The sequence below is a fragment of the Nuphar pumila genome, chromosome 13 (genome assembly GCF_984573655.1).
Source record: "Nuphar pumila chromosome 13, dmNupPumi1.hap1.1, whole genome shotgun sequence".
Taxonomy (NCBI): domain Eukaryota; kingdom Viridiplantae; phylum Streptophyta; class Magnoliopsida; order Nymphaeales; family Nymphaeaceae; genus Nuphar; species Nuphar pumila.
The window spans coordinates 8,246,035-8,390,213 of NC_143261.1; the positions used below are offsets into that span (position 1 = coordinate 8,246,035).

Below are 144,179 nucleotides of genomic sequence, written 5' to 3' on the forward strand. Positions count from 1 at the left end.
GTCAACATTATCCTCGACTTTCTGGATGGAGGACATGTTTGTCCTTTTTTTGAACTATTTGTTTTTTCTTTTTTGAATGAAGAGCATTTTTGTCATTTTCTCAAACCATCACTTTATGAGAAAAATAACAAGAAAGGGTATTTAAGTCTTTGCAACAACACCAGAGTCCGATGCAAAGTTATGTCAACATACACGGGAATACGAGCCCCATGTGCTTGTATACGTGGTGCTCATTCAAAGCCCCGAACCCAGACGTGGGATTCAGTGAATCATGGGGGGGGGGGGGGCATACACCACCCTCTCAACCTTAGGTGGGATCCATGACCTTCAAAAGCTACCGGCACACCTGGCAGGGGGGAAGCTCGGTGCTCCTGTTTATCCCCTGCGGTTTCATCGTGAAGTTTCGATGGTGTGGAGGCAAATCACGGTGTGCCTCACTGCTGAGGATCCTGATGGTAGGTCCTCGAGGGAGAAGCGTCACAAGAGCTACACTGATGTGATCAAGGTTGGAGCTGCGGCTATAGTCGCTCATGGAACCCCATGCAATACCAGCAGATGTGGATGCCATCGCCTTATCAGCTGGTGCTTGAAAAATTTGGTGGAAACGAGTGGCAGGAAGGAGGGTCCAGTTATGGCTGCTGTTTCGAAACGAATCTCCGGATAATATTGAAAAGTTGGCTAAGGGTACATTGGCGACAGACCAGGGATGTCAACTGGTGTTTCCTCTTATCCCTCAAGGACCATTTCTCGAACATGGATGGCCGGATCTTTCGGGAAAATTGGATGCCATCGTTGGCGAGATGCGTGCACACTGGTGGGCTCTCATGGCAGGACGTGCTTCCCATTTAATTCAGGTTGTTCTATCCTACTTCGGACCACCAGGACGGGACGAACAATGATGCTGATTTTGGGGGCTGGACTACGTATAAGTCCAGGAAGATGGGACGACTTTTGAAGAGGTTGAAGTAGGCACCCATGGCCATGCGGAGGAACGGGGACTGGACCTGTCGTTCCTGCAAATATTCCAACTTTAGACGAAGATTAGAGTGTCGTCGGAGCAGGTTATATGTTACCCCCCGCCCCGAAACGGCCTGCAGGAGGCGACAGCCAAACAGACTGCGGCTAATGACAATGCAGGAAGGGTGGTCCTCAACATAGAACCTGTTTTAGCAGCCCTGATCGGACATGTAACGACGTCCTGATGTGTTTTCTTTTTCTTTTTTGTTAGGTAAAAGAAAAAAACTCCCACCCCGACCACCCATTGGCAAGCCTTCAGTTGGTAAAACCTTGAGGTGCTCCCTCTTGAGTACACTTGGCTTCAACCTTGTGGCAAGAGATACTTTCATGGGTTTCGAACTTTGATCACCTTATGTTTGGTGACAAACTACAGTTGTCCCAAACTAAAAAGGGTGCCCTAGTGAGCATCTGATCTGGCTTGGTTGAATTAAAAAGAGATACTTTTGACAAAGAAGGCAATTAAAAGAAAAAATTAAATATTTTCCTTATCAAAAAAAAAAAACTGAACTTTGCTACTAAATATCAAAATTTCAGTTTTACAAGCCCTACTCAGCCATTGTTCAAGCTCATCTTGTTAAACAAGATGAACTTATTACATAAGCATGTCAAGTTAAATATAGGCACTTTTCATGAGCCAGAAGAAACTCATTCATTTACCAGTCTCAGCCTAAGCAAGTTAGGGTTAGGCAGCCCCACCAGTTTACATGATTATAGACATAATCAAAACACTAAAGAAAACCAATCAGGTGATTTGTTCTTTCAACACTAATAACTAAGAACTCCTTTATTCTCAAGTTGCAATGGAATGAAAATAAGCTGCTTAAGGCGTCCACACATTTTAATTGAATGAATCTCATGAAAGAACTGATCAGTTCTGAGTGAACTTTAATTGTTTGTTCCCCTTTTTGGATGCCGTTCATCGCATGGATGAACCGCATGAATGCAAGAGGTAGCTCTACTCACTCCTGATAAATCCACATCATTTGTAAGGAAGCAAGTATTACCTTTCACGTCCACCGCCTCAAAGAAAGGTGTGAGACATTCGTACTGTGCCTGCCAACATCAAGGATCCAATCTATTCCCACTTTTGTTTGCAACTCCATTTTGTTTCTCTATCGTGTAATTCGGATGCTTTCCTATATTCTTTGTGCCTTTTGTCACATTTGATTATATTCAAAACAATAGATTGTATTTGTATGTGCAATACTTTAAAAGATAAAAGAAAGAAAATGATCTTTCAAAAAAAAAAGAGAGAAGGAAAATGACAAACACGTTTTGAGTCATCTAATACAATGTGAAAATGATGTTAAAGCCGCAGATGTTTAGTGCAAATTTTATTTGCTTTAACTTTATGTATTGTAATTAAGGATATGTTTGGGAGCCTGGAATCGGAAGTAGTATTGCTGTTCCCGTGCTCTCTTGATGTTTGGGAGCTATGGCATTACTGAAACAATGCATTGAGAATGGTGTTGGCAGCCCTGACATCACATTTCAACACCATTTACAAGAGGATGTTTTTGACAATTCCATCTCTCAACATCACACATTGGTGATAGGATGTTTTTGACAATTACATCTCTCAAACATCATACATTGGTGATGTAATATCATGTATTTCTTACACTTAGATGAATTTGAGTTTTTGAAAATTTTGGCTAAGTATAGAAGAAAAATTAAGTAAACCTTGAAAATAAGCTTATGTTCTTTGAATCTGGAATCGACCAGGTCTCATCAACAAGGTCTAAACGAACCAATTAAAAGGTGCAAAAAAGTTTTCTTTTTGACATTTAAATTTAAGCAAATTTTGAGAAAAATTTGGGTAAAATTTGGGCGAATTTCAAAAACGAAAGTCCAAGTATGTGTCGTTGGATGCGTCTCGGAATCCTAAGTTCAACAATATTTTACTTTTTCCAATTTCAACTACGGTTGACCCAAAAATTATTTTTTTTCAAAAAATGATAGCATCGACGAGTCAGGTCCGAATTTGGATAAGACTGGATCCAATGCTTTTGATCCAAATTAACATGGATCTGAAATCTATCCAAGACCCATATTAATTAGGATTTGATCCAACCCAGGATTCAATTGGAGTTTGGATATAAATTTGGATCCAGATCCAAATCCATCTCTAACAAAAATATAGCTTTAATTTTATTGTTATATTCAATTTAAAGTTAAATTAAAGTTAAAAAAGCCTCCAAAGAGATAAGATACTCTCTAGAAGCTTCTAAATGATTATTTAGTAATAAATAAATAATTTATTATTGAATAGGTATTAATTTTAAATTTTAAAACTTACCTTATGGTTAATCTTGAGGAGAATCTACCCTAACCATGAAAGGAGGAGAGAAAAAGGTAAGTAAAAAAGGCAAAGAAGAGTAATTTCTGAAAGAAAGAAAGTAATAAAAGGGTTTGAAAAAGTTAACAAAAAGAGGTTGAGGAAAAATAATTAAGGAAAGTGGGGATTTGGAGCCCACCATATGGAGAAACCCTAGAGGGGCGTCACCTCTAGGGGCTTCCTCAATAAAAAAGAAAGAGAGAAAGAGAGAGAAGAAGAAGGGAAGAAGCACGTGGGGTTCTTTTCAAATCTTAGAAAAAGGTATACGGGCCCTTCTCTCTTCTCAAACGAAAAAAAAATAAGATATAAATCGGATTCTACGAAGTACGTTAGCTGAAATACAAAAAAAAAATTGATTCATTCTCCTTTGATAGTATTAGGTATAAATATATCATGTTATTGATTTCCCTTTTATGAAAGTAAAATCTGGAAAAAAAAATTGGATATATGAATTTGTATGCAGATCTATCCACTTTAATAAGTAGACAAGTTTGCATAGATCGAACACATGTAGTGTGGGTCGATCTGTACCAGTCTGACACACACATGTGGTATAGTTTTGGAATAGATCGACCATGACTGCCATATTTAGATCTACCCCAAATCTGTTGTAGGGTGAGATTATAAAAAAAAACTAAATATATATACATGTACAAATTGGTTGTCCCTTGTGAAGATCGGTTACTATTATAACTACACAGAGATTGCACATGTCACTTATAGTTTCTGATCTATATACAGTATGATTCCAAAATCAGTTAGATTAGAATCATAATCCATCAATTAAGCATCAAATTTGTTTATTAGAAGTAGTTCTGAAATAGATTTGTTAGAATACCACACTCGTTGGTATAGGCCTGCTTTGTGTAAGAATATATATGAAGCACTAATTTTAATCTGGAACCTATAACGGTTTGGGTAAACTAACAATATATATATATATATATGTTTCATTCTGTGCATCAGAAATTTTAATTGAGTCTGATTTCCTACAATATTCATGATTATATGCATCTGAAAAAAAAATCATATGCTATGTTTTTACCAGGCCCAGCAGAACCCTGGGTTTCGGCTGGGTATATGCCTATGGCTGGACCCAGCCAACTATGTTTGTTGGGTGAATCTTAGCAGGGCACAGACTCCGCCAGCTGTGTTGGTTGGGTGAGTCTTAGCAGGTTACAGACCCAACCGAACTATGTTCAGCTGGGCCAGCTGCCTGCAAGCAAAAAAAAAAGTGTACATAAAAGATTTTTTTATGGTAGAGCATTTTGCAGGATCAGGTGAACCTGGTTCAACTGAGCAACTGTTGAGCCTGTCAGGCCCAACCGAACCAGGTTCAGCTGGGCTGGGTAGTGTTGGCTAGACCCAGCCGAACCAGAGTCGCTTGGGGGCTGTTTGGTAGACTGTCAAGCCCAACCGACCTGAGTTGGGCTAGGCAGGTGGGCTGCTTGTCAAAAAAAAGGGGACAACATGTGGATCATAATATATATATATATATATATATATATTGTGTTATACTTCGGCAAATAGTTGCCCTATCAGACCCAGCCAAATTGTGTTTGACTGGTCCTGTGCAGACGCCTGTTAGGCCCAACCAACCTGGGTTCGACTCGGCTGAATAGGGCCTGCCATGCCAGGCTTGTAATATCTGAAAATTTTATCGAATATTGTAATGAGATATAGAGAATTTTACATGTTTGAATTCTGGTCCATACTGGTGAATTTCAAATAATTAATGAGTTATTCTTATTTATAGTGAATTATTATTAATTAGCAAGTTTAATTTGAGATTTATAAGGTTCGAGATGAGGTATTTGGATATGGACCATAGTAGAGATCCAAGACAATCAACCCTCACAAACGCACGTAGAATTGTTCGAATAAGCATATTGGATCACTGAATCTTGTGTAACCAGGTTTAGATTTTCAAATAATTCGGGTCAACCCAAATGGGTTCGGATAAGGTTAGACCCATGTTGGGGTTTAAACCAGATATGGGAGAGTTTCAAATCCGTTTGAGACCCAAATGGGTCTCTTTAAACATTTGGATCCATTGAAGACCCAAACAGATCTCTTAAAGATAAACATGATTTCATATTCATTTCAAGACCCAAATGCATCTCACCAAACTAAAAATAGTTTGGATCCATTTGAGACCTAAATGGATCCTACTAAGCTAAATAAGAATTTGGATCCATTTGAAACCCAAGTGGATCTTAATAAGGTAAAAATAATTTGGGCCTATTCAGGATCTAATTGGATCATATAATATACACATTATATTAGATATATATAATAGTAATAGGTTAGATTTGATGAGACCCAAATGGGTCTCACCAAATCCAAAACCAAATCTAAGTCCCATAACTCATAATGAGTTGAGTTTGGATCCAATTGAATCCAAACCCAACCCATCACCATCCCATCTCCCTCAATTGCACCCCTACTACTTCACATCCCCACCCTACTCCTTCACATCCCCACCCTATGTTGTCCTACTTCATGTACCACTCTCCCTCTCTCATTTAAACTATTTAAACCTCACTTCTCTCCCCTATTTTTCATTCACGAAGTTCACCCCCCTCCCCAACTCAGTTTCTCTCTCTATCTCTCCCTCTCTCTGTTCCCTTCCCTGCACTATGCACTTCAACGACATCCAGGACGGACACACTCTTTGAGGTTTGTCTCTCTCTCCATACATAGAAGTTTCCGTTTTGATGATTAAGGATTAAGAATTTTTGTATATTCTATGTATTCATCTCTATTAAACCATTTTATTTGTCTTTTGTGGTTTGTTCTTTTGTTGCCCTCCACTGTTATTATCTGTGACATTCGTTTAAGTGTATTGGGAATTGTGGTTGCTATAATTCATGGTTCTATCAAGGTGCTCTGGAGTTGGTGGTCATTGTGAGAAGAGCAATGCTTACCAAATGTTTGTCACATTCCTTGAAAGAGTGTAAATGCCATTGGTGTTTTCTATAAGGCACGTTATTAAGGTGAAGTTTAGTTTTTTCAGTTTTCAAAAAAAAGTAAGGGGTTCTGTGTGGTGGGAGACTCGGTAATGGGGTTGAGTTAACAAACCCAAGAGGAACCATGATGGTAGTAGTGTTTGTGAGAATGGTTATTCCTTTCACTAGACGACCAACCAAATTGGAAAATGTGTTTACAAAAAGTTATTGAAGGATGTATGTTTTATTTATTTATTTGATGTTTTGGTTATGGGTTAATGGTCGTGTCAATTAGCCTGTTTGGACCCAATGTGAATGGGCTGCCTTGAGGGTGCAGATCCTCATTTGAGATGCTTCTAGAAGCGTGCAACCTCTATATCATAACTGAATGAGTTGTTTCTAGCTCATAGTTTAGCTTCTATGCTAAATCCCTATGAAATTTTGCAAAGCAAAATGACACTGGATGTTCCTTCTTTAGTGTGAGAATTCTGGACTACGGTTTTAGGGAACCGTGAGGATACTAAAACTTTGTATACGTTTATACCCCTGAACCCAAGTAGGTGGTTCACCTCTCGACCACGATTTTAGGGAGATTCATCCACTTTGCCTGAGGGTGATGTGTAGACACACCTGTTGTTATTGGTATACCAAGAAAGTGGTATTAGTGGATGATGGTTTCCCTAATGTTCCGACATTAGATGTTGAATTCTAATGTTTCAATAAATGGCGCTGAATCCTGAAGTCGGTCGAGGGTCAAGTAGGAAACCCAATATTTAAAATACCAATTTGTGTGTTAAGCTACAACTGATAACCCAACTTGAACTCGGGAATTGTTTACCCATTTTGAGTATCCGTGGGTTATGGTAATAAAAAGATAAACAAATAAATATGTGTATTAAATTGGGACATGCATACAAAAAGAAAACTCTGATAATAACTTAATAAGTTATTCATGCATGTGCATTAAATCCATGCATTTTACAGTTCTGCATTAGATCATGCAACTTTATTGCTTTTTGAATGTGATATTCCCGGTTACATAATTCTTGTTCTTAGAATGCATAAATGATCAATTGAAGTATGAAATAATTGTTATATTTCCTCTAACATACTACATCAATCTCATTTATGTTCTCTCTTTTTTATTTGAACTGAGAGAGGGATTCGTACGCAGGATCTCATATTTTGACACCTTCTTCTGTTTTTCGTAGTTCTGAGACTCAGTGATGAGATTTGCTATTTCAGGGAGCTATGAGGGCTACATGACTGCTAGACAGTATTCAATTTGGACAGAGAGGCTCTACTTTAGAGACTTGTTATTATTATTATCATTGTTATTGTTATTATTATTATTATTATTCATGTTCATGTTCATGTCTCTAGACATTTCATATTTTATTGAATAAAATTTGATTGCTTTCAGTAATGATAAGGTAAGATCCCTTGTGGTTGTGGATGTGGTTATGACTATAAGGCCCCGGGTCTCTAAGAATGTTTATGTAATTATTTAAAAAAAAAATTGCCACTTTTTAATGGGTCAAAGTTGGGGTCGTTACAGGTGAGATGTTATTTTGATGCTCTCATGGCCGGGACTGAGCTAGCAAGTTAACTTTCATGTTGTCACTAATCCGGGGTTACTTTTTTTGTTAGTTGTAAGCCCACAATCCCAAGTCCCGCAAGTGCTTCACACACCTAGCTAGGTGGGTCAACTTAAGGCTTTTACGTTTGAGACTCTGCGTGTGTATTGTTAGGCACGAGGCCAAAGTTAAATGAAAGACTATCCTTAGTGGGGAGGGGGCATACTTGTGGAGTTTTAAACTGCGTACTTGTGGAGTTTTAAACTGCTGGCGTTGATTCGAGTCTACAGCCAAGGTCGCACCTCTCAGCCAAGGCCAAAGTCTGTAGTTTGACTCTCACCAGGTGTGTGGATGCCTCTAATTAGTGGCTTCCATAAGGGCTTGGGTGACAATGACCCCACCCAAGGTTTACCTCACAAGGAGACGGGCCCATTAAGTGATTCGGTTCTTGGTGAGGGTTCCTTGTGATAAAAAAAAGAGTATGCAAACCATTCTTTCACCTGAGAAAGGAAACCATTTCTTCTGTAGCGAAAAAAAAAATCAGAGGTTTGCAAATTAACGTGATTCATTTTCTTAAGGCAAAGAGACTAAAAAAACATGTTATTTTAAGAGGTTAGAAAATATACTTGTAAAAATTTTCTACTCTTTGATCATGAGGAAGCAAATTTCAACCACTTTATCAAGGGCACCGGGTTCAGCTAGTAAAATACATAGCTACTGAGTTCCAACTTCCAAGTTCACTAGTGGGATTGAACCTTAAAGTCTTTGGGTATGTTCACAAAAGACCTGGTTTCTTGTAGAGGCGATTAATTTGTCTATAATTTTGTTTTATCCCTTGGTTATCTATTTTGATGTATGTAAAATCATGGATAGAATCAGCATAATTTTGGAATTGAATACTTAATTCATGATTAATGAATATATAAATATATAGTTTTCAATGGGTCATGTGCTATTGACTCTAAATAAATATTGCTAATTAGGAAGTCAAAATCCCAACATGCTCAACTTGGTACCTGTGGGATTCTATAGGCACATGTTCTACTACTCCCTCTTTCTTTATTAATTCTAAATTTCAGCACCACAGACATGTCCCAAGATGGCTTTGGCCAGTAATTGAAACAATAACTCAGCTGACTGATAGCCATGTTCAGTGACCTTAACCCCATAGATCTATAAACCATTGATGAAAACTATCTCAGCTCAAGTTCAAACCAAGTTTAACAAGTCCTTATTAATCATGAAAACCAATTTTGATTGCATGTACCATTTTTTTCTACAGCAACATCCTTTTTGTTTTTGAGAGAGAGAGAGAGAAAGAGAGAAAATAGAGCTTTTATCAATCAATCTCTAAATACGATTGTTATTTGTTTGTAAAGATGCTGACTTAAGAAAATAAAATTTAGGATTTTTTTTTAAAAACATGCCTAAAATTTTAGTGATAATAAAAACATAGCACACTTTATGTTTTTGATATTGTTAAAACACACCTAAATTTAAGCTCCATTAATTAAAAGCACATTTTCATCAAATAAAATTGAGTTATAGGCAAACTGGGGGTTAGCTAGGCAGAACCCTACCCGTTCATTAATCAAAATAACAAATTACAAAGATCTTCCTAAAAGAAGCTAATTAATCCAAAGAATTCAATTCTCAAGAGTTTAAAATCCAAGGCCCAATACCATAATAATATTTTACAATGGACCTGAATTTTTATTAACAGCTATGGATCTAAGATCAGGAGATCCAAGACCTGTTGCAGGTTTCCCCATTAAACTCTTTGAAGTTTTGACTTTTCTTTGATGACCCATTTTGATAAAGGTGAGAGATAAAAAAACAGTTTTAACCCAAGTTGAGTTAATACGATAAGGTTACTTGTTTATCCTCAAGACTATTTTTTTTTTAAATGTTTAAAAAATGCACTTTAGTTTTGGTGATAATAAAAACAGATCTATGTTTTGGTAACAGGAGCTTGCATTTAATGGCAACTATGATGGAAGCAAATCCTCAGTTTTTATTAACAGTAAAAAAGTTTAGGTGTGTCATTAAGAATATGAAAAAGTTAAGTATGTTTTTTAATTAGGACTTAAAGTTTAGGCGCATTTTTTAAAATTTCTTAAAATTTTACTATAGGGGAAAAGATACCATGGTGATTGCACCGAATAGGAGGCAAGCAGCCCAAAGTTATAAATTATAAAATACAAGAACTCTGCTGAACTATAACTTGTAAAAATGTTGACCGAAACAAGTTGATACTCAATTTATAATTGAGATGAGTTTCTTAAACATTTGACAATTCTACATGTAGATTTTGGAAACCAGTTTTGCAATAGTATTTCTGATATTGGTATGCTTGATATACTATATGATGTATGAACTACCAATGCAACTATGCTGTCACATCTCATGCAACTGGTCATCTCATGACCTCTGTAATAAATATGGCGAGATTTTTATAAATCTCGCGATTTAAAACGGCAATTTCTCACAAGATTTTTAAACTCTGACAAATATCGCCATATTTACCATTTTAGTGAATATTTATCGCGAGATTTTTATTTTTAAATGTTCTTTATTTATATATGTTTATAAAAAATATTTTTTTAGATTGTTTAATTTTTTTTATTTCTGAGATTTTGCCAAAAGAATGCAAGATTTATGAAAATTTTCAAAGTCTACTGCGTTTCTTACTCCCGTGATTTTGCCGTTTTTAACTTTTGTCACTATGCTCATGACAACTTGTGAGAGAAGGTGCTGGCTTCTTCATCTCAGGTTAGAATCCAACTGGTGAGCTCAGTAATGGCTTCGCTGTCGATGAACCCAGCTGTGATCTGCCTTGCAGGAATGCGGGCCCATTAAGTGACTCGGTTCTTGGTGAGAGTTCCTCTTAAAAAAAAATAAAAAACTTATACACCAAACAACAAACTACCTTACTTGGTCCACAGTTCACCCCTTAACCCAATGCCAGAGCTAGTTTCACCTAATACACTGCCTCATGCCACTCAAAAGGGTCATTCCAAGTTAGGATCCCTCCCTGGGGATAAAGCCTACGGAGTTTTACGATGCCAGGATCGCAACCTTAAGTGTGGCAGGCAAAACCAGCGCGGTTAGGTCTCTTATCTTGAGGGTGGCAGGCAAAAAATTAATCTCTCCCATCATCGACAGTGCAATTCAAGACCATCTACAAACTTAGCCAGCCACTCAAAGCTAGTACAATGGTGTTCTGGCTGCTGTTCATCAAACTGATTAACGGCATCCAAGGCAGCTCTGTCGGCTCTCGAAAAATATTCACCCTGGCTTGTGTTTCATCCTCCGACTGAACTGCTTGGGTGGAAAATGGGTCCGATCTATATAAAACCGTACATCCTGTGCTAACAATCACTGAAACAACAGCTGCAGCTAAATCAAGGAGCAGAAACAGGTTCCCATGCACCCACATGCACATCTCTCAGCAGCACAGTGATTCAACTGTGGCGGTCATTATCTAGCAAAGTACAATGACATAATTCAACACTTAAAAGGTGCCCAATGGATACGACTAAGTGCATGAGAAATTCCAGCGTATCATGGCACATGAGAGATTCCAATATATCTGAAACAATTAATAGGGCTCGTGATGCGTATGGACAGGGATCGGTATCCCCTCAGATTTGATCTCTGACCATCTACAAGCTGTTTCCACCTGAATCCATTCCCAAACAGTCAGCCTAGTACCTAGGCTAGATAAAGTCATTCACATATATATATATATATATGCTTAATATTTGCTACAATTTATTGTATTTACAATTGACTTAGCAAAGCCGCATTTTTTTATTTCTTATTTTTCTGTTACATCTAACATTATAGATGTGATCTACAGATTTTTTTAGTAGAACCTGCATTTTGAATCTTTAGAATCTGACCCGTCTACATGTTTTCCCGATGATGCAAAACTCAACTGCTAAGAATGCACAATTTTTTTAGTATTTAAAAACATGTTTTTTGTTAAGAAAACATGATTCAAGAATCGATTCTCACTAAATTGACTATGTTGAACACATCTACCAAGTTAAATTGAGTCAAAATGACTTGCATCATGAGATTCTAACTGTACTACAGTACCATCATATATATATATATACATATATATATATATAAAGAGAGAGAGAGAGTGACTATCATGGTTCTTAACACTTGTTTGCAGTGAATCTAGATTTCATGTCGGTACCAACCATAGGAAACTGTTGGAGTATATAAGCTCCTTTGTACACTTGAGTATACCAAATCAGGTCCTAAACAATTTATTTCTTAAACATCCTAAACACTTCAAAGAGATGGTATTTTTTATTGAACCTGTTGATACGTTCATCACTATTATTATTCTGTTTTTTTATGGCGATCGAGAAACCCTCACCCAGAACTGGGTCATTTAATGGACCTGCCTGCCTGCAAGGTAAACGCTGGGCCGAGTTACCGACACCCAAGCCCTTATATATTTATTATAGTTTATCTAATAAAAATCATTGATATGTTTGCTACTCTGTTCATCTAACAGAAATCTTACTTCTATATAACCAACTTAATTAGAAAATTCAGAATTTTCACCATCAAGTTTTTGGTTGATATGAACTGTTGATTTTGCATTGCTCCAAAAACACCTTTTAAAGAAAGGTACATCATCTAAAGCATGTCATGTGCTAAGTATATGATATAGAATGCCTCTGTATGCTCAAATCAAGCAAACATATGAACTTTGTTCATATGTTTTTTTCTAAACTATTGATGATCATTGAAAATTTCTCACCAAAAAAAAATTGCCTACGAGAAGCTTTGATATGATAAATTTTCACTTGTTTGTATAGCACGAGAAAAACGGAATGGAAAATGTGAGAAAAATGAATGAGAGAGAGAGTCAATCAGCCCTCTCTTAGAGAGAGAAGTCTTTTGAGCATATAGGGAATGTTTGAGATTGAGAAAGATGTAGGAAAAATGAAGGTAGGAAGGAAGAAGGTACGGATTTTCCAACCCTTTCAAACGAGAAAGAAATTTTTTTCTGAGAGAGTTTTTCTTTATAATTTTTTATAGAAAACATTCCTCCAATGGGGGTGGGGGTGGGGGTAGGGGGAGAAAAATGTTTTCTACCAAGAGAAAATTGTGAGTTACGCTCCCCGCCACCATCATCTCACCACCACCCACCATCTCTGTCATTGTGCAGACAAAGACTCTTCACGGTAGAACCTACGATGGAGTCGCCACCCTTCTCAATAACTGCAGCTCCAGGCCAGGTGTGTGGCCGCGCTGAGGAACGTAACCATGGTGAACGAGATGAGGCAAAGCTTGGTGGAGGAAGGCGTGGTGCCAGAGCTTTTGGGTCTGCTAGGTTGCAGAATGGGTTTGGTGTAGGAGCACACAACAAAGTGCCTAAACGTGCTCGCCCTCTCCAACAAAGTGTCTACGAAGGGGGCGTGCCGGCCATGCTCCAGCTGCTAGACTAGCCGACCACCTTGAAAGCCCACGAGGTCATTGTTCTTGGGGAACCCAATTATATTTCACATTACCTTGTGTTGGGATGTTGCAAGTTTGAATCCCAAATTGGTAGGAATATGCATAACCCCAACTTTCTCAATTGAAAAAAAAAATAAAGATCAGAAGAACCACCACCACCACCAATTCCTCTTCTTCTTCTTTCCATCATTTTTCTAACATTTTTTCTTTTATTTTTTTATGCTACACAAACAAGTAAAAAACTTTATTTAGAAAAATTATCATATCAAAACTTTTCATACTCAAAATTTTCTTTTTCTATGAGAGTTTTTCTTGCTTCCAAACGTGCCAGAGAAAGAGAATCAATTGGCCCTCTCAAAGAGAGAGAGAAATGGTTTGAGTATACAAAGAGAGAGATGAGAGAGAGATAGCCAAAAACAGTGTTGGGTGGAAGAAAGATGAAAATGGAAGCAGCTCTTGTGACAGTCTATGGGATGAGATGTGTTGTGAGTGAATGATTGTCTTAATCAAAAAAAAAATTGATAGAAAAAATTTCTCCACCCCTTTATGTGAATTTTTTTTAATTATCAAAAACCATACTTTAAAAAAAAAACTTTCTTTTCAAAATGTTACTTTTTTTTTAAAATGGTTGAAAAAGTTGTCATATTCAAAAAATGAGTGTAGCTGAGATGCGGATGCTTAGATGGATATGTGGAAATACAATAAAAGATAAGATTCGGAACGAAGAGATACGTAAGAAGGTAGGTGTTGCACCCATTGAAAATAAGATGCGAGAGAATCGTTTACGGTGGTTTGGACATATTCGGTGAAGGCCTAATGATGCTCCAGTTAGAAGGTTGGAGAAATGGGAAAATATATTAGTTAAAAGAGGTCGGGGTAGGCCTAGGAAGACTTGGATGGAGATGATAGGAAAGGATATGAATGCTTTGAACCTCACCGAGGACATGGCGTTGGATAGAAATGATTGGAGGAAAAGGATTCATGTGGAAGACCCAAAATGAATTTCTTTTTGGTTCATATCGCTGACCCCAATTGTTTTGGGATGAAGGCGTAGTTGTTGTTGTTGTTGTTGTTGTTGTTGAAAAAGTTGTATTTTTCTTACCATTTTCTAGCTTTCAAATGCTCTCTTACGAGATAAGGTTGTTTAAAGCGATGTTATGGTTGACACATATTTTTTTATTATTTTTTCACCGATATAGACCAATTCACTTAAGTATCAGTATCGGCTGATATCGGTGGCCAAACAATTCAGGGCCGATACCGATACTGACAACATTGGTTTAAACTTTTACATGCTAATAAATAAATGAATATGTATATACTTATAGAGTAATGGGTCAATGCTAAACCCCTTTCGTGATAAATAGGTTTTTCAAGTTTTCTTTGTTTTATTTTTAAATTGTACAGATGTGATCTATTTACTTGATGTTCCAACACATGGGTGGGTTTTTATAAAGTTTAAAAAATCAACTGTACAAATTCTTTGTAAAATTTTGAGGCTACAAACATCATTTTTTCCATAAAAATAATCAGGTGTGGATTCTTAGTAAATTGATACATTTATGGAGGCGAAAACCGCATAAAAAGCACTGAAGAAACTGAAAAACCCATTTAGCACACGGTTCATCATCAAATGGGTTTTGCACGTATCCATTCCGTACTTATTATATATGTAACATAAATTAGAAAGAGGGTTGGTCCTGAGGTAGCACCGTAGTACCATGCCAAGAGTGTGTGTGTTCAGAGTGGGCAGCTCCGGTCTCTGTGCAGCCGTGCATGGGAGTCGTGAGGGTTTCAATCAATGACGTCACCCCACCCAAAAGAACACCAAGCCCTCTCTCTATGCATTGCAAAGCCTCAAAAACCCTCGCCACCACACACATTTGATCAGAAGGGGCCACTGAACCTTATGAATTCTGATCACCCCTCTCCTTCTCCACACGTCCACTTTTTTTTTTCTTTACTCCCTTTTCTTTCTCACAACCCCAAACCCCATTAATTTCCCTCCTTTCAAGAAGCCAGCATTAAGACAAACAAACAAAATTCGATTTTTCTTATTCCTCCTTAATCACATACACATATTCAAACTTCTTAAAAAAAAAAAAAGGGTGAAAGGTGAAAACCATAATAATAATAATAATTCATAGTAATGATTCGGTAATGATGATACTAATAAATAAAGAGAATAGAAAAAAAAAAGACTTTGATCATAGTGTTGACGATGAAGGATGATGCATCGAGAAATCTATAATCTTCCCTTCACCGCCACCACCTACAGAGATGGTATGGTGGCTGTTGAAATAGCCGTTAAATTATGAACAAGCTCCATGAAGGAACCAGTCTGCATGTTCTCCTCCTCTTCATCCTTTCTCTTCCCTCCATCTCTCTCCTCTTGCTCCTCATTGCCATCTTCTTCCTCCTCATCTTCCTCTTCATTCCCATATTCCCCCTCATCATTCTCATTCTCACTACAATTCAATAACCCTTTTTCAACCCCCATCTGCCCACCAACAACAAGAGGGTAGTAATCCCTCTCCTCCTTCCGGGCACCATCCACCGGGGCTATTGCATCCAAGAGCTGCGAACACACTGGAGCATCACAACCGCCGGCTAGGTTATCGTCGCCAGAGGAGGCCTTGTCGGTGTAGTGGATGTCCAATTGGTGGAAGTAAGTGCACGTCTTGAAGTTCTTGGACCTCTTCTTGGCGTTGTTCTTGGCCTTCCTGAAGTACTTGTTGATGTTCTCCCACTTCTCCTTGCACCTCTTGGCGCTCCTGGAGTAGCCCATGGCCGCCATAGCCGAACTCACCTCCTCCCAGAGCGGCCCCTTCAGCCCCAGCTCCTGGAACCTCGACTCGATCCCGATCCGTACCTTGATCAGCGCGTTCACCTCCGACTTGGGCCACCTCTTGTTGTTGCCGCAGCTTCGGTTGCTCTCGGACACCTCCGGCTGCGCATTATCGGCGGAGGCGGCGGCTCTCTTCGGCAGCTTCACCGTCTCGCCAGTGATCTTCTCAAGGAATGAGATGATGGCGGCTTCACGGGTCGATGCCGCGGCTTCCTCCTGCGCCCTCAGCCCCTTCTCTTGGCCGAGCCGCGCCGCCTCCTGCCTGTGCCAGTCCTCTTCCCGGCTCTGCCTCTCTCGGTCCCTCCTCTCCATCACCTCCATGAACCGCCGGTGCAGCGCTTCCTGGTGCCCCATGAGCTGGCTCACGAGCCGCTCGAAGAAGGCTCCTATGGAGGCCAACTGCTGCCTCCTCTTCCTCCTCCTCTTCTTCTTCTTACTCTTCTGTTTGTCGTCCTGCATCTTTTTCATTGACGCCTCCTCGTCTGCGGATGTCTCCAACTTCAAATTGACGTGGGTGCCTTCCGTTTCCGGCACCAAGGTCGGTTTGTCTCCGGTGAGGGCTGAACTGGAGCCCGCCTGAAGGTCGCCGCAGAATCCCACGTTGTAGATCGCCTCCAGCTCGCTGAACATGCGGTAGCTGATGCTGCTGCTGCTCTTGCTCTCCGGTGGCTCGTTTTCTTCTTTTCTGTATCTCTTTGCGATGGTGGTTGGCCTGTTGTTGTTCAAATCTGAAAGCCGCCTGTGAAATTATTGAAAACGTCAGGGAGACATGAGCGATCGACTGCTATGCAAAAGAAGTTGCAGTGGATCAGAAGCAGTGATATCCGTGCTTGTTTTCTCAGTCTATAATGTTTGCCCAAACATTGCAATTTTGCCAAGCTATGAACTCCAAAGAAAAATAGTTTTTCTTGGAGTAATATATATCTTGGAAGTATCAATCTAGGTTTGAGTTACAAAAACAAAAACAGAAGAAGAAAAAAAAAGGGTTTTGACAATCTGCCTGTTTCGTGATGATACAAAGAATTAAAAATCACCATAACTTGATTCTTCACAGACGGCTTTTCATGTATTTTTTTTTCTTCATACTGTTTGCTTTTGTAGAGGGGAGTGGCCTAAAACCGATTTGATTCAACACATTATTGTATGCCTAAAACCTATGGTGCCAATCTCACTCTAGATCTAAAAGTTCTCAAATGAAGAAAAAAGAGGAGGAAAAAATAATGTGTTTGTTGTTGATTACCAGACTGGACCTCTAATGGAATTATCGGGGCTTTTCACCGGTGCTTCCTCTCTGGGCCATCTTCGATCCGAGCCCTCATCTTCAAGGGAAACATCTTCATCTGCAAAATGGTGCCTCTCGAGGCTACAACTGGCATCGTTTGCGTACACCACAGGCTTGAAGTTGGATATGAAAGGGAGGAGGCGGGAGGATCGATTGTCTTGCTGTCGCTCAAGAACCAAATCTGGTGGCCCGAGCGGCGGCGGCGGCGGCGGCAGTGGTGGTTGTGGTGCTGGATACTGCTGTTGAGGGTGCAACCACCTTGACTGCTGCAGGTTCTGAAACTCAAGAATTGGCTGGAACTGGTGGTATTGGTAACCTCTATTTTGCTGCTGCGGCTGGTGCTGTAGATGGTGCTGGTGCTTCTGCTGGGTAGATGGGTTCAAGTCACTGGAAAGTGTGAATAGAGAAGACCCATCCACAATGAACTGCTGGAGCTCTGGAATTCCATACCCTGGTTGCATTTTTGCTCTCCTTTTTGGTGCCTCTCTTTACCCCTCTCCCCTTCAGATCATGAAAACCCTAAACCCATTGGAAAATTGATTCACACGCCTCCCTTTCTTGTGCTTATTGATTCTTCAGAAATGGCTTCTTGGGGGTGCCTTAATAAAAAACAAAAACAATAAAGAAGCCAAAAGAATAGGAAAAAAAACTCCCAAAACACAGCAGCGCCTTTGATCATCAGCCTCTCTTTCCTTCTCTTCACTCTCTCTCTCTCTCTTAAGCAAACAACAATGCCATCATAAGAAAATAGTTTTGTTTAACAAGTTTTTGAAAAAATTGCAGAAGTAGAAAAGTGAGGGAATAATATCATTGGATCCTCGACGAGGTTTGCCACTCCCTGTTGGAGAATTTTACTTTTTTACCCTCGAATTGATACAAATATTCTACCGTTCAGCTTGGTATGTGGCTCTAACATGATGGCAAAGCTTGTGAAAAGATGGGAACTGAAAAATGGAAACACCTATTGGTGATATTTATTTATTGTAATATATTGTTGCAAAATTTCATAAAGGGGATGTTGGGGCATTTCTGTACATGGTGATTTCCGAGGGGCCCTCTTAGTGAATAAATTGTGTGTGTGTGTGAGAGAGAGAGTACTAGACAGAAGCATTATACCACTATATTGCAGAGGGGGAGCATTGAATGCTCCCTCACAATGGCACAGGACTCCTAGAGACCACACCTCATTAGTTTTAAGTTACCCTTTCTTTCTTTCAAGTTAATTCAAAGTTCAAACAACTTCAAATGATGCATGGACTCATAATAAAGGATACACTTAAAATAAGTCCAAACAAACACTGAATCCAACTGTAAGATCTAGTATTTTGGTATTTAGACATTTTACGAGATTTTCAAAAATTTATTTAAGTCTAAGAGAAAAATCATTTGAGGATCAATTTTTAGACCGATGCTTTTGAGTTCGAGTTTGACCCAGGTCTCATCAACAAGGTCGAGGCGAGCCAATCAAAACGTGGTAGAGTTTTATTTTTGACTTTTAAATTCAAGTGAAATTCGAGTTAATTTTGAACGAAATTCAGAATTTTATATGTGTGTTATATGTCGTTGGATGCATCTCAGAATTCTGAGCGCAATGGTACTTTATTTTTCTCGGTTTGGGTTACGGTTGGCCTGAAAAATCATGTTTTTCTAAAAAAAATGATTTATCGAAACAAATCAGGGATTGGATTAGACTGGATCAAAGGCCTATGATCCAATTTTTTATTGATTTGGGTTCTAATTTGGTCCTACTTAAATCTGGTTTGGGTTCAAATCTGGATCCATTTTTGTTATGGGTTTGGATCTTGGATCCGGATTCAGATCCAAATCTATGCCCAATGTCTTTCCTAGCTTTAAATTCAATTTAAAGCTTTATTTTGAGGTTAATTATAGTTATAAAGCCTCTAGGGTAAGTTTGGTTATTTTTGAAAAGTTATAAATAATTTTTATTAATTACAAATTATTTACTTATTTATTTAATTAAATACAATTCTGAAATTTAATTGTTGGGATGAGTGGGACTCTCCAAAAGAGTCCCTATGCTTACCTAAAAGAGTTTAGGAAAGTTAAAAGGGAAAAGTCTAACATTTGAAAAAAAATTTAAAAAAAATGGAAACTAGCCTTAGAAAGGGAGTTTCCAGAATTTTTGGAAACTCTCTCAAGAGAGAGGGCTCGAGAAGGGGTAACGTGACCCCTTCTTCCTCACCTTTAAGTAAAGAAAAAAAAGAGAAGGAGAAAAAGAAAGAAGAGAAAGAGGGAAAGAGAGGGATGAAGAAGAAGGAGGAGAAAGTCATTGAAGCCCCAGTCCTAAGCTCTATTCCACTATTTTTTGTTATTCTCTTACAAGGTACGGGTTTTTCTCTTACTTGGGATGAGAAAGAGAACATGGATTTGATTTCCATGTAGTGTTTTTTTTTTAGAAAAATCCATGGGAAAATGGTAAATCTAGTTATTTATTCTAAAATACATGGATGGGGTTTTGTAAGGCTTGTGTTCACGGCGGTATTTTCGATTTTATGTACCTAGCAACAGCAAAAAATCTGTGTATGTCATTTTTATTCCAAAACAGAATTTTATTACATAGAAAATATGATTTATTATGTGTTTGTTCTTGACAGTTTTGGTTTTCAGAAATATCGTGTTGAAGGACACTTGAATGATGTTGTTTAGTTTCTGTAAGCATAAATCATGGATGAAACTTTGATTATGCTTGTGTTCTTGTTCTCAGCATATGAGTAATACTCATGCAGGAAGCATACCCATCTAGGAAAAACCAAAATTGTAGGTTCATGCATGTTGAATATGCATATTATGTGAGGTTGCAGCGTGTTTTAAATTCCAGTATTTCAAATATGTTCATAAACATGTGTTGGCCTGCTGGTAACAAGCCCCAACTCTTCTTTTGTGTTACACAGCCCAATCGAGTGGGCTCGGCTGGCCTGATAGGCCAAGTCTGGGTATGTTTGAGCCCAGCCGACTGGGTCGGCTGGGCATGTGTTAAAAAGAAAAAAATTAACACTGCCAATGTGAATTGTTCAAGAGATATCTACATCTGATATGATCCAGCTTTGCCAATTAGAACTAAGACAGGTTGTCTAGTTGAAAAAGGTACATCCACTCCATACCATAAATACTTTCTAAAATGTGACTCCAGGGAAAGTCTACCTGCTTTAGTAGTCACAGTCTTTGTTCAAGATTTTTTTTCCTCATTTATTGCATCAAAAAAAAAATGTGTTTGGGATAAGAGACCCAGTTGCGCTGGTCTTAGCCAGCAATACCGAGAAGCGTGAAACTCCAAGCACCTAGCTTGAAGGTATGGATGGATCTTAGAGACCTATAGTGCATCTCTTTTAGTTGGATGTTTGCATTAGAAATAATATATAGTATTTAAATGATGGACATATTCTCATGTTATTGAGAAAAAAAAAACAAAGAAAAACCTTGCTTCCTATGAAATCAAATACCACACCCCATTTACATGAAGCATCGATTAGTTTGGAGTAGGTTTATGAATCTTTCACAGGTCTGAGTGTAGCTTTAATGCTTTTAGAAGGAGAAAATCATCTTTGTATGTATCTAGCATGTGTTACAAAAAAAACAAATGTTAGTATTTAAAAATATATATATTTGTTGAGCAGTGGTGGGGCAATCAGCCCCAGCCGACTGGGTCGGCTGGGCTGACTGCCCAACCCAGCCGACAGGGTCAGCTGGGTAGGTTTGGCTACATGCTAGACCCAGCCGACTGAGTCGGCTGGGTCATGGGTGCAGCGATTCTTTTACAAAAAGAGAAATATATATAATATGCAATTTGGAGTGGATCTGTCCAAATTTTCTTTGCTTATGGGAATAAAATATGCCAAGTTTATTAGACTTAATCACATGCATACAAAGGGGTGATATTTTTTATGTGCTTAAACTTGATAAGTAATCTTTGTTCGAAATTATTGTTGTAAGCGAGTGTACTTGTGCATATACACATATAAAATTTAGATGCTTTTTCACGGTCAAAATGGCATGGTTGTTCGCATGTTTTAATTGGAATGATTCATGAATGAACTTTTGCATTTGACATGAGATGTGCATGGCATGAAAGCATGCATTTAATGTGGGTGTGTGAATTTATGCTTATGCTTATAAAATTATTGTTTCATGCACAGCTTGCATACATGAATGTGCATTGAAAAGTGTGTGAAAAGAATGCATAAGTGGCATACTCTTTATGACTTTTGCTTATGAGGGCATTGGTGGCCAATTGGATCATCAGGGGCTGAGTGAGGCTAGAGGACATGTTGTTCTCTACTTTAGTGGTTTTAATGCCTTACAAAAATCAAATATGATATTATGATTTTAATGCACGGTTCTCTGTTGCCACGGGCTGTGATCCCGTGAAAAGCTTGGCATGCTGTTTTGCAAGCTTATGTTATTAATTTTGTATGTTGATTTGCAAATGTAAAAGAGATGAATTAATAGCAAGATAAAAGAAAGTAAAGAACAGTGTAATTTATGTTTCCTTGATATCCTTTTTTTTCGTATAAGAATTTTGGAGGTTGCGATTTGGGAGAAATCGTGAAGATACAAAAACTTCGTGTGCGTTGTTGTTGCCCCTGAACCCGATATTGAGGTTCTTCGCCTGACCACGATTTTAGGGAGAGTCTGGCACTTTACCTGGGGATGGTGTATTTGACACAGTTGTTGTTGTTTTGGTATACCAAAAAAGTAGTGTCAGTGGATATTATTTTCTATGGTATCCTCGATATTGAATGTTGTTTTTCAATGTTTCGATGGATGATATTGTTTCCTAATATCGGTCGAGGGCTAAGTTTGAAACCCAGTATAAAATATAAATTGTGTGTTAAGCTATCCTTGGAATCTAACTTGATCTCAGAGATTTTTACCCGTTTGGTGTATCAGCGAGCAACGGTAATTAAAAAGTGGAACTTAAATTGTGTGCATTTAATAGGGCATGCATATAAAAAAAAGAAAGCTTAAATGAAAGATAATAAAGGGTTCATACATTGCACATAAATCATGCATATTTCTGTTATTCATTAGATCATGCATATTTACTTGTCTCCTTAGTTGTTATCTGTTGATGAATGCATGATGTTGTTCTCTAATGCATGTTAAATATCTTTATTGCTTAAATTGTGATCCATATTGCTTAGTTAATGTTCATTCATACTTAATATTTATTTTCTGTTTTCATAAATGGTTAATTATTTTATGAATTGGTTATAACTATATTCCTCTAAAATATTACATAAATCTTATTTATTTCTTTTATTCTTATTTGATTCACTAGAGGGACATATACGCAGGATTCTTCGGATTCTGACAATCTACTTTTATGGTTTTTCACAGCCGTGGGTGATCAGTGAAATTGGCTAGTTTCTGAGAGTATACGGGGGTCACTTTTGCTTCAGACTGCTTCACCTACGGACAGAGTGAGTCTACTTTTGTTAGTTCTTTTTACTTCCTGCAGTTGTTACTTCACTTTCGACTTGAGTATGAGACTATTATTGCTTCATTAATAAAGAGTTTGGTTGTTTAGTTATGGATGATAAATATAAGTTCGTTTGTGGTGTGTGGTTATTTAGCTGAAATTGGAAGTGTAAGGACCCCAGGTCTCCGAGAAGATTTCTACAACTCTTTTAAAAAAAAAATCCATATTTTCAAGAAGTGTGAGTTGGGATTGTTACACCAACCGCAGTTAAAAGTTTGAAAATGCATAATTGTCTTCCCACCATACTTTTATTGACTGCTCTATGTTTTAGCATCACCAAACACCGGCTAATTACATATGTACCCAGTATAGTTTATTAGCAGAAAATATACATTTGATTAGGTATCTTTTATGTTCACATGTGATTTTTCAATTGATAAAAAATCAATGGCTCATATTGCATTATAATTTGATGTAATAAAAATAGGATTTTCTTGTTAAAGCGATTTGATCCAAAGTTGATTTTAGTAAATAATTAGTACAACACATTTATAAGTTTAAATTAAGAAAAAGCACTTGCAACAGTACTTGTTTTTTGTTAAAGTGTTTTGGACATATAAGACATACTGTTTAAGAGCTACTAATTCTCCTTTTATATATATTTTTTTTCTTAATCTGATTGATCTGATGCTATTTTACATTATTGGTTTTAAAGGGACAGGAATGTGGTGCATTATTAGGATCTTTTAAGGCTTGAAAATTAATATTTTAGTTTTTTTTTATAAATATTGAAGTATCTAAAACTTATGTCCTTTCATCAAAAAGTATGATTAAGGGCATATTTTTCAATTGCACGTGTCCCCACAAAAATAAAGGGCATATCTTGTCTAAATCATAATTTGTTGGAGATTTGATTATCCAAAAAACCAGCTTGAAATATGATTTCAGATCCTGTAGAGACAAAAATGAAGGGTTGGTGTCCTATAGAGATGAGGATCAGATCTCTAGGTTCAAATCTCATGGGCGTCACCCTCTCTGTGTAAGCTTGGCTATTCCCTTAGGTTGAAGAGTAAGCCCTTGGAATTTTACACTGACATAAACAGAGGCCGTAGTACGGCAGGCTGAGCCAGCATGGCAGCGCCTGGATACGAGGGGTTGGTGGTGGCTTTTAAAGGTTTGATTTCTTGTGGTGTTTCTACTGATTTTTCATTCTATATGAAGTTCAAATCATGATGCTACATGCCTAACAGGAAAGCATCTCCATAAGAGAAAACTAAGCTCATACTCATCACCCAAACGCCTTCCACCCCTTCGAAGGGCAGCCACACATCAGTCAAGGACCAATAAAGCCTTTGACTCATAAAACCAGGAGATTTCCGTCCAAAAGGGCCACGTGGGTGTGTCATCTAATGCCTATACAAAATGTCCAGAATACCCCTCTTGGGGACATCCCGGTCATTGCCGAGATCCCTATGGAGATCGGCTTAGCCGGTTCAAACGGGGATGAGGCGGGGCGGGGCGGGGAAAAGTGGCAGGGACGGGGTGGGGCGGGGGCGGGGAAAAGGGTACGTCCATCCCCGCCTCCATCCCCGAACAGGGATGGATTTCAACCTTCGTCTCCCCGCCTCCATCCCCGTTTCATACCCTTCATCCCCGGTCCAAACGGGGCGGGGCCCCACTTTCCCCCGGTCCACTGCCATCCCTACACAAAGGCATGCATTTTGGTTCTTTGGGCTAAAACGGGTCGGATATGGGTGTTTCTAATTGGTCCACATTTGGTCTAACTTCATATAAACAGTAGGGATGGCAGTGGATCAGGAGAAAATGGGGCCCGCCCCGTTTGGACAGGGGATGGAGGCAAGGATAGAGGTTAAAATCAAAACTCGTGAGGGATGGAGGCAGAGCTGAACTTGCTCTTTTCTCCACCCCTGTCCTGATCCCTGCCTCGCCTTGATGATAATGGACAGAGGGAAAACGGAGCCCCACCCCGCCTCGTCCCGTTTGGACCAAGAATGAAAGACATGAAACGGGGATGAAGGTTAAAATCAAAACCCATGCAGGGATGAAGGACAAGCACACACACACCGGTCCACTGCCATCCCTAATAAACAGGTTCCATACGATTCCTGACAAGACTTGACGATGAGCGGAGTTGTCCTTATAATAGCCACTGGGATGGTTGTGAGGGTGCAAAGATGAAGTCATCAGATCAAACCCCACTGGCACACGGTGCTTTCATAAGTGGGCCACCTAAGGTATGGCACGGTGATCGTGGGACCTCACCTAGGGTTTCATCACTTCGGCGAGGGTTTATGATGACTCGGATAGTATCCGGTTATGAGTTCTGATCTGTATCCGTTTATACTGATATCATTTAGTGTGTTTATTGCTAAGATGCAGTTGGATATAGATATTGTTTTGGTTCAAGCAATGTCAAGGTGAACCATGTCAATGTCCATATCCAATTGTGTTTCACGTGAGAGTTGAGACCGACTTTTCTATAAGACTACTAGCATGTAATTCCGTATGCTTGGGAATTGATACTGATCAAGTGGGTACCCGGCCCATATCTAATCTGTAGTTCGCCCCACTTTAGCCTTCCTGTCATTGGTGGTCTGTATCCGGGTAAGATGAGAACTGATCCTGAAGTCCGTGTCTAGCATTAGTGATTTGGTTCCTGGTCCATCCTGTATTCACTTGTAATGGGTAGGGATGCTTGACTCGAAACTGGATCCGATTTTTCCAAGTCTAGACTTGGGATCTCGCACCCCTCTTGGATCTTATAGTAGATAGAGTCTTAGATCTAGTACCAACAATTTTCCAAGAACGAGATTTGCGCCAATGGATTCTAGAAAGAGTAGCAAGAAAATCGAGTTTATGATCCGACTCCATGATGAGTGCAGCTCAATCCGGCCACACCTAGATCCAAACCCGAACCCGAATCGTTTTGGGTCATGTTCGGTCACTAAGGGCATGGCAGGCAATCAGACAGACAGACAGAAATTTGGTGCGGTCAGAGAAGCCACGGGGGGCAATAAATGATAGTCAGATTCTCACACGTGTGATTGGAAAGTACCGTTGTGGTCAGCCAAATGGCTCCCGCACGTGCTAGAGAGTCCGGATCGGGTCCAATATGATTTGCACAAATATTTGTGCATTAACCACCCTCCATAAGTCTTGGGCCCCACAACTTACAAGCCCTGTGACCAAGGTGGAGGGTGATCAGTGCATAATGCACAAATATTTGTGCAATTATATTGCACCTGATCTTTTTACCGTGCCTCACAAGGGTCCCACGGGGTTGTGGTGGGTGGGGCCGGATGGGTGAACGTTGTTTGTCATTGTTCGTACGCAAAATCCCGTAACGCCTCGTGAAGATTGCGACGTGGGCTCTGCACGGTGGGGCCCAGCCGTTTTAGGGAAAACGTTAATGCACCCAAGAGTCAGGGCTCCTTTTTTATACCATCTTCCACTTGAATCACCAAATTAGGACACAGATCTAGCCTTTGACTCTTGGTCAAAACCCTCAACTTGGTTGGGTGGGCTTGCAGTCGTGGACCGAGTTGGGTCAGCTTGGTGCAGACTTTGTGGTGGTGGGGTGGGGGGTACTTGCAAAAAGGTCAAGCTCGGAATGTCACAGTGACATTTTTTTTTTTTGAAAGGCAAGCTGGGGTTAGGCCGACCCCTACCAGTTATACAACTATACCATGGGGTTTTGAACCTGCAACGTCCCAAGACAAGGTGACGTGCCACCAGCTTCTCTTACTGGGAGTTTGGTGGATGTGTTTGAGTGCCTCGGATCTCAAATTAGTGTACTGTATCTGGCATGGTGCCTAAACTAAGAATGCATGCAAACAAGCATTTTTTTTTATCTTGGGTGTCAACCAGGTCGGACGCAGATGGAACCAAACCCAGATCTGATTTGAGATGATGGCACCGGGTTCAGACTCATTAAAAGAGAAACCATACTCAGACCTTATAAGGATTACATGAACCAAACCCAACCTTACCCGGTAAAATAATAAATTTTATCTTTTTTACATTGAAAAATTAAGGATCTTAGTCAGAACTCGGGTTGAGTCCGGGTCTGGTATGAAATTTCACAAACCATGTACTAATCAGACCCTTTGGGTTTGAGACCCACATTCTAATCTTATTTATCACCAAACCCTGACCATAAAGGGTCTGGTACGGGGCGGGTTTGGCTCAATCCCAACCCATTGACACCCTTACTCATGTATCTAATCAAACACTCTAATTTTTCCAGTACTATAGTAAATGACGTAAAAAAATTTAAACTTTAGATGTAAAAAAGTAGCCTTGGATGATGAATAAGGGTTCTTGTAGGGTTTTAGTAAAGATGGTGAACAATATATGAGGTAGTCAAGCTCGGCTCATTTTTGTAACAAGTCAATGCGAGCTCGAGCCCATGACAAGATCAAGCTAAACGAGCTGAAAAAAAAATAGAAATACAATGCCTCAAAAGTTGATAGTAGGATTTAAAATTTCCTACTACTATTAAATAAAAGCACACTAAATGTTGCACAAGCGTGCTTGAAATTTATCCCATTACAACTAAATGAGAGGGTGGTGTATGTTCCCCGTGGAACACGGGGCCGCGTGTTCGGGGTCCGAATGAGTGCCACGTTGGCACTCATTCGTCAGTTTGGGTGTGTACGAAGGAATATTTTGGATCCCAAGATATTCCTCCATACATAACTCCCGAATGAGTGCCAACGTGGCACTCATTCGGACCCCCCGAACATGCGGCCCCGTGTTCACGGGGGGGGGGGACATACAACCTGCTCGCCAACTAAATATAAGGCTGAAAAAATAGTAGAGCCTGTGTTCGGCGCATGAAGAGCTCGTTCGAACTTGTAAAATAGGTTGGGCATGTCGAACATAAGTCCGTCCCAGCTCAACTCACACAAGCTACTTAACCAGTAATAAACATAAACATATTTTACCTATATTTTATATCATATAACGTGGTATATCTAAGTATTTGGCTTCCCAAGAATAGGTTTAGAGTTTAAATCCTAGTGTTCAGCCTTAAAAACAATATACTTTTTCCTATGAAGAAGTTGGTTTGAGCTTGAGTCAATAAGTGCTAGTCCTACTTGTAGGACCCCTAGAGTAGGTGGTCAATTCTCGAAGAAAAACTGATTGAGAAAACAAAAATAAAAACTTCAAAATTTACCTAAAAATTTTGTGGGTTTTATGTGTCACCCAATTATACTATCATCTAGTCCATAAAAGCTATGCTCATCTAGTAGGGCTGACTTGTGAATGTCACCAAGTTATCCAGTTCAAATCCCACGGGCGCATGTCCTTTGATGTGAGATTTAAGCTGGGCGTACTCTCTGATGGGCAAGAACAGTTGTACCAAGTTGAATTGTTCAAACTTTAAAGAATCAAATTTCGACTCGAGCTCTAGCCTTGTGAGGGCTGTGAGAGAGAAACTAAGGCGGTTGCTTTAGATCCAAACACTAAAGGGGAAGATGAAGAGGAAGTTTGACAATGAACTCAGCGAGCGAGACAAATTTTCTTCAATTATTCAAAAAAAAAAAAAGAGTTGTGCTATCATATTATTGGCATGATCAGTTGCATCAACATGTAAAACCAAAATTTGATGCCGAGTTGGCACCAGAGGTGCAATCTAATGAACCGGTTTATTTTCTTAATAAGTTGCATTTGTTGGGATTCAAGTGGCCATAAAGCAACCGTTGGGGAGAGGCCGGTCTCAACGGTTGCATGTCCGACGCAGGTTATATGCTCCCCCCCCCCCCCCCCCCTCGAACACACAAGTGCATCTTCGGGAGTCTGAATGAGCGTCATGTATGTAAGCACATGGGGCTCGTATCTCTGTGTGTGTCGGCATCAGTTAGCATCAGAGTCCAGTGCAGTTGCAAAAACTTAAGAAACTTTTTTCGCCATTCCCGCCATGAAATAATGATTTTAGGAAAAGACAAAAATGTCCATCCAGAAAAAGGAGGATGTCCACACTGGCCTCAATGTGGTTCCACCACTGCTCCCATGAGTTTCGAACTGTGGTCATCTCATGTGAAGCAGCTTCATGCTGGATTGCTGGCCCTAGCGTCTATTCCATGGTGGCATATCATGGTTTCTTGGGCACATGAACAACATCGCACTCTCGCTAGGCTGCTGGTCAAGTCCTGCCTACGGAACCTGATCCAATCCTGGTGAGACAGTTTTGGAAGGCCTCACTACATTAAATTTGGCATACCGTACGAGCGTACGCCCCCACAATTCCACACAGTGAACCCCAAGACACGCTCTCGAGGGTGTAAACTAGTCGGATTCAGTTCAGATGTAGGTATATTGAATATTGCTTAATCGGACTTAGGTTAGACTATGGACTTGGATGGAAAAGCATAAAACAGAATCCAAGTCCATAGTCTAACCTAGGTCCGATTAAGCAATATGTATTGGGATTTGCATTATCTATTAGATCTGGAGGTAAAAAGTACCTAAATTGAAACCAATTATTAATTGAATATTATGTGTTTTACTGAATCCGACTAATTAGATTTGAATTCAGACGTCAGATACCCGACCCAAATCTGATACATTATCATTCCTAGAAACATGTGCTTTTAAATTTTCAAGATCAAATGTACCTTAGTAGTCCGAGAAAAAGAAAGCAAAAGTGATCCCCATAACGGTTGCAAGCAAAATGGAAGCAGCCTAAACTATGGAAACAGGGCTATTCCACTTACCAAATGCCCAAGAATCATAAAAATCTTGGGCATTTGTCATTGATCATAGAAATTCTCTCCGCCCCCACCCCGTCATCCCCCTTAAAATTAACAAAGACAATTTTATGAAAGGAAAATTTACAGAAAAGCATTTCACTATGGTATAACTTTATAATATGAGATTGAGATTGTCATAGAACTTTGAAGATCTAAACTACATTAAAATTCAGGGTTGACTAACATGAATTCTTGTTAAAGTGAAATGTGAATTCAAACGACTGCATAAGAAAATTAAAAAGTTGAATAGGCTCCTCAGTTTCAAGAAATACAATTACCACCTCCACGAAGAGGCTTGCATTTGTCATTGATCTTAGAAATTCAAGAGAGACAAAAGTGGGATTCTCGTGGAATGGGTCTCCCAAAAAATAATTGTGAAGCCCAATGAAGATTCTCATTTAAGAAAACTCTCACCCATCCATGTATACCCCTACTCCCAACTTCCAATATATAGTTTTTATTGGTTATTGTAGAATCTTAACCCACGATGTTTTCCAACAGCCAACACCAGTTTACATTTCATAAATGAGAAATTGATCATCATCAAAGACAGAGTAAGAATAGTTGTCACTGTTTTTATCAGACCTAGCAAATCCTTTAATTACTTAGCATACCTGTATGCCAGAATTCCAAGAACTACAGAAGAGAGGAAGCATACAACACCCTGTCTGGAGAGTGCAAATTCTCTCCACGTTAATGGCTTTCTGATTTGGATTAGCACGTTCTGAAATTGTTCCTTTGTTTCCTCTAATGAGTGTGAGTTATCAATCACAATATCTGCCTTCCCCTTCTTCCAATCTAGTGTCGTTTGTGCATTGATCCTATTCAGAGCTTGCTCCTCAGATATCCCATCTCTGGCCATAAGCCTTTGAAGTTGTGTACTAGGATCCACCCAGACAACAATAATTGGTTTTGTCAAGTGGTCCATCTTAGCCTCAAATAACAATGGGATGTCAAGAACAATAACCTTATAACCCTTAAACCAAAGTTTCAGTATTTCCCAATGGATACCAAACGCAATATATGGAGCAAGCAACCTGCAAGAAAATAAACAATTTGATGAATAAAATATATAAAGAAACAATACCAAGTATGTCCTTAGTAACATGTATCTCTATTTCATATTTCAGATAAATGTTATTGTACTTTTCATCAATCACAATCGTAAACACTTACAATGGTTTTCAGCACAAGCCCGAAAGTAGTTTTTTGTTTCTACTACAACAATCAAAAATTCATAAAGAAAAAGGGAAGTTCCCAAATAGAGACCATCTTTTTACCTTAAATTCCAAATGCAACCGTACCATTTTTCAAAATCCAAACACAAACACAACGATTCAATGAAACAGCCAAATTCAGATCAATTATACCTTCTGACATTTTTTTTAAATGTTAAATAAGTGAAATACCCATTCTCCTTTTATCATAAAAAACCATTGCCTTATCCCATTTTGTTTAATTAAAACACCTTTGGTTTTTGCTTGTGTTGTATCACAAAGACGCACAAATGCACAGAATGTTGGGTCCAGCCCTATCCCTCTTTAATGGTGTGGAGAAGTGGAATAGCCACCCACTTCTCATTAATGCAGGAGAAGTTGAAGGGTCAGCCCTATCCCTCTTTAATGGTGTGGAGAAGTGGAATAGCCACCCACTTCTCATTAATGCAGGAGAAGTTGAAGGGTCAGCCCTATCCCCTCATTAATGATGTGGGGAAGTGGAATAGCCACCTAACTCCCATTAATGCAGGAAGTTGAAGGGTTAAAACCCCTTCGGTTTCTAGAATGAGTCTAGAAGGCTCACTTCTATAAGGATCATATATAGAAGACTCTATACCATCTATAAATAGGGGTGCAGAGGTGTGTGTTGGAGGGAGAATGGTAGAGTGGTTGTGTGCAGTGTGCAGAGAGAGAAGAAGTAAGAGAGAGAGAGAGAGTAGAAAGAAGAAAAGGAATGAAGAAGGTTTGTCACCACGCATTGATCCTCAGAGAGAGGTGTTGGTTGTGGTGTGGGCTTCGACTCGGGTTGTACACCCGAGAGGTAATCTTGTATTCATTTCTCTCTGTGATTTCTTTGTTGTTATTATCTTTAGCTTTGGGCAAGCTATTGGACGTTGTACTCTCTACATTGTACTCCCTACTTTCATTATAGTGGATTATTCTCTCTGTGCCCCCTGGATGTAGGTCGTGTTGACCGAACCACGTAAACTCTTGTGTTGTGATTTGATTGTGCCTTTGTTAGATCCTATATTGCTTCCGCATATTTTTTGTTATCTTAATTTCTCTACACAGAAGACCTCTATAACATAATAGGCCATCTAACCCATCTCCTTTGTTTTGGGTTTTTTCTGATGAATCAACTTCTAGAGAGAAGAGCACACATAAAAGGTTGAGGGATGTTAGTTTTCTAGAGTGAGAGAATGACGTAAATTTTGAGTATCTTGACAGAAACCCCATATTAGGTAGGTATATATTGCAAAGAACAGCTTAGGGACATTTCTCCCATCTACTTGAAGGATATTTATGTGCGTGAGATTGAGAATTTCAGGGTGCCGCAGTGTGGAGGCATCATGGTGGTGGTGGTGCCCTCATGTGAAGCAGAAAGCATGTACATACTTTGATGATGTTGGTGTCTCCTCCAAAATAAAGCCTGTTGGATTCCCACCTTTGGCTTGCATCCCGCAGGAAGAGGGAAGGGTCACATTGACAGTCATCCTAAATCTTTATGGGTAGTTTAGTAATTTTACATTATTTGGCTCGTGATGAAAAAACTAATAACTATAGTTAAACCAAAAAGAGGTGACGGCAGATATTCATTTGGCTATTCCATGAAAATGTTGGTTCTATATTTTGACTTTTCAAAAATATAGGTTCGTCGAATTTTAAGGTAAAAGATGATTCTTTATTTGGCAATTCCCAAGAGAAAAGATGCAATGGTCATCATAGTTTTCACAATAGTACTAAACAATGCAAACAAGTGAACAAGTTAAAACCAGTCTAAGGTCCATGCCTATAAAATTATATTCAATACATAACTCAGGGCATCATAGATGGAACTCCACATGCAGCATGTTGAATCCAAACATGAAACCTAAATGGCATAGATAATTCTTCTTGAAACAATCCTGCATCTCCATAAGACGTCAATATGAAGACAGCAGCCACCACAGCTACAATCATGGTCTTCTGCTCCCTTGATCCATCATGCTAGCTAGGTAATCAATCAGCCAGCATAATGTACTGGCCAACATGCTCAGCCAGATCCAGTGCCACATCTCTGTCTCCAGTGCTTCCCCTACTGCCAGAACAAGGGCTTCTTCTCTAATGCCCATTTCCTCTTTCTAATATGCAAACTCATTTTGTCTGGGTCCAGAAAGATGCAGCTGACCTGGCATATCTTTCTGTTCCCAGATTCCTTTGCAAGATATGGCATGCCAGCAGTTTGCTTAAGGAAACCAATTTTCATTCTGCTGAAGTTGCATATAAGCACCAACATTATTCCTGTTGTCTACCCACCACACACAAGGTAATTGTGCAATATCCTGTGGTTGCATCCATGATTGCCCACCAGCATTTCTGATCAGAATCTCATCTAATCATCAAACTCGATGTTTAATAACCCACACATAAATCTGACTCTTAAGTTGTGTTTTTCCCCTAAATTTCAATAAACAACCTATCTTTTTTTTCCTCAAGTTCCAGACAAATTTTCAATTCTAAACTCTAATTTTTACCTTGAGACTATTTATAGTCTAACCTTTCTCTGAGGAGGAGGAGAAGACAGAATATTATGATGTTCTCAATCTCTTCAGGTGAATGGTTTATTTCAAATAGTTCGCAATTCGTGTTATGCACCTGGATAATTATGCAAACTTAAAATCTCTCAGTTTTCAGTAAGTTTAGGCTTCCAACTTCTTCAGCACATTCTGCAAACTTTAGTATCTTAATATAGTCATTGTCATGTTTTTTGGGGGTTTTGCCTGCCTACCAATTTGAACAAAATTTCTTTTATTTCTGCAAGTGTTTTCCTCATTTGGTTCAAATCACCATTTAACCATTTGAAATACAAACAGTTTTATCCAATAGTACTTATTGCTATGCATGGCTTTTAGCAATAACAACCAGAAAGATTTGGATCAACGAAATTCTCAATTTAGTGTTGTTGCAATGGATGACCAGTAGTTGACAAGTTCATATTCCATTAGTTTGATTTGAAAGAAACATAGTTTAAAGAACAGAACATAAAGAAATTACACCTTCCTCAACTAATGGTTAGATATAACTTTTTGCAAAGTATACAAAGTGTCACCTATTTGATGGAAATCAATCAAAGTGTTATTATAATAATATATGAACCACAAACTTCCATTAGTGTTAAAATATAGAATACTTCAGACAAAGAACTCATAGCATCACATTCACACCATTAATACAAAAAAATAGGACCAAATTGCACTAGATTATGGAAACAGAACAACTACCATAACTGGAAAGCATAAATTTTTAAGTCGGTTTCTCCATAAAAAAGACAGAAATGCTAAAGGCTTTAAAACACAAATAAAGGACAAATTCATACCGATTAAGAAGTTGACGCTTTGTGGGGTCAGAGAAAACAATTTGTCCCAAACATGACCTATCAACCTCCCCATTTTCTAGTAGAACATCGTCCCCAAATGCACTTACAACCTTTTTCCAACCACCAGTACCATGTCTCAAAACACCCTGCCATAATCCCATTGAAGTAAAGAAAAAAAAATAATTAAACAAGGGTGAGACTCATCCAAGTAGTGGAAAACAACTCCAGCTACTATTCTCCGTTCCAAAGAACTTGAATACCCCAGCACTTATAAAATAATTTCCGACACTTAATTAGTGAACAACTTCCACAAATAGCAACTTTTGTGGCAGTCTATAAGGCAATTGCATACTTGGACGAATCATAATAAGTCATAGATATCTATACAGAAATCATATGATTACAATCTTAAGCACAAAATCCCTGTTTTCACTGTTTAGTCTTCATGCATAAGACGAGAGAAAGTTTCCAATCCCTTTCAGGTAAGAAGAAGAAGAAGAAAAAAGCATTTTCTAGTTCTGTTTTATAAAAACATCTAATCACTTCAATCTCTAGGATAAACATGAAATATGCAAAACAAAGATGCCAAGAGTGGCAATATTGTTTCATAATCTTGCATTAACTGCTAATTATAAACTAGGCCCATTTGAAAAAAAAATAGGCCTAACATGTCAAACTTTGTTTTGCATTATGTCCTAATTTTAATCCAATATATAGAAAACCAAACTAATAAACAAATGCAAGAAGTTGAAGAAAGAAAGGAAAGAGACCCGAGCAACGACATCTGCATCAACGAATGGAATGTTATTGTCTTTGAAAACGTTGGACACTGTGCTCTTCCCTGAAGCAATTCCTCCCGTCAATCCAACAAGTCTCATCTTCCTTCACTACCATAGACCAACCAAAGACATGAGAATTTCACAAGATCCTCTAACTATATATAGAATCTAACAGAACAAGCAATCTGATAGATCACAATAATAATGTTTGGTAATTAATCAACACAGCAAACAACACAACAAGAAAAAAAGACCGATACAGATCGCAAGTCATTTCATCAAACAGTTGACATGAACCTTGATATTCCTCCAAAGTTTAAAGAAGGAAAGCAACACCTCCTGTATTCTCAGGTTTAGTCTGCCCATAGGAATTTCCATTTAATCATTTTATCAAATAAACTGTATCTTGTATTTTCCAATTTCAAACCATTACCTGGAATTGTATGTTTTGAGTTTTTCATTTTTTAAGTCACCAACAATTTACTATTCCGTTTTACTAACCAAACACCAAAACACAAAGATCCTGAAACCCCCTCTTCCTACATCATGCTTAATACAAAATTTTAACATTCAAACCAAATTCACAATTTTACAAATTGTGTTCTATATAAAGGCCAGGAGGAAATGAAAAAAAAAAAAAAGCTTGCCGACATAAAAAGAAGAAATATAAACCATTAAGGGTGTCTTTGATTCGTAGGACCAGTTTGTTCAGGACAAGCATGTCCTGAACAAGCTGCCCTTAACCATTTTTTGTTCTGTGTTTGATTTGACAGAACAAATAGCATTGAACAAATAAATTGTTTTTGAGTTGCCAGGACAACTTGTTCTAGTCAATAAAATTTTGTCAAAGAAATTAAACATTGACACATGGTTGCATAGTTTTAAACAACGTGTCAAAATTGGATTCTGCGCCAAATCGATTTTTCAAGAAAATACTTGAATTGGTAATGTATTGAATCGAATCAAATCGGCTTATTTTAAAAGCTGATTTAATTTAAAATTTAAAATCCCACAAACTTTAAAAAAAATCAAGTTAGACCACAGAAAAAAGATGGCTGAAAATGAACTTGAATAACAGCAATGCGCAGACTAAAACAGGATCAGACAAGAGATGTACTAAGAAAAGCCACCTTCAAGAGCATCACCACTCTCAAATAATGTAAAGAAATCTTGAAAGTCAGCAATTGGTTTTAACTTTACCAACCAGCTACTGTTAATAACAACTATCACCCAGACTGACTTTTGTAAACTTACACATCTCAAAATGATACAAGCATCAATCAAACCCCCAAACAGGAATCAAAATTCAGTATGATGTCATTCATTCCCTCCATACTGGCTGGAACAGACCGGCTGAACAAGTAATTTCGACAAAGACCAGTCATAATCCATTTTCAGTGACAAGCAGAGAGATCCAGATTCTTCAATCACAAAACAGAGCTTGGATGCTGAACTAAGAGTTCTTTTTTTTTGAAAGAGATGCTGAATGGTTGAGGCAAATGGTTGAATAGTTGGAGTTCACACCAGGGGAGGAAATCAAATCAAACTGAAGAGAGACAGAGAGAGAGATCACCGGCCGGAGATGGCGACTTTGGGTGCCCTTGAGTTGCAGCATCCATCAGGGGAGGAGCCAAGAATTTAAGTTAGGGTGGGCACAAATGCACAGTAGAATGGAAAACTAATTTTTATGATAATAATGTAAAGAGCCTTACGGAGTCGGGGACAATAACTTTTTCAAACAAAGGCCATCACAAAGCTGCACGCAAATGAAAATGCATTATTTTATTATCAGGCACAACAAAATAAAAACCCAATACCTTATTTATAGGGGGGGTGAAAGAGAGGAAGTTTCAGCACACAGTCTGTCATTAGCTGACAATGTTCAGCTGATAACAAATTATATAAAAAAAAAAATTTATAGAATTAAAATATATATATATATGTATTATTTTCTAACAGCCTCCCTTAAACTTATTGTGAAATCACCAAAAGTTTGTCAAGTAAAAAGTTGAATCTTAGTGAGTACAGTGCCTTGGTGAAGAAATCCGCAAGTTGATACTCTGATGTTACATAAAGAAAATCAATAATCTTCTTTAAGTATTCTTCACGAACAAAATGACAATCCATCTCTATATGCTTAGTTCTTTCATTGAACGTATGATTTCAAGCAATGTATATGGAGCTCTTGTTGTCACAACTTAATCTTGTAGGATTCTTAAGATGAATTCTCATATCTGAAATTAGTTGTTTGAGCCATACTATTTTCATAGTAATAGTTGTCATTGCTCTATATTCGGCTTTTGTAGAGGATAGAGACACTTTTTGTTATTTTTTGCATCTCCATGAAATCAATGATTCACCTAGAAATACACAAAAACTAGTTGTTGAGCGCCTATTATTTGAATCCCCTCCCCAATTAGCATCAGAGTATGCAATAAGATCTATGAAAGAAAAAGAAGATAGAAAAACTCTCTTATTTATTGTACTTCTGACATATTTAATGATTTTCATAACTGCACTCATATGAGCTGATATTGGAGCATGTTGAAATTGGTTGGCTATATGTACAGCATGAGCTATGTCCGGTCTTGTAATACTTAGATACATAAGAGATCCCATGAGTTGTCTGAAGGTGGTTGAGTTGTCCAAAGGAACTCCATCATCGGCTCATATCTTCATTCCAACTGTCTTTGGGGTGTCAACAACTTTATCATCTGATAGTCCTGACCTGTTAATAATATCTGAAACAAACTTTGTTTGTGATAATATATATCTTCTGTTAGAGTAGGATGCTTCTATACCAAGAAAGTATGTTAGAAACCCAAGATCTGTCATTTTAAAAGAAATTTTCAAAAAATGTTTTAATTTTTTTATTCCTTCTTTATCACTACCTGTAATCAACATATCATCCACATACAAAAGTAAAATTTTAATACTTGCAGGAGAATTCTTAATAAATAAAGTTGTATCCGTATAACATGGTTTAAAACCATATATTGTAATAACATCGTTAAAAGTATCAAACCAATCTTTAGGTGCTTGTTTGAGACCATACAATGCCTTTTTCAATTTAAGCATTTTACCTGAAGGAATTATCATTCTAGGTGAAACATCTATATATACTTCCTCATTAAAATGCTCATTCAAAAAGGCATTTTTAACATCCATTTGAAATATATTTCAATTTTTAATAACTGAAATAGCTACAAGCATCCAAATAGTGGTTATTCTGGCAACGAGAGCAAAAGTTTCTTCATAATCAACTCCGTATTCTTGATAATATCCTTTGGCAACTAGCATGGTTTTATGTCTTTCCAAGGATCCATCACTTTTGGTTTTTACCTTAAAAACCCATTTACAACTTATGGTCTTCTTTCCGATGGGTAAATTTAGAATTTCCCAAGTATTAGCTTCTTTAAGAGCATCTAATTCTATATGCATATATTTTATTCGTTTAGGTAAATTTTTTGCTTCATTGTAACATGAAGGTTCAAAGTAAGAATGAATGGCTATAAGACATGCTCGTTTAAGAGAGAATGAGTCATAAGATACAAATTTATTTGGGATCCTTGAGGTTCGTTCAGATCGACGAATAGTTGATTGTTGTGAGGGAATTTCTAAAGCTTCATGATTACTTTGATTTACACCTTCATTGGTTGCATTTTGATTCCTTCTACTGTATACTATTGGTTCAGTTGTTGTTATATTCTCAATAGGAGGTTCTACATAAATATTTTTCATCATTAGACAACAGTTTAAATAAGAATGAATAATCATAATTTATATCTTCCGACATGTTTTCTTCAAATCCACTTTCATTTTCAACAAAATTGACATTCCTTGATACGAGAAGTTTATCATTTTTTATATCATAACATTTGAATCCCTTTTGTGTTTCTGAATAGCCAATGAACGAGCAGGGAATAGCCTTAGAGAACAGTTTATCTCTTTTATCATTTAAAACATAACATTTGCAACCAAAGATTCAAGTCTTTGATAGTCAGGTTGATATTTAAATAATTTTTCAAAAGAAATTTCATTGGACTATTTTTGAAGGCATCTTATTTATAAGATATACTGAAGTTAATGCAGCTTTTGCCCAAAGATTTTTTAGAATATTTTTAGCAATAAGAAGAGTCCTTGTAGTTTCTATAATGTGCATGTGTTTTCTTTCTGAAATTCTGTTTTGTTGTGGAGTTCTAGAACACGATTTTTGATGTAGGATTCCTTCATTTTATAAAAATTGTTTAAATTCATTTGACAAATATTCTTCTCCAGAGTCAGTTCTGAGGATTTTGAGTTTATTTCAAATTAATTTTTAATCATGTTATGGAATGTTTTGAAGATTTTGAATACATCGGATTTAAACTTAGGAAAGTAAATCCAACAATATCTAGTGAAATCATCAATAAACACAACATAGTAGGAGAATCCTCCTTTAGAAGCTACGGGTGCAAGACCCCACACATCTGAATGAACTAATTCAAAAGGCATTGAAGAATAAAAAGTTCTTTGACCATAAGGCAAGGCTGTCATTTTACTAAGTAAACATTCTTTACATTCAAAATTTTCCTTACAAATATTTTTGGTAATTGGTACAAAATTTAATTTCTTTATATTTGGATGCCCAAGTCTATAATGCCAAGTCTGTATATCTTTTGTTTGGGCAATGCTACAAAATGATTCCTTTGGAAGACAAAGGAAATTCATATAATAGAGATCTCCTTGCCTAGAACCTTCCCCAATCAATTTTTTGGACTAGCAATCCTGCACCCAACATTTATTCGATGAGAAAATGGCATCACATCCATGATCTGAGATTTGTGAAACTGAAAGTAGGTTAAGATGTAGTTTAGGTATAAATCTTATTTTTGGAATATAAAATTTGCTATTATTTTTAAAAGTTTTAACACCTTCTAATTCTAAAGCAGTACCATCAATAGTGAAAACAAAGGATGTATTTAGATTAGATTGACATTCGGATAATATAGACTTATGTGGAGTCATATGAAAAGAAGCTCCTGAATCTAGAAGCCAAGAGCACATACCAGGAGTAGAAGATGATGCAATGGCCGCTCCTGACGTAGATACTAAGCAATGGTTGTAATGCCTTTGTCAGTTAAGATAATGATTTGGTGAGGTCCTTGAGATTCATAATATCTTCATATTGTTTTGATGGTGCAACTACAACACGCTTTTCTTGAGGCCTATATTTGTACTTAGGACATTGAGGCCTAATGTGACCGGGCTCATTACAGTTGTGGCAAATGATTTTTTATTCACCTTTATTCCTATTGAAGTTGGGTGGTTTATATGGCTTAATATAATGTCCTGGTTTTGATGCGGCAAGAGTGCGGTCCTCTTCTTGACCATTGTTACCATTGTTAAGAGTAGCAAGAACACTAACATTTTACTCATGTTTAGCCTAGTTTCTTCTCCACTAAGTTTAGTGAGAATCTCATGAATAAGAAGGGGTGTTGAAGATGATAGCAATGAGGCCCTTGTTTGTTCAAAATCGGGTCTCAAACCATAGAGGAAGGCAAAGATTCTATCTTCTTCAACTTAAACTCTTCGCATTTCTATACACTTACCTTCCCATTTGGGTTCAAATTGGGCAAGTTAGGTCCAAATTGAAGATAACTCCATAAAGTAATCCCTTACATTTTTATCTTCTTGTTTGATATTTCTAACATTTTCTTAAAGATAATACTTGTGAGCCATATCTTTTTCGGTAAACATACATTTAAGATATTCCCACGCTTCATTTGCCTTTTTGTAGCATAGTAGATTTGAGGCGATTTTTGTCTCAACTCCACTTAGCATCCATGAAAGATTTTTTTGCATTTCTCATTTCTCATTCATCTAATTTCTTGTAGTATTCTTCCATGACTTTATTTCTTTCTTCAAGACTAGTCTCAACTTCATTTGCACATAATGAAAATTTTGGAGTGGGTTCAAGAATAGTATCTTTTACGAATCCCCACAAACCTTGACCTTTGATGAATGTCTCCAAGTGTCCCGCCCAAATATTATAGTTGCTTCCTTCAAGTTTGAATGGCGAAATAAAGTTGGAATAGCTTATATTGTGTGAAAAAGATTCACCCATGGTGAATTAAATGAGGAAAAAAAATCACCACCATGAAATAGAATAAGCATAATTTACGAGGCAACACACTGATGCACCATTGATCATACGCCTAGCTTTGATACCATGTGAAGAGCCTTACAGACAATAACTTGATATTTCAAACACAGGCTAGCACAAAGTTGCACTCAAATGTTACACACCACAAAGCAAGAAAGGCATAAAATACACTATTTTATTAACATGCACAAGGGAATAAAAACCCTTATTGAATAATAATACAATGGGCTAGGAGGCCCTTATTTATAGAGGGGTGAAAGAGAGGGAATCGTTGGGTTTTACCCAACGGCTCTAATTAGAGTCGTTGGGTATAGTCCCAACGTCTCTTTAGTAGACAGCAACTGTGCACACAGTCTATCATTAGCTGACAATGTTCAGCTGATGACAGATTACATAAAAAATAAAAATTAAAAATTACAGAATTAAAATATACATATATGTATTATTTTCTAACAAATAAACTATATTAGCAAGTGCAAAAAAAAGTTTAAGAAACTACAAAGTACCATATTCATGATTAGGAACCTTGGTTGAAACCTATGTCACATGGGTGCGGGTGCGGGTACGGGTATGGGTGCTAAGCAATTTCAAAAATTTTAAACATGGGGACATGGCTATATATATTTTAAATATATATATATATATATATATATATATATATAACAATAATAAGACTCGGTCAAAGTTGTTCCCATTAGGAGACACGGCTATATATATATATATAAAGATTGATTTTTTTTTAGTTTTTATACATCTTTTGCCCTAAAAATAGACAAAAATAGACTTGATCAAAGTTGACCGAGTCCAAAATATAGACAGACTCAACCTTGGTGTGTTGACCGTGTCTGCATCTGTGCCGGAGCATGTCGACGTGGGTGCGTCGACCTTATAGCCAGGTCTATGTGACTTAAGTTGAAACTAAACAAGATATTTTCAGTAATAAAAATTTTATTTAAGAATTGCATGGTATCATAATAACATACATGCATACTCTAAAATTTAGCTTTGTTTGATGTAAAGACCAAAGAAAGTACCTTCCATGAATAATGCATTGTGACTAAGCTCAAGTTTCAATCTTGAAATGCATTAAGCAATACGTGACAAAGGAACACAAATACTTTAAAAATAAATAGTCAATTAATTAGTTAATCTGCCAAAAAATCTACATGACATCATAAATGTATTATAAATAATTAGAAAAAGTAGAAGCCACTCAAAGGTTGACAAGATACAAATTGAAAAAATATATGAAAAGAGAAATGGCAATGAAAAGTTGAAGTTGTAAGGGAGAAATAAATAATGTGTGGTGCACTAAGTTGCAACTTTGTATATGAAGGAATAGAGAAGTTAACCGCTAGATCGAGTGCATTGTGGATCAAACTCTCCACAACCACGACCTCTATAGTTAAATTACTAAATAAGTGTTTAGATTTTGATATATTTAAACAATTTTTGCGTCATATCTCATGACAATAAAAATCTTTTATGTCAAAAACAACTCAATCCAAAGTGTGCTTTCCAATTTTATATAAGAAAAAGTTTTTATGTTATAATTGTTGCCTTAATTTTTTATTTTAGTAAGATTATCGAAAAGGCAGACCGACATTTTTTTTTCAATGCCAATTGTAACTTAAAGGCAGAAAAAAAGAAGACAAAGTTCATAACTTTAACAATGGGGGACCTGTCACTTGAACATCCAAATGTAAGCCAATGCTACTTTCATGGTGACTTTCTCAACCATAAAAAATCCAAAATTCTAGAACAAGGCTCAGTAAGAAAGGAATAACAAAGTCGAAAAGAAATTAATCATGTATAAGACCAAAACAAGCTAAAGCAGAGAAAGGAAAAAAAAAAGGCAAGACTGATAAATAAACTTTGTATATACCCCTTAATGAGCAGGTGTAACGACCCCAACTCATACCCATGAAAAAACGGCAATTATAAAAAAAAAAAAAAGTGCGAAAACAATCCTAGAGACTTGGGCATTTATAGTTAAACACAACCACCACCACAAGAGATCTTATACTCATCTTTCATATCAAACTAATCCAAACTTTATTTATTCAAATGCATATAATTTGAGACATAAGTAAATAAAAGTAAAGAAAGCAAAAAGAAAGAGTCACGCCGTCCCAAGAATCTGTACTGCAGTCATGTAGTTCTCTCATGACTCTTCTCAAATGCAAGTCTTTTCTACTAGGCTACGAAAAATACAATAAGTAGGGTGTCAGAATCTAAAGAATCTTGTGTACAAATCTCTTTAATGAATCAAACAAGTAAAAAGAACATAAATAAGATTCATGCAATATTTTAGAGGGACATAATTATAATACATTCATAATTCAACTAATCATTCATGTAATAGAGAACAATTATTAAGCACGAAGAAACATTCAATTACAATAGGGATCACAATTTAAGCATTAAAGACATTTAACATGCATTAAAGAACAATATCATGCATTCACCAATATATCACAATTAAGGAAACAAGTAAATATGCATGATCTAATGCATAACATGAATATGTATGATTTCAGTGCAATGCATGAATAATTTATTATCTTTTATCAAAGTTTTCTTTTTATATGCATGCCCTTATTAAATGCACACAATTTAAGTTCATCTTTTTAATTACCATTGTCCGCGGATACTCCAAACGGGTATGAATTTCCAAGGTCAAGTAAGGTTCTCATGGTAACTTAACACAAGTTATATTTTATTACTGTGTTCCAAACTTAGCCCTCGACCGATATCAGAAATCAACACCATCTATTGGAACATTGAAAATTAACAACCAATGTCGGGACATTATGAAAATCAATAACCATAATGTTACTTTTTTTTGTATATCAAAACAACAGTTGTGTCTACATACCACCCCCAGGCAAAGTGGCAGACTCTTTCTACAACCGTAGCCAGTAGAAGAACCTCAATATCGAGTTCAGGAGCAACAACAACGCACACAGAGTTTTAGTATCCTCACGGTTTCCCTAAAACCGCAATATCCAAGATTCCCACACTAAAGAAAAGACATCAACGAAACATATATTACACTATTATTTAATTTCTTTTATCTTGTTATTAATTCATTTTCTTTAATTTATAAATCAACATGCATAATTAATAACAAAAGCGTGCAGTTCAACATGCCAAGCTCTTCGCGGGACCACAGCCTGTGGTAATATGAAACAGTGAAATAAGATAATAATATCATATTTGATTTTTGTGATGCATTTAACAACTAAAACAAAGAGCAACACATGCTCAAGGCTCACACAGTCCAGGATGATCCATTTGATCATCAAGGCATTCATATACAAAAATCATCAATCGCATGTCACTGTGTATTCCTTTCACATGCCTTTCAATGAACATTCACGTATGCAAAATTTTGAGATGTGCATGAAATAATAAAATTCATAAGCATATGCATGAGTGCACACATATGCAGGTTAAGAACATGCTTCCAAATCAATACACGTATTTATGTCCATAGCATAATTTCATTTAATGCAAGTATTCATGTCATACACATGCTTCAACTCACAGGTTCATACCACATGCACACTCTTATACACTACACATTTTAATCAAGCATGTGAGCATTCAAGTGATGGCGCACATGTCAAACTCATAAGTTTAAATGTATGCATATTCCAATGTTACCATGATTCAACATATTTTGGCAAGTAACAATTCCATTCTTTAGCATGTATTCGAATACACCCACTGAAGAGAAAACTAAAATTTAAAAATACACCACACATTGTATTATATTTATTTATTTATTTTTTTTAATACACTTGACCCAGTCAGCTGGGTCTGGCATGCAGCCAAAACCCACCTAGCCGACCCAGTCGGCTGAGTCAATTTCTCCAACCCAGCCGATCCAGTCGGCTGGGGGATGATTGCCCATGGCTCAGCCGACTACAGGTCGATTGGGCCTAACTGATAATTTTTTTTCTAACCTACCAGCCGACCCCACTCGAGTATGTCTGGCTTGCTCGGCTGACCCAACAAGCCCAGGCCAGCCAAACCAGGTTCAACTGAGCCTGTCATGACTGCCAAAACCCGCAAGGGCCGGGTATTGCCCAGTCGAGCCCAACTCAGCTGGGCTACCAGCTGGTCCAGCATGAGCACACATATAGATTTTTATTTTCTCTTTCAAAACGTGTAGGCATAGGCATATTTTCAATTAATCTAGCATGCAGAGACTAGTCCACACTTTAAATATGTATATACTAGCTTCATCAAGTATGCATATGCAACTTAAACATTTAGATGCTCATGAGAGTACACCTACAGCCTCAACCATACCTGCGTTATTTGTGCTGCCATCAAGAAACATACATCAATATATATGTTCTTTTTGAAATCAAAATTTCTTGTAGATCTAAAGGAATAGGCTGAACATGCATTCTTAACTCACTATTTTAGCATACATCCAATGGTCCTTCAATAGGGTATTCATAAAAAAAACAAATTTGTCATGAACAAACACATAGTAAACTGTATTTACCATAAAATAAAATTCCTTTTTGGTGTAAATATGTCATGCACAAAAAATTCTTTGTTGCTAGGTGTGAAAAATTGAATATACCTCCATGAAAGAGGGTTTACAAAACCTCATTCATGTATTTTAGAGTAGATAACTAGATTTACTCTTTTCCCATGGACTTTTCTCAAAACATCACATGAAAATCTAAGCCATGTTCTTTTTCTCATCCGAAACAAGAAAGAAACTCATACTATGTGAACAAATTATGGTAGCTATAGAAAAATGTAGATGAATGATTGGAGACTACCAGATCTTCTCCCCCTCTTCTTCTTCCTCTACTTTACCTCTTTCTCTCTCTCTTTTCTTTCTTCCCTTTCTTTTTCTCTCTTCTCTAGGGTTAGACGTTTTTTTTTTGCCTTAGTAGCTTATTTATAGGCATAGGGGGTGACCCCCCCCCCCCTTCTAAAATGGGTTGGAGAGAGAGCCTTCATCTATTATGACTCTCTCTCTTAAGTTTCCAAAATTTTTAAACTTCCTCAAATGTTGACTTTTCCAAGTCAACTGCTTTTAAAAGTCTTTCTCAAAACCACTAAAGCATGGACAAGGCTCTATAAAGAGTCTTAATCAAATATTAAAAAAAAATTGAATTAAATTAATTAATTAATATTTAATATTAAATAAATTCTCAAAAGCTTCAAAAAATTACCAAATCAACCTAGAAGGCTTCTAAACCTTAATAAACCCCAATTTAAAGGTGTTTGACGAATTTAAAGTTGAAAAAATTGTTGAGTATGGGTTTGGATCTGGATCTGAATCAAAGATTCAAATTCATCTAAAAAATCTAAATGGGTCTTGAGCTGGATCAAATCCAGATTAATATGAGTCTTGGATAGAGTTCAAATCCATATTAATTTGTATCAAATCCTTCAGATCCGGTCTGATTCAAGTCCAGATTCAGACCGCCAAACTGCTCAATTTTAAAAAAATATGATTTTTGGGTCAACCGTAGCCTGAATCGAAGAAAATAAAATATCATTACACTCAGAATTTTGAGACGCATTTAACGATATATAACTTGAATTTTGCTTCTAAAATTCGTCTGAAAATAAACTGAATTTTGCTCAAATTTAAAGGTTGAAAATAAAACTTTTTCTCACATTTTGATTGGCTCGTTTGGACCTAGTTGATGAGACCTAAACCAAGCCCAAACTCAAAAGCATTAGTCTAAAATCGAAGCTCAAACTATTTTTCTCCCAGACTTAGCCAAATTTTCAAGAATTCCAAATTTAACTAAGTTTGAAAATACGTGACAGACATTACAGTAGGCCTATCTAATCAAAAAATAAAACTCTCCGACAATCCAAATCCATGCATCCATCTAAAAATTAATCCTGAGCAATAAGAAAAACCATCTAATTGTTCAACGACTAAACATCAGAAGAGCACCATAAAAACCCTTCCACAACCCAAGAAATCCTAGTAGCCAAACTTCTTGTACCGAGCTACCTCTTTGGCATTGAGGAAGAAACCCATAGTCGTCCAACAGAGTTCTGGTAGGCGTACATGACTCTACCCGTTAGCATGATTAAGCTGCCAGTGACCACCAAAGCCCCCTCTGATATTGGGCTTGATCCATAATCCCCCCAAACTCCAAAAAGAACTAAAACCCAAGAATCTCAAAGACCAACAGAAGAATACCAACAAATCGAAAAAACAAAAAAATTAGACGAAAGAATTCGAGGATTATCGAAGAGGTATCCGACAATAACAGAGATGTCGGTGATGGTGAGAAGGCGAAAGTAATCGAGGGTGTTGAAGTTGGAGGACGAAGAGAGAGACTCAGTTAGGGCAAAATCAGAGGATTGGGAACAAAGTAACGAAAGGGGAGAGGGAGAGGGGGATTGAGACCAGCACCAGCGCCCACCATGACCGTTGCCCTTATAATACTCGGGTCAAGGTGGGCACCCTCCCCTTAAAGTGTGGATCCTCTTTAACGTGTGGTTCTTCTTCAACAAAGAAGGAAGGAAGCAAATCACGTCATGCTGAACATGAGCATTTTTTCTCATGCTGACATCGTGGCCATCAGTTTTGCATTTTAAAAAGCTCAAAAGTCAACAAAACCACGTGGCATTAATCCAAAATGCAAACAGACGCCACGATGTCGGCATAAGCAAAAACGCTTATGTTTAGCATGACCTGATGTGCTTCCGGGAATAAAAAGTAAACTTATGAAATTATTTCAAAGTTGATGCTTTTCGTCCTCAACTTGGACAGAGAAGAACTCAGGTGGTTATTTCAGCAATTTTCTAAAACTTTAAGGCCTATTTTAAATTTTTGAAAGGCCAGGCGGTTAAACCAAATTTCTTGACACATTAGGCCTTTGTAAGCACCAAACTTTTTTTTTTGTTGATAACATTCAGATTCGTATCACCAACTACCAGATTTGTATCCTTGATCCATCTGCACTCATAAAGAACTGTTGTAGTGGTGTCAACGGGTTGGATTTGGTTTGGACCCAGGTAAGTTTGCACCCGGACTTGTTTATGAGGTACTGGTACCAAGTTCAGACCAAGGTTTTATCGAGTCTGATATAGAAAAAAAACATACTCGAGTCCTATAAGAATGGCATGAGCCGAACCCGATCCATATTCAATAAAATAATATATATTAAAAAATCAGAGGAACTCGGGTTGGACCAGGGTTTGATATAAAATTTTATAAACCATACCTGGTTCCATATATGGTTTCTAATCGGACCTTCTTCTTTATCACCAAACCGTAACACGAAAGAGTTTGGTACGGGTTGGGCCCAGGTCAAACCCGATCCAGGCGTAGAGAAGAGGTGAGACAGAGGAGGGGAAGAAAAGGAAGAAACAAACTAAGAAGAAGGGAAGCGAAAAGGGGGCAAATATAAGATGGTGTCGGGTTCGGTGATCAATGAGAACAAGGGTCGATGCTTTGATTTCTGGACTGAGTTCAGCGAGTGCATGTCTCGTTGCAGGGAGCCACAAGAGTGCTCCCTCCTCCGCGAAGACTACCTCGAGTGCCTCCACCAGGGCAAGCAGGTAAACCACCCATTCCCCCAACACCCCATTCCTTTCTCGAGCTCCTCTTCTTTATCGCTTGATCAATCTTTACTCTCCCCACATTGTTGGTTTTGATCTCGCATCGGTCGAGACAATCTGTGTGATTTTAACCAATTTGTTTGATTGTGTTTGGTTTCTTGATGCCATTGCTTTCGTCTTCTGATTGCTTTTTTTCTTCTTCTGTAAGCTTCTAATTTTAAATATGTTGTGGTTGAGGAATTGATTGAATTAGTGATTTCTGGTATTGGTTCCTTATTAGATATGTTGTTGGGTCGGTGTAACTTAGATTCAGATTAGTGGAATGAAACGATTGAATAGGTATGTGTAGTTCTCAAGGAAGAGTAAGGATTTATATGCCCTACTTTGGCGGTTGGACCATGAGATTTGGCGGGCTTATATTCAAGTTGGAGTTGAACCATCCTGTAGATGTTGTTGTTGGGTTAAACCACCACGTTGGTGGTGGTTACTTACGATGTGGGTAACGCTTCTCCACATGAATGTGTTCCTTTCGTTACACCTGCAATTAGAGGGAACAATTACTCAACCGTTCTCATTTTGAGCTTATAAAAGGGTTTCATGAGCAACCCTTTGTGAGTGTGCAAAAATACATAGATTAGGAAGGAAGAGGTCGACTCACCGTCTGCATACAGAGGCCTGCGCTTGTGGTGACTGCAACATAATTTTGAGCGCATATGTAGGTGAACCCCCGTATCTTCAAGTAATCTTCTCAACTACATGATATCTATTGTTCTAGTAGCAATAGTACAATATTCAGCTTCAATTGACAATAAGTATACCTTCTATTGATTTTTGTACTTTTAAGACACTAGAGAATAACTTAAAAAGGCATAAAGACTAGTCTATGAGCTTTTATCATTAGGATCTCCTCCTCAGTTTGAAGCTGAATTAGCATTAAGCTCCATTGGAGAGGAGTAAGATAACATAAGGCCCTTAGGGAAGCGGATCAGGTCACGCTGAGAGCATATTTGCTCATGATGACATCGTGGCCATCTGATTTGCATTTTAAAAAGCTCAAAAGTCAACAAAACCACGTGGCATTCATCCAAAATGCAAACAGACGGCCATGATGTCGGCATGAGCAAAAATGCTCATGTTCAGTATGACCTGACTGCTTTCGGGAAAAAATGGTAAAGTTATGAAATTATTTCAAAGTTGACACTTTCCGTCCTCAAGTTGGACAGAGAATAACTCAGGTGGTTATTTGAGCAATTTTCAGAAACTTTAAGGCCTGTTTTAATTTTTTGAAAGGCCACGCGGTTAAACGAAATTTCTTGACACCTTATGCCTCTGTAAGCAACAAACTTTTTTTGTTGTTGATAAGATCGAGATTCGTATGACCAACTACCGGATTAGTATCCTTGATGCATATGCACTCATAAAGAACCGTTGTAGTGGTGTCAACGGGTAGGATTTGGTTTGGAGACAGGTAAGTTCGAACCCGGACTTGTTTCTGACGTACTGGTACCAAGTCCAGACCCGGGTCCTATCGGGTCTGATATTAAAAAAAAAAAAACATGCCCGAGTCCTATAAGGATGATATGAGCAGGACCTGATCCATACCCGATAAAATAATATATATTAAAAAAACACAGGATTTGATATAAAATTTTACAAACCATACCTAAACACGAAATAGTTTGCCCGGCCGAGGAGTAGAGAAGAGGTGAGAGAGAGGAGGGGAAGGAAGAAACAGACGAAGAAGAAGGGAAGAGAAAAGGGGGCAAATAAAAGATGGCGTCGGGTTGGGGGATCAACGGTAACAAGGGCCGATGCTTCGATTTCTGGACTGAGTTCAGCGAGTGCATGTCTCGTTGCAGGGAGCCGCAGGAGTGCTCCCTCCTCCGCGAAGACTACCTCGAGTGCCTCCACCACGGCAAGGAGGTAAACCACCCATTCCCCCAACACCCCATTCCTTTCTCGAGCTCCTCTTCTTCATCGCTTGGTCAATCTTTACTCTCCCCGCCTCGTTGGTTTCGATCTTGCGTCGCTCGAGACAATCTGTGTGATTTTAACCAATTTATTTGATTGTGTTTGGTTTCTTGATGCCATTGCTTTCGTCTTCTCATCGTTTTTTTTTTCTGTAATCTTATAATTTTAAAGGTTCTGTCTATCATTACGGTGGTAGTGGTTGAGGAATTGATTGAATTAGTGATTTCTGGTATTGGTTCCTTTTTAGATCTGTTGTTGGGTCGGTGTAACTTAGATTCAGATTAGTGGAATGAAACGGTTGAATAGGTAAGTGTAGTTCTCAACGAAGAGTAAGGATTTATATGCCCTAGCTTTGGCGGTTGGACCATGAGATTTGGCGGGCTTATATGCAAGTTGGAGTTGAATCGTCCTGTAGATGTTGTTTCATTCATTTCACTCGACCCTGTTTCTTCTTCGTGCCTAAATGATTGTCTTTGTGGGTAGCAATTAGGAGATTACTTGTTATAAGTGATTTGCTTGCCGATTGATCAGCATTCATGTTAAAAGGAATGCTTGTACTGATTGATTGGATATGAAATCAGGTTAAAACGAGTGGTTGTTATGTGAGTTCAAAACCAAGTTGGTGCGTTCATGTTTTACCTGATCCTTTCTGTATTGAATTGCACGGTGGTACTGTCATTGTGATTAAAACATCGCCATTACTTCACAGTTCACACGCATATGACACTCTCTTTACCATGTGTTTGTTGATGAGCACTCATCGGCTCACTGTGCTGCTTCCTTGGCCCATTTGCTTGTCAGTGTAATGAAACAAGAATGTGCACAAGTAGATGCTGCTAAGGGGTACAATAATACAAAGTGTGCACAAATACAAAGCCACACAAGGCAATTACAAAGAGCCACTAAGAACAAATACAAGTTCTGGATAGCAGAAACACAAGCCACTAAAGGGATAAAACACTCATAAAAAAATAAAGTGTTATTAACTCAAATGCTTAAGACAAGCATGAAAATATGTGGGGTTAGATCCTGCATGTATATACTACAAGGAATGGGAGAGAAGGCACTCAACTAGCCATTGAGCTAGCCCTAACGACTGCAAAAATAAAGACTAAAGTGCCCCTAATGAGCACTACCTATTACAAAAATATATAAACAAAAATACAAAAATAAAAGATATTACATATAACAACATATATAAACATATTACTATATGTATTTACAAATAGCTATACATTCTAACACCCTCCCTCAAACTTACTGTGATATCACTGAGAGTTTGTCAAGTAGGAAGTGAAATTGGGGTGACAGAAGCATGTCGATAAAGAAATTGACTAATTAATATTTTGAGGAGACGTAAGGAAAAGTGATAATCTTCTTCAAGAATTCTTCACACACATAATGATAATCCATCTCGATATGTTTAGTTCTCTCGTAAAATATATGGTTGACAACTATATAGATTGCGCTCTTGTTGTCGCAACATAATTTTGAGGGCATCTGTAGGTGAACCCCCGTGTCTTCAAGTAATCTTCTCAAGCACATGATATCTAATGTTGTAGTAGCCATAGTACAATATTTAGCTTCAATTCACAATAAATATACTTTCTATTGATTTTTGTAGTTCTAAGACACTAGAGAATAACTTAAAAATGCATAAAAACTAGTCTATGAGCTTTTATCATTAGGATCTCCTCCTCAGTCTGAATCTGAATACTCAACAAGCTCCATTGGAGAGGAGTAAGATAACATAAGACCCTTAAGGAAGCGGATCAGGTCATGCTGAACCTGGGCGTTTTTGCTCATGCTGACATCGTGGCCATTCAATTTGCATTTTAAAAACCTCAAAAGTCAACAAAACCATATGGCATTCATCCAAAATGCAAACAGACGACCATGATGTCGGTGTGAGCAAAAATGCTCTTGTTTAACATGACTTGATCTGCTTCGGGGAAGAAAGGGTAAACTTATGAAATTATTTCAAAGTTGATGCTTTCCGTCCTCAAGTTGGACACAGAATAACTCAGGTGGTTATTTGAGCAATTTTCTAGAACTTTAAGGCCTATTTTAAATTTTTGAAAGGCCAGGCGGTTAAACGAAATTTCTTGACACCATAGGCCTCTCTAAGCACCAAACTTTTTTTTTTGTTGATAAGATTCACATTCGTATCACCAACTACCGGATTGTATCATTGATCCATCTGCACTCATAAAGAACGATTGTAGTGGTGTCAACAAGTTGGATTTGGTTTGGACCCCAGGTAAGTTCGAACCTGGACTTGTTTCTGAGGTACTGGTACCAAGTCCAGCCCCAGGTCCTATCGGGTCTGATATTAAAAAAAAAAAATACTCGAGTCCTATAAGGATGACATGAGTCGGACCTGATCCATACTCGATAAAATAATATATATTAAAAAATCACAGGAACTCGGGTTGGATTAGGCTTTGATATAAAATTTTACAAACCAAACCCGGTTCCATATATGGTTTCTAATCCAACATTCTTCTTTATCACCAAACCTTAGCGCGAAAGAATTTGGTACGGGTCGGGCCCAGGTCAAACCCGACCCAGGCGTAGAGAAGAGGTGAGAGCGAGAAGGTGGGGAAGTAGAGGAAGAAGCATACGAAGAAGAAGGGAAGAGAAAAGGGGGCAATTAAAAGATGGCATCGGGTTGGGGGATCAATGGGAACAAGGGCTGATGCTTCAATTTCTGGACTGAGTTCAGAGAGTGAATGTCTCGTTGCAGGGAGCCGCAGGAGTGCTCCCTCCTCTGGGAAGACTACCTCAAGTGCCTCCACCACTGAAAGGAGGTAAACCACCCATTCCCCTGACACCCCATTCCTTTCTCGAGCTCCTCTTCTTCATCGCTTGATCGATCTTTTCTCTCCCCCCTTGTTGGTTTCGATCTCACGTCGGTCGAGACAATCTGTGTGATTTTAACCAATTTATTTGATTGTGTTTTGTTTCTTGATGCCAATGCTTTCGTCTTCTCATAGCTTTTTTTTTTCTTCTGTAAGCTTATAATTTTAAAGGTTCTGTTTATCATTACGCTGATGGTGGTCGAGGAATTGATTGAATTAGTGATTTCTGGTATTGGTTCCTTATTAGATCTGTTGTTGGGTCGGCGTAACTTCGATTCAGATTAGTCGAATGAAACGGTTGAATAGGCAAGTGTAGTTCTCAACGAAGAGTAAGGATTTATATGCCCTAGCTTTGGCGGTTGGACCATGAGATATGGCCGGCTTATATTCAAGTTGGAGTTGAACCATCCTGCAGATGTTGGTTCATTCATTTCACTCGACCCTGTTTCTTCTTCGTGCCTAAATGATTGTCTTTGTGGGTAGCAATTAGGAGATTACTTGTTATAAGTGATTTGCTTGCCGATTGATCAGCATTCATGTTAAAAGGAATGCTTGTACTATTTGATTGGATATGAAATCAGGTTAAAACGAGTGGTTGTTATGTGAGTTCAAAACGAAGTTGGTGTGTTCGTGTTTTACCTGATCCTTTCTGTATTGAATTGTATGATGGTACTCTCATTGTGATTAAAACATCACCATTACTTCACAGTTCACACGCATATGACACTCTCTTTACCATGTGTTTCTTGATGAGCACTCATCGGCTCACTGTGCTGGTTTCTTGGCCCATATGCTTGTCCGTGTAATGAAACAAGAGTGTGCACAAGTAGATGCTGCTAAGGGCTACAATAATACAAAGTCTGCACAAATACAAAGCCACACAAGGCAAATACAAAGAGCCACTAAGAACAACTACAAGTTCTGGATAGCACAAACACAAGCCACTAAAGGGATAAAACAGTCATAAAAAAACAAAGTGTTATTAACTGAAATGCTTAAGAGAAGCATGAAAATATGTGGGGTAAGATCCCACATCTATATACTACAAAGAATGGGAGGGAAGGAGCTCAACTAGCCATTGGGCTAGCCCTAACGACTGCAAAAATAAAGACTAAAGTGCCCCTAATGATCCCTACCTATTACAAAAATATATAAACAAAAATACAAAAATAGAAGATATTACATATAACAACATATATAAACATATTACTATATGTATTTACAAATAGCTATACATTCTAACACCCTCTTTCAAACTTACGGTGATATCATTGAGAGTTTGTCAAGTAGGAAGTGAAATTGGGGTGACGGAAGCGTGTCGATAAAGAGATCGACTAATTAATATTCTGAGGAGACGTAAGTAAAAGTGATACTCTTCTTCAAGAATTCTTCACGCACATAATGCTAATCCATCTCGATATGTTTAGTTATTTCATTAAATGTATGGTTGATAACTATATAGATTACGCTCTTGTTGTCGCAACATAATTTTGAGGGCATCTGTAGGTGAACCCCCGTATCTTCAAGTAATCTTCTCAAGCACATGATATCTAATGTTGTAGTAGCCATAATACAATATTCAGCTTCAGTTGACAATAATTATACCTTCTATTGATTTTTGTACTTCTAAGACACTAGCGAATAACTTAAAAAGGCATAAAAACTAGTCTATGAGCTTTTATCATTAGGATCTCCTCCTCAGTCTGAATCTGAATAAGCATTAAGCTCCATTGGAGAGGAGTAAGATAACATAAGACCCTTAGGGAAGCGGATCAGGTCATGCTGAACATGAACGTTTTTGCTCATGCTGACATCGTGGCCATCCAATTTGCATTTTAAAAAGCTCAAAAGTCAACAAAAGCACGTGGCATTCATCCAAAATGCAGACAAACGGCCATGATGTCGGCATGAGCAAAAATGCTCATGTTCAGCTTGACCTGATCTGCTTTCGGGAAGAAGTGGTAAACTTATTAAATTATTTCAAAGGTGATGCTTTCCGTCCTCAAGTTGGACAGAGAATAACTCAGGTGGTTATTTGAGCAATTTTCTGTAACTTTAAGGCCTATTTTAAATTTTTGAAAGGCCAGGCGGTAGAACAAAATTTCTTGACACCTTAGGCCTATTTTAGCACCAAACTTTTTTTTTTGTTGATAAGATTCAGATTCGTATCACCAACTACCGGATTTGTATCCTTGATCTATCTGCACTCATAAAGAACTGTTGTAGTGGTGTCAACGGGCTGTATTTGGTTTGGACACAGGTAAGTTTGAACCCGGACTTGTTTATGAGGTACTGGTACCAAGTCCGGAGCCCGGTCCTATCGGGTCTGATATTAAAAAAAAAACATACTCGAGTCCTATAATGATGACATGAGCCGGACCTGATCCATACTCGATAAAATAATATATATTAAAAAATCACAGGAACTCGGGTTGGATAAGGGTTTGATATAAAATTTTACAAACCATACCCGGTTCCATATATGGTTTCTAATCGGACCTTCTTCTTTATCGCCAAACCTTAACACGAAAGAGTTTGGTACAGGTCGGGCCCAGGTCAAACCCGACCCAGGCGTAGAGAAGAGGTGAGAGTGAGGAGGGGAAAAGAAGTAAGAAACAAAGGAAAAAGAAGGGAAGCGAAAAGGGGTCAAATAAAAGATGGCGTCGGGTTGGGGGATCAACGGGAACAAGGGCCGATGCTTCAATTTCTTGACTGAGTTCAGCGAGTGCATGTCTCGATTCAGATTGCTCCCTCCTCTGCGAAGACTACCTCGAGTGCCTCCACCACGACAAGGAGGTAAACTTCCCGTTCCCCCTGCACCCCATTCCTTTCTCGAGCTCTTCTTCATCGCTTGACCAATCTTTACTCTCCCCGCCTTGTTGGTTTCGATCTCGCGTCAGTCGAGACAATCTGTGTGATTTTAACCATTTTGTTTGATTGTGTTTGGTTTCTTGATGCCATTGCTTTCGTCTTCTGATCGCTTTTTTTTCTGTAAGCTTATAATTTTAAAGGTTCTGTCTATCATTACGGTGGTAGTGGTTGAGGAATTGATTGAATTAGTGATTTCTGGTATTGGTTCCTTATCAGATCTGTTGTTGGGTCGACGTAACTTCGATTCAGATTAGTCGAATGAAACAGTTGAATTGGTAAGTGTAGTTCTCAAGGAAGAGTGGGGATTTATATGCCCTAGCTTTGGCGGTTGGACCATGAGATTTGGCGGGCTTATATTCAAGTTGGAGTTGAACCATCCTGTAGATATTGGTTCATTCATTTCACTCGACCCTGTTTCTTCTTCGTGCCCTCGACCCTGTTTCTTCTTCGTGCCTTAATGATTGTCTTTGTGGGTAGCAATTAGGCGATTACTTGTTATAAGTGATTTGCTTGCCGATTGATCAACATTCATGTTAAAAGGAATGCTTGTACTGATTGATTGAATATGAACTCAGGTTAAAATGAGTGGTTGTTATGTGAATTCAAAACCAAGTTGGTGCGTTCATGTTTTATTTGATCCTTTCTGTATTGAATTATACGGTGGTAATGTCATTGTGATTAAAACATCACCATTACTTCACAGTTCACACGCATATGACACTCTCTTTACCATGTGTTTGTTTATGAGCACTCATCGGCTCACGGTGCTGCTTCCTTGGCCCATATGCTTGTCAGTGTAATGAAACAAGAATGTGCACGAGTAGATGCTGCTAAGGGGTACAATAATACAAAGTGTGCACAAATACAAAGCCACACAAGGCAAATACAAAGAGCCACTAAGAACAAATAAAAGTTCTGGATAGCACAAACACATACCACTAAAGGGATAAAACACTCATAAAAAAATAAAGTGTTATTAACTGAAATGCTTAAGACAAGCATGAAAATATGTGGGGTTAGATCTTACATGTATATACTACAAGGAATGGGAGAGAAGGCACTCAACTAGCCATTGAGCTAGCCCTAACGTCTGCAAAAATAAAGACTAAAGTGCCCCTAATGAGCACTACCTATTACAAAAATATATGAACAAAAAATAAAAAAATAAAAGATACTACATATAACCACATATATATACATATTAAATGTATATACATATTTCTATATGCGTTTACAAATAGGTATAAATTCTAACACCGTCCGTCAAACTTACGGTGATATCACCTAGAGTTTGTCAAGTAGGAAGTGAAATTGGGGTGACGGAAGCATGTCGATAAAAAAACCGACTAATTAATATTCTGAGGAGACGTAAGGAAAAATGATAATCTTCTCTAAGAATTCTTCATGCACATAATGATAATCCATCTCGATATGTTTAGTTCTCTCGTAAAATGTATGGTTGACAACTATATAGATTGCGCTCTTGTTGTCGCAACATAATGTTGATGGCATCTGTAGGTGAACCCCCGTTAATTTGAAGTAATCTTTTCAACCACATGATGTCTAATGTTGTAGTAGCCATAGTACAATATTCAACTTCAATTGACAATTAAGTATACTTTCTATTGATTTTTGTACTTCTAAGACACTAGAGAATAACTTAAAAAGGCATAAAAACTAGTCTATGAGCTTTTATCATTAGGATCTCCTCCTCAGACTGAATCTGAATAAGCATTAAGCTCCATTGGAGATGAGTAAGATAACATAAGACCCTTTGGGAAGCGGATCAGGTCATGCTGAACATGAGCGTTTTTGCTCATGCTGACATTGTGGCTATCTGATTCGCATTTTAAAAAGCTCAAAAGTCAACAAAACCACCTGGCATTCATCCAAAATGCAAACAGACGACCATGATGTCGGCATGAGAAAAAACGCTCATGTTCAACATGACCTGATCTGCTTCGGGGAAGAACCGGTAAACTTATGAAATTATTTTAAAGTTGACGCTTTCCGTCCTCAAGTGGACAGAGAATAACTCAGGTGGTTATTTGAGCAATTTTCTGGAACTTTAAGGCCTATTTTAAATTTTTGAAAGACCAGGCGGTTAAACGAAATTTCTTGACACCTTAGGGCTCTATAAGCACCCAACTTTTTTTGTTGTTGATAAGATTCGGATTCGTATTACCAACTACCGAATTTGTATCCTTGATCCATTTGCACTCATAAAGAACGGTTGTAGTGGTGTCAACGTGTTGGATTTGGTTTGGACCCAGTTAAGTTCGAACCCGGACTTGTTTTTGAGATACTGGTACCAAGTCTAGACCCAGGGCCTATCGGGTCTGATATTAAAAAAAAAAATACTCGGGTCCAATAAGAATGACATGAACCAGACCTGATCCATACTCGATAAAATAATATATATTAAAAAAATCACAGGAACTCGGGTTGGATCAGGGTTTGATATAAAATTTTACAAACCATACCCGGTTCCATATATGGTTTCTAATCGGACCTTCTTCTTTATCACAAAACCTTAACACGAAAGAGTTTGGTACTGGTCGGGCCCAGGTCAAACCCGACCCAGGCGTAGAGAAGAGGTGAGAGAGAGGAGGGGAAGAAAAGGAAGAAACAGACGAAGAAGAAGGGAAGCGAAAAGGGGGAAAATAAAAGATGGCGTCGGGTTGGGGGATCAACGGGAACAAGGGCCGATGCTTCGATTTCTGGACTGAGTTCACAGAGTACATGTCTCGTTGCAGGGAGCCGTAAGAGTGCTCCCTCCTCCGCGAAGACTACCTCGAGTGCCTCCACCATGGCAAGGAGGTAAACCACCTATTCCCCTAACACCCCATTCCTTTCTCGAGCTCCTCTTCTTCATTGCTTGATCAATCTTTACTCTCCCCGCCTTGTTGGTTTCGATCTCGCGTCGGTAGAGATAATCTGTGTGATTTTAACCAATTTGTTTGATTGTGTTTGGTTTCTTGATGCCATTGCTTTAGTCTTCTCATCACTTTTTTTTCCTGTAAGCTTATAATTTTAAAGGTTCTGTCTATCATTACGGTGGTAGTGGTCGAGGAATTGATTGAATTAGTGATTTCTGGTATTGGTTCCTTATCAGATCTGTTGTTGGGTCGGCGTAACTTCGATTCAGATTAGTCGAATGAAACGGTTGAATTGGTAAGTGTAGTTCTCAAGGAAGAGTGGGGATTTATATGCCCTAGCTTTGGCGATTGGACAATGAGATTTGGCGGGCTTATATTCAAGTTGGAGTTGAACCATCCTGTAGATGTTGGTTCATTCATGTCACTCGACCCTGTTTCTTCTTTGTGCCTAAATGATTGTCTTTGTGGGTAGCAATTAGGAGATTACTTGTTATAAGTGATTTGCTTGCCGATTGATCAGCATTCATGTTAAAAGGAATGCTTGTACTGATTGATTGGATATGAAATCAGGTTAAAACCAGTGGGTGTTATGTGAGTTCAAATCCAAGTTGGTGCGTTCATGTTTTACCTGATCCTTTCTGTATTGAATTGTTCAATGGTACTGTCATTGTGATTAAAACATCACCATTACTTCATAGTTCACACGCATATGACACTCTCTTTACCATGTGTTTGTTGATGAGCACTCATCGGCTCACTGTGCTGCTTCCTTGGCCCATATGCTTGTCAGTGTAATGAAACAAGAGTGTGCACAAGTAGATGCTGCTAAGGGCTACAATAATCCAAAGTGTGCACAAATACAAAGCCACACAAGGCAAATACAAAGAGCCACTAAGAACAAATAAAAGTTCTGGATAGCACAAACACATGCCACTAAAGGGATAAAACACTCATAAAAAAATAAAGTGTTATTAACTGAAATGCTTAAGACAAGCATGAAAATATGTGGGGTTAGATCCTGCATGTATATACTACAAGGAATGGGAGAGAAGGCACTCAACTAGCCATTGAGCTAGCCCTAACGACTGCAAAAATAAAGACTAAAGTGCCCCTAATGAGCACTACCTATTACAAAAATATATAAACAAAAATACAAAAATAGAAGATATTACATATAACAACATATATAAACATATTACTATATGTATTTACAAATAGCTATACATTCTAACACCCTCCCTCAAACTTACGGTGATATCATTGAGAGTTTGTCAAGTAGGAAGTGAAATTGGGGTGACGGAAGCGTGTCGATAAAGAGATCGACTAATTAATATTCTGAGGAGACGTAAGGAAAAGTGATACTCTTCTTCAAGAATTCTTCACGCACATAATGCTAATCCATCTCGATATATTTAGTTATTTCTTTAAATGTATGGTTGATAACTATATAGATTACGCTCTTGTTGTCGCAACATAATTTTGAGGGCATCTGTAGGTGAACCCCCGTATCTTCAAGTAATCTTCTCAAGCACATGATATCTAATGTTGTAGTAGCCATAGTACAATATTCAGCTTCAGTTGACAATAATTATACTTTCTATTGATTTTTGTACTTCTAAGACACTAGGGAATAACTTAAAAAGGCATAAAAACTAGTCTATGAGCTTTTATCATTAGGATCTCCTCCTCAGTCTGAATCTGAATAAGCATTAAGCTCCATTGGAGAGGAGTAAGATAACATAAGACCCTTAGGGAAGCGGATCAGGTCATGCTGAACATGAGCGTTTTTGCTCATGCTGACATCGTGGCCATCCGATTTGCATTTTAAAAAGCTCAAAAGTTAACAAAACCATGTGGCATTCATCCGCTTCCACATGGTTTTCTAATCGGACCTTCTTCTTTATCACCAAACCTTAACACGAAAGAGTTTGGTACGGGTCAGGTTGAGGTGAAACCCGACCCAGGCGTAGAGAAGAGGTGAGAGAGAGGAGGGGAAGAAATAGACGAAGAAGAGAAGCGAAAAGGGGGCAAATAAAAGATGGCGTCGGGTTGGGGGCTCAACGAGAACATGGGTCGATACTTCGATTTCTGAACTGAGTTCAGCGAGTGCATGTCTCGTTGCAGTGTGTCGCATGAGTGCTCCCTCCTCCGCGAAGACGACCTCGAGTGCCGCCACCACGGCAAGGAGGTAAACCACCCATTCCTCCAGCACCCCATTCCTTTCTCGAGCTCCTCTTCTTCATCGCTTGATCAATCTTTACTCTCCCCGCCTTGTTGGTTTTGATCTTGCGTCGATCGAGACTATCTGTGTGATTTTAACCAATTTGTTTGATTGTGTTTGGTTTCTTGATGCCATTGCTTTCGTCTTTTGATCACTTTTTTTTTTCTGTAAGCTTATAATTTTAAAGGTTCTGTCTATCATTACACTGGTAGTGGTCGAGGAATTGATTGAATTAGTGATTTCTGGTATTGGTTCCTTATTAGATCTGTTGTTGGGTCGGCGTAACTTCGATTTGGATTAGTTGAATGAAACGGTTGAATAGGTAAGTGTAGTTTTCAAGGAATAGTAAGGATTTATATGCCGTAGCTTTGGCGGTTGGACCATGAGATTTGGCGGGCTTATATTCAAGTTATAGTTGAACCATCCTGTAGATGTTGGTTCATTCATTTCACTCAATCCTGTTTCTTCTTCGTGCCTAAATGATTGTCTTTGTGGGTAGCAATTAGGAGATTACTTGTTATAAGTGTTTTGCTTGCCGATTGATCAACATTCATGTTTAAAAGGAATGCTTGTACTGATTGATTGAATATGAAATCAGGTTAAAACGAGTGGGTGTTATGTGAGTTCAAATCCAAGTTGGTGCGTTCATGTTTTACCTGATCCTTTCTGTATTGAATTGTACAGTGGTACTGTCATTGTGATTAAAACATCACCATTACTTCACAGTTCACACGCAAATGACACTCTCTTTATCAATTGTTTGTTGATGAGCACTCATCGGCTCACCGTGCTGCTTCCTGAAAAGCGTGTTTAGGGTCTGATTATCATATCAGACCCGAGTTCCTTGTTTGTTATTAATGTTCAGTTTGTATAGCCTTTTTATATTCGGATCTGGATATTATACCAGACCCGGATCCATGCTGTTAACTTACACATAAATACATTGTTTAGGTGAAATCGTGACAGCCGCAGTCTCTCTTCTCCTCTTCTCTTCTCTTTCTCACAAGACAGGTACAAAAGAAAAACTCACATGGTATCAGAGCCATGATCCACGTAGGGTTTGAAGTGGCTTCCAAAAAAGTGCGACCAGACTATTTCAATCAAGAAAGGTTCTTATTCCTTCCACCTCTTCTCTTAGTTTTTTTTTTGAAGGATTCACGTTTCACGTGAATCCCTAAAATCAACCCATCTGCTTCTTCGTCTGGAACATTCAGATCTGGTTGTGCTTTTGCACCAGATTTGAATCACTTCACCTTCTGCATTCACGTGAATCCCTAGTTTCACGTGAATCCCCAAAACCGACCCATCTTCTTCTTCGTCTGAAATACTCCACCTCTTCATATTCTTATTTTCTCACTTGAACCGAAATATTCAGATATGTGCGTGAGAGTGCATCAAATCTGAAATATTAAGTCTCTGATTGGTTTTCCTTTTATATACTGTCCAATTTTTTTTCTATATCAGATTTCTGATCTACATCTAATCCATCTAGTGGCTGCAGGCCATTCCTCCTTGTTATCAATCTGATATTCATATATCCCATCCTCTGTTCATATCATACTCATCTATGTTCTGTCTGAAAACACAGTCAAGTTTAAATTCTGTTCAACGTGAGTTGTTCAGAACTTCTTATCGTGTTAATCATAAACCCCATAAATATAACAAATTTTTTGAATCCGAAAATTTCTGATCACTAGTTTCTCGAAAGTTGCACAACTGCAAAAAAAAAAGAGAGGGTGATCAACAAATCTCTCTTGCTGTAGACTTGGCACTTCGTGAATACTCCTGTTAAAATTCTTTCTTCATGGATCTTCACTCTTCTCCATCCAATCTTTCTTCGAGTTTTCTCAATCAACTTGTTTCTGAAAAGTTAACCACCCCAAACTTCTTGATTTGGAAGAGACAAATCATTCATTTTATAAGGAGTCAAGGTCTCTTAGGTCACATGGATGGAACCACTCCGGTCCCACTAGAATTTGTTACGAGAGAAGAAAAAGATGACAAAGGGGTAAGTTCAGTTGTATATGTCAAAAATGTAGAGTACCTCAACTGCGAAAGGAAAGATCAGTCAGTGGTTGCGTACATCACTTTTACCCTGTCCCAAGAGGTCCTGCAATTCCCGACAATTGTACAGCTTTGCAACTTTGGGAGAAATTGATTCAGACATATTCACAAGTTTCACAAGCGAGAATGGTTTTTCTCAAGAGGGAATTTCAGATGCTGAGAAAAGATTCCATGACCATCATGGAATATCTGAATAAGATGAAGACTATCACAGACCAACTTGCAGTTATAGGATGTGCAGTGAGTGACAGTGATATGGTGCAACAGACTCTGAGTGGATTGGGATCCGAGTACAATATGATCGACACTTCACTATTGTGTCTGCCTGCCCTTCCTACCTTTGATGAATTACGAGCTAAATTGATTCAGTATGAGATGACTCTGAAAGGTTTTTCTGAATAAACTCATGCTCATACAAGTTCCCAAGTAGTTTTTGCCATAGGGATAACTTACGGTCGAGGACGAGGGCGAGGAGGACAAGGACGAAGTGGTCACGTAGGACATGGATTGCTCCCCACTCCAAATATGCCGATTCATGCTCAGGGACAAAGATCCATCCCCACTTGCTTCCTTTGAAACAAAAGGGGGCATGTCAAGGCGAATTGTTGGCACAATCCCGAAAAAAAAAGAAAGGCTCCACAGGCAGAACCCAAGAGTAAGTCTACCAGTATTAGTAACAGTGGAGAGATTAAAGATCTGCTCATATCCACCTTGTCAGAATTGAAATTAAAGCAGAATGATCAAGGCATTTGGTTCGTTGATTCAGGAGCAGCAATTCACATGACTGGTGATGCAGGTAAACTTTCTAATCCTATTCCTTATTTTGGCAAAAGTAAAATTGTCACTTGAGATAGATCCCACCATCCTATTTCCCATATTGGAAAAATTGTCATTCCCATGTCACATTCTACTCTTGAGCTTTATGATGTCTTACATGCTCCCAACATCAAGAAAAATATTCTCTATTTCTAAACTTGTTGATGATAATCATGCTTCAGTCGAATTCACTCCCTTCTCTGTGCAGGTCAACGACCTTCGCACGAGGGAAGCATTCGCTGAAGGAAAGAGACGAGGCAATATGTATGTTTTTGAAGAAGCTCCATGTCGTTCCGTCCGTCCTGCTCACCTGGATTCCAAGACTTCATTAGAGTCGTGTTCCTCCTCTTCTACAAATGTTTTTAGTATTTCTGAATGTAATAAGCCTTTCTTATGGCATAGTCGATTAGGACATTGTGGGGGTTATTTTATTGAGAAACTTGTTTCTAATAATCTCATTCCAACAAAAAGTCTAAATGTGGATGAGAAAAATCAGAAGTGTTCCAGTTGTCTTTTATGCAAAAGTCATGTATTGCCTTTTCATTCTATTAATAAGAGAGCTTCAAAACCTTTTGAGGTAATATGTTCTGATGTATGGAGACTTGCTCCAGTTGTCTCTGGATCTGAAAGCAGATACTACCTAATCTTTGTCGATAGCTATTCTCGATACACCTGGATATATTTCATAAAAAATAAGTCAGAAGTTTTTCCTTTGTTTCAAAATTTTCTTTCCTTAGTAAAAAATCAATTCTCTGAGTCCATCCGATTCTTCCAATGTGATGGAGGTGGGGAGTTCTCATCTAGTGACTTTATTTTTTTTCTTCAAAATCATGGGATGGGAAGAAGGGTGTCCTGTCTACACACTCCCCAACAAAATGGGATTGCTGAGCGAAAACATAGGCATATCGTTGAAAGTGCCATGAGTATGCTCCATGACAATAATCTTCCCATCACTATGTGGACAAAAGTCTTTCATTCTGCCGTATATGTGATAAATAGACTGCCCATGGTTGTCCCGAAAAATAAGTCTCCTTATTACTGTCTTTTTGGAGCTCATCCTACTTATTATGATTTGCGTGTCTTCGGATGTGTTTGTTATGTGCACATTGATCGGTCCCTGAGAAACAAGTTTGAGGACAAGGCTCAGAAGTGTAGATTTGTGGGATATGCAGACGACTACAAAGGATATAGGTGTTATGATCCTGCGAACAGGCATATCAGAATCTCAAGAAATGTTATCTTTGATGAACAAAATTTCGATTACAAAGCTGGCACAATGGATATGCTCCCCACCATCACCGAAGTTTATTATCCTTGGTTGAATTCTGAACTTTTTGCTAGTTCCAATGAAGTCTGTTCTCCAGATTGTGGACAACGGGAAGAAGAAATCTCTGAGACTATTGACACGTCGGGATCACAGAATGGGGAAGAAATACCATCCGTACCGGGCAAATACACGGGCATTTGCTATACTAGGCAGAGAACGATAATGCAAGATCTTTCAAATCACACCTCAGCAGCTGCACCTACTTCCCCTCATACTCCTGAGGTCAGAAGATCCAATAACGTACGACACCTTATTGATAGGTGTGTCAGCTATAACAATTTCTCCTTGGATTTTCAGCTCTTCTTAACTGCCCTGAGTAAAGAAGATGAACCTATCATGTACTATCAGGCAACCACTTGCTCCAAATGGGTAGAAGCTATGAATGATGAAATGCAAGCCTTACATGAATGCGGAACCTGAGAAATCGTTCTCAGACCACCTAACAAAAATGTTGTTTGATGCAAATGGGTCTACAAAATAAAGTATAAACCAGATGAAACCGTTGAACGATACAAGGCAAGACTGGTAGCAAAAGGGTTTACTCAAGAAGCATGACAAGACTATGATGAAACCTTCAGCCCAGTGGTGAGAATGGGAACAATTCGAATTATTCTTTCCTTGGTCGTTGAACATGGATGGAAGTTGAGTCAACTTGATGTAAAGAATGCATTTTTGCATGGGGATTTGAAGGAGGAAGTCTATATGGAACAACCCCCTGGATATCAAGAGCAAAACTGCAAAACACATGTGTGCAAACTAAAAAGAGTTATCTATGGCCTAAAACAAGCCTCTCGTTCTTGGTTTGACAACTTCTCTCTTGAGATTCAAAAGCATGGGTTTTCACGCTCTCTATTGGATCACTCATTATTCATTTTTAGAAGTCAGGATGTGATCACCCTATTATTAATTTATGTTGATGATATAGTTATCATAGGAAACTCTGAAGGTCGCATCAAGGAAGTAAAAAACCTATTAGGTCAAAGGTTCAAGATGAAAGATCTCGGGGCCTTGCGCTACTTTCTTGGCGTAAAAGTCGATAGCCAGGCTCATGGCTTGACCCTTACTCAACACAAGTATACAATAAATGTTCTCAGCAGGGCAGGTATGAAAGATTGCAAACCTTTAGCCATTCCAAGTGTGCTCCACCAAAAATTGAGTACTCATGATGGAGACCTGCTTGAGGACTCCACCAGGTGTCACAGCCTAATAAGGATGTTGCAGTATCTCACATTTTCTCGACCTGATATTGTTTATCCAGTTAATTAAGTGTCTCAATTTATGCATGCACCACACATCAAACATATGGAGGCGGTTAAGAGGATACTCAGACACCTGAAAGGAACCGTTAGAGATGGGTTGATATATTCTTCACAATCGTCTGACAAGGATGTGTGTGAACTCACTGTATATTGTAATGCAGACTGGGCAGGAGATCCTGGTGAGCACAGGTCTACGTCAGGATATTGTGTCTTTATTGAAAGAAATTGAGTCTCTTGGAGTAGTAGAAAATAAAAGGCTGTTGCTAGATCAAGCACTGAAGCTAAGTATAGATCCATGGCTGCCGCTACTGCCGAAGTCACCTGGGTCAGGCACTTACTAACTGAAGTAGGCGAAACGATCTCACTGTGTGACAATCAAAGTGCTCTCAATATTCAATCCAGTACATCACAGTCGCTCTAAGCATATTGAGATCGACCAACATTTTGTGAGACAAAAGGTTGAAGAAAAAGAGATCGAGCATGAGTTTGTCAATACTGAAAGACAAGTTGCAGATATTTTTACAAAGGGCTTGACAAAAGATAGTTTTTGGAAGCTTAAAGGCAAGTTGTTCATGGTTTAAAACCATGATCAACTTGAGGGGGGGTGAAAAAGCGTGTTTAGGGTCTGATTATCATATCAGACCCGAGTTCCTTGTTTGTTATTAATGTTTAGTTTGTATAACTTTTTTATATTCGGATCTGGATATTATACCAGACCCAGATCCATGCTGTAAACTTACACATAAATACATTGTTTAGGTCACGATTTCTGCATTGAAATCGTGACAGCCGCAGCCTCTCTTCTCCTCTTCTCTTCTCTTTCTCACAAGACATGTACAAAGGAAAAACTCACACTTCCTTGGCCCATATGCTTGTCAGTGTAATGAAACAAGAATGTGCACAAGTAGATGCTGCTAAGGGCTACAATAATACAAAGTGTGCACAAATACAAAGCCACACAAGGCAATTACAAAGAGCCACTAAGAACAAATACAAGTTCTGGATAGCAGAAACACAAGCCACTAAAGGGATAAAACACTCATAAAAAAATAAAGTGTTATTAACTCAAATGCTTAAGACAAGCATGAAAATATGTGGGGTTAGATCCTGCATGTATATACTACAAGGAATGGGAGAGAAGGCACTCAACTAGCCATTGAGCTAGCCCTAACGACTGCAAAAATAAAGACTAAAGTGCCCCTAATGAGCACTACCTATTACAAAAATATATAAACAAAAATACAAAAATAAAAGATATTACATATAACAACATATATAAACATATTACTATATGTATTTACAAATAGCTATACATTCTAACACCCTCCCTCAAACTTACTGTGATATCACTGAGAGTTTGTCAAGTAGGAAGTGAAATTGGGGTGACAGAAGCATGTCGATAAAGAAATTGACTAATTAATATTTTGAGGAGACGTAAGGAAAAGTGATAATCTTCTTCGAGAATTCTTCACACACATAATGATAATCCATCTCGATATGTTTAGTTCTCTCGTAAAATATATGGTTGACAACTATATAGATTGCGCTCTTGTTGTCGCAACATAATTTTGAGGGCATCTGTAGGTGAACCCCCGTATCTTCAAGTAATCTTCTCCACCACATGATATCTAATGTTGTAGTAGCCATAGTACAATATTCAGCTTCAGTTGACAATAAGTATACTTTCTATTGATTTTTGTACTTCTAAGACAGTAGAGAATAACTTAAAAAGGCATAAAAACCAGTCTATGAGCTTTTATCATTAGGATCTCCTCCTCAGTCTGAATCTGAATAAGCAATAAGCTCCATTGGAGAGGAATAAGATAACGTAAGACCCTTAGAAGCATAATTTTGTAAATATTTAATAATTCTCATCACAACACTCATACATATTGTGGTAGGTGAGTGTTGGAACTGACTTTCAGTATGATTTGCATAAACAATATCATGTCGAGTGATGGTCAAACATGTGAGATTTCCAATCATCTGACGATATGGTGCGGGATCCTCTAGAGGAGAATAAACTACTTCAATTCCTAGAAAAAATATGAGAAATCCTAGGTCGGTCATTTCAAAGTTTTCTTTAGAAACACTTTTGATATAACTAACCCTTAGTTTATCTATGCCCGTAATGATCATGTCATCAACATAACGAAGCAAAACAATGATACTTGCATTAAATTTCTTAACAAACATAGCAGTGTCAGTATGACAAGATTTAAACTCAACTTTAATCGGTACAGAACTGAACCTGTCATACCAGGCTTTAGAAGTCAGTTTTAACCCATATAAAGCTTTTCTTAAGTGAAGGGCCTTTTCAAATGTAATCTCATATCCAGGGAGTGAATCCATATAAACTTTCACTTTTAGTTTTCTATTTAAAAAGGCAATTTCTACGTCCATTTAATAAATAACCCATCCTTTGGCAGTAGCTATAACTATGATAGTTCTAACATAAATTATCCTAACAATGGGTGCAAAAGTTTCATCATAATATATACCATATTCTTGGGAATAATCTTTAGCCATTAATTTTTTATCTTTCTAATAACCCATCACTTTTAGTCTTAACTTTGTAAATCATCTACAACCTATGGTTTTTTTCCTTTTGGTAAATCTTTTATTTCTCAAGTTTTAGATTTTTTCAAGTTCCTCTAATTTATCATTCATGGCTCATATCCATTCAGGTAATTTTTTCCTTTGTTATATGTGGTTGGCTCAAAATATGACAAAATCTTATCTAGACAAGTTCTATTATTGGAGAGAAAAAGATTCATATGATACAAATCTATCAGGAGGTATAAAAATCCTGTCAAATCTTCTCAAGTTACTTGTTCCTATCTTTTTAGGACATATTTTTCTAGGGCATGAGGTTGTATATCATTTTCTCGCCTACTATATTTTATCATTGTAGGTTCAATTCTAACCATGTCTATATTTTCACCATCTAGGATATTGAGTTGTAGTTATTCGCTAACAATAACATCATCAATCACACATTCATCATTATTCTTAGGCAATAATTCTAACAAGAATGAATATTGAGTAGCTTCTTTAGACACATTGTGATCAAATAAGCTTTCTTTTTCTATAAATGAGACATTCCTTGAAACATAAAGTTTGTCATTTTTGAAATCATAACATCTAAATCCTTTTATGTTTTTACCATATTCAAGAAAGACACATGGTATGGCTCTAGGTGAAAGTTTATCATTTTTGTTGGTAATAACAAAATGTTTACATTAAAAAATCCTTAATATTGAATAATTAGGAGAGATTGTGAAAAGTTTTTAAGGGGGAGAGATGTTTTTGAGTTTAGTAGAAGAAATTCTATTTATGAGATATACGACAATAAGAGAAGCTTTGTCCCAAAATTCTTTTGGAACATGGTTCAAAATGAGAAGTGTCCCTGTGGTTTCAATTATGTGTCTATGTTTTCTTTCAACCAAACCATTTTGTTGGAGTGTGTTGGCACAAGACTTTTGATCAAAATACCATTAAGTTTCAAATATTCTTTGAAAACTTTTGACATAAATTTTCCCCCTAAATCCGAGTAGAAAATAGATATGTTGGTTTTGAATTGATTCTTAATAAGGTTATAAAAGTTTTAAAATTTTCAAAAGCTTCATATTTGTGCCTAAGAAAGTAAATCCAAGCATATCTATAAAAGTCATCCACAAATATTACATAATAAACATAACCACCTTTAAAAGCAAAACATCCAAGCACACTAATTCAAGAGGTTTAGATTGGAAAAGACTCATTTTTACAATTGGAATGATTTTTATTTTGCCAATAATGCAATCGGTACAATAGAAATCTTGATTACAAAAAAATTTCAAATGTGATATATGAGATAATTTAGATATGCTAGGATGTCCAAGCCTTTGATGCCACAAAAAAATATCCAAGTTTTGCACATTGCAACAAAAATTGCCTTTTAGAAGAATCAACCAATCCATATTAGTAGGGGATCTCCCTCCCTATGACCTTCTCCAATCTTCTTCCCGAACTGGAGATCTAGCACCCAACATTGGTTTGACGAGAAGGAGATATTACATCCATGGTCGGCAGTTTGGAAAATGAAAAGTAAATTCAAGTTAAATTTTGAAACAAATCTTATTTAAATCCTCAATTCCTTTTATATCAAGAGAAGACACATCGACGATAAAAACTTGGGTTTTACTTGAATTAGTGCCCCAATCAAAAGACAAAGAATCATTTGAAGTCATATGAAAAGTTGCCCCAGAGTCTAAGAGCCAAAAACCTTACTGGTTGGTGAGGAGGTAGAGACTGCGACTCCCAAGATGAAGGAGGATGAGTTCTTGAATGGTTGTAGAGCCTCCATCGATTGAGACAATGTCATAGTTCTAATGAATTTAGAATCTTCATCGGCCTCACCCTTGTCCTCTTGAAAAGCTCCCACCGACACCACGTTCTTATATCTTCCTTTGAACTTTGGGCAATAGGGCTTAATGTGCTCCGAGTTTCCACAATTATGACAAATGATTTTCTTCTTTCCATAAGCATTGCATGACTTCTCAAAATGAGGCTTGGTAAAATGAGGAGGCTTATAAGTATTTGTGTTGACTCTGGGTCTAGAAACGGCCAACACATTTCTTTAGTTTTTTTAGATTCAGACATAGATCTTAATCTTGTCTCCTCCATACAAACTTCAGCCAAAACTTTATGTAGGGATAGATTTTTTACTCTATGGATAATATTCACCTGTACTTGTTCAAACTCGGGCCTAAGGCCGCTCATAAATTGAAAGAATTGCTCCTAAAGGATTTGTTTCTTCCTTTGAAGAGCATCATTAGGAGTCATCCAAATAGGTTCCAACTTAGCTATTTGATCTTGAAATCTTTTAAGAGTATCATAGTACTCTTTAACGGATTTATCTCCTTGCTATTGTGGATGTGGTCCTGTAAATCCCATTTATGTGTGACATCATTTTTGTGTATAAGTTTGTCTGATGAACTCCCACGCTTCGCATGGTTGGTAGGAGTTGTTAGTGTATGTCTCCTTGTGGTGGGATATTGCAGGTTCAAATTCAAACCCCAGTGGTACGTTGAATAATAATTGGTGGGGGTCTGCCTAAACCCAGCTTGCCTTTCAAAAAAAAAAAACTCCTATTCTTCATCAACGTTTTCAAAATTGAAATGGTTCTTCATTCATGCTTCCCATGAAGAGGGAGAGGACCTTGGCATGCCTTCCATTCTTTATGGGCTTTCTTGTAGTCCAACAATGCCTTTTCTCTTTCGCTTTCTTTAAGAGTCTCTTCTTTAGATGCTTCATCTTCTCTCATTACGGTTTTTGTGAGAACATGTTGAGGTTCTAGAGAGGAGCCATCAACATATTGCTACAAATCTTTGCCCATGAAAATTCTCTTCACCGTCGTGACTCACATGTGGAAACAACTATAACAACTTCTTTGTCGGCCATTGGAATGAGAAGAGAAGGTGAGAGAAGAGAAAGTAGAATAAATGATGAAGGCTCCACCAAGAAACTCTCTCACGAGCCTATAACACACAATCCACGAACACGAACCCGCAAACTCCAAGAGCTCAAGGCTTTGATACCATATAATGAATTAAGAGTGTGCACAAGTAGATGCCATTAAGGGCTACAAGAATACAAAGTGTGCACAAATGCAAAACCACACAAGGCAAATACAAAGAGCCACTAAGGGCTAATACAAACTCTCAATGGATAACACAAACACAAGCCACTAATGGGCTAAAACACTCATAAAAAATAAGTAGTTTTATTAACTCAAATGCTTAAGAGAAGCATAAAAATATGTGGGTTAGATCCCACATATATATACTACAAAGAGTGGGAGAGAGGGAGCTCAACTAGCCGTTGGGCTAGCCCTAATGGCTACAAAAAGAAAGACTAAAGTGCCCTTAATGACCACTACCTATTACAAAAAATATAAACAAAAAAAATACAAAAAAGAAATAGAAGATATTACATATAACCTAATGTAATCCCATCATAAACCAATAACTATTGACAATTTGTGAACTTGATATCACCATCTTGCGAGCCACTGCAGCCTTTACCTTAATGGTGCTTAATTTGTTGCTTCATGTGTTTGCTCATCAGCCATCTCTAGAAGTGCTTTTCTCTCAAGCTTGGCTGGAGGAAGAAGATATCCATGACTAGGGTTCAAGTGGTAAGGAACTAATTTTTGGCTAGATGGGTTCAACAAAAGGGGTAAAGAAATGATTTGAAACATGGCATTTTTTAGCTATTCTTGGTGGGCTTTATGGAAAGAATGTGCCACTGATTTTTTAGTGACGATCTGGAAAATGTCTGAATGACAAATCCCTGTCTTTTCTTTTCTTGAGGGGGGTGGGGGGTGGGGGAAGATGGATACCCATATCCAAAGTAGATATGCACTTGGAAAAACTATTGTCTTGAAGGTGGATCCATCTTGGGTTTGATCCTGAGGGAGAGGGAAGAAAGATGGATACCCATATCCAAAGTAGATATACAGTTGGGAAAATCTATGGACTTGAAGGTGGATCCATCTCGGGTTTGATCTTGAAGAGTGGAATGGTTTACTCCCCTTGCTAATTACTGCTTCTGAACGTGTCACTTTTTTCTTCCTTTCACTTTGCTTTCAATGGAAATGGGAAAAAAGTGCCACTGGAAAATGACTTCGGGAGTTTGATTGATTCATGGGGACGGTAGCAATTGTTGACTATATTAGAATTCACTGTTGGAGTGAATGATGGGAAATTATAAGATTATTGTTCCACTAGTTCAGGAAATATTTTTCATGTTCAGGAACTAACTCAGAGAAATTATCAGTGGAGCTCATAGACTCGTGCTGTCTTCTCAAGAACTGTATTAAATATGACTTCTCAATAGGCTAATTTCTGATGCTGTTGAAATGTTAGTGTCATAGCACACAGACTGGACGCTAGGACAGCCGAAATGTTAGTCATAGACTATGCTGCTCTGATTTGAAGCCTTAGTCAAATGTAGAATGAGTATTCTTCTGCATGTCGTAGTATCAGTGTCTTTTATTGAATTTTCCGCCCTTAACATGTCAGATATTCTGCTCCAGATTGTGGATTACTTGATCTCACTGACAGCTATATAAAATCAACATTGTGGGGGCCATCATCTACAAGGGTTATTTCATAGCTGACAGGATAATGCAAGATAAAACTCCTATTTGTTGAACCGTCTTTGCCGCCGTAACAGGTTTCTTGATGCTTCATGAAACTTATGGTGGTGGTCTGCTTACTCCCTTTAAAAACTGTGTTCCATGTAACACATTAATATATTACTAAGATGTTGTTTGGCACTGAATTTATCTTGCCAGCAGTTTACAGATTTGTTATCGGCATGGTTGTATCATTTTTCCTCATATTTCACCATAATAACTGGTGATCTGCTTACTCCCTTTAAAAACTGTGTTCCATGTAACACATTAATATATTACTAAGATGTTGTTTGGCACTGAATTTATCTTGCCAGCAGTTTACAGATTTGTTATCCGCATGGTTGTATCATTTTCCCTCATATTTCACCATAATAACCAGCACAAAAACCTTCTTGCAGTACCGCCGGAGAAACACCGTTTACAAAGAAGAGCAGCGCCAACTGAGAGCTGCTGCACGTAAAGGAAAAGAGGAAGGTCATGGTGAACATTGAGTAACATGGTAGTTGAAGCATATTTCATCAAGTTCATCTTTCTTCGAACTTGGGAATAAAATTGACTGATGTTGCTGTTCGTGTGCTGGCATTGTAAGTTTTGTGACACCTGATCACCATCTTCTGGAGATTATTCAAACCCATGGCCTGGAAGACCACTTGTCTTTCTAAAGATATTTTGAGCAAGTTTAGTTGCATAAATGCGCCGGAAGGCTGTCTAGTTTTAGCATCTTAAACCCGTGAAACAGCATTGGCTTTGGTTATATGAGTTATAAAAATCTGTTGCCAAAGTGTAGATGCTCTGAGCCAGCTAGAGCTGATTAGGTGTTGGTATTCGATTAATTGTAAGAGTGCTGGGCCAACCAGCTCCCATAAATGGCATGCTTGTCAAATCAGACCTCAGTTTGTGGGTCACTTGTTGAGGTGGGCAGAATGGCAGGTGCTGGTATGACCATTTGTCCATCGGGTACTCGAATTCCATCTCCTGATCCCTTTCGAGACTGAGCTTTTATGGGTTCATTTGATTCTCGGATCTGAGATCATAGGATCTCAGATTCTAAGTTCCGAGTACCACTCTCAGATCATCCCCTGTTTGTAGGGAGATAGGGAGAGGGATAGAAAGCGAAAGGAGGAGTCTGAGTTTGAGGATCTGTTTGTTCAACTGATCAAAACTCACATCCATGGTGACTAAGGGCCCATAACTAGGGACTATTTTTGAGTGGAGGCCATATTGTTTAGGACGAAGTAGCCACCTTAAGATCAAGTCCAACGTACTTGTCTTCTGTGACTTATTCGTTTTGACATTATGTTGTGTGAGATGATGAGAGCCACCAAATGGGTGTATTCACTAGTTACTGCTTGCTTCATACTCCTTCCAGATGCTTCGCCAACGGCTACATTTTCTTTTCCTTTTTGAATTTAGATTGGCTCTGATTACGTCAGTCGGTCAAACAAACCAACAACTATGAAGTCCGTAGATAGCTCCCAATTATGGTCCCGGTTGACTAAAACCATGACAACTTGTATCCCACAATCCAAACTAATTATACGTCTATTTCATTCATCATCCTCTTCATCTCGCTCTCTCTCTCTTAAAATTGCACGAGGCGGTATCCATCACGAGAGGGGTGGACCCTGATTTCAGACTAGATGGTTTTTTTACAATGTGCAAACTATCCAGAAAACTATAATGACATGGGAAAATTGTATTGTATTCTCCGGTGCATTTTCCCCAACTTATCCGGATAAGTAGGCTAATTGGGCCATGAACAGACTGGGCCAATATCAGTCACCAAGTAAAAGATGAATAAACTGACCACGAAACCTACGGAGGCCACCTGGGACTTTATTATCGGAAACGTGAATAAACTGACCTCGTCATGCTGTGGAACCGATCCTGGATAAGGGAAATAGAAGCAACTCAAACCCAGATAAGATAACTCCACGTCGTTGTCAAACATGGATCCGACCCATTTGTGTGCCCTGCAACCAGTGATGATGAGTAGAGCTGAGAAATGAAACGAGCAGCTCGGCAAGCCAAGCTACAAGCCATTTAGGTACATGGGCCGAGCACGAACATGGCAAGCTCAGCTTGGTTTGACTCGTATAAGCTCGATCTTCATATTTTATGTGTATTATATATTTGCAAGCTTTAAAAAACAAATTTTTTCAGAAGACGAGCCAGTTCATGGTTGCCTTATAAAGCTCGGCTCAGCTCGTGAAGAGTTCTCAAGAGGAATCTGAGCAAGGGTGTACACTTAACGAGCCGAGCCGGAAAATCCCAAGCTCAGCTCGTGAGGGACTGGCGCCGGCTGTCTCGCTCATATTTGAATCGCGCGCCCTCAGGGTCGATGTGGCATCTGGAGCGTCCATTCTTTTATTGTGGCCGCCGCCGCCGCCGTCGGATAGGCTCAAAGGCAGCCTTGGCTTTGAATTTCCCCGAGCCTATTCAATTTTTTCAGATATTATTTTTGCCATCGTGCGGATGCATAAATAAACTCTCTTCCCAACTAGTTTGCTTGGTTCTCTCTCTCTCTCTCTCTCTCTCTCTCTCTGGGTCGTCAACAATGGCGGACACCTCAGACGCTGCTACGCCATCCATTGCTGCACTCCCTCTCTCCTCGGTAATATGCTTTCTCTCTCTCTCTCTCAATATTTTTTGGACGTTCAGCATTTAAGTGCTTGAGATCTCCATGTGGATTGATTTGCTTGCAATTTTTGGTTCTTAATTTCTTCTCCCGCACTCATATCCCCGCTTCCGTGATCCCCCATTTTACAAAAGAAAGAGAATCTGCCTCCCCTTAGCTCCAGAATGGCGGTATGTCTCGAATCTGCCTTTTCCTTTTCTGTAATTTTCTATAACTAGAACAAAAAAAAAGAAACGCGGATTTTCTTTTCTGAGTATGTTGGTTTATTTGTTTATTTGATGAAGAAGCTGAACGAGTCGAAGTCTGAGTTGTTAACTCGGATTCAAGGTTTGAAGAAGGTAAGCTTTTTCAGCCCAGACTTTGTTTAGACATCGTAAAATGGGAATTCACATTGGGTTTTGCATTATTTTTCTCCTCCTAAATTTCGAAGATCGTTTTTTTTTTTACTGTAGTTTCTCTTCCGATTGAATGCAGGATTTGCAGGGGTGGAGATTGAAGCTTGACACGCAAGTTAAGACCTACCGGGAGGTGAGGTTTTTGTTTCTTTTATTACAAAATAGAAGTTTTTAGTAGCAGTCATGACGATTGGTACTCTTAATTTTAACTTCTCTGATGACTAAATGAGTTCGTTTGTAAATTTTTTTGTTGTTTTCATCTGTTTTTTTCTTTTCTTTTCCTGAATCTTAGTTATTTTTTATGTTCAGGAATTATCAGAACTAAAAAAGACCCTCAATGTTGAAGTTGAGCAGTTGAGATCGGTAAAGAACTGAATCCTAACTTTCACCTGGAATGGTATTCTTGTTTTCACCTTCGGCATCAATAATGTTTTAAAAATACAGGAATTTCAAGAACTGAGGAACACTCTGCAACAACAAGAAGAAGTTACGAACAGTTTGAGCAACTTAGCCGTACGCTGGTCATATTTATCCTCTGATCCTTCACTTAAATGCTGAATAGGTGAAGTTTTTTATGTTAAATTTAGATTTGTGATGTCTCTCATATAAGGTTCTCTTTAGCTAAATAGCCTAAAGTTGAGATCAATATTCACATTCTGTACTAGGGGAGAGATCTACTGGCATATTGTTTTGAGTTAATAACTGGAGTAGGATATGATTGGGGGCCTATGTTCTCGCGGGCAGACTTCTTTGCTGTAAAATTTTAGTTGAAAGGTGCCCTTATATTTAGGGATGGAAGTGGACCGGGGCGTGGGACAAGGTCTCCACCCCCGCCCCGTTTCAAAATCCGAACCTCCATCCCCGTACGGGGATGGATTTTAACCTCCACCCCCGCCTCCATCCCCATTTCATGTCCTCCATCCCCGGTCCAAACGGGGCGGGGAAAAGCGTAAGTCCATCTCCACCTCCATCTCCGTTTCTTGCCCTTCATCCCCGGTCGAAACAGGGCGAGGCCCTGTTGTCCCCCGGTCCACTGCCATCCTTGTATTTATGCCTCTACTATTAGTAATATGGAGGTACTTTTAAAAGGATTTTAGATAAGTATGAATCCAACAAACCGTTGGATAGAGGTAATACAGGGGATAAAGCTATATTTGTGGCTACATTTGTGGACAAAAAATGCGAAATCATACATCAAGTGAAGGAGTCGGTTATGGATAATATTGATAATTGTAAGACATCTTAAATGAAGAGTCGGTTATTGATATCGATAATTACAAGAGACCTCAAATGAAGGTGTCGGTTATTGATGATATCGATAATTGCAAGAGACCTCAAATGAAGGAGTCGGTTATTGATATCGATAATTGCAAGAGACCTCAAATGAAGGAGTCGGTTATAGATGATATCGATAATTGCAAGAGTGATAAGGTTGGATCAATTGGATGATATCGATAAATCACCACAATCTCAAAATTCAAGAGAAAGAAATGATAAAATGTGTTTTGACATCATCAGATCTTGATTGGATCCAAATCTGTGTCTTATCATTCTTAGACTGATTTCTTTATGTAATGGCATTTTTGTTATTTGCATGTATTTTAAACCTTTTGTATTATATAATTCATAATAAAGGATTAGGGTTAGCCATCTCTAATGTGGTTGCCACTTTTTAGCATCTCTCTCTTTCTCTTTTCTTCCTCTCTCCTCCTTCAGCTGAATACAAATTGTGGTGATTTCTTTCATGATAGAGCACGATTTCGGTTTTCTTCCAAAAGGTATACCCATTTAGATCGAATATTGGTTTCTTTCGGTCAAAATCTTCTCTTATTTTCTTCTTTCTTTTAATCTTTCTTCTTTCTTCTCTTCTCCTCTACTGCCAGTTTCCTTTATTGACAATAGACTTCTCTTTCATCTTATTCTTCCAATATTGTGCCTTTTATTTTGGCATCATATTTTAAGCATTTTTTTATGCCAAAATAGTGGTTGTTTGTTTCGAATATCTTAATTTGAATATTTTTAGTTCTAATATATCCTCATCTAAAACAATTGTCCAAATTCTATTTTCTAGAATATTGATTGATTGTCGTTAATCTTTATTTTTCGGTTCCAATATTTTTCTTCATTATTTAGCCTATTTTCAGTTAGTATAATCATCTTAGCAACATTTTATTGTGATCTGCTTGTCTGTTGTAGGAATCAGACTAAGTTCAGAATAGTGCCCTTATTTTTAAAAAAAAAGGCCACATTTTATATTATTTTATTTCATGCACTTTGCCTAATCTGTTTTGCTGCTGCATTTTTGCCCTTGGATAAATTCCATTCTCTCATTTCTTTTGTCTTCTTCTTTATCATCTTGTCTTTTTAAAATGAATTCCTCTACCTATGTTAGCCTCTCTTCGAACTTTTTTAGTCAGCTTGTCTCCGAAAAGCTTAATCATTCTAATTTTCTGACCTGGAAGAGATAAATTGTTTCTTTTATAGGAAGCCAAGATTTGTTTGGGCATCTGGATGGATCTATTCCAGTTCCACCACAGTTCATTCCACAGGAATCAAAGGATGATAAAGGAGATGCTTCGGTTAACCTTATTTCAAATCCTGAATTCACTGCATGGATGAAACACGATCAGGCATTAGTTGCATATATTACTTTCACTCTATCTCAGGAAGTTTTGATATCTATACCAGATGATTATACTGCTAGTCAATTATGGAACAGACTTACGCAAACCTATTCTTAGATTTCAGAGGCAAGGGTTTTATTTCTAAAAAAGGAGTTCCAGACTCTTAAAAAGGGCTCAATGTCGGTCATGAAATTTTTAAACAAGGTGAAATTAGTTACATATCAACTTCCTATTATTGGAAGTGTTGTCTCTGACAAGAAAAAGGTGCAGCAAACTCTTAATGGTCTGGGTCCACAATATCATGTTCTCTCCACTTCTTTATCGGTTCTACCTGTGTTACCTAGCTTTGAGGATCTTCAAGCTAAACTTCTTCAGTATGAAATGAGCATAAAAACACCTAACATAAGGAAGTGATCATGTGGATTCTCATAATGTCTTAGCATCTGATATATCTCATGGTTTTGGGCGAAGAAGTAATAGTCTTCAAAGTAGTAGAGGTTGAGGTCGTTTTGGTTAAGGAAGTTGTAGTATTCTTCCTACTCCAAGCACGCCAGGATTTTTTAATGCAAGGAATCAGAAAAGAGTGCCTACATGTTTTCAGTGTGATAAGAAAGGACATGTGAAAGTTGGCTGTTGTTTAATCCTCAAAACAAAAGAAAAAATAATAAACCAGGAAACAAAAAGGGAATCTAATGGACAAAGATCTTTTGGAGATATACACCAACTTTTGCTTGCAGCTTTATTTTAGATGAGTTTTAAGCAAAATGATCAAGGAGAATGGTATGTGGATTCTGAAGCAGTCTCCCGTGTCACTGGTAATGCTGGTAAGCTCTTGAATTTATCTTATTGCAGAAAAGATAGTATAGTTACTGGAGATGGATCACATCATCACATTTCTCATGTTGGAAGTGCATAAATTCCTTTATCTAGTACTTCTCTTAACCTATCCAATATTCTTTTCGCTCTCAATATGAAAAAGAATATTGTTTCTGCATCTAAACTTGTTGATAATACAAATTCTTTTGTCGAATTTACTCCCTCTTCTATGTATGTTAAGGATCTTCAAACGAAGGGTTTTTGTCAAGTACATGGCAAGGGACAGCGGGCCCCTTCAAAGAAGGGATTGACATCTGGTGGGTCGACTCTTCCGGGAGCGATAAACCTGGAGAAATCTCCCTGCCCTAATGCTGGGATAGACTCCCAGAGGAGTTGGGCTTCGTTGGTGGATGCCCCTAGTGAGGAACAGGAGGCGATCTTGGAACTCCCAGACCTACCCATTCTGGAGGAGGATGGACGGAAGATCCTGGTCATCCCGGATGAAGCGTATCAAGTGATGATAAAGCCTTTCAAATGAACGGCCATAGCCACTTTGTCGGGAGGTATGGCATCAAGGAAGACCGATTATGGGTATGTTTTTGGGGTTTTGCGTAAAATGTGGGATGGAATGAAGAGTGTCCATTTCACTATTGTCGGCAAGGGTATGTTTCTTGTTAGGGTTTCATCAGAATCTAATTTGGGCAAAGTTCTAAAACCTGGGTCATGGAGAATAGGCAGTCGGTACCTGGTAGCAAGACAATGGAGTCCTGGTATGCCATTAAAGGTGGCACCATCATCCAAACTGAGACTGTGGGTGAAACTTCCAGAGCTGCGGGCCGGTCTTTGGAATGTAAAATTATTTGAAGGTTTAGCTAAAATCTTGGGGACCAGGTTTGTGATGGAAGATGACTACACCCGAATGTTCAAATTTTTTGGGTATGCCAGAATTTTACTTGAGGTGCCTCTGGACTTCAGGCCTCAGGCAGTAGTAATGTTATGAAAAGGGGATGGCTCAGTATATGAGCAGGTGCTGGAATATGAAGGAAAGATTACTTTTTGAAGATGTTGCAGCAACACGTTGTATTCAGATGGAGCCTGTCCTTAGCCCCCGAACTCCCCGCAGTCGTTGCCTCAGTCGGACAAATGGACCCAGGTGAAATACGCCTCCAGGAAGCCGTAGACCAGTTCCAAGGAGCAACTCATTCAACCTTCAGCCAAAAAGGAGTCACCCCCCATGAACAACCAATTTCAGATGCTTGGGGAAAAAGAGGATGTATACGTCTCCTCTCATGACTCAGGTACTCCTGTAAACTCCCTTCCCCCTGCTTCTATTTTATTGCAGGCAGACACCCAGAGCAAGCCATTTGGGTCAGAGTCTGCTATGGCGACTGGGGTGGAAAACCCGGCGGTGGCGGAGAGTAAAGACCTTGGCTTGATGACTCATCCGCCCTATCTCAACCCGAGCCCTGAAATTGGAATGGAAATTCACTCCAAGAGCATTAAAGACTAACTGAAAGATGTACAAAAAAAGGGTCAGGTCTCTAAGAGAGGGTTGGGCTGCAAAGAAATTAGTATTGCCAAAAAGAGTAGTCCTCCTCAAGGGGGAGCCAGGGTGCTTCTAGAGGTGAACCTTCCAAGTACTGATGGAGAGGGCGGTTTTCTGAAACCTGCTCTGCAGCATCAGATTCTTAATTAGGAGATGGACATAAGAAGAAACCTTGTCGGTAGCGATAAGGATAATGAGGTGAAAATGTTTGATAATAGTTATATGGGGGGAAGAGTTTTGCCCCCAATATCTAATGAAGATAATCAGTTGGAATGTTCGCGGGCTTGCAGGTGGAGCGGCACAATGGAATGTGCAAATTCTCCTACAGGACCAGAAATCGAATCTGCTTTTTCTTTTTGATACCATGCTCTCGTCAAGTAAAATGGTGAGTTTTGCTGGCAGAATTAATCAGTATGAGATTCATACGGATTGGCCTCAAGATCAATTGTGGGCTAGGGTAGCAATTCTGAGAGACAACTCCAAAGTCAAAATCAGAAGCTGGAAAGCTAGCCCCTATTGGTATATTAGCGAAGTGATTTCCCCGGATATAGATTTTCCTTTTGCCGTCATAGGGGTATACCTTCACATAGATTATAGGATCAGAAGAGAATATTTTAAAATTTTGATTGATGAAATCTGGCAACTGGGGATCCCTACAATTTTGATGGGAGACTTTAATGCTTTACGATTTGCCCAAGAGAAAACCGGCCGACCTCCACGCATGTCTTCCTGTAGAGATTTTAACACCATCAATGAAGCGGGGTTAGTGGAAATTAATGATCAAAATCGCTTGTTCACTTGGAACAACAACAGGAAAGCGACGACTAATGTTTAATGCAAATTAGACAGATGCTTCGTTAACTCCAAATGGAATGAAGTTTTCAGGATTACTCACTCCCTCAAGACCCTCCCAAGATCATTATCCGATCATAACCCTCTGTCTCTAGTGACCCTCTCAGTGATTAACCATGACAGCAGGGAGGAAAGAAAAGGGATCTTTAGGTTTTTTAATTGTTGGTCTGACCATGAAGACTGCAGGAGACTTATAAAGAAAGGATGGGACACAGAGGTAAGGGGTTGTCAGATGATCAAAGTGGTGTGCAAATTGGAGAAAATTCACGGTGAACTGAGCAAATGGAACAGACAAACTTTTGGTAAAATTGATTCTAAGATCTAAAACATAAGGATGGATCTAGAAGCTATTCAAAATGCAGTGGAGAGAGATGATGCTGAGATAATAGAGAAGGAAAGGAATCTTAGATTGACTTTAAAACCCTCCCTAGAAGATGATGAGAGTATATGACGTTAGAAATCTAGGCAAACATGGCTTAAGGGAGGCGACAATAACACGAAGTTCTTCCACTCCCTGGCGAATGGTCATAGGCAAAAGAATAAGATTTTTTGCATGCAGGCAGAGGGCACCATCTTAACTGATGAGAGTAACATCCTTAATCACTGCACCGAATATTTCAAACTCTTCCTAGAGGCAGATGACTCTAGCGGATATGTTTCAACGTGTATTGCTCAAGGGGAAATAGTCTCTGTGCAGGAGAATCTTTCCCTCATGAAACCAATCACTGATGAGGAGATTCATGCGGCCGTCTTTGGAACTGATAAGGATTCTGCCCCGGGACCAGATGGTTTTCCTAACTCATCCAAATGGCCACACAGTGCGCCTTATGCAAAAAGGATTTGGATTCAGCTGATCACCTTTTTTTCAGATGCAAATTTGTTGTCAGTGTTTGGAATTCGGTTCAAAGGCATTTTGATTCGAAGATTCGCCTCCATGGAAATTTTAAAGACAACTTTATACATTGGAGACAAAAGAAATTTAAAAACAGTCAAATCGGCAAATGGTGGAATTTAATTTTCCACACTGTTATTCATCATGTTTGGAAAGCTAGGAACTTTGCCTTGCACGAGGGGACTATGTGGACCATCAAAAGATTCAGGAACATGATATGGTCGGCCTGTGAATAAGTTCTTCTAGCCCCCGTTTCTTCAGATAAAGATCTGGACATAATTAAAGCTTGGAGTTGCACAGGCATCGTTCCTTGTGAGTGGCTTGTTTCTAACCCTGCTAAATGGATCATCCAAATCGGTAAGAGGCTGAAGGGGGTTCAACCCATGGCGGTAGTAGTTGTCAGTGCTCTAGGAGGTGTGATCGTAGGGTGGAAAGTCTGGCTCCAAGATCATGACTATTATTCCTGAGACTAGGATATTGGAGGACACAATTGTCAGAATTTAGGGGAGTCGAGGTAACATTCTGGTATACATCAACAATGCCAAGTGGCGACATTGGCTCACCAAGATTATAGAGGATAAAGATTACCATAATTACAGGATTTCAAATGTACTTCAGAGTAGAAGTAGACTGCAAGTGTCCAACAAATCTCTGGCTTGGGACACGGTCAAGCTCCTGCAAACCAGTTGGGGGAGCCAGAGGCCCAACAAATGGGGGATCCTGGCAGACTAACTGCTTTCTTTTTGTTCTGTTGTTTTGTCTGTTACCTCTCTGGCCGTGAGAAGCTCCAGAGTGTGGCTCCTTCCTTTGGGTGGAGCTGAGCCACTCCCGGTGTTGGGGTTGGCTGTTTTGTTTTCAATGCCATTTTGTTTCATTCTTTTTACTCTCTAATAAAGGTCGAGGGCCCTCCCTCAGCAGTTTAGAATGGAAAAAAGAATACATGACAGCAAAAGAGGTGTTTTCACATTTGTGGTAAGGATAAGTTCTACCAAAATTACAAGGCCTAATATGGGAAAACATAATATTTTTCAGAATATTTGTCATTGTTTAGTCTTACAATCTCATTTCTGCATTTATGTATGTGTATATCTATACCGGTAATTCTCTACGTTATAGCCTATAATGGTAAAAATAGTACCTCACCTATAGGCAACCTATAACGGCAACCCAGGGATCTCGTTGTTATATCCTATCTAGCATTTAAAACAATCCCGTCATTAAAAATTGCCATGTCGCTATTGGTGTTTTCAATTCCCAGCGAGATTCTTTGTTGGTGTTGATTCACTCTTTAACGGGAAGCTATAAATGTCGTCGCTATTACTCAACAAAGGTCATTTTTTTGGTGACTTGTCGGTGAGAATTCTAGCTGTTATAGGCACATAGTGACGAGATATATCTCTACTATTACCTTGCATCCTTGTAGTAGTGATCTCATGGCCTCTTGCCTTTCAAATTTTCAGTATGCTGGGATTTCTATAACTTCGATAGAGTTTCATGCATTATAGAACTGGCCCTAATTCCTAATCCGGGAAGGAGGCTGGATTGAGACATGTTTAATGAAGAAGTGTCTCTACAACTCTTAAGGCTTTGATTCAAGAGTAGGTATGTAACTTGTATATTATTACTGTATTATTATCTTTATTTAAGTTGTGTTTGTATTTATGTTTATATTACATAACTCTTCCATTCCTCTTGAGAGACATGCAAGGGAGGGTGTTGTGTGTTCTCCCCCGAAGACAAATTCGTGTGTTTCGGTGTGTACAGAGGAATATCTTGGGACCTGCGATAATTCATATGCCAATCTTACCCATGACGATTTTATAATAAAATAATATATAAAAAAAGTAGATATGCGTTTGATAGAAATGTCCTCCCATAAAATAGATATCCGTTTGACAAAAATATCCTCCCGTAAATAACTTTGCACATTCTCGCGACTCTCGGAACCCATCGGCTCTTTCAAGGGGACAGTGCCTGAGCTGAAGTTTGTGAAGCATATTCTCAAGAGTGCACCATTGCTAGAGTCTCTAAGAATCAGTCTCAGTTCGAGAAAAATGGTGGAGTGGACTGCCATTACTAATGAGTTTGTTTGCTTGGAGCAGATGTATCCTCAGCTGCACATAGAATCGCTTTGCAGCAGGAAATAAACTCGATAATGAACATTCTGGATCACCCTTTGACAATGCACCATCTGCTGTAACAGAAGCTCCCTTTGATGACACACCCTTTGTCGTCGTCTGCCGCCACCGGAGCACCCTTTGTCATCGTTTGCTACCGCCGAAGCACCCTTTGCCATCATCTATTATCGTCGGAGTACCCTTTGTCGTCGTCTGCTCTTGAGAAATAGTTAAACTACTAGAGGAATCAACATTCTGTCTATTGTTCATCATGATACCAAGGTGCAAGCGTTGAACTGAGTAGACAAAGAATAACGATTTACAAAAGAGATAATAGTGACAGTGTCAAATTGAGTAGACAGTGAACAATTATTTACAACAGAGATCAGATCATAAAGTAGCGATTTATAGTAGAAAATCAGATCAGAGTGTAGCGATTTACAGTAGAAATCAGATCATGGAGTAACGATTTACAGTAGAAATCAGATCAGAGAGTAGTGATTTACAGTAGAAATCAGATTAGAGAGTAACGATTTACAGTAGAAATCATATTAGAGAGTAGCGATTTACAGTAAAAATCGCTACTCTCTTATTTGATTTCTACTGCAAATCGCTACTCTCTGATCTGATTTCTACTGCAAATCACTACTCTCTTATCTGATTTCTACTGTAAATCGCTACTCTCTAATCTGATTTCTACTATAAATCGATACTCTCTGATCTGATTTTTACTGTAAATCACTACTCTCTGATCTGATTTCTACTGTAAATCGCTACACTCTGATCTGATTTTTACCATAAATTGCTAATCTGATCCATGAAAAAATTATCATAGTTGACCCATCTTTGAATAGGATGACGTATCCTTTTTTATCTTCTCAAAGAAGGTTGACTCATATCCTGCTCAACATTGCCTATGACATTATCTCTTCCCCTTTGGCCATAAACTTGACCAGAAAATCTCTGAAATTCTCTAGGCATTTCATTTTTAGAAGGATGTGATGGTTCGAGATTTTGTTCATTTGAATTCAATTCTTCGCAAAATGGTTGACAAGATCTCTTTTCACTCTCAAATAATTCAGCACTTAACTAGGGATCGTAAACTTCAACATTTTGAGATAAGTTCTGTTCTTGAACTAATGACATGCTCTTAAAATTTTGTTCATCAAAGGCAACATTTCTGAAAATCTTGATACGCTTTGTTACCGGATGATAACATCTGTATCCATTATAATCATCCGCATATCCAACAAATTTACACTTCAGAGCTTTATCCTGAAACTTATTCTTTAGAGATTTGTCAATATGAACATAACAAATACAACCAAAAGTGTGCAAGTTATTATAATTTGAATGCTTTCTAAGAAGAGTAAAAAATGGGGACTTGTCTTCTAAAATTCCTATGGGTAGACGGTTAATCATATGTACAGGAGTATGAAAGGCTTCTGTCCAATGATTAATTAGAAATGTTACTATCATGAAGCATACTCATGACACTTTCAACAATATGTCGGTATTTTCTTTCAGCCACTCCATTCTGTTGAGGAGTGCGTGGATAGGACACACGTCTACTTATCCTATTATTTCAAAGAAAATTGATATAGTCATTTAAAGAATATTCACCTCCACCATCACATTGAAAATGCACAACATTGAAAGATGAACGATTCTTAACAAGGGCACAAAAGTCTTGAAACAATCTAAAAACTTTAGACTTGTGTTTCATGAAGTATATCCAGGTGAAACGAGAATAACTGTCAATGAATAAAACATAATATCGACTTTTAGATGAAGAACATACAGGAGTTGGCCCCCATACATCAGAATACACAATTTCAAAAGCTTTTGAGGCTCTTTCATTAACAAGATTAAAATGGAGAACATGACTCTTACATAATTGACAGCTTGAACATTTTTTGACATCTAAGTCAGAATGAAGACAAGACTCTGGAATCAAAATTTCTGACACACGTTTCTTAATGAAACCATGACTATAATGACCCAATCGACTGTGCCACAAATTTGGCTTATTATATTGAGGAAGACTAAAAACATCTGTATGGCAAGACTTAAGACCCTGGGATGTTTGCTCCAAAAAAGGTGACTTCGAGGTAAAAGAAGAATGAAAAGTTGAATCCTCCTTGAAAATATACATGTTTCTTCGTCGCTCCCCTTCTCTTTTTCCCATTTGTTGTTGGTGGGCTAGAGCCACCATCATGGGTGGCTCTGGGTCTACCAGGAGGGAGGTGCCGAGCACCCCTCCTTTTTGCTGCCTTCTTCTTTCTTCTCTGTCTCCCTTGACCCTCTTGTTCTCGGGTCGGTGGACCAGAGCCACCATCGTGGTGGCTCTGGGTCTGCCAGTGGGGGAGGTGCTGAACACCTCCCCTCGGTCATCTCCCCCCTTTCCCTTCTGGCAGGCGGCATGTAAAACCCTGAAAAATTTGAATATTTTTAATAAGTAAATAAGAGAGGAAAAATATTTCCGGTTGCGTAATATTATAATACTAAAACGAGGTATCTCGCGAAGCCTCCCCACTCATGTGATCGGATGCACCAGAGTCAACGATCCAAGTATTTGTGTCATTCGGTTGTACAATAAGATAAGAACATGAAGAATGAATACCTGATTCTCTTGTAGCTATTGATGCCATTCCATTTTTTGAGAGACCATAATCCTGCAAAATTTGTTTCAATTTTTCAACGGTTAAAAATTCATCCTTACTTTTCTTTGGGTCAGACTGCATCATATTCGCTTGTTGCTTGGTACGACTATTTTCTCTCTTGAAGTTGTTTGGCTTCTTGTTTAGCTTCCAGCACTGTTCTCTTGTATGATTATCACATTTGCAGTAGGAGCAATAGGGTTTCTTTCCTTTTGTACGTTGCCACTCAACCCCTTGAGTTTCATCGTCCTTTTATTCAGATTTTGGAAGAGTAGCAGAGTGAGCAATAAGAGTCAATCTGTCATCATCTTGGTTTTTTGTGATATTAGAATTCATCATATTTCGCCTAGATTCTTTACGCATAACTGTCGCACAGGCTGCACTCAAAGACAACTCTGGAGTCCTAAGAATTTGGCTTCTAAGTTGCTCGTATTGCGGCCCTAGGCCAGCCAACATCTGAAAAAGTTTATCCTGTTCTCTTCATTTGTTGAAGGGGAGATGGCATCGATGATCGGAGGGATATATGAATCAAACTCATCCCACACCCCTCTCAAAGAAGCGAGATAATCACTAGACGATGAATCTTCAAGTTTTAAACTATGTTTATCTTGTTCAAATTGGTACCTACGAGCTATATTATACTGCTGCCCATAGATGTCTATGAATGCGTCCCATACAACGTTAGCCAAATCCAGATACATAAAGCTGTTCGCAATGCATGGTTCCATTGAGTTCAACAACCATGCCATCACCATGTCATTGTTGGACTGTCATTCTTCAAAATCGGGATCAGTTTCTGTTGGTTTCGGCTTTCTTCCAGTCACATGTCCTAATCTGGACTTGCCGTTCAAAAAGAGAGATGCAGACTTAGCCCATGCTGTATAGTTTTGACCATTCAATGGGACAATCGTGATCATTAAAGAGGTATTTTTGGTGATCGTGGACTACACCAGCTTGAGCTTGGTTGATGGCCGACATGGAGGATATATTTGTATTTTCCATGAAAAGAGAAAGAGAGAAATAACGATCAGGATGAACCCTGCTTTGATACCATGTTACGATTTGTAGGTAACACCATGTTACGATTTACACGGTGTGGCCACCAAGATAGTTACGATCTGTGGATATGTAACGATTTGTACATAATCACCATGTTACGATTTACATGGTGTGGCCATCGAGAGTGTCACGATTTGTAGGCATTGCACTGTAACGATTTGTAGAAGCCCGAAGAAAAGAGACACACTCACGACAAAGAATTAACGTGGTTTGGCTATACAACCTACATCCACGAGGTAAAGCTCCAGCTCATCTCTCTTATTTCGTATGTCTCTTAAGCAAGATTACAAAGATATTTATAACTTCCTTACACCAAACAAGAAGGAAAGTATATCAAGTAACGATTGTTGCCATAGTTATCTTTATGAGATCTTTTAGGGATAGGAAGTGTGAGCTGGAGATACCAGCGTTGTAAAAAGTAAAAGATTCTACTCAGGAGTGGCTTATGAACAAAAGTTGATGTGACATTGAGGGTTCAAAACTGACAATGGGTGTCCCTTGTTGCACGGTTCATGCGATGTGAACTCTTCAGTGAGCATGCGGGATCTCAACTGGAGGTGTGACGTGTTCCCTTAGTGGTGGAGTTGTTTTTCTTTTTGTATATTTTGGAAAAGAAAATTTAACCCAATATTAATGCATTAAAAATAAGATATTTTGTAAAAGATCATGCTTTTAGTGCCAAAATATCAGCCATTGTCAAATTGGCATTAAATTCTCAATATTTTCAAAATATCAGTGATATTTGTGACTGGTTTTTTATTGTACAATTTTTTTATTTAGGCCTAATTGTGGTATGTTCAAGCAATAGCTAAGATCGAGTCTAGAGAACTTTGAAAGTCTCCTTGGCTTACTCATAACATATCTTGTCATAGCACAACAGGAAAGGTTAAGGTTGATTATTTTCTTTGTTTTTGTTTTTTTACAAGAGGGCAGATCCCTATCGGAAAACACAATCATGTAATAATCAAAGATAATTTGGGTCTGGTGTCCAATCTGTAAGTTTGTCCTTCCGTGTCTGATTTTCTTTCATCACAGCTCTACCATGACCATTTTTCTCTATACCAACCAGCTCGCATTGGAAACGATTCAAACCAAACACCTTAGCCATCAATCTATCATCCCAAAACACAAGTTTACCTCTCCACCAACGCATAGATAGTGTCCACCACCTCTCTTCTAGATTTTCTTTTGGATTTAGAACCCCAAGAAACTGCAAACTGGCACTAAGACCTGGTCGTGCTGGTTCAGCCTGACATACCTACGGTCTGGCAGCGTAAAACTCCGAGGCTAGGACCCCTGCCCTTGTGGCCTATGCTATACATTGGCTTGCACAAATGTGTTTTGAATGGGCATTGCCCAAATGTGTTTCATTTTTCAAGTTGTTAATTTATGCATTTTCTGGGCTCGAGGCATGATCTCTCTCTCTCTCTCTCTCTCTCTCTCTCTCTCTCTCTTTCTCTCCTTTTGGTGCCGCATGAACTCCTTTGGAATGATACTTGAAGGAAATTGCTGTCAGCACTTGGAATTAGTCTTTCCATACGCTTTCAGAGAGATTTTACAATGAAAAAGTAGAATCTCTTCTAATGTGGAAAACCAACTTTTTTTTTTCAAAGGCAAGCTGGGGTTAGGCAGACCCCTACCAGAACAACAGCTGCCCCATGTGGCAGAGGGATTCGATCCTGGGCCTTCAGCTTAGCACAGGACCCCGCTTACCACATGAGATACTACGTGAAAAACTAATTTATTATAATCTTATTTAGTTTACTTTTCAAATCACCATGAATGCTAATGGTCATATTTATCATGGTTTATTAGGACACCCTCTAGCCAACCATACGCATGGATACAATTTCTTGCTTCTTCAACTCTCTATCTTGTATTTGTTCTACAACATGTGAAGGGGTTACATGCATGATATTATATATATATATATATATATATATATATATATATATATATATATATATAGAGAGAGAGAGAGAGAGAGAGAGAGAGAGAGAGAGAGAGAGAGAGAGAGAGACCATATAGTATTGGTTCAACCACATAAATCATCTTCATATTTTTTGTGTCTTTGCACCTGTTTGATCTTTTTCATGGTATCATAGCCATGTTAGCTTTCGATAACGATCGAGATTTCATGATTCCGTCTGCTATCAAGAATCTCGTTTTTAAGCCTTTGTGTCATGTAACACTTATATCATGTCACATTAACTAACAATACTATTGTATTATATCATAAAATAGGATACGATATTTATAACAAAAATGTATACGAAATTTAGAAAAAAAAGTCAAACTTGGATAATTAAGTTAAACATAAATGAGATATATTTATGACTAATTTAGGTGCTTGTAAAGAAAACAAAAGTTCCATGCATTAAGAAATAAATACAAATTCGATCAATATTTTATAGTGTTATATAACTTATACTCAAATTTGTATAACATAAAGAATGTTAATAAAGGTAAAAAATATACAGAAAATACAAAAAAAAAACTAATCATTTTTATAGAAAAAATGAAGTTAAAATAACTTTAAAACTCATATAGATTTGTAAATTCATTTAAGAAACATAAGTTATACTTTTTATCTTATGGCTATATTGAATGCATCATATAAAAATTCATGATCATTTATATAAATTCAAACATATTATAAATATTACATAATAAAATTTTCACTTTTAACATAATTTCATCAAGTAATAGTTGGAATGTGTTAGTTAATTTTAGCTTCTTTTAGTTTTTTTAGTTTTAATGTTTCAAAATTTTCTTTGCATTATAATGTGGCACTAATTTAAAAATTTTCTTTATAAAACATTAAATATAAATAAATATTAACACAAAACAAGGATATTGAAATATCTACTTGTTTGTTCAATAATTGTGTGTAGATCGTTCATTGTCTTTATAGAGTTTAAAACTATTTTCACAACTGACAAATAAATACAATTTTTAACAAATTCTCATAAAATTCATTGAGTTTAATATTTTTAAAGTCAAATAAAAATAATATTGTATTATTCCTTTGTTTATTATATAAGCATTCTTATTATATTTATATACCTTTGTAATTAATGTGGTTTGACTGATAAGTTTGTTCATTCTTTTAATTTCTTATATGATAATTTATCATAAATGCCAAATCATTTTGTGTTATAAAAGTAAAAATTAATAAATTATTTAAGCAAGGTATAAGCTTTTTTATATTTAATTAAATGTCATAACATCACACCATATCTTTTTTCTCCATGTAATATTTATGTCATATGAATATAATAATTAAAGTTGTAATTGGAAAAGAAAAGGATAAAGAGGAAAAAAAGATCTTATATTAAAGCCTTTAAAAACATTTTACTTAAAAAGTAGAAAAATCCATATACATATAATGATATTAATAAAAAATGAAGGGATGGAAATAGTCTTTTATTTTACAATATTTAAATCTACTATTGATTATATTTAACACCCGTTAGACTACATCTAAATAAACCTATGCAGAAAGATGTATCTAATCAGATTGCCATAAATTTGTAGGGTGATCTTTAGCTGAGATTTGGTATTGGGTGCTGATTTGTAGTTAAGTGCTTGATCAAAAGTATTAGGGTGAAGCCTTTTCGAGATTTCATTATTGTCCTGTTTGTTAAATAGAGTTGTAAGGAGGTACTATTATATACTTTTTAACTAAAAAAAAAATCATGCAACATAATTTTGATATAATTTAGAGACAAAGCCACTCTCTCTCTCCACATATTCATAGCAATTATTTATTGATTGGCACAGAGAATGATATAATTTATATCATGGCACAGTTAGCAGTTTAGCTAGCTCATAGCACTGGATGAGTTGGGACTTGAAGAATAAACCACATGTTGTACAACAGAATCTGGCTGTCCCTTGGCCTAGTGAAAATTACTTTCAATTCCATTCAAAGATTCAAGTGGTGGAAATGGCTCTGGGGCTGATGCAGTCTATCCCAATGTTGTCAGTATCGTCTTGGGCCATGAATCGTTTTTCAAATGATTTGGATGAATTGGACGATGCCGATTCAGGACTGAATCATTTTGAATCGTCCAACTTTTAACCACAAAAATCCACGTCTCAAAATAATATTAAAAATACTTAAAAATTTACTTTTAACTGTTTTTTAGATTTTTTTTTGAAGGCTGGTTCATGCTTGTTCCGTATCAATTTTCTGGTGATGTGATATGTATGGGGCGATTCATGCCGACAGGCACCGATACTGACAATTAGGGATGCACATGAGCCAAGTTCGAGCCGAGCTAAACATATATTTTAGTCATTGACACAAAAAATAATATGTACATACTAAAAGTACTCTATATTAACAGCAGGTAAAGTTATAAAAAAGACTAGAAGTACAAAACTTTTGATAAAAATCCAACGGACTACCCATTACACTAACAATAACTTGCTCAATATGAATGCAAATATATTATATATATATACTTGTATCTGAGCTTTATTGAGCTCAGTAGGCTGATCAAGCTCAGCTCATATGCTCGTCTGAGCCTTAGAACCATGTTCAAGCTCGGCTCATTTAAAGCATGGGCGAGCTTCGAGCCGGCTCAGTTTGTTGTGCATCCCTAGTGACAATGTTCGTCTACCTTTTCATCAGTTAACATGACACACTAAAAGAATATGGGTCAATAGCGGCAACTCAATCATGATGACACAAAAAGTCACCGCTATTGATGGAGTTGAATTGCCGCAATAACGACAACTTTATATATTCTTGTTAACGCTATGTCTCTAACAACGATTAATAAATATCAGTATATATTATCTTTAATGGTGATATATATGGCTATTAAATATTATTCAGCCATTAAATGTTGTTATTGATCAATAACGCTGACATTAAGATATCATCGTTATAGGGTTTTACTCTATAACGACCTTATACATCGCCGTTATCGATGTGTTATTTTTGACGATGTATATATATAAAAGGATTAGGGTCAATGGCTGCAACATAGATTACACTATAATGACGGCATAAATGGCCGTTAAATATTATCGCTAATTGACTGTTAACGACTATATAAATGGCTACAAGGAATTGTGTTTTTAATGGTGAATAATGGTGCTACAAATGTCGTTGTTATAGATAGATTTAGTCCATAACAATGATCTTAAATATCACCATTTTTGCTAAGTCTTTAATGGCCATTGAGTGTCGCCGTTATAAATCAATAACAGTGACACCATAATATCATTATTAATAGGATCTTATGCACGGAATCATATGTTATAGGATAATGCCTTTTTTTCTCTTACATAATCACAAATACATGAATTAAACAAAAAAATAAGGTAAAACAGAAACAATTGTGAAAGAATAGTGTGTTGATCTGTGCTACGGAGGGGACCAATCAGAGAGAAGCATAAAGAGCTCGAATTTTGTGCTTCTTTGTCAGTCTCAAAACTGCCTTCCTTACTCCACCACAATGCATCATAAATAGTGTCAGAGTCCGATTTTCTTCAGCTTTTCTTCATTCCTTGTTGCTATTTGTGGTTATGGTCTCCCTCTCTCCGTCTAATTCATTTCTTTTCAGGTTGGGAGGAACCCTAACCCTACTCGTAATCTCTCTCTTTCTCGCTCTAAGTGTTCGTGTTTGAGGTAGTTGATAAGAGCTATCTTTGTTGTCTTTGTTTTTTTTATGGAATTGACGTTGAATGCTTTTATTTTATTTTTCTTTTTACAATAGTTGGTAATATTTTTCTTCTTTTTATCGAGTAGATTGGTTTTTTCTGTATCCTTTTGGATTAATGTCATTTTTTAATGCATAGTTGTGAGTTTTTGGTATGTCTAATGTTGTTATATTGTTGATGCAATTGACAGGCAGCGAGAAAGTTTGCCCCAACAACCGGTGGAGTCAAGAAGCCCCATCGTTATCGTCCCAGAACTATCGCTGATCTTCAGTATGTACTCGTGCAAAACTCTCTCTCCTGTCTCTTTGTGTGTGTCCGTTTCTTGACCTTGTTATTTTTTGTATTCTCAGATAAATTAGTAAGTATAAGAAGAGTACTAACCTGCTGATCTGAAAGTTTCCTTTGTAGAGGCTTGTGTGTGAGATTGCTCAAGGTATGTATGCATCCTGAAAGTTAGTTTGGTCATTGTGTTCTGCGTTTCTTGATGCAACTACTTGCCTATTGGGCAATTTAAACGATTCAAGCTTTGATTTTCTTCCCTCCCTTGTGTTATTATAGACGGATTTATATTTTCAAAGCCATGTTGTTCTCGCTCTTCAAGAAGCCGCCGAGTCACATTTATTGTAATATATTGTTAGTGGTAGGTTCTGGGTGCAAAGCAAACAATATTTTTTTTTTTCGCCGCTACAGCTTATAAGGGCGACAAAAACATCACGCTATAGGCCAGTAATGGCAACATTCGCCGCTATAGGCAAATAACGGTGACTTAATTGTCGCTGTTATAGGTTTGCCATTATAGGAAAGTCACCGTTGTAGGATAATTCGTCGTTATTGGGGTGTACCCTTTAATGGCGACATATAAATGTTGCTGTTATTAATCAAGAGAGGCGAAAACTAGACAGCTACTTTTTGTCATTCTTATAGACTATAAGACAGCCACTTTTTGTCATTGCTATAGGCTATAAGTGGCGACAAAGAGAGCAATAGCGGTGACTTTTGTTGCCGCTGTCCATGATTATTGTAGTGACATGTTTTACCTATTCTCCACCCTTAGGGAAGCTGCTGCGATGTCAAATAGACATGCAAAGTTCAGCTAACGCCTCCTCTCACCCTGTGTCATGGGACGTGCTTCTATGTCACCATTAAAAACAAAATCGTTAATGTCGGGCATCTCTTAGGGGGCGTTAGCGACAATTTCAACCTCCGCTAAAGGTCCCAATGGAAGTTGGACCTTTAGCGGCGGTCCATAACCGGCTAAATCTCAAAAAGATGAAAAAACATGCTTTTTAGCATTTTTTGTGTCGTTTTTGTGTGCTGGCCGTCCATCATGTGTAATGATGGACAACCAGCGCTGTTTCACTGTAGCTGCGCAGCTATAAATCTCTCTCTCTCTCTCTCTCTCTCTATATATATATATATATATATATATATATATATATATATATATATATATTCTGTCCAACAAACCATTGAACTCGCACTGCACATTCATCTAGCAGAAGCTGACCACTACTAATTAAATGCCTGGGCAAAAAAAGAGCTTTAGCAGCAGTTGCGGCTAAAGCTCTTATTTCTTATTAACGCGCACATGATCATCGATGGACAGGCAGGTGTCTCCTCATCTTTTTCGCCAGTTGGGGCACGGAAGGCAGCGTGTTCGTGGACTCAACCCAGGGTTTACCTTGCAGGGGTAGGCTCATTAAGTGGTGGTTTTTGTTTTGTGAATTTCTGGTCAAAAAGGGAGAAAAAAGGAGAGAACATCAACAAGGAAAGATCTTGTAGAAGGGGAGAGGAATCAACGGTTCATTTATTTTGAGAATGCGAATTAACAAGAGAGTTCTTCAAGCTTGTTTGGCACGTTGCAGCTCCTCAATGGAATGTCCCAACCAACTTAAGAGATGTGCTCATAGCTTCACATCTCCAATCTCGGGGCCAAAAATCTATTTTGGTTTGGCGATGCTTTGTGCTTTTACTATTGGGCCTCATATGGTTGCAACATAATCACCCAGTACATTTGGAGGACTACCATCATCACATTTTCATTGCGAAAGCTTCACTTCATGAACTTCTTCGATGTAGATTAATTCAAATGGGGAGACTTGAATGTATCGTTTCTACATGACCTTCAGTCCTCTTAATGCTTGTTTAGTGACTTCTTGTTACTTCGTGATGTAATTCTTCCTATCCAAATTAAATGTATGCATTATTTTTTCTTTAAAAAACAAGGAAAGATCTTGCAGCAATTTGAAAAATCTCGGTTTTGGGTTGACATTGGATTTTTGGGTTATGTTTTAGATCTTTGTTTGATTTTGGATCTATCTGAGATCAATAGTAGGATTAGAATTTCTAGGGTTTCTTTGTGTTTGCTATATATTCATTGTATGGGGAGAGATAGTTTAGAGATTATTCAGAAACCCTAGCTATTGTTTCTTGTTTCTTGGTATTGATTTCAGGGTTCAGGAGTGATTCTCCAGCTCACTGCTTCACTAAACCTAAAATAATTTTGTAAAATTCTTAGCATTTGGTTGATGCCGGTGTAAAATAACCTTAAAGTACTGTAATATTCCTTGCATCGTAAAAGCAATAATGATATTAAATCGTTTAGTTTATTTAATTAGTTGGCTGTCATGCTTACCGAATGGTAAGGCTGGGAAATGAGACAAGCTTCTCGTAGCTCAGCTTGTGTTCGGCCAGTAAAGGGCTCGTTTGAACTCATAAATTAGCTTGTAAATGAGCCAATATGAGTTTGTCTCTATAGGTTTAGAGTCCAAACTCTATTATTTTCAATTTTAAAAAAAGTGTTTTTGCTAAACAAGCCACCTCTCGTATCGTTTAAGAGCTTGGCTTGACTTGCCACAATAATAAGCTGAGCTTGAACACCCTCTGTAAGATTTGTTTGGCTCATTTATCAGCCCTACGTTCTGATGGGGAGGATGATGATATATGAGAATGTTGGTTATAACTTATAATGGTTAAATGATCACATAAATTACGGTAATGATTACCATGATATTGTTATTTATATCTTTGCACGAGGAAAACAACTGGTTTTTTCATGATTACCAGAAAAAAATCTTCATTTATCACCCACTTTCCCGAATTTTATTATAAAACCCTCGAGGTACACCCCCGGTTGCATGTACCTTCACCTTAGCTTTGATGATAAAGCCATAGATTTTTATTTTGGAGTTTGAACTTGGGATGTTGGGAAGGCAGAAAAAAATGAAGCTGATGTGCTCTTTTTTTTTGAAAGGCAAGCTGGGGTTAGGCAGACCAGTCCTTACCAGTTATACAACTATACCGTTGGGTTTTGAACCTGCAACATCCCAGCACAAGGTGACGTGCACTGGCTGCTCCTACCAGACAAGCGGCGCCCCCATTGGTAAGCTGATATGCTTAATGTCCAAATGAAGCCCCTCTTTTGGTCTAAAAGTTTAGTTTTGCTTCATGTTCTGTTTAGTTTAAAAGGGGAGCTTAGCTTCCTTTTGCAGATTAATTCTACTAGATTCCATCGATCTGTTGGATCGAGCATGTTTTACATTTTTTTGTTTTTGATATTTGCATGGAGAAACCACTCTCAATAACTGAGACCTAGCAAGGCCGACTCTGCCTGCCGTACTTACAGTCACTGTCCTGACAGCGTAAAATTCGGTGAGCTTACTCCTTGCCCCTAGAGAGTCATTACCCTTTGGCTTGTGCATGGGGTGACATCCACAAGATTTGATCCTAAACCTCCTGCCTAGAACCCATCCCATTCACTGGGTGTTTAAGTGCCTTGCACTGGTGGACTCTGTAAAGAGTTTGGGTGTTGGTGACCCCACTTGGAGATTACACATTTCGACAGAGAATATATATATATATATATATATATATATATATATATATATATATATATATATATATATATATATATATATATATATATATATATATATATATATATATATAGCGGAGACTGAAAACACTCTCAAACCTCCCCAATAATTTATTGTTTTTTTTTCTTCAAAATTCTGACCATATAGATGTGTTCAACATGATTGATTTACTATAAATCGATACTTGGATCATAAATTTTAGATATAAAAATGGTTTTTGGAGCCTCAAAAAATGTAGGAAAATGGTATGCCGTTGATTTTGAAACTTATAAAAACCTATCCATACATCGGAATCAAATACTTCAATATCTGATTCTTATAAAAACAAGCATATAGATCACATCTGTACGGTCAGAATTTTGAAAAAAAACACCAAAAATCTAATAAAACGTCCATTGAAGAAGTTTAGAAGGGTTTTCCATTGAAGATGTTTTCATTTTCCTATATTCAAGTGAGAATTTAGTAGGTGGAGTCTTGGGTGGAATTGAGAGCAGGTGCAATGTCATTGCACACTTTTGCTTGCTGCTGTACCTCATCAGCCATCATCTGCCACAACTGACGTTATATCCCAAAGATGGTAGGTTATCAGGTGCAGCAGCACAATAAAAGTGTGCAATCACTTTGCACTACTTGCTGTTTTGTTGTTTGTCAAGATAGGCTGCATATGTCACCATGTGTTAGCAACTAGAATCAAGATCAACCAAACGTTAACATGGTTATATTTCCAAATTTCATGAAAGAAAAGTCCCTGTTGGATATGCTTTTTGGATAGAAGACACTTCCAATGATGAATATAAAAAAGATAAAGCAAAATACGCAAAAGAAGCATGTCGGTGTAATTTTAGTGCAAGATTAGAAAAACTAAGGAAAATTTTTTGTGGTAAGTAACCGGAGGAGTCCGGGGTCACCACTCCTGGAGAAATCTGGCTGAGCACACCCCTCACCCCGAGGGAGTTGCCTTGCTTGGGCAATATGCAAGAAGGTGATGCCCATACGAATGAAACCCTGACCACGCGCGTCTAGTGGCCAAGGCCAAACCCCACCCCACTGCCTGTGCACCACAAACATCATTAGCGATGTTTTTAATGAGTCATTAAAGATACTGGCAATTTCAAGAATATAACATAACAATGATGTTCTCTCCAAAATTGCCGGTAAACACAACATTGATTTTCTCCTGAAAAAACTATACCAAAAAATTTGCAAATCACCAGCAGCATAGGGTTGCGCTAGAAAAGATGTTTTCACTGGTGTTGAGTATGGACCCGCTTACATGAGCTGAGCCTTATCGAGCTCGGTAGGCTGATCAGTCTTGGCTTATTTACTCGACTGAGCCTCCTTTATTTGTACAAGCTCGACTCAGTTACCTTTTGAGCCAAGCTTAACCGAGCCGAGCCCGAGCAGGCTCGGCTCGTTGTGCATCCCTAGCTATGGTGCTTCAGGAGCACCTACTTTCACATACTAGAAATCATAATTATAGGCTGTATTTAGGGGGTGTCAACGGGCCTGGTTTACCCAAACCCGACCTGAACCAAACCCTATATGGTTCGGGTATGGTGATAAATAATAGGACCCGATTAAGACCCAAGTCCGGATCCGAAGGTCCGATTAATACGTGGACCAAGGTATAGTTTGTGAAATTTTATACCAGACCTGACCGAGTTCTGATTAAGACCCACCATTTTTCAATGTAAAAATGATAAAAAATATGGTGTTACTGGGTATGGTTCATGTAGATCTTATCGGGTCTGGGTCTGGGTTTCTTATAGTGAACCCGATTAATCCCAGGTCCAGACCCGATACCATACCCGAAAACTGGGTCCAAGTTTGGTACCACCTAAGTCTCAACCAAACCCGACCTGTTGACATCCCTAGTTATATCTTCTCTATTAGACTTCATGGATGTACTCAAAATAGTTTATTTGATAGGAATCATACTTTGGATAATTATTTTTTGATATAAAAATAAAAAATTTAAAGTTATAAAATTTTGATACATTGTGAACCTATATGTATGCTATAATCATATAATGCAAAACTTGCTTTCTACTAAATAATGCTTATAGATCATATCTATAGGATCTGCTTAACTAAAAAAGATCATGAAATTTGAAAATCTAAAGCTTCTATTAGGTGTGTTTGTAACCATATAAAAAATTTAAGTATACTTTTTTATTATCGTCAAAACTTTGGGTGCGTTTTTAAAGTTTTTTTCTTTTCTATATTCAACAAGAGAAAACTCGGGTTCAGGTGGTGGAGCCTGCCCTATCACGTGGCTTAAAACCCTTTTAACAGCTCTCATGCAAACCTAGCCCACACTAACACGACCAAGACCAAGACCGAGAGAGAGGCAATGCTGTAATATCTTTAAAGAGGTAAGGGTGAAGTAGAAAGTTCAAATAGTGATTTGGGGGGAAAAGTTTTTTTCTTGAATCTATAAAGACGCTGTTGGGGCCTTGAGGAACGGTTTTCTCTTTTGGAAGTAAGCACAGAACCAGTAAGGAAGAAGAACTCTCTCTCTCTCTGGAATTCAAATTCCCAGAAATAAAGAAGCCCATGAATTCTCCTGAACTCCATAGCCGGCTAAGCCTAGAAACCATCTTCTCCCCACCAGTCGACCAACACCAACATCCAAAGAAGAGCAGGGGGAGAAAGAGAACAAAATTCCCTCGATCCACCACCCAATTCCCCCCCTGGCACTACTTGGACACAGCAGGGAGCTCTGGTGCTGCAGAGACCAAGCCCGCGAGGCGGCCTTACCGGATGAAAGTGGTACCGGTTGCCGACAAGGCCCCTGCTGGGGGCTCGGGGGTTCATCCCTGCACCGAGTGCGACAAGCGATTCTGGTCATGGAAGGCGCTGTTCGGGCATATGCGGTGCCACCCGGAGCGGCCATGGCGCGGGATCAACCCCCCACCTAATCTCCGCCGTCCACTGCAGGCGTCGGACCCACAATCAGAGCCCCCTTTTCCTCAAGTAGGCATTGAGGAAGAGGAGGTTGCAAGGTGCCTTATGATGCTTTCAAATTCTTCTGCTGCTGTTGCTGGTGGTGGCCCACAGGCAATGGTCCCTGATGGGCTGCTCCTATCCCTTAGCCTGGACCCACCTCAGCCCAATTGCCAATTTGAGTGCTCCACTTGTAACAAGGTTTTTGGGTCCCACCAGGCTCTGGGTGGTCACAGGGCCAGCCATAAGAATGTGAAGGGGTGCTTTGCCAGGCATGGTGACCATGACCATGATGAGAAAATGGATGCTGCTGCTGATGGTGGTGGTCATGGTCATGGTCATGGTCATGGTCATGGTCATGGGGTTGATTATGATGATCATGGCAGGATGCTGATGCTGATGGGTCATCATCATAGATGTAGCGTTTGCTTGAGGGTGTTTCCTAGTGGGCAGGCTCTTGGTGGGCACAAGAGGTGCCACTGGGTAGGGGATGAGCAGCAGCAGAGTCATCACCAACAGCAAGCAAGTGTTGGAAGAGATTGTGTCTTGAATCTGAACCTGCCTGCTTCTGTCGATATGGAAGAGAGTTGCATTGATGGTGGTCATGGTCTTGCTTTGGATCTGAAGTTGGGATATGGATCAGAAGTTGGTCAAAGCTGTTTGGATTGAAAGAGGGCCAAGGAAAACGACAGCATCTCAAGTTGGTTGCCTATGGGTACTTCTGGTTTTTCTTGAGTAGGATTGGGGCTTGTGTAATATACTTTGTTTTTCCCTTTTTGACACTAAATTCAGTCAAATGGGAGAGATATATTGGTTAGTGGCGCCTGTATTATTGAAGGTGGCCATGATTTTGGGGAGGGGGTGGGGGCATTTTATGTTCTGGGGATGGACATGTGTTCGATATACTCATTCTTTTCTTTTTCCCTTTTTTTCTCCTTGAGTACAAAGTCATATATTGATAGTGGTTTTATTGAATGGAACTGCAGATATGCATAATTTAGTCAACTTGATAGAATGGTGTTATCTTATCAAATGATCTGTTGCTGGAAACTTTTTCTTAGTACTAGTCCTAACCTGTAATTCTGTTAACAACCAAAAAATTGGATTAGGGAAGTTAAACTAACCACCATATATGGGTAACTGATGGGGGAAGTTACTTTCCCTTATGAATGGGCTCTCTAACTCTCCAGTTTCAAGGCACTCAGATGTGTCAGCGATTCAGAATGTTACGGACATATAGCTTCGTGCACGTACATGCTTTATGGCAACACACAACACATGGCCCTGATTGTTGTAACTGACCATGTTGGCTGTGGCTGTGGGTTGTTCAGAAACACAACCAACCACCTGGACTCTGACAAGAGGCCAACGAGAGACTTTGGGACCCAGAAGCTGACCACTCTTTTAACTAATAAACCTTAGTTGTAAATATAGCGAAAAGCAAAAGAGAATCAAAGAAAGAACCAGCAAGAATGAGTTGGTAATGTGACTGGAAACATAATCACGTTCTGGTTATAAGAATATATGTCGTGGCATGAAAACCATTGAACAAGCACCACAAATGCACGTCTTTACAGCTGCAGAAGTAAATCCAGTACAGAAAGGATGCATCTGACCTGTAATCGTTTAATGAACCTGTATGGAAATAAATGAATTGACACAAGTTTTACTTGTCACCAGTCACCACTGTGGTTAAATGGCTGTACTGCCAATTCTTTTTTTTGTTTAATTCTAACAGGACAGATATAACTGCAACTCTTAGCCAAGGAGCACCTATCCAATTTAAACTTAAATAGCGTTAATTACCAAATTTTAGTACAATTTCTGATCAACCACAGGAATGTCCCTAAAAAGGAATTGCATTCCACTTTGGTCCTAACGGACCATGCTCTTTTTTTTTTCTTTTTCAACAGAGAAAGCTGGGGTTAGGCTATACAACCATACCATTTGGGGTTCGAACTTGCAACGTCCCAACACAAGGTGACATGCACTAACTGCTCATTCCAAAAGAAAAAGAAACACAACACAAGGTGACCGTTGGAGGGGCCCAATGTCTATTGTGTGGAGCCCCCAAGGTACACTAAGTACAAAAGAAAGAAAATAAAAAGGAAAATAAAAAGGAAAATTACCAACATATTAAAAAATAAGAATATGCGCAAAAAGCGGAAAGCACAAAAAGAGAGAAATGACTAAAATGCCGTTACGGCGAAGATATATTTTTTATATATAGATAGATACATGTACATATATATGAAATATATATATATATATATATATATATATATATATATATATATATATATATGTATGTATCTCTCTTTATATATATATATATAATACAATTATGAATTATAATTTAACACCTCCTTCAAACTTAGGGCATGATGACTGAAAGTTTGCTCAGGAGAAAGTTGAAGCGAGGTGAGCACATCACTTTGGTAAAGAATTCTGCCAGCTGATATTCAGAGGTTACATATGAAAGATCTATGACTCCTTTCAAGTATGCTTCTCGAACATAGTGACAGTTCATCTCAAAATGTTTTGTGCGCTCATAAAAAATATGATTTTTGGTAAAGTAAATTGCATTTTTGTTATCACAACATAGTTTGGTGGACCCTTCTACATTGATCCCCATGTCTTCTAGCATCTGATGAATCCATACGATTTTCATGGTAGTAGTTGTCATGATACGATATTCAGCTTCGGTTGAGGATAAAAACACATTTTGTTGTTTTTTGCATCTCCATGAGATCAGTGAGTCTCCTAAAAATACGCAAAAATCAGTCTCTCCAACCAGAGTCAATATAAGCAATTAACTTTAATTCAGAAGAAGAGGACAAAAATACTCCCTTGTTTAGTGTGCCCTTTATGTATCTTACAACCAGCAAGATGACACTCACGTGGACTGATGTTGATGCATGTTGAAATTGACTTGCAGTATGAACTGCATGAGAGATATCTGGTATAGTAATACCTAAATACATTAATGATCCCACAAGCTCTCTGTAGGGGGTGGGATCAGAGAGAGGAATACCATCATCAATCTTCATTTTGGCTCTTATTATGTCAGGAGTTTTACAAACCTTATCATCCGTAATACCTGACCTGTCAATAATCTCAGAGGCAAGCTTATTTTGAGATAAAAAGTACCCTCTATGAGAGTATGTTATTTCAATACAAAAAAAAGAGTTAGAAATCCCAAATCAGACATTTCAAATCTATCCTTCAAAATTGTTTTTATGCTTTTAACCCCCTTAGAATCACTTCCAATTATCAGCATATCATCTACATATAAAAGTAGAATGACAATTCCTGCATTGGTTTTTCTAACAAATAAGGTAGTGTCAGTGAAATAGGAAAAAAACCCATTTTCTAACATTACGAAGTTAAACCTATCATACCAAGCCTTATGAGCTTGTTTTAAACCATAGAGTGCTTTTTAAAGACGAAACACTTTCCCTTTGGAAGTCTTCATTCCTGATGAAGCATCCATATATACTTCTTCATTCAGATCACCATTTAGGAAGACGTTTTTAACATCAATTAGATAGATATTTCATTTGTTGATTGATGCAACGATGATGAAACATCAACAATGACCATTCTGGCTACATGGGCAAAAGTTTTTTCATAGTCAATCTCGTACTCTTGACTATATCTCTTTGCTACTAAACGAGCCTTATATCTTTCAAGAGATTCATCGCTCTTAGTTTTTACCTTAAATACCCATCTACATCCTATTGATTTCTTACCCTTAAGAAGATCTTGAAACTCCCAAGTCTTTGCCCTATTTAGAGCTGAAAGCTCAGCTTCCATTGCTTTCAGCCATTCATCATTCTTTTTGGCTTCTTCGAAGTTTCTGGGTTCTATATATGAATGAAATGACGCTAAGGCAAACTCTATGTTTAGGAGTAAAAGAATCATATGAAATAAACCTAGAAGGCATCTTTCTACTTCTCTGAGTCCTTCGTAGGTTTTCATCATTTGTTGAGTTGAAACCACTAGGTTCACTATGTTTTTCAATTGCACTCCTAAAACTGTTTCTATCTCTATAGGTATATGTTATAGGATCTTTCAATGCTCCTTCATTGATATGTTGGGAGGTAAGAGGATGAGAAAAACCATATTCTTTATCATTGACGTCATCATGAATAAAATCGCCATCACTATCATCATCATATGCTAACATTTCAAATAAAAAAGAGCAATCTATGTTATCTTCAAGGGGTTCACTCATTTCAAAACCATTAACATTTTTCAAAAAACTCACATTTCTAGAAACATATAGCTTATCATTCTTAATATCATAACAACAAAACCCTTTTTGAGTTTCAGAATATCCAAGAAAGGCGCAGACAATGGCTTTTGGTGAAAGCTTATCGTTCTTGTCAGTAAGAACAAAGTATTTACAACTGAAAATTCTCAGTCGACTATAGTCGAGTTCTTTGGTATACAATTTTTTAAAAGACGAGATATTGTTCAAGTTTTTAGAAGGTAGCCGGTTTATCAGATAGACAAATGCTAAAGTCGCTTAAGCCCAAAAACCTTTTGGGATGTTTTGAGAAACAAGTAAAGTTTGAGTTGTCTCTATTATATGTCTATGCTTACTTTCGGCTAATCCATTTTGTTGAGTGATTTTCAGACAAGATCTTTAGTAAAGAATACTATGACTTTCAAGATAAATTTTGAATTCACTTGAAAGATATTCTCCTCCAGAGTTAGTTCTAAAAATTTTTAGATTCCCATTAAATTGATTTTTAATCATCATATGATAGGTTTTAAAGATCAAGAAAACTTCATATTTGTGTTTAAGAAAATAAATCCAACAATATCTTGTATAGTCATCAACAAAAATGATATAATAAACGAAACCTCATTTTGATAAAATGGATGCCAATCCCCATACATTCGAATGAACAATTTCAAAAGGTCTTGTTGTAAACATTGATCTTTGACAAAAAGGCAATTTTTTTATTTTCCCAAGTATACAGTCGTTACAAGTGAAATTACTTTTACATAGATTTTTAACAAAAGGTAAATGAGAGATTTTTACAATATTTGGGTGTCCAAGTCTCTTGTGCCACACATTAATATCCTTTTGTTGGACAATATTACAAAATGGGTTCTTTGTAATTTGAAGAGAATCAACATAGTATAGATCGCCCTTCCTAGAGCCTTCCCCAATCAACCTCCCAGACCGACAATCCTGTATCCAACATTTGTTGAGAAACGAAAAGCAAATTTAAGTTTAATTTGGGTATAAATCTAATTTTTGGAATAAAGAACCCTTGTTTTTCAAAATTTTCTATTTCTTTTACTTCAAGAGATGTTTCATCTGCGGTTGAAACAAAAGAAGGAGAATGATTTTTTGAATATTCGAAAAAAGAGCTAAAACTTGAAGTCATGCAAAAAAAAGCACCTGAATCTAAAAGCCAAGAGGTCTTGTCGGGAGGAGAAGAGGTTGACATGACAGCTCTGGAGATAACCCTTTTTAGAAGAGGTTGAAGTGCCTCCACAATTTGTTGCAATGAGAGAACTCCATTTGAAGATGACGAGGAATCTTCCTTTTGAGGTTGGGATGTAGTAGCCATGGCTAGTAACTTTTTCCACTTTGAGCAAATAGGCTTAATGTGCCCCGGTTCCTTACAAAAGTGGCATAAAGCTTGCTATAATCTCTCTTTCCTCCTTAACCACTTGAGTTTTGATTCTTGAAGTGAGGAGGCTTGTAGGTCCTCAAGTTACTCCTCGATCTTGAAACAATATTAACACCTTCATTTTCTTCATTATTGAAAAGTGTAGCAAGAACACTTGGGTTGTTCTTGCTTATACTCATACGAGTTTCTTCCCCACTTAGTTTAGTGATTACACATTCAAGAGAGAGGGAAGTGAAGGCGAATAAAAGAGAAGACCGGATTTGTTCGAATTCGGGCCTAAGCCCATTCAAAAAATTAAAAAATCTATCTTCTTCCAATTGTTTATGACGAAGCACTATGGCTTCTCCACTCCACTTGAGTTTGAGCATAGCAAGATCGTCCCAAATAGAAGAGAGTTCGGCAAAATACTTTCTTATAGTCATCTCCCCTTGATGGAGAGTTAGCACCCTCTTTTGGAGGTAATACTTATGGGACAAGTCCCTAGAGGTGTACATCTTCTCAAGGTATTCCCACGCTTGAGAAACCTTTTTAAACTTGATAATATTGGCGTTAATTCTTGTTTCTACGGATGAGAAAATCCATGAGAGGATTTTAAAATTCCTCATCTCCCATTTTTCATGCTTTTTGGTGTAGTCTTCAAGAGCCTTAACTCTTTCTTCACCTTCAAGGATTTTTATTTCTCCTTCCTCCATTAAAGTTATCTTTGGCTCCGGTTCGGGAATCGAGCCTTTGACATAGACCCAAAACCCATTTCCTTTGATATGAGCCTCCATGTTTCCGGCCCAAACATGATAGTTGGATCCATTGAGTTTGAAGCTAAGAGGAAAATGAGTCTTTTTCACCCATTAGAGAGAAGAGATGATGAAAAAGAATATGTACCACAAATGATTTTTTGATCTTTCTTGAAAAAAGAGTCTTCTAAAATATTGGATGAACAAGAGAATTCACTCTAATCTCAAAAAAATTGAGAGCACACTTTTCGAGGTACCAAAAAAAGAAAGAATCCACACGATCTTTCTCTCTCCAACAAGGCTTTGATACCCCGTGAAAGTATCTTCAATAAGATACTATGATCAAAACCTCAATATTCTTGATAACAAACACGTGCACACATGCACAATAGGCACTCTTAGAACACTTGGACACAAAAGCACAACTCACTAAAACTCACAAATGCATTCTTTATATAGACATCAAAGAGGAGCCGAAATAAAAACGTCTCACAAAGAAATACCCCTTCACTTCAAAAGTTGTACTTTTGAGTGAGTGTTTCTACAGAAAAATAGGTTCAAGGTTCATGATACTTCATCAAAGGTCATGACTTATGGCAACATATTCTTTACATCTCCCACCTTGGCCATAAGGAGTGAGTAGTGTTACAAAGTTCTCTACCATTTGTGATCTTATCTTTATACACTAAACTTAGTTATATACTGAAATGAAATGGGGATCTTCGAAACACAAGCTTAGATTCACAAGGGCAAGTGTCAAGAATGACACTAAAGCATAACCCTTAAAAAGGGTATAACTGGAAACAAAATAAAAATAAAAATGTATTCTTTATTGATATGAAAAACCAATTGCTTAAGAAGCATTGGAATGAAATACAAGAGGGGTTGCACCCCTTTATATACAGAGTTGAAAGAGGACTCAATAGAGCTGTTGGACACAGTCCAACAACTCTATTTAGAGTTGTTGGAATGTGTCAGTCCAATAGCTCTATTGCTAGTCAAGTCTGGACAGGACTTGACTAGCAACAATCATTCTAGTTCAGACTGAACTAGATGACATAAAGACAAAAAATAAAAATAAAAGAAAAAAATTACAAAAAAGAAAGAAATGAAAAATGTATATATATATACAGTTTTACATTTTAACACTCCCCCTCAAACTTACGGTACAATGAGCGAAAGTTTGTCTAAGAGAAAGTGAAATCGGGGAGCAGCGAGAGGCTTTGTAAAGAAGTCTACTAACTGATATTCTGAAGTGACATATGACAGATCAATTATCCCGTGTAGATATTCTTCTCTAACGTAGTGACAATCTATTTCGATGTGTTTGGTGCGTTCGTGGAATGTTCTGTTACTGGCAATGTAGATCGCACTTTTGTTATCACAACACATTTGTGAAGCCTTTGTTGTTTCAGCTCCCATGTCAGCAAGCAGTCGTCGGAGCCAAACTACTTCCATGGTCGTGGTTGCCATGGCTCTGTATTCAGCTTCGATGGATGAGAGAGATACATTCTGCTGCTTTTTACACCTCCACAAGATCAATGATTCCCCTAAAAAGACACAAAAGCCAGTGGTTGAGTGTCTGTTATTGGGACCACCTCCCCAATCAGCATCAATATATGCAATTAAATCAAGGGAAGAGGGGGAAGATAAGAAAAGTCCTCGTGAAAAAGAGGACTTGATATATCTGATAATACGCATGACTGCTCCCATATGAACAAAAGTAGGAGTATGTTGAAATTGACTTGATGTGTGAACAACATGTGCTATATCTGATCTGGTAATGGATAGATAGGAAAGTGCCCTGACAAGTTGTCTGTAAGGAGTAGGGTCTGCAAGAAGTTCTCCATCATCAATCTTCATTTTAACATTAACAACTTCTAGAGTGTCAACTTTGAAAACAATATCAAATGCAAATTTAGTCTGAGATAATAAATATCCTCTAGGAGAATAAACAACTCCAATGCCTAAAAAATATCTCAACAAGCCCAAATCAGTCATTTCAAAATGAGATTTAAGAAGTGTTTTGATTGTTTCAACTCCCTGTTTATCGCTTCCGGTGATGATCATATCATCCACATAGAGAAGAAGCACAATGATCCCTGCATCAGAATTCTTAATAAACAAAGCAGTATCAGTTAAACAGAATTGAAAACCAATATCAATCATAACACGACTAAACCTATCATATCAAGCTTTTGGTGGTCGTTTAAGTCCATAAAGAGCTTTTTCTAAGCGAAGGACTTTACCCTTAGGAATACTTAGACCAGGAGGGGGTTTCATGTATACTTCTTCAACTAGCTTTCCATTTAAAAAAACATTTTTGACATCCATTTGAAAAGTAGACCATTTTTTGATAGAAGCTAAGGCAATTAAGGTTCAGACAATTGTCATACGAGCCACCAGAGCAAAGGTTTCTTCATAATCAATCCCATATTCTTGGGCATAACCTTTGGCTACTAAACGGGCTTTATATCTTTCAAGAGTACCATCACTCTTGGTTTTAATTTTATAAACCCATCAACATCCTATAGTTTTCTTCCCTGGAGGAAGATCTTGAATATTCCATGTAGAAGTCTTTTCAAGTGCATCTAATTCAGCTTTCATGGCTTCTATCCATTTGATATCATTTTTTGCTTGAAAATATGTGGATGATTCTTCATATGAGTGAATTAATACAATAACTGCCCTATATATGGGTGAGAAAGACTCGTATGATACAAACTTTTCTGGAGGCCTCAAGACTCGGGATGATTGTCTAGGTGGAATGTTAGAATATTTTTCAAGTGCACATGGGGGATTAGACTCTTGTCGCCTGGAATATTGAATACTAGTATCTCTATGAACTTCTTCATTTTCAACATTAAGATCAATAATTCTTTGATCATCATCAAAGTTATAGTCAAGGTCATATTCATCAGATGTTGATGTTAGATCTAGCAAAAAGGAGTACTCAGTGACGTCTTTTAATTTTCTAAAATCAAAGAAGCTCTCCTTTTCAAGAAAGAAAACATTTCTAGACACATATAGTTTATTATTTTTGAAGTCAAAACATCTATAACCTTTCTGGTTTTCAACATATCCTAAAAAGGCACAAGGAATCGCACGAGGGGAAAGTTTATCATTTTTGTCAGTAAATATGAAACATTTGCACTCAAATATTCTTAGTCTAGAGTAGTCTGGAGAAATGTTCATAAGTTTTTCAATGGGAGTGATATTTTGTAACGAAGAATATGACATCCTATTAATGAGATAGGTGGCAGTTAAGGCAACTTCTGCCCAAAAGTCTTTCAGGACTTGATTTGCTATTAATAAAGTCTTAGTGGTTTCTATAATATGGCGATGTTTTTGTTCTGCCAGTCCATTTTGTTGAGGTGTATAAGGACAAGATCTTTGATGTGTGATGTCATGCAATTTAAGATAATTTTGAAAATCTGTGGATAAAAACTCTCCTTCTGAATCTGTGCGAAAAATAGTAATATCATTTTAAAACTTGTTTTTAACCATATTATGAAAAGTTTGAAAGTATGAAAATACTTCAGACTTATGTTTGAGAAAGTACGTCCACGTATGTCGAGAGAAATCATCGATAAAAATAACATAGTAAACAAATCTTCCTTTAGAAATTACTGGTGCAGGACCCCAAACATCCGAGTGTATTAATTCAAGTGGTCTTGAAGAGAAAAAGGTTCTGTTCTGAAATGGTAATCTTTTCATTTTGCCGAGAATACAATCTTTACAATCAAATGATTCAGAGTTACAAAATTTCCCTAGATTTGGAAAATGTTGGATTTTGGCTATATGTGGGTGACCAAGTCTCTTATGCCACAGTTCCAACTCTATTTTTTGAATATTATAACAAAAAGCTTTCTTCGGCATTTCCAAAAAATCCATGTAATAGAGTCCTCCTTCTCTATGTCCTTCCCCAATCAGCTTGCCTGACTGGCGATCCTGTACCCAACAACCATGAGAAGAAAAAGAAATATTACACCCATAATCAGAAATTTGAGATACAGATAAAAGATTTAAATTTAATTTGGGAACATGTCTAATTTCTGGAATAAAAAAATTTTTTGTTTTATAAAATTTTTCAAAATCTCCTATTCCTTCTATTTCAAGAGAAGTCCCATCAGCAGTAAAGACCTTTGACACACTTGTTTTATTTTTAACACATTTGGATAGACTTTGATTATTTGGGGTCATATGAAAAGATGCACCAGAGTCAAAAAGCCAAGAAATTTTACCTAAATCAGAAAAAGATGAGGCTGCTGCGCCGGTTGAAGCTTCAGATGAGGAAGAGGCACCTTTAATGAGAGCCTGAAGAATCTCCATTAGTTGGGTTAGGGAAACTGGTGCATCTTGATCTTTAGGCTCCAATCCAGCAATTGCAACTCTTTTTTCTCTCAGCTCCTTAAGTTTGAGACATTGTGGCCTGTAGTGTCCCGGTTCATGACAGTGATGACAAATAACTTTCTTCTTATCATAGTCACCATTTTGTCGGTTAAAGTGAGGAGGCCTATATGATCGAACATGATTCCCTGATCTAGACACGGCTAAAACAGAATCATCTTCAATTTTTAAAGAACCTTTTCGGAGACGATTTTCTTCCATTGTTAACTCTTCAATAGTTTCAACAATAGAAGAAATTTTTCCCCGGTGAAGTAGGGCCGATTTAGTGGTTTCAAATTTCGGCCTTAATCCAGTGATAAACTGGTAAAAATGTTCAACATCAAGTTGTTTCTGACGAAGCTCGATGTCTTCAGCACAATGCCACTTTGGTTCTAAAAGGGAAAGTTCTTCCCAAAGTTTGGACAACCCATTGTAATATTCACGAATAGTTTTGTCTCCTTGTGTCATCATTTGAACTTTTTCTTGGAGGTTGTACACGTGTGCAATATCTTTAAGGGAATACATATTCTTAAGGTATTCTCATGCCTTATCGGCATGATCAAATTTGGCAAGACTTGAGCATTTTTTAATGTCAACGCTATTGATAAGCCATGACATTATCTTCGCATGAGATATTCTCCATTCTTTCCATTTCTTTTCGTATGAGGCAATAGCCTTGATTTTCTCTTCTTTCGATAGTGGGACCTCTTTATCTTCCTCATTTTTAGTAAGAGATAGCTTAGGTTCCGAATCAGAACCATCCACAATCCCCCATAGGCCTTTTCCCCATATATGGTGCTTCATGATTGAAGCCCATGTTACATAGTTCGTATCGATTAGTTTCATAGGCATGATGGTGTCTTTATCATTGTCATCCATCGATTACAAGGAGAGAAAGAATAGGGATAGAAGAGAAACAAGAAGGAAAATGAAAAAGAAAGAAGAAAAAAACAATACAACAAGATGTGAAATCTTCCCCAATGAAGTGATAAAACACTTCTCTTCAAGTGGCGAACACTTTTGCAAACGGGCACAGAAACCGAGACAGCTCTTCCTCAAGATTTAGTACTTCCACGACTCTGATACTATGAAATGAAATGGGGATCTTCGAAACACAAGCTTAGATTCACAAGGGCAAGTGTCAAGAATGACACTAAAGCATAACTTTCTTTATTGATATGAAAAACCAATTGCTTAAGAAGCATTGGAATGAAATACAAGAGGGGTTGCACCCCTTTATATACACACCTGAAAGAGGACTCAATAGAGCTGTTGGACACAATCCAACAACTCTATTTAGAGTTGTTGGAATGTGTCAGTCCAACAGCTCTATTGCTAGTCAAGTCTGGACAGGACTTGACTAGCAACAATCATTCTAGTTTAGACTGAACTAGATGACATAAAGACAAAAAATAAAAATAAAAGAAAAAAATTACAGAAAAGAAAGAAATGAAAAATGTATTTATATATATATAATAATAATAATATATTATTATTATATATATATGTACAGTTTTACATTTTAACAATATACTAGCTTCTTGAAGATTTTATTCAAAAGTAACTTCTAATTAATATCCGAGTCTCATCTAATTGACATGAATCATCTCACATAAAAATAAATAATCTCATGCTATCTTATTTTCTAACTTTCATATCATGAACGTCACAAAGGATTAAATATTATCACATCTAATTCTGAGGTATTTCACACATGAGGTAGAATTATCCATAAAACTAGTTGCCGAGCCTTTTGGCTACGCAATTCATCATTATCTCACATAGGCATGTAGATTTTTTTATCATTCCCAAATATATCATCTCATATATGAAACTGATCTTTCATAATATCTTAAGAACATCCATCTTCAAGATTTATGAATTTTCATGTTACCATGCACATTAATCATTGAGACTTATTCACATACACTATGGATTTTTTATATCATTATGAGGTCTTTTGCTAGAATATCATATAAATATAGAATCTTCAATATCTTTCTAATGTATCCCTTAATGTTCGACAATGAAACAAACATATGCATTCAAGGTCTCACCTACGAGAGGATGGAGCTCCTTGTACTGAGGGTGGCCCTCCTAGAGGAAGCATTGGAAAGGATGGGAGTCTCATTTGGAATCGTTTCCATCTCTTGCTCGAGTATTGCCAGCAGAAGATGGCTCAAAGCCATCTCCATAGGGAGACGTCCTCCCAGCAGGGACCATTCTAAAGTGGCTGCTCTTATTCCTAGATGCATAGTCTTGAATGGAAACCCGTCCTTGGAAGCGTGTCTCCTACATTTTGATGTAAATATTGGGGACCAGAGTTTTTGGCAGAATATGCCCCTCAATTGGGATGTCACTAGGCTTACAGGTTTTTTATGTTTTTGTTGTTTAGTGTTGTTCATATTTATAGTTTTCAATAAAGGTAGAGGGCCTTCCACCAGCAATTTCCTATGGAAAAAAAGGTCTCAATAGAGCAAACAAGCATAACACTCTTAGCAAGGGGTACCAATATGGTGAATTTCAACAAGCTTTTTGCTCATATATCATATATCGACAATGTTCTCTTATCTCATTCCATTCTTTATGGATCACATATTTATAAGTAAATTAATCAACCAAGGTTTATTACTACTTCATGACCTTAGGACAACATGTGCCAATAATGTTGCACATAATTTATACTTATGATCAACAATAATATCTTCTTTATGTCCTTTTAAGAAGCCAAGTCAATACAAAACATCTTTGGCTTGTAGACAGCAGCTATATGCACATCAGTGAGAAACTATAAACTTTCATCAACCCATGGATCCATGAAAAATTTTCAATCATGATATAGGAAATACCCCAACTATTCAAATATTTACCATTGAACTCTTCACTCAAACTATCCATGTGCACCATTTAGAATATCAAAGGATACCAACATTATGTGTATTTTAGACATTTAGGCACTTTCCCTTCTTAGGATCAATCACCAACCTAATATGCACATTTTAATCATCACCTGTTGGCAGCAATTTACTCTAATCAAGTCAACCATTGCCTGATCATTTTGGATATATATATTCATATCCAAATTATTATAAATTAGACTATCCAAAACCATAAATTTATCCATGTGGCAAACCACACATAAAACCTCTTAAAGCATGAAAATTTTCAATCACATTTCATACAAACGAACCATTCAAGGAGCATAACTTATGATTATTTATTTTCATTCATGTGAATATGCAAAACTACAGATCAGATAGCACTTTTCTTATGCATTATAATTGAGGCAATATATGCGAAATTGCGGCATCATTAACCAGATCTTTGATATGCCTTTAGGACTAAAAATCCAAGTTCTATAATCCAAATTGAATTAGATATTAATTAAATTGAAATCTAATGAGTATCTTTTAACCAATACAAATCAAACAACTATGGGTTATTTATTTTCATGTGATTTGATGAAAATCAGATATTTATATTATAGGTCACTTTTAAATAAAAGTCTCAAAAGGTTAGTATGAAAAATCTGCAGAACGTAATTAGCATATTACCAAGATTAGTCTAAAAAGATAAGCCCACAAATAAGAGAGAACTTTGTGACACTATTCACTCTTTATGGCCAAGTGAGAGTTGTAGGGATATAGGGTCATAAATTATGACTTTTAATGAAGATCTATGGACTTTGAACTCATTTCTCTGTATAGACCGTCACTCAAAGTGTGCAATCTTTAAAGTAAAGGGGTGTTTCTCAATAGGACATGTCCCTATTCCAGCCCTTCTTCGGTGTTTATATAAAAACATGCATGTAGTGATTGATAACAATGAAAAATAAATACAATAGCCCTATAAAGACAAATAAGAAGAGTTAGAAATTGCGACTAATCATTCCTGGTGATTCATTACATAACTGCACACTCCACTTCCTTCACTCAAGTTCACCCCCTCATGTTGTTCCAACAGTGGTGGTAGCATGCTATTGGAAGATGGCTTAGATGGATGAACCTCGAGGGAACAATTGGCATTCCAAAAATTGTTGAATAAGTTATTTCTATCAATGATGGCGATGCAATGAAGGCAAAGATGTCTGCCAACTGTCCTTCGACCCTAGATTAATCAAACTATGACAAGAGGCAACAATGAGAGTTATGCCATCACGAAGGGCAGCCACTTCATGATCCATTTGATGATTTTACAGGTTAGCAATGAATTGCCTTTTGCCATTTTGCTAGAATAATTTCTATAAACTCAATCTGAAAAGATAGAACCAGACCTGAATCCAATCCATTAACAACCATAATCAGATTGAACAAAATCCTGACTCCATGATGTTGTTCTCTTATTACTCCTACTATGGATATGCTTGAATGCAATCTAAATGTGAAACTTCAAACTAAGAACAAGAGACTCTGCAATGATGATAGAAACTTTTTGAGCAATTTTTTTTTCTCATTTTGGATTTTTATTCGTGCTCCAATGAATTAGAAACAAAACTAAAACATGCACATTTTACAAACACAAGCAAATTTCAGATTAAGCATTAGAGATTGATACATAATAACAAGCACAAAGACATAAAGATGGGACATGATAATATAAATAGGACATTCATAACCAATATCTAAAATAGCATGTATCCAAAAATATTTGAAGAAATAGGATTTCCATTTTTTTAAAATATCAATATTTTCAAATATTCTGATAATATTGGGAAAATAATGTGATATCTTCCCTTTTAAAAATTTTTAATTCCAAAAAGCTATTTTTTTTTATACATTTTTTTATTAGCTTTCCATGTCTTAGATTGTTTTAGGAAAATAACAACAAAAATAAGTTTCTTTTTTGTCCAAAATTCTGTCTTTATCAAGAGTTTAGGAAAAATATTAACTTATGTATCAGATGATCAACATGCCTTTTTATTTGTCTCTCTACTGTGTCATTTCTCATGAAATTGTATGTGTTTTTCTTAACGATCTTGAGTATGATCTTTAAAATGTTTGCATGCCTGATATAGAAATGAGTAAACTAACTATTTATAAAGTAAATATTTAAACATATTACCTATCATTTGTCTAATGTAAAAGTCTTGTATTTGTGTTCCCTGTCAATATTATGTTTGTATCTATGTGATGAAGATATGGTGGTAGTTGTGATGAATTCAAACTCAATGGCATTTTAAAAATATCAACATACTTCTTTTTTACTTGGAGAATCTTGGTTAGAAGGTTCTGAAATTTTTAGAATATTAGATTTGGAGATATTTATGACCAAATACAGATAATAGTACCAAGTTATTATCTTATGCATATCTCCACTTATTACTTTCATCATTGTGTTTATTGTAATAAAACAGGAACAAGAACAAGAAAGTGCCTCTTATGGGCTTACAAGAACACAATATTCAAAAGCACAAAGACCACTCATGGGTCAATCACATAAACACATACACATAGACCACTTAGGAGCCAAGAACACAATAAAAATATAGAGATTTTTATAACTCAAATGCTTGAGAAAGCATTAGCTTACAAGAGGGGAAGCACCCCTATATATACACAAAGACACACCCAAAGAGCCATTGAGACTCTCCCCAACGGCTACAAATAGAGCCGTTGGGGAAGTGAGGATAAGGTTAGCTTGGATTCACCTTCGCTTGTCTGGTAGGAGCAGTTAGTGCACATCACTTTGTGTTGGGAACATTGTAAGTTCAAAACACAATGATATCGGTTGTATAACTGGTGGGGAGTCTACCTAACCCCAGCTTGCCTATAGAAAAAAAAACTACAGTAGCCAGTCTAGCCAGAAGCCAATCATTTTCCAAAGATGGTGAATGCCATATATCAAAGGGATTTCTACTGAATGTAAGGAACAATATTCAGACTGTAGGGATCGATATCAAAGATCTCAAATGTTCCTTTCCAATACATTTGATTACATTGAATGTAGAATTAAAACCAAAAGAGGCATTAAGACCAAGCTTCATTGAGTATGTTCCCTTTTATATACACATACATTAAAATTCTCAAGGCATTACATAAATTAGAATATAGCTGGATATGCATGAAGCTACCTTATTTCAACTTCATCACTGATAACTCATTCAGTATCTCAGTTACACAGATACTCCATTTTGGCTCCCATTCCATATCCACTTATATATTAGTCATATTGAAAATTTCATAAAAATAGTCATATCATCATATCCACAAGCTGTATCTATAAGACATAGTTTAGTACTCGATGCCTATGGGTACAGTAATAAAGCCAAAAGGCATTTTTGTGATCACTCAATAAGGATAAAAATATAGTAGGCATTTAGCTTGGGGAAGATCAAATAGATTTCCTCAAATTATCACTGCTTAGCAAGCTTGCAACATTGATTTGGAAGTTATAAAAAGAGTTAAATAAAGAAGACTGCCTCAAGAAAGAGAAGTGAGTCTGAATGATCATTATGAGATTGCATTTAGGAACATAACATTCAAATAAAGCAAATGAATCTTGAAGAGGCCTTCATCTGTGGAAGCCCAGTTATTCACTCCACTATCAGTATAAGTTTGGAGGAGAATGAAGCAAAACGGATTGTGCCCAAAAATCTTAGATGTTCCTTTCTGATACATTTGATTACATGATTACACCAAATCTTATATTTTTTCAGACAATTTTGACTCTTGAGCTAAGTATGACTCTTCTCAAATTGAGAACTATGAAAACCAGAAATATGACTAGCACTATTCTCAACAGAGCTCAACAAAAGCCCCTTTGACATGTTCTCTCTGACCTTTAAGTATCCTTCTAGAAGCCAAATTCAAAAATAAAAATAACAACATGATACAATTATTCTGGAGTCGGATGAGATAGCTTGACGGGTAAAGCTGAACCATTCGCAACTTGGCTATCAACAACCACAACAACAACTATCATCTTATTCCAACAGATCCCGGAGACTCACGCCCCCCATTCTTTTGAATCCAGCATGCGTCTAAACACCCAACTAACAGAAACCCAAGTTACTCAAACAAAATTATTTTCTAACCCAGTGCAGGTAAAGAGGCATACTGATTTAGCGCCACCGTGAAAAAACAAGAAACCCCAACAAAAGACATAGCGAAATTATCGAAAAAAACAACTCAATCTTTATGTTTCATTCAACAGAGGATCAGATAAATCAAATTTCCCAAAACCCACATCGAAGAGGATTCTTGCCTACCCAACAATCAATCCGCACACCAAACACCTTAAAAACAACTGGGTATCCCCAGAAACACTCAAAAAAAGAACAAAAAAAAGTACAAGAATAATCAGAGGAACCAAAACTCTAGATTCCGAACAAAGACCCAACAGATTACCTCCAATCATAAGGATGGTATTCGGAATCTGCAGCAAGGTGGTCTGAAGTATATAGCCTTCAAGAAATATGTTTGTCTTTAGCATGGAAAGTGGAAACACGTTAACAAATCGAGCCGCCTCCTTTTTGTCCTACCTTTTCTCCTCTCCTCTCTCAGAAAGGCAACGAGTTTCCAACTTTTTTTTCTTGGGGAGCAGAGAAAGGAGCGTCAATTTATCGAAACTTGCGGAAGACACTGGAGGGAAAAGGGATTGCTTTCATGACACACGTGTGGAGGATTTAATCCACACGTGTGACCTGTAAAACTCAGTCGGTTGGGGAGGGATTCGTTGGTTGTTCGTTAATGTGGATTTACCGTCTCTTGCATGCAAAGAGACATGCAAATTAGGAAACATAAAAAGCAGACCAAATCTTTAGCCAATGAATGAAATTTAATTAAGCAAGACTCCCTTCTAGAATCTTAAGGGGCGTTTGTTATACAACTTATACTCACTCAAGTAAGTCTCTTTCCTTTGAAAGAGCGGCTTTGGAGGGAAAGTGCTTTTCCAAAAGTATGAAGTAGGAACCCAATTCGAGAGGAAAGCTCTTTTACATTTATTATGCGGGTCTCTCTGTATATTTCCCATGGACATGTTTGCTTCATTCTTTATAGGCACCTTTGAGAAGAAGGTGCATCCTTCATAGGAAAGAGCAAGAGCATGAAACAAATACCCGAATAGTCTAGTTTGGTTGTGTTTGATGAGTGCTGGTTGACATCAAGGTTTTAAAAGGCGGCGTTGAGGTATTTTTGGAAAAATATTAATACTGCATAATCCATTATGGGGACGGGACATAAGCCTTGATGTCTTTTGATGAGTATAGGGTAAATACTTGTACTAATGAAGGTACAGACCTATTGAGCAAAAATCACAAATTTTTTTAATTTTTTTTTAGGTTGAACCCTACAAATGTGCTTTACATGGTCCATTTAGTAGAAAATAGGTTTTGAATTATGTGATTGTGATATATAAGCATGTTTTTCATACACTCACAATATTCTATTCTTCACGACTCAAAAATGGTATTCTCACATAAGGAGAAAAGTCATCCAAGTTTTTATCCTTAACAAACTAATCATGTTGAACAAATCTACTTGGTCAAATTGAGTTTATACAATTTGCACCTATGATTTCCAGTTCAATTGTTTGGTACTTTCATTAGTACCAATACTAACCTATATCTATGCAACCAGTTTTCCCTTGGACTATAAAAGAAAAGAAAAGAATGGAAATGATCTTGATTTCAAGAATTATCTACTACAATAAAGTGCAATTTATTTTCTTTCATCTACATTTAACAAGAAATTTTCTTTTTGTTTTTCTTACAGTGCTTGAAATAAGAATCTTTAAAATTTCACTTTAAAGTGAAAAGAAAGCTTTAAAAGTAACTGGATTATGCCATTTTATTAGAAGAAACTGATTTTGGCGATACTTGAGCATATTTTCCTATAAGCTTAAGCCTTTCATACAAGTAGGGATGGCAGTGGACCGGGGAAAACGGGGCCCCGCCCCACTTCGCCCTGTTTGGACCAGGGATGGAGGTTATGAAACGGGGATGAAGGTTAAAATCAAAACCCAGCGGGGATGGACTTACGCTTCTCCAGCCCCGTCCCGCTCCCGATCCCCGCCCCACCCCACTCCACCCCGTCCCTAATCCTTCTAAGGGATGGCAATGGACCAAGGAGAAACGGGCCCTCGCCCCGCCTTGCTCCATTTGAACCAGGGATGGAGGATACAGGCCAAGAAAGCTTAAGTCTCCGATGCACTAATGACTAGGCCTTAATGGCTTCAACCATAACCTTACATCTCATAATGCTTTGGTTATGAGTCAATAGTTGACGTTGTACACCACAGCAAAAGGTGAGTAAAAGGTTCCTTTCTTCTCAAGTTTGTAGAGCCTTAAAAAAGAGTTGCACGGACTAGATTATTGCTTTCTCCTTGCAAATATGGTACCCTAAATTTCTAAAAGCTAGCTATTGCATTCTCATGATCTTAGATAAATCTTTTGATATTGAAGCAGTAGTTATGAGGCTGGTGCCTAGGGGTGTCAATGGGTTGGGTTGGGTTGGGTTTTGTTTGGATTCATGAGTGGAACCAAACCCAGGCCTGATTTGAGATGATGGTACTGGGTCCGGACCTGAGTCTAATTGGACTGGCTATAAGAGAAATCATACCTGGATCCTATAAGGATCCCATGAACCATACCCAGTAACATAAATTTTTTTCTTTTTCACATTGAAAATTTGCGGATCTTAGTCGGAACTCGGGTCAGGACTGAGTCTGGAATGAAATTTTACAAACCATACCCGTGTCCATATATTAATCGGACCCTTTGGTTCCGACCCAGATTCCAATTGAACCTTCTTGTTTATCACCAAACCCTTACACTATAGGGTATGGTATGTGTCGGGTCCAGGTCAAACCTGACCCATTGACACCCCTACTGGTGCCCTTTAGAAAACACTGTGTTTCAATAAGTATCAATATGTAAATGGATCTCTAATTCTTAGTACAAAAACTTGAAGGAACTTTACAGTTTGAAACTCATAGGTGCACATCTAGGGCCATGAGGCTGAAGCTAGGTGCACTCACTGGTAGGCAACGGAGACGAGGTCATTATAACAAGGAAGTCACAAGTGTATGAAGAGGTTTTCTGGGTTGCCCAAGTGGTTAGGGCAGTCTTAGAAAGATGGTGGAATCCTATCTTTTGCTTTGGATCAATTCCTCTGTGGTATCATACCAATGGGTGTCCTTTGCGGGCTAGGGCACTCACACGGGGTGTATTATCTTTGGAGGAAGGGCCCATCAAATGATCCCATTCCAAGGAAAGTTTCTTGTCCTAAACAAATTTATTAAATGGTTTTCCACAATTATTCAAAAAAAGAAAAAAAAATTATTCCATTGCGTAGACTTTCTAATCCAGTAATCACAACCATATCTTTTAGCAAATAAATGCAGATATCCATATTGTTTCAATGAACACTCTTGTCAAATTAGTAATGGTAAGATGATGAATAACACTTCATGAATTCCTGATATGACTGATTGATCGGCCTCTCGTGCAAAAGGGGGACGGGAAAAGAAAGGAAAATAAGTTTCTTATAAGAAGAAACAAATAGAAACTGCAACAAGAAAACTTCCTGTGAGAAGAACTTCAATTTACATTACTTGCATTATTTAGGGCTCCTTTGTTCCCGTGCAAGACGATGGAAAAATGCTGTGCTGGCCGGAAAGTCAAATCCCTTTCCACCATTAATGAAACAAACATACCAGCAATGGGAGTGAGAAAAGTTCATGCTCATTGTGGGCCTTATTTTTCTCACCTCACTCCTTTTTTTTTAGGGCATTAATCTTTTAGTTGCACCTCCAAACCCCACAAACAATCTCCCTCTTATGAAATATGTTTCTCATCCCAGTCTCAACTGTTTTACATCTACATGTGACTGGATTTACTTATTTTTTCCTTAGAAGTAGATTACTGCTAGTTGTACTACACATTTATTTGACTATCTAAAACATAAAACTAGTTTAGCTCCTTAAGAGGGGGTTCGCATTTAAGTACAGTCCACACTTGTAGAACTAAAAATAAGGGTGTCAACTAGTTGGGTTTGGTTCGGAGCCAACAATGACAATAGGTTCATACAAGCCCATCTGCATCCAAATGTAGATCCGACAGAAAATTATGACCCAAACCAGGTTCCAAATCCGAGTCCAAAAAAGTCTCAGTGAATGAATAGGAATCTAATTTCACTATACATTGGATCCACAGGGGCATAGCCACGTTATGGGGAGGGTAGGCAAGTGGCCACCATGACCCACAAAAACACCTCAAAGGGGTATGTGTCAGTCAGTGTGGGTAGCACATGAAACTTGGGCAGAGCCCAGCCCTCCACACCCCTTTCCTGATACACAAATCCTTAAATCTCTCTCTCAAGATGCATTTTCATTTTCAAAGAGAAATCTCCATATTGTTTTGCCCATGAATTTTGAATTTTGAATTTTGGTTTACCTTTTAAAGTTTCATAGGTTTTTGTCAAATGATATGGCACGGTATGCGACAAAAATTGTTTGTTTTTCTTTCATTGCAGCCGAAGATGGTTGGCATGCATCACAACAAATGTGCAGAGAATGTTGATCGTTGGGTTGTTGGAGGCAATGAGGTAGCTTTTGGCCGTACAGTGTACTGTGCACACCGCTGCTGCAGGGCTGCCTATCTCGTGTTTAGGGCATCAATACATAATTGATTATGTAAGAATTGGAGTTGCTATTAGCATTTAGATTTAGGGTCTTTTGTGTTTTTTTCTTTGATTAGGATTTAGGTTTTTAATGAGATGAATATTAATTAGTTATTTCTATACTTTTTATAAATATTATACATGATCCACATGCCTGACTTTAGTTAGAATTTTTGAGGTTTTGTTATTTTTTGTTTCAATTATTTTATGTAAGAAAACTATGAAAGATGTTTTGTTAGGATTGAAGTTTTCATTTAGTTTTTTTAAATAGAATAAATATTTAATTAGGTTTTAGAGTGTTTTATATTTTTTCTAATAATATTTAGATTTTTATTTTGTTTCTAAATAAGATGAATATTTAATTTAAGTATTCTTTTTGTGTTTTTAATTAACATTAAGCATAATTGTACATGCTTGAATAGCATAAATGCATAAATGATGATATAAGATTTAGAGTTGCAATTTTGTATTTGTTTAAATGACATAAATTTTGGATTATGCTTTTAGGGTGTCATGTATTTTTTTCCTTTTTAATTAGCAATAAATGTGATCAAAGAAAACCTGACTTTGGTTAGAACTTATAATTTGAGGGATTTTTTTGTTTTAATGAGCATATATGATAATTTTAGTTTTAATTAACATACATGAGAATTTTGGGTTTAGGGTTTTTATTTATTTTATATTTTAAATAACATGAATGTTTAATTAGTTTTAAAGTAAATTTATAAATATTTTAGGAATTTAGGCACTGATTTGGACTTTTTTAAATGACATAAATGTTTAATTAGGAGTTTAAGTTTTTTTTCTTAGGAACTATTTGATAATAGCATGAATGTATTGATTTTAAGGGTTGCATTTGCTTTTTTTATCATAATGTATGATGCTTGTTAGAGTTTTTGTTTTTTATTTAGTTTATTTTTTAAATAGCATAAATGTTTAATTAGGGTTTTAAGGTTTTTGTTATATTTTGTAATTATGATTAAGCATATAATGAATGCTTATTTTCAGTTACAATATTAGGGGTTTTGTTTTATTTTTTTCAATGAATGCAAATCCATGATTTTTTTAGAGATTAGGGTATTAGTTTGCATTTTTTTTCAAATAATGCAAATGTTTAATTTATAATTTTTGGGTTTTTTTGTGTTCATTTTTTATTTTATATATCATTAAACAATATTTTATTAATGAATGCTTGGTTTTGGTTATTACTTTTTAAACCCCTAAATCTTTGTTTTTTGTTAGAATTTAAGTTTTTTATTTGGTTTCTTAAATACCGTAAAAATTTATTAGGCATTTTTTTCAATCAATATTAAACATGATTCATTTACTAACTATTTTATTTTGGTTATAATTTTTGGCTTTTTATGTTTCTCTTTCAATTAACATATCTATGAATCATGTTGTTAGAATTTAGGGTTTTGATTTATTTTTTTATTGTGCATTTGTACCCACCCCAGTTTAGATTTTTTGCTCTACTCTGCTCTCAACTATTTCACATCTATATGTGATGTGGTTTATGTAGATGACTACCAGTTGTACTTCACATTTATTTGACTATCTAAAAACATAAAATGAGTTTAACAACTTAATAGGGTGACACATTCTCATACAATCTACACATGTAGAACAAAAATTAAGGGTGTAAATCAATTGGGTTTGGTTCGGACCCAACAACGACAATAGGTTCATGCAAAGTCATTATAATCCAAATGTAGATTGGACAAAAATTATGACCCAAATTAGGTTCAAAATTCAAGTCCAAAAAAGTTTTATTAAATAAATAAGAATCTAATCTCATTAAATATTTGATCCACAGGGGCAAATACACATTATAGGGAGGGTGGGCACGTGCCCACCCTCCCCATAATGTGACTCTACCCTTGGTTGGGGGATGAGAAACATCTTTCATAAGAGCGGGGGGGGGGGGGGGGGGGGAGTGTTTATGAGGTTTGGAGGTGCAACTAAAAGAATGCCATAAAAAATAAACCGTGATGTGAGAAAATTGGGGCCCACACAATAAGCATGGTCTTTTCTTACTCCCAATGTCATTGTGTTTGTTTTATTAAGGGTTTTAGAGTGTTTTGTATTTTTTAATAGCATTTAGATTTTTATTTTGTTTCTAAATATAATGAATATTTAATTTAAGTATTTTTGTGTTTGTTTAATTAACATTAAATATGATTCAACATGATTGAATATTATAAATGTATAATTGATGATATAAGAATTAGAGTTTTGATTTTATATTTGTTTAAATGACATGAATTTTGGATTATGCTTTTAGGGTGTCATGTATTTTTTCTTTTTAATTAGCATTAAACATGCATGATGAATTAATACTTGACTTTGTCTAGTACTAAGATTTTTAGGGTTTTTATTGTTTCAATGAGCATAGATGAGAATTTTAGCTTTTTTTTTTGTTTTAATTAGCATATATGAGAATTTTAGGTTTAGGTTTTTTATTTAGTTTATTTTTTTAAATAACATGAATGTTTAAATAGGGTTTTAAAGTAAAATTTTGAAAAAATTAGGAATTAAGGCATTGATTTAGATTTTTCCAAATGACATAAATGTTTAATTAGGGGTTTAAGTATTTTTTGTGTTCTTTTCTTAAGAATTATTGACAATAGAATGAATGTATTTATTTTAAGTGTTGTGTTTCATTTTTTTAAGCATAATGTACAATGCTTGTTAGGGTTTTTGTTTCTTTATTTAGTTTATTTTTAAATAGCATAAATGTTTACTTAGAGTTTTAAGGGGTTTTTTATATATTTTAATTTTCATTATAAATGTAATGGATGCTTATTTTAGAATATTAGGGGTTTTATTTTTTTTAATGAATGCAAATCCATGATTTTTTAGAGATTATGGTATTGGTTTGCTTTTTTTTAAATGATGCAAATGTTTAATTATAATTTTTGGGTTTTTTTGGGTGTTATTTCCTTTTTTATATATCATCGAGCAATATTTCATTAATGAGTGCTTGATTTAGGTTATTACATTTCAAACCCCTAAATCTTTGATTTTTGTTAGAATTTAAGTTTTTTATTTGGCTTCTTAAATACCATAAATATTTAATTAGGCATTTTTTGTTTTTTAGTCAATATTAAACATGATACCTTGAATGCATGTTTTGTATTCGTTAGAATTTTAAGTGTTTTATTTTTATTTTTCAATTAACATATCTATGAATCATGTTGTTAGAATTTAGGGTTTTGATTTTTTTTTTTTGCTATGCATTTGTGCCCACCTTAGTTTAGATTCCTAGATCCACACCTACTCTCAATTGTTTCACATCTACAAGTGATGAGATTTAAAAGTAGATGATTGTAAGCTATACTTCACATTTATTTAACTATCTAAAAACATAAAATGAGTTTAGTGGCTTAATAGGGGGAAGCATTCTCGTAGAGTCAACATGTGTAGAACATAAATTAAGGGTGTTAACCAGTTGGGTTTGGTTTGGACCCAATAGTTACGCTAGGTTCAAGCAAGCCCATCTAGATTGGACATAAAATTATGACCCAAACCAGGTTCAAAATCCAAGTAGAAAAAAGTCTAATTGAATGAATAAAAATCCTATTTCATTACACATTTGGTAGGGGCAGAGCCACAATATAGGGAGGGAGGGAGGATGGGCACGTGCCTACCCCAATCCACATAAACTTCTCAAAGGGGTATTGATCGATTAAGGTAAGCAATGCATGAAACATGGGCAAGGCTCACCCTGAGCCCAAACCCTCCCCTTTCCCAAATTTATACCCCTTTCCCCGATATGCAAATCACTAAGTCTCTCTCCCACATGACATACTTTGATTTTCATAGAGAAATCTCAATATTATTTTGTCCATGCTTTTTGTGTTTTGGCTTACCTTTTAAAGGTTCATAGGCTTTTACCAAATGACATGGCACAATATGTGACAAAAATTGTTTGTTTTTCTTTCATTGCAGTTCAAGACTGTCAATATGCATCACAATGAATGGGTAGAGAATGCACATTGTTAGGTTGTCGAGGCATTGAGACAACTTTCTGTCATACAGTGCACCACACACATCGCTACCGCAGGGCCCTCTCTCTCTCTATTGTGTTTAGGGAATAATTACATAATTGATTATTTAAGAATTAGAGTTTTGACTAGCATTTATATTTAGGGCTTTTTGTGTTTTTTTTCTTCAATTAGGATTTAGGTTTTTAATGTGATGCATATTAATTAGTTATTTATGTGTTTTTTGTATCGACATTATACATGATTCACTTGCTTGATTTTAATTATAAATTTAGTGGTTTTGTTATTTTTTATCTAATTAGTTTATGTATGAAAACTATGAATGACATTTGTTAGGATTGAGGTTTTTATTTAGTTTTATTAAAATAACATAAATACTTAATTAGGTTTTAGAGTATTTTATGATTTTCTGGATGACATTTAGATTTTTATTTTTATTAAATAAGATGAATATGTAATTTAAGTATTTTTTAAGTAACATTAATCATGGTTCTACATGCTTGAATAACATAAATGCATAACTGATGATGTAAGAATTAGAGTTTTGATTTCATATTTGTTTAAAAGACATGAATTTTGGATTATGCTCTTAGAGTGTCATGCATTTTTTCTTTTTTATTAGCATTAAAAATGATGAATGAATACTTGACTTTGGTTAGAAATTAGATTTTTAAGTTTGTTTTTCAATGAGCATAGATAAGAATTTTAGTGTTTTTTCTTTTAATTAGCATAGACGAGAATTTTAGGTTTATGGTTTTTATTTAGTTTATTTATTAAATAATATGAACTTTTAATTAGGGTTTTAAAGTAAATTTATGAATATTTTAGGAATTAAGGTATTGATTTGGACTTTTCCAAATGACATAAATGTTTAATTAGGGGTTTAAGTTGTTTTGTGTTCTTTTTCTTAAGAATTATCTAATAATAGAATGAATGTAATGATTTCAGGGGTTGTATTTGCTTTTTTTAGCATAATATATGATGCTTGTTATGGTTTTTATATTTTATTTAGTTTATTTTTTAAATAGAATAAGCTTTTAATTAAGGTTTTAAAGTTTTTTGTATATTTTTAATTAGCATTAGTCATGTAATAAATGCTTCTTTTAGTTAGAATAATAGGGTTTTTTTTTTCAATGAACGCAAATCCATGTATTTTTTAGAGATTAGGGTATTGGTTTGCATTTTTTTCAAATGATGCAAATGTTTAATTATAATTTTTGGGTATTGTGCATTATTTTTACTTTTTATATATCATTAAACAATATTTCATTAATGAATGCTTAGCTTTGGTTATTACTTTTCAAACCATTAAATATTTGATTTTTATTAGAATTTAAGTTTTTTATTTGGTTTCTTAAATTTCATGAAAGTTTAATTATGCATTTTTTTGTTTAATCAACATTAAACATGATTCCTTGAATAACAAATTTATGAATCATGTTGTTAGAATTATAATTTAGGGTTTTGATTAGTTATTTTTGCCTACCCTAGTTTAGATTCTTGTCTCTGCCACTGCTCTCAATTATTTCACATTTAAACGTGATGGGATTTACTTTTTTTCATGAAAAGTCTATGATTGTCAGTTGTACTTCATATTTATTTGACTATCTAAAAACATAAAATGAGTTTAGCGGCTTAACAGGAGGATGCATTCTCGTGCAATCTATGCGTGTAGAACAAAAATTAAGGGTGTCAACTAGTTGGGTTTGGTTCAGACCCAACAGTGACAATAGGTTCATGCAAACCCATATGGATCCAAATGTCGACCAGACAAAAAATTATGACCTGAACCAAGCTCGAAACCCGAGTCCAAAAAAATTTGATTGAATGAATAAGAATCTAAACTTGTTACACATTCGATCCATAAGGGCAGAGCCACACTACGAGGAGGGGGCATGTGCCCACCCTCGCCCACAAAAACCCCTCAAAGGGTTATAGGTCAGTTAGAGTGGGCAGCACATGAAACATGGGCAGTGCCCACCCAAAGCACAACCCAACGAGCCCTGACCCTCCCCTTTCCTAGATCCACACCTTTTTTCCCCAATACACAAATCGATAACAGTCTCTCTCTCTCTCTCTCAAGATTCACTTTGGTTTTTATAGAGAAATCTCCATATTTTGCCCATACTTTCTGAGTTTTGGTTTACCTTTTAAAGATTCATAGGTTTTTGCCAAATGACATGGCATGGTATCAAATAACGATTGTTTTTCTTTCATTGCAGCTGAAGGCTACCGGTATGCATCCCAACGAGTGGGTAGAGAATGTTGAATGTTGTGTTGTATCGAGGCAGCTTCCAGCCGTACAACGCACTACGCACAATGCTGTCATATGGCTCATTCAAATAGCGATAGTGGTGCGTGATGAGGTGTTTTCTTACCATGTCCATTGAAGTGCAAAGTAGAAACAATGTCTCTATGAAAGTGAAAATCAGATCAACATTCAAGTCACCCCCATGCCAAATTCAACAACGATCTGAAATAGTTGAACTCCAAAAAAAAAGGTGTGAAAGTAACTTATCCTCCTTACCACAAAGCACACACTTGCTAGGGAGGTGGAAGCTTTGCCGCTTCAGCCTTATTTATGTGTTGACTCTCCCATGGGTGATGATGTGCCAAGCCATGAGGGAGGCACCAAGGGGAAGTCCTCCAACCCATAAAGCTTTCCTAGGAAATTGTACTGTTGGACCAAGTAGAGATAAATAAAGACACCATCATTGGATAACCTCCGAGAGACTTGGTCTTCCCTATCTGTCATAGGAGGGCAAAGTATTTGGGAAGTGAGTGTAGCCCATTCACCCACTACCAAATCTGATGGGTTTCGATGTAGTGTAGAAGATCATGATGGTTTAGTAGGGGATCAAAGCTCAACAACCCTTGCATATTTCTTCCTTGTGGCAACCACTATATAGATTCAGATAGCAATCCTGTAGATGGCCTTCATGCCACCAAGGGTCTTGCCAAAAAAGAGTGGAGAATCCATCACCCACCATAACCCGAATGCTGACATAAAACTCTTCAAGAACTGCCACCCACTCTTTCCAAATTCTTGATCCCTTTTTCCAATATTGGTTTTCCCACCAATTGGAAGGCTAACCTTGTAAATCATACTTTTTAATAAAAATAATTGTCATTCTACTATTCCCCTTACAAATCATCCATAGCCATTTTGCCAAAAGTACTCATTTAATTTTTCACAAGTTGTGTAAGCCCAAACCTCCCAAGTGTCTGGCTTTGAGATCAAATCCCAACACACTAAGGAGGGTTGTGCGCCCTTTGATTTTGCAGACCAAATAAATCTTTGGAATAGTCTAACAATCCGCTTTTCTACCTTCTTGGGGATTCTAAAAATTTGCATGAAGTGAAGAAGCATGGGAGAGAGATTGAATCTTGCAGCCCATGAATTGACCATTTGCCTCCACCGACTATATCATGACCGAAAGACATTCCAATGTCGTGATAAAGATTAGTGGTGAGATGGGGTCTCCTTGGAGCAACCCCCCCCCCCCCATTGTGGCTTAAAGAAATCACCCCTCGATCTCCCCATTAATAGACACCGCTATATATGGAGGAGGCACTAAGTGTTCCCTCAATCCAAGAGAGCCACTTACTGCCCAAGCCCAAATTATCCATGCAAGATAGGAGAAACCTCCAATCTAAAGAATCAAAAGCCTTCTCCAAATCAATTTTTGAAATAAAAGGATTTCATACCCGATGATTTGTTAGAGTGTAATGCTTCATGTGCCACCACGCAAGCTTCGTGCAACCTTCTTTCAGGGATGAAAGCACTTTGGTCATCGGATATGAGTGGATTCATGATGACAAGCTTTTAACCTTGATGCAAGAACTTTAGAGATTATCTTAAACACGGTGCCCACCAACGAGATTAATCTAAATCTTTCAATCATGTCGACATGTGCATCCTTTCATGAGAAGAAGGTCCCCCTTAATCCAATCCCAAGATTCTTTGTAAAATTCTATTGAGAAGCCGTCGAGACCCAAGGTCTAGCCGTTAGAGGCAAGCACCACACCGCTTTCCTAATCTCTTCCAGGGAAAAGGTCAGCAAGATCCATCCTTTCATCGAATTATACGAGTCATTCAAATCCATCAAAAACTGAATTGACTCATTTATTGTTGTTGTTCCACTAAAACCTGCACATGAGCAAAGTGGGAAGGGGTGAGAGGGAACCCAACTCATCTCAACGTCCTTTCAGCTTGGTATCAAGGTTGTTAAATGCGATGAGGCGAAGCGAGGCGTTGAGCCTGTTATGAAGCAAGGCGTTGAAGCGTAAACTTCATGATCAAAATAATAAAATATATAATATTAATAAAATAATGAAAATCCCAAAGCCCCATAAGATTGGTGAGGTTTTCATGTCTATCTAATCCATTCAAATAAGATTAGTGCACACTTTTTTGTTTCACTCATGGTAAAGCATAACCACCAAGCATTAAAAAATATTTAAAATGGCATAATTTAAATAGCTCAAGAACATAGAAGTAAATAACAATAATATGATCTCCTCTAATAGGTCGGACAAGAATTAGAGAACACCACCATAATCATGATAATCTAGTTAGACCCATGTTGATAGGGTTGAATGCGACTCTAAAAGTCATCTGGAAAGTGGAAGGAGGAAACAACATCACCATAAAAACTTGATGAAAGCTTAAACATTCAACTAAAGTTTAGCAGGAACTCATGAAAAATATCTTCAAGAGGATCATCTGGAGTGTGATAAGAAACCATATTTGTTATTATTCTTTTGATAAGAATTATATTAGACATATGTCTAATATAAATCAGTACAGAAAAGCACAGAAAAGATAAAGAACGATATAAAATCAATATGGCATACCATTTCAATGGCAATCCTTTATAGTCACACCAAATGCTATCATCACCAGGAGGGAGAGCATTGCTGAAATGAGGCATTACAAGAGGCAGTAACAGAGGAAGGTATCCATTTCGAGGACCTAACACCTGTTAAGCATATTGATGGAAATAATTGAAGCAGAAAGATGCATAAGACAGAAATTGATCAAGAAGAAAAAGAACATGTTCACAAAAGAAAAAGGTCTGTAACAGCCTCACTTTTGAAATTTTCTGGTCAGAAAAACCTTCATTCAAAATACAGACAATAATAAGTCAGATGGAATATGAAAATAAGCATAGAAGATTCCATCATACTTGCTTAGGACTTAGGTCCTTGTTAGACAGAGAAACGAAAATGACACAACAAATCCCAACAAGATCCGCACTGATAATTGCATTTGATTCCAGTGTTAAACCTTTAAGTATTGTAGAAAACAAGTCTTTAGCAACAAATGCCTTCAGTTCATAATTATTTGTTAAAACAGCCAGAAGAATCACAGCCTCACAGAATGATAAGAGTTTAGCCACTGCCTCACCATCAGGCCAACCAAAAGCTTCTAAACTAAGTTGAAGTATAGGAAAAGTAGGACCATTATGCTTGAATAGAAAGCTGCAAATCAATCCAAATACTCGATCATCAATCTGAATTGCACACAGCTAATTTGAGCATCTAATAAATCAAAACAATGTGCTTAGTGAAACATATATAAAAAGACCACAGAGATAATCACAAATTCTAAAATCTTTTGACATACCACATCAGAGAATTTGAGGCAAAAGCATCCAAGTTTTTTCCAGCAAAATCCATGCGGTTGGCATGTCCAACTTGTTCCAAGGCAGGCAAGCCAACATTTAAACCGGGAGATGCCAAAACCGACATTAAGGAGCATATCTCACGAGTCAATGATCGAAGCAACTTCATTATGCTTTTTTATCCCACTTATTGATAACTCCAGCTGACAGGCCTGAATAAGCCGTCTAGAGTATGTTTGGATGCAACAAAATTCCCAAAATTTCCTGTATTATCGAGTTTTCTACTACAAATGGGAACATTGAGTCGCTGGAGATAATTTTTATGGCATCAGCGGACACCATTGGGTGGCCTGTTCGTACTAGGAAAATCAAGAAATCAGGAAATTTGAGGGTTCTACTGAAATCAAGAAAAGGTTTAACTAATAAAAAAATTCATCATCTTATATGAACAAAGAGATTGTATTACTCTAACAGAAGCGGAAAAAGAAATACATATTACAGAGAAAGAGGCGGCGTGTGTTGATCCAAACACGAGGAAGGAGGCAGCGTCGGCTCCCCTGAGAGGCGTGGATGCAAGGTAGTCGGCGCTGGGAGCGAGAGACGAGGAGGGGAGAGGAGGAGGCAGGTGCAGGCTGACAAAGCCCTCCCTCCCCTTTGCGATTTTTAAAGAGGATTGGGGGAGGCACGAAAAGGGAAATGAGGGGATGCGGCGGGGGGGAGGGGATGAAGGTTTAAAACATTAAAAGAAAGTAAGAAACCCTTTCGTGTTTCAATTTTTGGGGGTTGTACATGAGGCGTACGCCTTATAATCGAAGCGGGACTCGAAGTGAGGTGCACGCTTCACTCATGTGAAGCGTGCGCTTCGAACCCACAAACGCTTCATATAGCGCTTCGGTATTTTTATTTTGCGTTTCGCCTCTAAGGCGTATGCCTCTCACAACACTGCTTGGTATAATAAGCTGCAACCGTCATTGAGTCTTGCTGCAGTCAAGCAATTGAACTCCGGATCTGATATATCCACGATGCAAGACTATGAGAAATTTGTTGTCTCAAATCGGCCCAAACTTCTTATGCCATAGCTGAGTATATAACGCCATCGTCGAGCTCCTTAGAAATGGAGTTTGAAAGCCACGACAACACCATGTGGTTACAATGAGTCCACACGGCAAATTCAGAACTCAATTCAAGCTGGTCGATTGATCCATCAATACAGCCAAGCTTGTTCTTGGCACCTAGAGCCATAACCATGGCGCAACTCCAGGCGACATAATTGTCACCATTCACATCTTGAGATACCAGGAGAACTCCTGAATTATCGGAGTGATGAAGAAAGAATGGACTGAATGAATCGATAGATTCATTACCTGGCTTAGGCAGATTTTGAATTGTCTCCTTCTCTGCATTGATCAAAGATTGAGCAAGGAACAATGACAACAGGGAAGAATGATAGAAGGCGGAAGCAACCTCAAAGGTAATGCTCTGATACCATGTGAAGTTAAATAGAAACTTTCATTAGTTTATTATTGATTTAATGAGGATCAACTCTTTATATATATATATATATATATATATATATATATATATATATATATATATATATATATATATATATATATATATATATATATATATATATATATATTTGAAAGAAACTCTTTATATAGATATATTACAACCAATGAAAAAGATATGAAAAGAACCAAGAAATACATCACAAGGAAAGAAGCTCTACAATGGTAAATACAAACAAATGTGAGAACGGACGAATGGACGAACATGGGTTTTATTGGATATGATTGAAATAACCTTCTGCGACTTTTTTAGATAGTAGCCTGTCAAGTTACCCGTCCTGCTGGATTACCAACTTTAACCAAACATGGCCTTTTTGTTTCGATCCCTCAGAATGAAACAAATACGTTTGAATGATTTGTTTCATGCAACTTCATTGGAAAATGTTGAGCTTCCTTTCTCACCATGAATGAAACAGACTGAAAATTTACCTAAACATATTTTAAATCTCCATAAAATGTCTAAAAATCATGTTCCTCACTTCTCCAAACAGCCAACTTTGCTAAGCTTTGCACATATAGCCAAAGTCGCTAAAGCTTGACAATTTGAGTTGCGGAAAATAGGAGTGGGCAACGGGCCCAGTCACAACTTGAGTTTACTTCAATAAAAATACATATAAAACACTAGATTCAAATTGGGTACCCAACACAAATCTTAACTCAAACCCTGCCCACATATTACTCGGGTTGGGCTCGGGTAGATCTGAATAATTTTCAGGTCGGCACTTTTTTATGCCCATACCCGGAAATTCAGGTTCGAATTGGGCCGGGTACATGATACAAACCAGTCCCATTGACAGCCCTACATTCAACCCCTAGTCTGAAGCTTTTCAGTAACAACTGTCAGACATACCAATAAGACACCCAAGAGGGATTTCTGGAAAGCCCCAATGCCCTCAGCTGTTTGGGAATTAGCAATGGGATGTGATTTGGACAACGCAAAACCTCCTGTTTTCGTGTTTCGTCTACCACCTTCAGAGATTTTTGACAAAATCTCAACACCCACATCCTCTCTTTGGTTCATAATTTTTGAGTTTTTTCATTGTTTGATCAGTCTTGGGGCTTTTTTTTTTGTTATGAATTTTTTATCAGATTGATCGCTTCATCTGGGGCATCTTGGTCGGTTTTTGATTTGGTTTGCAGCCTCAGTCCACCTTCGATGAAGATTCTTTTAACAGAGTTTTAAATCAGTGTGGAATTGATTTTTTGGTTTAGGTTAATCGATGATCAGACATCCATTTGTTATCAAGCACATTGGATTTGTTGTTAGAGATGGAAGGGGAGGCAGACCATTGCACCGTTACACGACGGCTCAGGCAAGAAGGCCTAATTGTGTTTGTTTTCAACTAGACATCCACCACAACATTCATCCAAATAGCCTAAGATGGGAAATGCCATTTAACTGGCTGGAATCTGATAAAAATGCTTTGGGTGTTTCCGATCAGCTTAAAACTGTTACAACCTAAACCAATCATTGATTTCACATATCTAGGATTCAACATTTCATTGCCAAGTACCAGCGCCCAAAACAGAGCTTATTTTTTATATTTACACAGAAACTACCCCCAGGATCAGAAACCTAGCGGCGCTGGTTCTGTCTTCCGTGCTTACGATCACTGTCGTAGCAGCTTGGCAGCCCAATACTCCCAAAACAGAGCTTAAAACACAAACCTGGTTGGTCACATGATGGTTTTTCCTTATCTCGGGAGCAGAATGTGAACCAAAGAATTTTAATCCCATAACCAAATCCGAGGCAGAAATACAAATGGCTTTGCACCAAGACTTTAAGGCAGCCCACTTGCATCCCTACACTAGATAATTCAAAAATGGAAGTCCAAAGACACCTACCAGAGGGAAATGAAACAAATAAATCAAGTCAAACACTAGATAACTAGGTTGAGGAATTCACCGTCCTGCATAATGCCCAAAAAACCACTAATCAATGTCAATTCACAAATCTCAGCACCAAGCTTTCACGGCAAGGGGAAATCTCATGACAAATTTAGAAACTTTTTTAGGGGAAATATCAGCACATACAATACTTTCAAAAATTGAATAAATGCCCATCCAGAAAAAAAAATGTTTTGGGGAAATATTGGAATAAGATTTTAAAAATTTTAATCCAACACCAATTCCTAACAATTGAAATAGACATAAAAACATAAAGTTAAGAAATAGAAATTATAAAAGGATGCTTTAATATTGTGATATTATCGCAACGAAAAAATTGTGACATAGTGAGTAATGCCTTGAGAATATCACACGTACATGATTTTACCATTCTTTTAGCATGTCAAGATAAATTTGTAACTATTTCTGCATATCACCTATATTTGCGGCTGTGAAAGCAGAACCATGACAGCCTCACCGCCGACTACTCCATGTAAATGAAACAGCGGTTCATTTTGTTCATGTTACATCACACAGACCAGAATATAAAGGTAAAACAAATGCCGAAAAACTGTCTCAGCAGCTCAGGTTACCAACAAGATCGTGTAACTTTTATCTCCCATCCAAATAAAAAATGAAAAGAAAACTGAGATGGAGCAAAACATTATCATAAACAGTTCAGAATAATTTATCAACTCCATGACAAATTAATATTCACCACAAAATATGAGTGCTTACAATTTTATCTATACCAATAATTCCATCAACCGACCCAAGTGCCTCCCAAAGTCTTTGTATTTACAGCATAGGTGATCTTCAGATGCCCGCAGAGGGAGGGTCGGTTAATGAATCACAGCTACATCATATTGTTCACAGCTCTATAGTGATGTACTTATTTTCATGCGCAAAAAAGAAATCCAGATGTGTGCAAGTTTTGCTGCCTTCAAGGTGTATTTCCCAACCAGGTATAGATGGATGGGTCGATGAGGAACTGACTAAATGTCACAGGCAACAGAGAAGCAGAGTAGTTATTTAAAATGCCATTACTTTGCGATAGACCCACTAACCGAGATTCCCCAGGAGGCGCTCAACAGCTGCACTAACATTCCCCCGCGTCGCAGTGAGTGCTCGAATGTTCTCCTGGGTGTCAAAGAAGCCCATCTCTTGAAGCTGAGACAGCTGAGTTGCATAAAGTTGCTCTGGAGGCACTGTAATATAGAAACAAGAACCTTTCAGTGGAGAGAGAGAGAGAGAGAGAGAGAGAGAGAGATCAAACCATCAGATGTGTTGGGAACGTTCAGGCCACCACCCCCAAGTCCTCCAAACATGCTCATCAACAAATCCAGGTTCCGATTGTTGGGAGTACCAGCACCAGCACCAGCACCACCACCAGTTCCTTGTTCCCTGAAAGTAGGCAGCATACAGCTCAATGCAATCAGCAACATTATGGCCACTTGGCATGTCTGATTCAAAAAACCTAGCAAATTCTACCAGCAGGAGGCAGGAAAAACACACAGACTAAATGTATTCATATCCATAGGATAGTCTTTTTACAAGCCAACAACCAATGTAACAGAACTAATCCTGGTTCTTTTTCCAACGAGAAATTCCAAGATAGTAGCTAATAAAAATCCTCTATTCTGAGAAAGCCTAACAATAAAACAACACATAGAACCAAATCCTATCAATCCTGGATCAAAAACACAGACAAAAGAGTGGGGGAGTAGGCTAAAGGAATGGGGAATTGTGCCACTTGAGCTAGCATAGATTCTCTCTTTTTTCTGGGACAGGACAGAAAACGTTCTCTCTAGCTAAAATAGAAATTTACTGGAGAATTCCAAACAAGAGATAAATCTTAGTTAATGACAGTTGGTATGGAGATGGAGACAATCACTTTTTTGCTACAGCAAATTTTAACTATAATAATAAAAAAATAGAGCTTACTGGTTTGTCTGTTGACGACTGAGTTGAGACAAAAGTGTTGGTTGAAATGACATAAATTGCTGCACAAAATGCAGATATTCCATGAATATCAGGATCCCCAAACAAGATAAAAGCATCAATCGCATGAAATTACCTGCAAGGTCTCAGGAGAAGTAAGTTGACGAAGGAACTCTGGGTTTTGCATCATCTCTCTAAACTGGGTATTGGAGTCCAAAAGATTGCGGAGCTGGGGATTAAAACCAAGAATCTAGAAACACAGCAACTAAAAAATGTTTTCATTCTGAGGACTTAAATTAACTCAATAAAAAATAACTGGTGTTTTACCTGGTTCATATACTGAGGGTTAGAAAGAAGGCTTTGCATTATCTGTGAAACAGCAGGATTTTGCATCACTTGATTCAAAATTGAGGAATCAGAAAAGCCACCAAGCATCCGATCAAGTTCTGGCAAACCAAGCCCAGTTGACCCAGGTGTCCTAGCATCCAATACAGACCCAGTCCTTGCAGGTGCATTGTTTGTCTGGGCACCTCCAGCTGCTGTATTTGCTTAAAGAAGATAATAAAACTAAATAAATAAAATGTTATAAAAGCTGAAGATCCATGTCCACAACCAGAAGACACGGACGCATGCACACATGCACAAAAAGGAAAGAAAGAAAGAGTTGCACAGAAGGGATAAAGCTTGCAAGCATTACTCCAAGGATTAGGAAGTGGGTTGCTGTTTGGTGCGGGAGACCCAGTTGTAGCTTCTGACCCAGTGGTTGAAGCATTAAGAGATCGATCACTTGCCTGGTTTGCTCCTTGGTTCCCCAGCAGAGCAGCAAAAGGGTTTGACCCAAGATCATTTCCACCATCTCCTGTCATAGTTGTTGCATTTAAAAGTGGCTCTTGAACAGTTTCATACATGCGCCTCAGCATGTTGAATCCTTCAGGAGAAGATTCAATATTGCTCATAGCCCTGTCAGTATTACGCATCATCTCACGCATCAGTTCAGGATTTCGTGCAGCTTCCAGGGTTTGTCGAAGTGTGCTAGGATCATTGAGTATATGAGCAAGGTCCGGATTCCTGTCTATTATTTCACGCATTTGGGGGTTGCTCGTGATTAAGTTACGCATTAAATCAGGGTTGTTCATAAGATTCTGTATGACAGGCATATTCATTATTTCCCTCATCATGTCAGGGTTCTGAGTAAGCTGTTGCTGAACATGTTCAAACTCCGGAAATCCAGTTCCAAACAAACCAGATGCTCCATCTCCACCAAGCCTATTGGCTCCAACTCCTGGGAACAACAAGCCCCCGAGACCCATCCCACCAAGTCCTCCGCTATCAACAGAATCAATCCCCCTTGTTGAACCCTGAGTGCCATTATTTGAAACACTATTATTGGAAGTATTGGTGGTATTAGCTGCTGAAGGTGCTGCAAAGCCATGAACCAGATGAACAGTGTGATCAGCTTGCAAACCTGCCAGCAATTAACAGAAGTGTCACTGTGTCAGACATAGCATATTATAAAGAAACCATGACAAAGAAGCTTGTAAAAAGCAACCCAGTAAGCAAAAACCTTGACGTGTGTGTACCATGTAATTAGATGCACAAACAAAAGTTTGTAACTTCGAATTATGGACCAATTATACATGGCATTTTATAAATTCATATGCAATACAAGGATGGATATCCTGAAAAAATGAAATTGTTGGAGGTAGTATTCGTGGTGATTGTGCCCTGCCAAATCAACAAACATATCATGTAATTATAGGAAGATTACTATGATGTACTAGAAGCTTTGGATGTGAACAAGCACACGTATAGTAAGAACATCACAAAGTTAATAGATTTCAAAGCACATGGTATGATTCATATAGTAGTGAGAATGAAGTGTAACCCCTACAAAGGTCAACAGATACAAAAGGAGCATTTAGTAGACCAATCAACAGTGGGCATAAGCCACAAAGGACAGATTCAAGGAATGCCCTAACAAGCGAAAAAACAGCAGCAATAATCTGCAATCAGATCTTTTGCAGGTGTCCACAGGTTGGCTATGGTCTGATCCAAACAACCATATCCAAGGTCATTCGCAATTGAACATGGAAAAACTATCTGCAGTGTCCCAAACTATAACCATCACATCATATGAAACATGAAAAAACACTCTGGACTGCTAAGAGTTGTTGCAAAGATTCAGACTAGCCATCACATACATATGATTGAAGGATCATGAGCTGCAGCCTGCCAATCGATCTCCAACGAGTAACCATACCCGGGTCTATTACATCAGCCCATACAAACCTAACACCGATCTATCAGGCCCTAAAGAACTGGATGATTGAATTGGATTGGATTGGACATGGACCAGCATGAGCCTTGCTTTGGTCCACCTAGATACAACCACAGGCATATTCGCGTGAACTTAATCCATAGGAAGCAGACGGAAGAAGCAAACAGGAAAACTACCAGGAATCAAACAAAAAGAGAAACAGGGAAACATTGAGGAGGCCAATCTGAAATTCTTCACTGCAAAAGGTTTCCACGTTTGGGAGTTCACTTCCTAAAAGAACACAAGTGAGCTTCTCATATCAGAGAAGGATGCTTCAAATACAAGGACAAATACCTTTCCCACGCCCCAAAACATAAAAAAGAAGTGTGCTACTGCTTCCAACTTTTTTGGAAAGCATGATGATGGGAATCACACTTACAACCTGGTGAAAATGCTTTCAGGATATATAGTCTAACCAGAATACAAAAACCACCTGAATGTGATCCTAATTAGGAAAAAACTTCAAAGGGTTCACACAAGCCAAGTGATGGTATTAGATGATGTCTTGGATTAAAAAAAAAGGTAGTTCTTTTGGTCAGGAATAACCCGTGTTAAATGATATTAAAAAATATTTGTCTGTGAATGTATGTTTCTAGCATCCCAAATTTTCTGCAACCACATTTTCCATTTAACCCTGACAGGTAACTATGAGATAATTTTACTGTAGTGATACCCAGTTTTACACACGTTCTAGTGGCTTTTGTATTCATTCAAATTCATAAAGAGAGTATATTTTACATGCCTCTATACAAGGTTGCATCTTCATGGTGTTCAAAGTAACAAGTTTGGCTCTCCCTCCTCAAATAATGAAGTGCATGTCCATTAAAAAGAAAAAAAAATCTTAGTGTCGTCACATTGCCATGGAGATGCTCCAATTGCCAAACCACCATCTTGCCATGCATCGCAACTCCAAGTTCGAACACATGAAACAAGTATTATCTGAGAACAGGAAACCTTTTAAGGAAAACCGGTCACATGCAAGTGGCCATCCAAGCATGCGTGTGAAGTAAAAGGACCATAGTCTGACACTGTGTCACATATGTGAAACTATCAACACACTTGCACACAGGAAACACACTTTGTAATTGCATACTGTAATGGAAGCTTGGATACACAAATCTCCTTACTTACAAACCTACCAGAGATACAATTATATAGAAATATTCTTGAAGTAGGAAACCAATGACAAGCTCAACCATCAAATGGATATACAAGCCCCTTTCATGTTTTAGCATGCAACCTCTCCTTAGATAATTCTTGTTTTTTTATTTCCTACTGTGCTGCCCCATCCAACCTCCTCATCTTCTTGGTTAAAGCTGAGAAGGGCAAAAAGGTCATATCTATAAGAAAGGTGATTTTGATTACAATAAACATGAAAGATACCACCTATCGCTAAGATTTTTTGGGACCTTGAGAAGGAACCTCAATGAAATTAGGAATGAAGGTCATAATCGGAGCTGCAATCCGACATGAAGGTAAAGATATAGGCACAACTCACCACTTCTCACCGGCATGCCTCTCCACACATAGATGGTTCATTGAGAAGTTTCAAGCATGCATAACCATGATAACATACCACAGATACCCTTTGGAAAATTTGCAAGCAGAAACCAAGGGATTAAATTAAAGAATGCTACTTAGTCTAACACATTTTCAATCATAGCCATCTGAATTTGTGTTAAAACTAACTAAAGGAGTTGATACCATGAGCACAAATAACTAAAACCGAAAAAATATTATTGATTACACAGAAAATCTATAAGAACTCAGATAAAAGACAAAGAAGATGGAGAATAAATGATGCCATGGTGAACATCAAAACTCACTATCACCAATTAATTCTTTCTCAAAAATTTATACAGAGTACAAACAAAACCGTTACATCAAAAAACCGCAGTGCCAGATTCAAGCATAAATTTGGTAAGTCTGGGACATATGCATGAAGCCAGGTCCACCAAATAGCTCAACAGAATCCAATTTATCCATACCGGGTAGCCTTAACTATACTAATTGAGTGAGAGAAGACATTTAAGAGTGATGTTTCTCTTCCTAAGTATACCATAAAATGATGATTAGGTTCGAGAACACAAACAAAATGAGGACCCTATCCCTAT

The 144,179-nt window shown here is 37.5% G+C and overlaps 5 protein-coding genes across 12 annotated transcripts in view; 3 read left to right on the forward strand and 2 right to left on the reverse strand.

Annotated features, from left to right (window-relative positions):
* Positions 1–30,286: 30,286 nt before the first annotated feature.
* Positions 30,287–35,178, reverse strand: LOC149817675 (dephospho-CoA kinase-like). The gene is made up of 3 exons (XM_089985368.1): positions 35,056–35,178; positions 34,286–34,431; positions 30,287–30,750 (listed from the first exon to the last, which is right to left on the reverse strand). The coding sequence occupies exons 1-3, from the start codon at positions 35,161–35,163 to the stop codon at positions 30,315–30,317; spliced, it is 690 nt and encodes a 229-aa protein (XP_089841494.1). The 5' UTR covers positions 35,164–35,178; the 3' UTR covers positions 30,287–30,314.
* A 15,268-nt stretch (positions 35,179–50,446) lies between these two features.
* LOC149817676 (NADH dehydrogenase [ubiquinone] iron-sulfur protein 5-B-like) lies at positions 50,447–74,947 on the forward strand. Its single transcript, XM_089984821.1, has 2 exons — positions 50,447–50,698; positions 74,626–74,947. Exons 1-2 carry the CDS (start codon positions 50,549–50,551, stop codon positions 74,716–74,718), a joined length of 243 nt encoding a protein of 80 aa, XP_089840947.1. The 5' UTR covers positions 50,447–50,548; the 3' UTR covers positions 74,719–74,947.
* Positions 74,948–76,782: 1,835 nt separating this feature from the next.
* Positions 76,783–97,754, forward strand: LOC149817677 (uncharacterized). Of its 4 annotated transcripts, none has more exons than XM_089984822.1 (9): positions 76,783–76,841; positions 77,000–77,035; positions 77,150–77,203; positions 77,340–77,393; positions 77,570–77,623; positions 77,705–77,822; positions 95,693–95,772; positions 95,853–95,935; positions 97,109–97,754. In XM_089984822.1, exons 1-6 carry the CDS (start codon positions 76,785–76,787, stop codon positions 77,816–77,818), a joined length of 369 nt encoding a protein of 122 aa, XP_089840948.1. In that variant the 5' UTR covers positions 76,783–76,784; the 3' UTR covers positions 77,819–77,822; positions 95,693–95,772; positions 95,853–95,935; positions 97,109–97,754. The 4 variants fall into 4 exon arrangements, 3 of the variants coding, with proteins under 3 accessions (XP_089840948.1, XP_089840949.1, XP_089840950.1); XM_089984823.1 differs by having other exon boundaries at positions 97,113–97,754; XR_016427209.1 differs by lacking the exon at positions 97,109–97,754 and having other exon boundaries at positions 76,784–77,035; positions 77,340–77,398; positions 95,853–96,524.
* Positions 97,755–101,933: 4,179 nt separating this feature from the next.
* Positions 101,934–102,992, forward strand: LOC149817678 (zinc finger protein ZAT3-like). Its single transcript, XM_089986051.1, has one exon. The coding sequence runs from the start codon at positions 101,934–101,936 to the stop codon at positions 102,990–102,992; it is 1,059 nt and encodes a 352-aa protein (XP_089842177.1).
* A 34,317-nt stretch (positions 102,993–137,309) lies between these two features.
* The window catches only part of LOC149817679 (ubiquitin domain-containing protein DSK2a-like), an 8,004-nt gene continuing 1,134 nt past the window's right edge, over positions 137,310–144,179 (reverse strand). Inside the window, exons 2-8 of one of the 5 annotated variants that reach the window (XM_089984188.1) lie at positions 140,446–141,213; positions 140,076–140,296; positions 139,885–139,998; positions 139,752–139,810; positions 139,084–139,211; positions 138,875–139,015; positions 137,310–137,830 (exon numbers count right to left, since the gene is read on the reverse strand). In XM_089984188.1, coding sequence (XP_089840314.1) covers positions 137,823–137,830; positions 138,875–139,015; positions 139,084–139,211; positions 139,752–139,810; positions 139,885–139,998; positions 140,076–140,296; positions 140,446–141,213 — 1,439 coding nt within the window. In that variant the 3' untranslated portion in view covers positions 137,310–137,822. Of the gene's footprint in view, positions 137,831–138,461; positions 139,016–139,083; positions 139,212–139,751; positions 139,811–139,884; positions 139,999–140,075; positions 140,297–140,445; positions 141,214–144,179 lie in introns of those variants that run through there. The other 4 variants (XM_089984190.1, XM_089984192.1, XM_089984189.1 and 1 more) reach the window with 4 other exon arrangements.

What these genes read in the sequence shown, in the direction of transcription:
- LOC149817678 (XM_089986051.1), top strand. Translation starts at nt 101,934, where the DNA reads ATGAATTCTCCTGAACTCCATAGCCGGCTAAGCCTAGAAACCATCTTC.
- LOC149817676 (XM_089984821.1), top strand. Translation starts at nt 50,549, where the DNA reads ATGGCGTCGGGTTGGGGGATCAACGGTAACAAGGGCCGATGCTTCGAT. An exon ending in GCCTCCACCACGGCAAGGAG is followed by an intron (nt 50,699 to 74,625) that starts GTAAACCACCCA and finishes ACCTTCTTGCAG; the next exon opens with TACCGCCGGAGAAACACCGT.
- LOC149817677 (XM_089984822.1), top strand. Translation starts at nt 76,785, where the DNA reads ATGGCGGACACCTCAGACGCTGCTACGCCATCCATTGCTGCACTCCCT. An exon ending in CTGCACTCCCTCTCTCCTCG is followed by an intron (nt 76,842 to 76,999) that starts GTAATATGCTTT and finishes ATTTTACAAAAG; the next exon opens with AAAGAGAATCTGCCTCCCCT. An exon ending in GGATTCAAGGTTTGAAGAAG is followed by an intron (nt 77,204 to 77,339) that starts GTAAGCTTTTTC and finishes GATTGAATGCAG; the next exon opens with GATTTGCAGGGGTGGAGATT.
- LOC149817675 (XM_089985368.1), bottom strand. Translation starts at nt 35,163, where the DNA reads ATGAGACTTGTTGGATTGACGGGAGGAATTGCTTCAGGGAAGAGCACA. An exon ending in ATGCAGATGTCGTTGCTCGG is followed by an intron (nt 34,432 to 35,055) that starts GTCTCTTTCCTT and finishes GGATTATGGCAG; the next exon opens with GGTGTTTTGAGACATGGTAC. An exon ending in AAGCGTCAACTTCTTAATCG is followed by an intron (nt 30,751 to 34,285) that starts GTATGAATTTGT and finishes ATTTTCTTGCAG; the next exon opens with GTTGCTTGCTCCATATATTG.